A 144,179-nucleotide genomic window follows, 5' to 3' on the forward strand; every position below is an offset into this window, starting at 1 on the left:
AAGCAATAATTCTTCACACAAGATCACATAAGGCATGTTCATAATTAAAAAAAGAAAAAAATGCTAGACGTTGCGCATGCAATAAGATGAGTGTCAGCATCTTCCTTCCTTTTAAATACATGCATTTCTTTGCATTGAACTCTGCAGTATAATCATTGGTGTAATGTCTGTAAAACAAAGAAGTATCCTTTAAGTACTATCTTATCAAAGACAGAAATCATTCTATGGAAGCAGAGGAAACAGAGGCTACCAGCATAATTTTACTCCTGTGTTTTGTTTTATTTTAATTTAATTTTATTTATATTTGTTCACTAGCAGCTGAATTGATTAAATAAACCCTTTCAGCCATGAGCCATGTATAGTATGTAATTTATTTACCTATTTATTTTATTTGCATTAGTTTACCAGGAAAGTCTGACTTGGTTGGAAACTTCTTTTCAATGACCAAGGAAAGGAAGGGAAGGGACCAAGGGAAAAAAGCTCAGACAAATAAATACATAACAATCAGTATACAGGTGAACAAATATACGTACAAATGTACAGTTCACACTTGCATACGCACATCTACTCATTCCTGCATACATATATACAAACATTTCCATACCTACAAATATTTCAAGCACAGGCAATAATGCCCTTCTAGCCTGCCAATATACCAAAACAGTTGTTCCCATAATGTCTCCAGGCTGTTCTTAAAAATATCTAAACTCGTACTTGCCTTAATGTAATTTGGTAATCTGTTCCATGCATTGGCTGCTCCATCTCAGAGAAACAATTAGTACACTTCTCATTCCTATAGAATCTTCTACATATGTTGTCTGATGATTGATTGTCTGGGACTTTTTGATAACCCCAAACATTCCCAGAGATATGCCCAAGATACCTGAATAGTCTCCACATATATATATATATATATATATATATATATATATATATATATATATATATATATATATATATATATATATATATATATATATATATATATATATATATATATATATATATATGTATATATAAATATATATATATATATATATATGAGTTTATATATTTTAGTCTTTCATAATAACTTAAATATCCACACCCATGGATGCCCTTGGTATACTTCCACTGTACTCTTTCCAATTTACTCATGCTTGTTTTCTTGTAAGGTTTCATATTGTTATTAGTTATTCTAGTCTGGTCCTAATGAAACCTACAGACAATGGTTTTATCATTTCTGATTTCCTAGCCTTTATAAATATTTTTATACATCCTATAGTTCTATAACTATCATTAACCAATTGGTTGATATGATTAGAAAAACTCAAAGCAAGATCTACCCATATAACCAGGTACTTAAATTGGTCTACAGTTTCAATCACTGTGTATTGCCTTAAATATTCACCTTTCAAATTATGTCTCCATAATCTCAAATGCTTAGATTTTAATGCATTTATCAGCATATTATTTTCCTGTGCCCAAATGGTCAGCTTCAACAAGTTCTTTTGTAGACATGCCCTGTTTGGAACTCATGTAATCAGTTTACCATTTTCAAATCACCTGTATACAGACTGTAAAACACCTCAGATGACAAAGATACATCTGAAAAATACAATCTAAACAGGTATGGGCCTAGGACAAATCCCTGTGGGACACTCTGACTGTAACCTTAAATTTCACCTGTCCAATTGCTGTATGATACTTGCCATGCCCTACTGTAATCCATGCAACTTTCCATCTTATCAATATTTCATCAATATCTAGTTGTTATAATATATTGATCAATGTTTTCTGAAAGACCCTATCAAATGTTGAATTTAAGTGTATACAAACTACATCAGAGCACAATGTTTCATTTGTAACTGTTTTATATTGAGAAAGAAGTAGCAAATTACTAAGTAGATAAATCCCCGACCATAGAATATATCCGTTAAGCAAAAATATATGAGATAAAGTGGTCACCAAACGTAGGTCTCAAAAACCATATAACTTTTATTTAAAATAGAATATCAAATGGTAAGTGCTTTTACCACCAAACCATTGGCTTTCTTCAGACCATTAACAAAGAACAATTTTGTTTAAACATTTAAACAACTTTATACTCACATATAACTAATAATTTCCACCTATCAGTTTTCTTGCATCCATATATCCCATTCATATCTGACGCATGCTCAGTAATGCTTATCACGTCACTCAACTTCATTCAAATTAATTTAAAGAAACAGTACTCATATAACACATTTTTCCATATTAAAGTGCATTCGTTTCAAATAAAAACATTTGTTTTATACATAAAAAGCCTATATTCATATATTAAGATGTATATCAGTACACACCTAAAACCTGGTATCCATCTATTATATATACCATTCCATAGTGGTTGAAGCAATATGTATATAAGTGGATCTATCTCCAAACCCCTATGTGTATATTCCTAGGCACTCATCAACCGCTATAATAATGAATATACCTACATACTTATGGCCCCAACCATACCTCATATAATAAGTGCACATTACATGGCTTTACATTTATTAGTAATCAGGTCTAAACCTTAACTTCAAGCTCTCCTTTGAATCTTTATAATGCTATCCTAATTACTACAATACATATGATATTTTTCTTATGTACTACGGAACATATCATTTCCTGTGCTTATTTGTCATCAGTCCACAAAGCAGCATACATTGCGGCAGTTATATGCACCCGGCCAACATGACTTTATATTATTAACCAACAGCCCTAAGCCTTCAATTCAAGGTGTATATTAAAGCTATTAGTAGTAACCTATTTCCTAAAGAGTATTTGATGTTTTTCTTATACAGTCTGAAATATATCATTCCCTATGCTTTTTTGTCATCAGCTCACAAAGCAGCATATTTGTTATGGCAATTATTTCCACTCAGTCATTTTTATATAGCCCTGCATAATAATTTCCAGTATTAACTACATCATTTAAGATTTATTATATAGCTATCCATACTGTATAGTCTAACTATGCACATCTTATATCGCCTATGTATCCATAATATTATTCCCCTACTCCTTTATTATATTGCTGACGCATTAAAACGAAAGACGTTACTTAATTATTACATACTTTTATAATGCATATTTATAGGTTTAAACTCATTAGAACTTTCTTATATTACCAACTTTAATTCAGGGGTTTAGAATGGCATACCTGTCTAATGCCTTCAGTAGTAGCAGAATAAGTATTCCTATCCCATACAGACTATTGTGGGGGCATTGCCCAATGCGTCATGTGTATAATATATCAATTTACCTACCTTCTATCTTAGTATATTACTATTCATAAATACTTTCTTTACACTTAAACTATATTCACGAGTAATACATCTATCACTTGCTATAAGCATGTCGAAAGATCGCTACTATCTATATGTACATTCTCCCCTTTTTTCTACACTATTTCAGCATAGTATGTCTAATTCCTTATCACTCTAGTAAAATATATCGTGAGGCATCTATGTAACTGACCTCATTCCATTCCATGTACAATCTACTTTGAGCAGTGAATATCTCCATGTGATGGCTAATATAATTTATAACCTTTCTCATCCTTATTCTTATATACAATAATATTAATATACTTACATTTAAACTTATTCATATTATGATATTGTATTCATCATAATAATACATATTAATATATGTACATTGGTGGGGGGTATATATAAAAATTACCAACATTTTCCCTCCCTATCCATACACTCATATATCGTTGCCTGAATACAACTTTTACTTTTTAACACCTCTAGCTTCTAAGACAGGTCTGACTTTGACTTTACTATTCAGTCCAAATCCTTTATCTGCCCTTAGTGTGAGTGTCCACTTTAAGTCCTTATTTTCCACTCTGTTCTTAATATCTCCCATTCTCTTATCTTGGGTTACCTTGTCAATAACCATGAACTTGAAGGTATGTACTTTATTATTCGATAGATCATATCTTGACAGGGCACTAATGGAATCCTTAGCTTTAACACTATTTATATGTTCTTTTATCCTTTCTCTAATTGTGTGTGTAGTCATGCGAACATAAAAATGTTCACAACAATCGCAAGTCACCAAGTACACTATATTCATAGTCCCACAATCTGCCTTGATCTTAAATATATATTCCCTCCCTGTTGTTGGATGCACAAATGTATTGCTACTATGTATATATTCACAGCTTTTACAATGCCCACATGGTGAAGTCCCCCACACCTGTTCTATGATCTCTCTCCTAGGGTAACAAAGCATTCTCTTCAAATTCTTTTTGTTCCTATATTGAAATCTGGATAGATCACCCACTACCTGCTTAATTTTGTCATCCATCATGAGAATGGGTCAATGCTTTTCCACTATGGATTTAATTTCCCTCACATTATTGGTGTATGATGGCATAAGCCTAATGTTTCTTTTATCCACCTCTGCCTTCTGTGGAGCATTCTGCTCATCACCTTCCACTGAATAATATGCTTTAGCTCTAGATACTCTCAACGATTTTACCTCCTCAATACCATTCTTCACTTCCCCCATCTTATATCCTCTAGATGCCAATTCACTGGTTAACCTCTGTACCCCTTCTTCAAACACCTCGTCTTTCTTACTCAACCTTGAGACCCTCATAGCTTGACCTTTCACTACATTGTTAAATGTCCACCCAGGATGCATACTTGTCCTGTGTAACATCGTGTTTCTATGACACTCTTTTCTGTACATGCTAGTGTCTAGCATTCCATCTGATTGTTTCATTATTGTAACATCTAAATAATCTATTTGTTTATCAGAGCTTTCCATGGTAAATCTCAAAAAGGTGGTGGTCTTATGTAATTGTTCAACAAAATGTCCAAACTCAACTTGTGTATCTTCCCACAAAATAAAAATATCATGCACACATCTGCGGTAGTATTTCACTTTTTGCAGGTACATATCCATATTGAATATCACGTTCTCCTCCCAGTATGATATAACTGTGATGGCATACTTATTGGCGCAACTAGTGCCCATAGCTATGCCTTCACGTTGGAGGTAGTATAAACCATCAAATGTAAATACATTATTGTGTAAAATTGTCTCCATAAACAAACACAACAGATTTATCATCTTCCTGTCATAGCCACTTCCATTTTCCAGATGTTTTCTCATAAATTTCACCCCAATACCATTGGGTATACTTATAAAGAGTGAGACTATGTTCCTTGTTACCAAAAACATATCCTTACCAGTCCCTTTCTGATTTTCCATAAATATACACAAGTCATGTAAAAACATTTTAGTATCTCTAAGTACTATATCTGTTTGCTCTAATATTTGCTTTAGATATGTCTCCACAAAAATGGAATAGGGCTCAGTTAGCCACCTTCTACCTGGCACTATAGGTCTAAATGGTAGTCTAATCAGATCCTTATGTATCTTCGGTGACCCTTGGAACATGGGTATGGCAGGATGTTCAACAGTCAAATACTGCATTAACTCAAGGGTAATATCATACTTAATTATTGAGATTTAAATTAACCCTTCTTATCATGCATTCTACATCATGGTACTTAATTTGCTTGTATACATTCTTATCATTTAACATAACCTTTATAGATGTCTTATAAAATTCTTGGTCCATTACCACTATCATCCCGCCTTTATCTGCGGGCCTTATCATTATGGTCATATTGGACCTCAGTTGTTCCAATGCTTTCTTTTCATATTTATTAGGGTTATTAAATTGCTTACCTTGCTTTCTGTGATTCATTGATCCATGCAATAACTCTTCACACATTTTACTAAATGCTTCAACCACTGGATGGTTTATGGGTACCATATTACTATATGTTTTAAATACATCCACATTTTTCGGCTGATTATCCTGGTACATCATCTTTAACATTATATTCCTACAAAACAATTAAATGTCAACTAATGTATCACTTATGTCAGCCCCCTGTGCTGGAATAAAAGATAGGCCTTTATTCAGTACTGGAATTTCATATTGTGTCAGTGTTTTACGAGAAATCTTCCATACTATCCCTCCTTCTGGTTCCAAATCTTTTTCAGGGTAGGATAACTTACTGGCTTCAATTGCTCCTTCCATTTCCTTCTCCCTCTGCTCACTGAGCATTGTAGAGCTCTCCCTCTGTCTCTGTCCTCTCTTATGGGTAGCTGGAAGTTCGGAAAAAACTGTGGGCTAGTTTGAGATATGTTCTTCCTTCTCTCTATGGCTTGTGCTGGAGGCACCTCCACATAGTCACTCTACTTTGGTTACTCATTCTCATCTGGCTCATTTCTTGTATAGTCTCAGTTGAATTCATTCTCATATTATCTTTCTCATTCCCAGGCCCTTTATTTATAGGTCTCTCCCCCTCAGGTTTATTAAGGTGAACTGTATCCTGCATGCCAGGCATTTCAGCATTCTGTTTGTTCTTATCATTATGTTGAACAGTTCTGTTTTCCCCTTTAGGCCAGGAGAAAACTTGCCCTCTATTGAAATCTACTAGATCTCTATCAAGCTTCTTCCTCTTCTGCAATAGAAGTTTTTTCTCATATAGGCATACAGTCTCTGCTATACTATCTAATGCTCTGTCAACCATCTTATCTGGAAACATTTGGTACAGTTCCTCTTGTTGCTGTTCTATATCCTTAACACATTTCTCTTCCTTGGGTCTGAAAAAAATCATTCATAAGTTTCAAATAATTGAAACTTGTTTCCATATTTATTTGCTGCCAGCGTGCTAGCAGTTTAGGGTACTGGGTGCCATATACTGGCATTTTCAGAACCCTCAGTCCTTTAGGCACCACCTTATAATGAAGACATGCTTCAAAATGGAATCTCTGTGCCTGCTGTCTCTTTAATCTGAACATATTGTCCTCCAACTTGTTTAGACACTGTCTAAACTTACTGCGATCAGCATTCACTTCCTCCTCACTTATAACTTCTTCCCCTCCCTGTATTTCCATTAGAAGGGGACTCACATTCTTATATACCATGTTATTTAAAGAGTCAGTCTTTTTACCACTTCTGGCCTCCAAAGCGTTGTAGTCCAGTTCTATTTCATTATTCCCAGTACTCTCCGCCATACTCTTGCTAATATCCAAACACAAAAAGAGAAAGAAGCAACAAAATACTAAGCAGATAAATCCTCGACCACAGAATATAGCCATTAAGCAAAAATATATGAGATAAAGTGGTCACCAAATGTACGGCTCAAAAACCATATAACGTTTGTTTAAAACAGAATATCAAATGGTAAGCACTTTCACCACCAAACCAGTGGCTTCTTCAGACCATTAACAAAGAACAGTTTTGTTTAAACATTTAAATAACTTTATACTCGCATATAATTAATAATTTCAACCTATCAGTTTTCTTGCATCCATGCATCCCATTCATGTCTGACACATGCTCAGTAACACTTATCATGTCACTCAACTTCATTTGAACTTCATTTAAAGAAACAGTACTCATATAACACATTTTTCCATATTAAAGTGCATTTGTTTCAAATAAAAACATTTGTTTTATACATAAAAAGCCTATATTCATATATTAAGATGTATATCAGTACACATCTAAAACCTGGTATCCATCTATTATATATACCATTCCATAGTGGTTGAAGCAATATGTATATAAGTGGATCTATCTCCAAACCCCTATGTGTATATTCCTAGGCACTCATCAACCGCTATAATAATGAATATACCTACATACTTATGGCCCCAACCATACCTCATATAATAAGTGCACATTACATGGCTTTACATTTATTAGTAATCAGGTCTAAACCTTAACTTCAAGCTCTCCTTTGAATCTTTATAATGCTATCCTAATTACTACAAGACATATGATGTTTTTCTTATGTACTACGGAACATATCATTTCCTGTGCTTATTTGTCATCAGTCCACAAAGCAGCATACATTGCAGCAGTTATATGCACCCGGTCAACATGACTTTATATTATTAACCAACAGCCCTAAGCCTTCAATTCAAGGTGTACATTAAAGCTATTAGTAGTAACCTATTTCCTAAAGAGTATTTGATGTTTTTCTTATATAGTCTGAAAGATATCGTTCCCTATGCTTTTTTGTCATCAGCTCACAAAGCATTATGTATTATGGCAATTATTTCCACTCAGTCATTTTTATATAGCCCTGCATGATAATTTCCAGTATTAACCACATCCTTTAAGATTTATTATATGGATATCCATACTGTATAGTCTAACCATGCACATCTTATATCTCTTATGTATCCATAAGATTATTCCCCTACTCCTTTCAAGTTCATTTGATTTGAATGAATGAAAGTGCTCACAGATTAAAGTTTTGTTTGCCTTTGGAACTGTGGCTCTTTGTTACTTATTTTATTGAGATGCATGGATGCAAGAAAACTGATAGGTGAAAATGATTAATTATATGTGAGTATAAAGTTATTTAAATGTTTAAATAAAATTGTTCTTTGTTAATGGTCTGAAGAAGCCACCGGTTTGGTGGTGAAAGCGCTTACCATTTGATATTCTGTTTTAAATAAAAGTTATATGGTTTTTGAGGCGTACGTTTGCCGACCACTTTATCTCATAAGTGTTTTATATTGCTATAGAACAATCACGATTGTTATAGCTCTATTTTCAACATATGTATGCTTATATATGGTTTTTCAAGTCCGAACTTTTCCAGTTCTGACAATAATTTATCCAAATTAACCTTCTCCATCATATTTTCCACGACAAAATAGCAAACTTGTGGGTCTATCTGGGTTTGTCCTGTGTCCCTTTCCATTAAAGATAGGTTCAACAATTGCACGTCTCCAACCTTGAGTAATCTCCCCATACTTAAATAACCCAGTAAATAACAAATACAACAGCTCTGTAAGTTCATTCTGAAGTGCTCTCAGGTCAGTATTACTAACTCTGTTTCCTCCTTGCACTTTGTTTGGGTCAATTTTGCAGAGTTCTTTTTCAACATAATCTAATTTAATTTCAATACCTGAAATAACCTGAATGTTACTCGAATAATTTTGTCCCACCCTATGTGTAGCCAAACACATTGCTATATGATTTTGTTAATATACTTATAATACGTTATGTTATGTTATATGTTTAACAGTAAATTTTAGAATTTGCACACATTTTATTAATTTGTTTCTCATTACTCCTACCATATCAGTAAGAAGCAGAGATCCCTCATGAAATCCTCCAAAGCTAGTTACAAAAACAAAATTGCCACTGATTCTAAAGACAAACACAAAGCCTTCTATAGCTATGTCAAGAATCTCAATGGCAACACTCCGATCTGCTCTGAATTACAGCACAATGGCACTTAATATACAGAACCAACTGATATTGCCAACATCCTGGCAGATAGGTTCAGTGCTAACTTTACCCCCCCCCCACACCCCCTAAAGGACCAATCTTTATACTGGAAGAATGCAAAGTTCCTGTAATCATGGCTGCACAGGCAAAAAACGCATTCTCCAAAGCCAAGAAGACAGCATTCATGGGACCTGACAACATCCCGGGCTGTTTTCTACATGAACTACAGGATGAACTGCCACCCCACCTAAACACCATGTTCAGTCATAGTCTCACCTCAGGCTTTGTGCCCACTGAATGGCACACAGCGACAGCTATCCCACTCCACAAAGGGGGAGCCACAATGGACCCCGGGAACTACCACCCCATTAGCCTAATGAGCCTGATCTGCAAGGCCATTGAACATATCATTGTGGAACTTATAAACAAAGACATTGGTAATCTCCAAACTCTGGACCCCACCCAGTTTGGGTTTGTAAAAGGCAGATCATGTCTCCTAAACCTGATAGACTTCTTTGAAGCAGTCATCAAAGCCATAGATGAGGGTAAGGTGGTTCACACAGCCTATCAAGATCTTGCCAAGGCTTTTGATACCATCCCCCACTCTGGAATTATAGATGAACTCACTAATCTAGGTAAAAATCCCTATGTCACAAGATGGGTTCTCAACTGGCTCACTGACAGAGCCCACAGTGTGAAAGTAGCAGACTCCAAATCCAACTTTAGACCAGTGAGAAGTGGAGTACCACAGGGTTAATTCATGTGTCCTCTCCTGTTTGGTATCTACTTTTCTGAAGTACAGGCTAACACAGAAGGTCTTTGGCTAATGAAGTTTGCAGATGACTGCAAACTAGGAACCATAATTGAAACTCTTAACTATGTGGACATCCTACAAAAGGGCCTCACTGAGACAGATGCCTGGTATCAAAGCCATAGCCTCAAGCTCAATGCCAAAAAGTGCATTGTCATCCCCTTTGGTAAAAACTCTGTACCCATGAGCTACCACACAGGTGGTAGTCTACTTAACACCAAAAGTGTGATAAGAGACCTTAGGAGACAGGTGGACATTAGTCTCTCCTTTGATAATCACATTCCCACAGTAGTCGGGAAATCCTTCTACATGGCACACCTCATCACAAAAGGTTTCTCATCCAGGAAAAAAAATAAGTCATTGTTCTCCTCTACTCGTCACTCATTAGACCCATTATAGAGTACAGCGCCTCTTTTTGGTATGTACCTCAGAAGACATCTACAACAACTGGAAAGGCCACAGAAATACCTCACAAAGAGGATTACCAGCCTCAAACAGATGCCCTACGCAGACAGTCTCAAAAAACTGCAGCTTTACTCCATCACATATCACCTACTCAGAGGCGATCTCTGCCTAACATACAAGGCTATGTCAAACCCAGAGCTGTTGGACATGCTGCACTTAAAGAAATCCCAATCCCTTCGAGCTATATGCTCTAGGGACCTAAACCTTGTCAGTACAATAAACAGAACATGCTGGAGGGATAGATTCCTGTCCCAGGGACTTCCCGTACTCTGGAACAAACTACCTATCTATATCAAACAAAGCTCCTCATTAGCACTCTTCAAGAAAAATCTTGATGATTGGATGGGAAATAAGAAATTCGCCCCAGGGATCACCTCTGTGGCTCTGTTCGGCAGGGGCACAGGAAAATAATTTTCGTGGGTGGCAAAATCCAGGGTACCTTTTTGGCTAGGCTTATATAGGCCCTAGGGCCAATAGCCTAGTACCTACCTATGAACCTATATCTTATGTTCCTGGGGCAATAGGTTCATAGGTTGTATACTAGACTAACAACAACTAGGTCTGTTATAAGCGTAGCTGTGCAACACAGATGTGACCCACAAATTTGATTTACGTATATACAGGGTGATTCACTGACTTCCTTTTTCCACATAGGTGCCTGTCCAGTGGTGAATTTGTGATTACCCGTCCAGAAGAACTCTGCTTAACATGGATGGGTAGCCTGATCCAGAGAATGGGAATTCTCTTAGAAAAATATCAGTCTCTACAGCATGTTATATTTATGTCGCAAGTAAAAAAAATGGTGTCTTTTGATCTAGTAGTTGTAATCTAAGGCTGCTTTTGTGCAGGTATCAAAAGGTTCATCAAAACAAGATCCAGGGCTGCCTTGTAAGCCAGGCAAAGATCACCTGTCAGTAGTCTGTATGATATAGAGTAAAGAGATAGAGCTTTGAGGCACTCAGCACAGGATATTGTGATTTCTCCCTTTATTAATTTTTTAAGAAACCATTGGTGATATTGTAGAGTGTGTCTGGTCTAGTACATACTGAAGGGTGGCATTATACTCCATGATGTGTCTCTTGTTGGCCAAGTACAGTGGTACAATGACCGTTCTGGGTCTAGATGCCATGCCTTTACTTATAAGATGAGCAACACAGAAGGATTTTTTTACTACCTTGGATACTTGTTGGTCAAAGGCTAGGTTACTACCTACATGAGTTCCCAGATCCCTGATTACTGAATCAACTTTTAGGGGCATTTTGTTGATGATGTAGTTACAGTCAGTAGGGTGGATGAGTTCTCAATAGGTACTATAATGCATTTCTTGGAATAGAGTTTTAAGTCATGGCTTTTGTGCCAAGCCTTTGTCTGTGTTAGTCCTTCCTGAAGGGTGTTCTCATTTGCATGGTGGGGGTGCATTCAGTGAATGCTCCCAATTTAAAATCATGTGTGAACTTGTTCAGCCAGAGGACTTTGACACTGGCTTTGACTTCTGAGAAACAGATGGCAAAGAGAAGCTGACAAAGCACAGAGCTTTGGGTACTCCACTGTTGACTGCCTCTTTGTAGAGGTGGCCTCGTTGGTCCTAACTTCTTGTGCTTTATCATTGAGCCAGCTAGCTATCCAGTGTGTTATAAAGGAGTTCATGCCTAATTAAATACATTTGTTGGCAATGCCCGTATGGGACTGTGTATGAAATGGTTTAGCCAGTTATATGTAAGCAGTATGCATCACTTTTCCCTCATCCACTTCCTTAGTGATCTTTTCAAAGAAGTCCATCAGGTTCAGTAAGCATGACCTTTCTTTGACAAAACCAAACTGGGATAGATTCTATGCCTGGAGGTATCTTATGTCCTTGTTGATAATATCCATGATAATTTTTTCTGTGGATTTTCAAATAAGATTTGTCCGACTAATGGTCTGTAGTTTCCTGGATCTGTTAAAGATCCTCCCTTATGAAGGGAGGGGGGTGACTGTCACAGTCCTCCATTCTCATAGCACAAATCCTGTTTTAAGACTATAGTTAAATAGTGACTCCAGGAGTCCTGATAAGTCATATTTTAGATTGTTCTGGAGCATCCTGAAATGTATCTATAAAATGGTTTCCTATACTAAATATATAAAAACTGTCTTCAAATTTTTCTTGGTCTTGTTTCATTCTATCTTTAATGTATCTGTCCAGCTTGATTATTTCAGTTTTCAAAGTTGTATTTTGACCTCTTTATATTTCATGTATTTTTTGACTTTTACCTTGATCAAGTATCTGTTTTATGAAAATGTACCCTGCTGACCTTGTGCGACTAGAACCTGATCTTAAACATTTTTTTATTTCTTGGATTTCCTATTTAAAAAGGTATTACATTCCTTCTGTAGTTTTTCCACTGAACACATTACTCCAGTTAGTTTTACTTTGTGACTGCTTTGCTTCCATATAGCATGTTATTAACCTTCTGTGCATTAGTTTAATTTTCAGTCTAGCAGAATTATCTAGCAAGAAATAAACCTTTAAAACCCTATGGTCACTGAACAACGGCAGTCATATAACTTGACACAGCTGAAGAGAAAACATACACTCATGCATCTAAATCTATATCTATATATCTATCTATATGTATCTCGTCACAGCTAGACTGGGGCCCGGGCACACAATGGTAGGGGGTACAATCAGCATATACCAATCAGTCTTCAGTGGATATGTATTACAAGCATTCCAAAATTAAAGTGGGTATTTACATCTGCAGTCAGAAATGAAGTGCTTTAGTGATCCACATGTGTCATGAACTATAGAAACTGTTTATATAAATGTATCAAGCAGTTTGCTATGGTTTAAAAGGAAAGAGTTTTTTTTTTCAGTAAGTCCCATCCCAGGAAATAAAACTGAAGCATTTTATTGCTCAGTGTGTGAATTGTAGCAAACGTTTATGCAGCAAGCATTTGTTACATTTTAAAATTATTTTTTTCCAGTACTTTAGAATTTAAGCACTTTAGTGATTGGTGTATGGACAGTAGCAGATGCCTGCTAGAAGTGTAGATTTGCAAAAGGAAAGAAGAGTTTTTTTCTGCTTCTTAAGTCCTGACTTTTTTTTTCGCTCTTTGGGTGCCAGAATAGCTCGATAAACATATATATATATATATATATATATATATATATATATACACACACACACACACACACACACACACACACATCTATATATATATACACATATATATATATATATATATATATATATATATATATATATATATATACATATCTAGAGAGAGAGAGAGAGAGAGAGAGAGAGAAAGAAAGTGAAAAAGAGAGAAAGATTGATATTTTATATATATATATATATATATATATATATATATATATATATATATACACACACACACACACACACACACACACACACACACACACACACACACACACATAAATGTATATAGGTTCATAGGTAGGTACTAGGCTATCAGCCCAAGGGCCGACGTAAGCCTAGCCAACAAGGTTCCCTGGCTTACGCACCCAAGGAAGTTATTTTCCTATGCCACTGCTGAGCAGAGACACAGAAGTGATCTCCGGGGTGTATTTCCTATTTCCCATCCACTCATCAAGATTTTTTTTGAAGAGTGCTAATGAGGAACTTTGCTTGACATAGATGGCTAGCCTGTTCCAGAGTATGGGAAGTGTCTGGGACAGGAATCTATGCCTCCAGCATGTCCTGTATATTGCAGTGACAAGGTTTAGGTCCCTAGAGCGTGTAGCATTGAGGGATTGGAATTTCTTTAGGTGTAGCATGTCCAACAGCTCTGGGTTTGACATAGCTTTATATGTTAGGCAGAGATCACCTCGGAGTAGGCATTATGCTAAGGAGTAAAGCTGGAGTTTTTTGAGGTGGTCAGTGTAGGGCATTTGTATGTGGCCATTAATCCTCTTTGTGAGGTACTTCTGTGGCCTTTCCAGCTGCTGCAGATGTCTTGTGAAGTACATTCCAAAAGGGGCATTGTACTCTATAATGGGTCTAATGAGTGTCGAGTAGAGGGGAGCAATAACCTCTTTTTTCCTGGATGAAAACCGTTTTATGATGAGGTGTGCCACGTAGAAGGACTTCCTGACTACTGTGGCAATGTGACTATCAAAGGAGAGACTACTGTCCACCTGGGTCACAAGGTCTCTTATCACACATTTGGTGTTAAGTAGATTGCTGTCTATGTGGTAGTTCATGGGTACAGAGTTTTTGCCAAAGGGGATGACACTGCACTTTTTGGCATTGAGCTTGAGGCCATGGCTCTGACGCCAGGCATCTGTCTCAGCGAGGCCCTACTGTAGGATGTCCACATAATTTGGGGACTTGACTATGGCTCCTAGTTTGCAGTCATCTGCGAACTTCATTAGCCAGAGGCCTTCTGTGTTAGCCTGTACTTCAGAGAAGTAGATACCAAACAGGAGAGGTCCCAGGACAGAACCCTGTGGTCCTCCACTTGTCACCTCTTTGAGGTCAGATTTGATATATATATATATATATATATATATATATATATATATATATATATATATATATATATTTGTGTGTGTGTGTGTGTGTGTGTGTTTATCTCTATTTGTGTGAAGTGCATATTTGTGATAGCAGATGTGTGAAAGGACGATTTCAAAAGTCCATAATGACGAACCACATATTGCTGAAATCACAAATGAGTGAATGTCAGTGTGCATTCACTCATGAGAATTTGGCTTTCTGAGTGCAGATTGCACTACAGTGTGGGTTGGAACATGTACCCCTTCCCTCACTGTAGTGTGATCTCGGAGTAAGTATATTAAATTAGCAGGGGGTGCATGGGGGCTTGCCCCCCTGCATAATGGTGTTGGGAGAAATCTAGAAATGTCAGGTGTTTCAAACACATTCGACATTTTCAGATTGTGGGATTCATTGTATAGCACTTTCGCTGTTTTCAGCAGTCAAAAGTGCAGTTTCTGACATCTGCAGTCGGGTATTTGACCAGTCGCATCATTTATTTGCGACCTAATGGAGGTAAACCATATATATATATATATATATATATATATATATATACATATATAAAGACAGAAACGTATGATAGTTTCATAAATTTAATAGAGCATTTTATAATGCTTATTCTTATGGTAAAAAAATATAATAGAATATTGAATATCACAGGGTGATAGAGTAAGTACTTATAGGAGACTGGTGTCATTAGGTAACATTAAATTTTATGCAAATGGCAGTATAGCATTTTGTACTGGCAGCATTCAGAAGAGCATATGACTTTGTAGTATAACTTGTCACCTGCAGGAAACAAGCATATCTATATCTGTACATAGATAGATAGACAGGTAGATTGATACATTTGTAAAAGACAATGGATGGAGTTCAGGATAAGGGAGAATAAATAAAGGGCAAGGTACAATCGAGTGCCTAAATTCCACTTCTCAGTAGTCATTGTGGGATAAATACTTTTGTTTTGCCCCTGGATAGAGAAGATTTTGGGATAAATACTTTTTTATAAAGTCTGTGTCTGAAACCACAACGGACTATATATATCTGTATTGTGTAGATGTCTTTGCATACACTCAGCTATGTACACCTAACTGTCTCCACACACACCTATCAGAAAGGATTACCCACAGCCAGCTGTAGCTGGCCTGTATGCACTATATCTGCATCTGTTGCATGTGATACACACACACACACACACACACACACACACACACACACACACACATATATATATATATATATATATATATATATATATATATATATATAGGCAACATGATACAATATCTCAAGCATACACACACATAGACATGGGGAAGAGAGAAGCAGACAGTGATAGAGTGAGGCACACAGGGAAGCACACACACAGAGTCAGTCATACACAGGGATACTCTGAATGGCAGAGGGTGATGTCCTGCTGCAGACAGTTGCATAGTAGTTGTAACCAATGGCATGTCCTAGCATGAACATGAGATTCATTGTCTGATGGTACTGAGGTGGGGGTTGTAATATCATATCCCCTACCTTTGTGTGCATGTGTGTCTGTAGGTCTAAGTATTATTATTATGCCTTACCTACCCAGTACACTTCTGATTGCCCTACTTTACAAGATCTACTAATGTTATTCACCTTAGAAGTACCTGTGAAAGGGCTTTAGTCCTATAAGCTCTATAGCGCATGTGATTACTATGTAACACTATATTACAAATAACCAGATAGGTAGGGGTTCTACTCACAGTCCCGGCATATGTAAGTGTGTGTGTGTGTGTGTGTGTGTGTGTGTGTGTGTGTGTGTGTGTGTGTGTGTGTGTGTGTGTGTGTGTGTGTGCGTGTGTGTGTGTGTGCGTGTGTGTGTGTGTAGAATTAAGTGTTTTAGTCCTTTCCCAGCCAATACACTTCTCATTGCCCCAGTTCACAAGATCTGATGATATAATTCACTGTAGGAGTATATTTGGACTGGCCTCAGATTTATAAGCTCTGTAGTGTGTGTGCTAACTGTATAACACTGTAATACAAATAACTTGTTAGTTAGGGGTTCTAATCTCAGTCCTGGCAAATGTAAAAGTGTGTGTTTGTAGGTTACAGATTTTGAGCCCATTCACACCCAGTACACTTCCCATTGCCCTATTTTAGCAGTCCTGCTGATGGCAGTCACCTTAGAAGTACATTTGGGCAGCTCTCTGCTCTAAAAGGTCGGTGGTGCATAGGATAACTGTGTAACACTATAGTACAAATAACTAACTAGGTAGGGATTCTAATCTTAGTCCTGGCAAATGTAAATGTTTTTGTGTGTTTGTATGTTAAAGATTTTGAGCCCATTTACACCCAGTACACTCCATATTGCCCTACTTTAGCAGCCCTGCTGATGTCAGTCACCTTAGAACTAACTTTGGGCAGTCTTTAGCCCTAATAGCTCTGTGGTGCATGTGATAACTGTGTAACACTATGGTACAAATAACTAGTTAGGTAGGGGTTTTAATCTCAGTCCTCATAAATGTAAAGGTGTGTGTGCATGTGTGTGTGTTTGTAAGTTACATATTTAGAGCCCATTCACACCCAGTACACTTCCCATTGCCCTACTTTATCAGTCCTGCTGGGCCACATCCTGCTGACACACAGACACCTAGAACACAAACAGAATACAGCATATGAGACTTCATTCAGTCAGCATTACTAATTATGTATCATGGCTGAAAAGGTGCACACACTCTGAAGTGTACCCATTACAAATGCCAGCTGACAGCACCTTACACAGCATTACATAGCTGAACTGTACTTAATTCATCCTGTGCATCAGAACCATATTAGCATATCTCTGCATCAGTGGTATGGATGACAGGGATATGGCACAGGTGTCATCATATACACAGTGTGTTGTGTGGGTCTGCCAGAGGCTTATGCTGGACCATGTGGTTGGCATCACATGTTCATGTTTGGCTGGGTGTTCTATGAATGGGCCATGCAGAGGTGGTGTGTGTGTGTGTGTGTGTGTGTGTGTGTGTGTGTGTGTGTGTGTGTGTGTGTGTGTGTGTGTGTGTGTGTGTGTGTCTGGAGGTGACCTGGCTGTGCTGGTGATGTGTGTGTCTGTTTGTATGCACAAAGTCATGCCATGTGGCTGCCTACACAGGGGTATGTTGGACAGCTGTTGTCCGTACATGTCAGGGTGTACAGTTCATAATCTCTGGCCATGGGCACATGAACTGGTCCTGCCAGGTGTCTCACTGGGACCACCAGGCACTAGGCCAGATGCAGTACTACTCACTGATGGTGACTGCTGTCTGCTGGATCAGTGTCCCTGACAGGACTGGCCTGGACCATGTGCCCATGGCTTGCTGCATTGTGGTGTAGACAGCAACCCCCCTTCTGCAGTGCTGGTGGTACTGCTACTATGGGACTGTGAAGGTGCACAGCTCCATAGAACCTCAGCTGATCATGGTGCTGACCTTCATCCAAGTGGCTGCTGCCCATCTCCCACCATACTCTCCATCACAGACATTGCATGGTCAAGGCGTGCCATGGTCCCACCCAACCATCTATTCATGACCTCAGTATTCTCAAGAGTGGTCTGAACAAGGTCATGTAGATTGCCATGGATATCAGCAATATGTCCATCCAAGACCCTGAGTATTTGTCTGGTGTTGCGGTCAGTACATGCCTGTGCCTCCATGATGGCCCAAAACATGCATATGGTGACACCTGCTGTGGCACAGCAGTTCTCCTTCGAGCACTGCTGTCCATCCACCTGTTTGGGACCTTGCCTGCACTCCAGCTATGGCAATTGGCTACACTCACACTTGCCATAGCCACCAAACAAGCTTGTTCCATGCCACCACCCACCAACTGTCCATTATCTGTGGCTACTGGGGACGGGGTATGTGTGAGCATAGTAACTGTGTGTAGGGATGTTGTGGACAGCAGTGGGATGCCAACAGATGGCACAAATTCAGACCCTGACAACCCCACCTGTGCCTCACTATGACTATCATCATCATCAGAGTCTTTAGAGACAATGACATCAGGTTCCGTGCGGGAGGGACCATGACCCCCATCACCAGCTGTGAGGGGAAGACAACATATGTAAATTAACACCTGCACTGTCAGATTGGCTGGTATACACACACACACACACACACACACACACACACACACACACACACACACACACACACACACACACAGACATACACACACACACACACACACACACACACACACACACACACACACACACACACACACACACACACACACACACACACACACATCCAGATGAGGTGGCACAAAGGTATTACACAGACCTTACAATACACAAATGATGACATGCTTGGTACACAGTCAGACCACAACATATATACTCTGGACAGGCACTCCACATCATGCACTGCAGGCATTTTCACTCCATGTCACTAACAATATACACCTCTCAGATATGTGAGTAGTGTTAGTAGGTGATGGCCTTCACCTAGCACACACTGTACCCATGTACACAATATTGCTGGTCACATATATAGCACAGTGCAACTCCTACAGAACATACCTCACAAATGTACAAATGTTGGCAGAATGTGTAGATGTCTGGCTTATACGTTTGCTCTGCTCCTCATATCTCCTGTGTTTGTCTGACACATTATTGGGATGATCTGAGTATTGACGTCACAAATTAATGACATAGATTTGAGTGTCAGACCAAAAAACCTGTAGTAAATTTATGTTAAAACAAATCGTAGCAGCTTTTCAAGCAAAACAATAAAGCCCTAAGCAAGGCAAGCTTAGAAAATTGTGAAAAAACCCACAGATGGCTCAGCACACTTCAGTTCACTTTATTCCACAGGAACACAGCACATGTGTTTTTTCACAATTTTCTAAACTTGCCCTGCTCAGGGCTTTATTGTTTTTCCTGAAAAGCCTGCTTCATTTTGTGGATTACAAGTTTTATTTGGAAGCCACTGTGAATTTTGTTTTGCTAAAACAAATCGTGTTACACCTACAACTTTTTAAGTTTGCAATGGATATGATAGGTGTACACACCCCTGTTAACATGCCAGGTTCTTGTAATATATAAAATGAGACAGGAGTAATTCATTTCAAAACATTTCCCACCTTTAATGTGACATATCACCTGTACAATCTAATTGGTAAACAAACAAATGTGTTAGGTGTAAAATATAATAAGTGAAATGTATACAATAGGGTGGTTGCATAAGTGTGCACACCCTTAAACTGATACTTTGTTGAAGCACCTTTTGATTTAATTACAGCATGCAGTCTTCTTGGGATCGAGTCTATCAGCATGGCAAATCTTCACCTGGCATTATTTGCAACTCTTCCTTGCTAAAGCCCTCCAACTCTGTCTGATTGCAAGGGCATCTCATGTGCACAGCCCTCTTCAGGTCACACCACAGTTTTCTATCAAAGTTTGGTCTGGGCTCTGGCTGGGCCAATCCATAACCTGGATTGTGGTCCAGTGGATTCATTCCTAGGTTGATTTGTATGTATGCTTCGGGTCATTGTCATGTGGAAAGGTGAAACCCCTCTTCATCTACAGCTTTCTGCCAGGCGCCTATAGTTTTGGGCTAAAAGTGAGTGCTCTTTGGTACTGTTCATAATCCCCTCTACCTTGACTAAAGCCCCAGTTCCAGCTTATGAACAGCAACCCCAAAGCAGGACACTGCCACCACTGTGCCTCACTGTGGGGTTGATGGTCATCAGGTAATGCGAAGTGTTCCTTGTGCACCAGACATACCTTTTGGAATTGTGGTTAAGTTAAACCTTGGTCTCATAGGTTCATAGGTTCATAGGTTGGTACTAGGCTATCGGCCCTAGGGCCTATGCAAGCCTAGCCATAACAATTCCCATTTCCCTGGATATTTCTTCCCACAATATTTACTTCTCTGGGCCCCTGTCTAGCAGGGTGACTGACATGATCCCCGGGGTGAATTTCCTATCTTCATCCAATCATCAGGGCTCCTTTTGAAGATGGCCAATGAGGTGCTCTGCTTGACATGTATGGGCAGTCTATTCCAGAGTATGGGGAGTCTCTGGGTCAGGAACCCATCCCTCCAGCATGTTTTGTTCATTGTGATGACAAGGTTTAGATCCCTGGAGCGTGTGGCTCTGAGGGATTGAGATTTCTTTAAGTGGAGCATGTCCAACAGCTCAGGGTTTGACATGGCCTTGTATGTTAAGCAGAGACCGCCTCTGAGTAGATGATATGCCACAGAGTATAGCTGGAGTTTTTTTAGACGGTCAGCATATGGCATCTGCTTTAGGCCTGTGATTCTTTTAGTGAGGTATTTCTGTGGCCTTTCCAGCTGTTGCAGATGTCTTGTGAGGTACATACCAAATGGGGCATTATATTCTATAATGGGTCTAATGAGGGATGAGTACAGTGGGACAATGACCTCCTTTTTTCTGGATGAAAATCCCTTAGTGATGAGGTGTGCCACATAGAAGGATTTCCTGACTGTTGTGGCGATGTGGTTATCGAAAGTGAGACCACTGTCCACCTGTGCCCCTAAGTCTCTCATCACACTTTCGATGTTTAGTGACCTGCCTCCTATGTGGTAATTCATGGGTACATGTTTTTTTCCAAAGGGGATAACTATACATTTCTTGGCATTAAGCTTGAGACCATGGCTCTGGTACCAGGCATTTGTTTCTGTAAGGCCTTTTTGTAAAATATCCACATCATTTGGGGATTCAGTAATGGCTCCCAGTTTGCAGTCATCTGCAAACTTTGTTAGCCAGAGTCCCTTAGTGTTGGCCTGTACTTCAGAGAAGTAGATGCCAAACAAGAGTGGTCCCAAGACTGAACCCTGAGGTACTCCACTTGTCACTTGCCTCGAGCTGGATTTGGAGTCAGCTACTTTTACAGTCTGGGTTCTGTCAGTAAGCCATTTGGCAACCCATCAAGTGACATAGGGATTTATGCCCAGCTTAGTAAGTTTATCTGTGATTCCAGAGTGGGGGATGGTGTTGAAGGCCTTGGCGAGGTCCAGATAGGCTGTGTGGACCACATTACCCTCTTCCACAGCTCTGGAGACTGATTTGAAGAAGTCACTCAGATTCAGGAGATAAGGTCGGCCCTTCACAAACCCAAACTGGGTGGGGTCCAGTGTTTGAAGGTTGCCAATGTCTTTGTTTATAAGTTCCATGATAATGCGCTCCATGCCCTTGCAGATCAGGCTTGTCAGACTTATGGGATGGTAGTTCCTGGGATCCAAGGCAGATCCTCCGTTGTGGAGTGGGATAACTGTAGCTGTGCGCCACTCAGTGGGCACGAAGCTTGAGGTGAGGCTATGATTAAACATAACACTTAGGTGAGGTGCCAGTTCATTTTGTAGTTCATGTAGTACACAGCCTAGGATGTCATCTGGTCCCATGGATGCTGTATTCTTAGCTTTGGAGAGTGCGGTTTCTACATGTGTCATTACACCATAACACATTTTCACACATGCTCTTTAGAGATTTGATGTAATGTTTTGCAATTTGTAGCCAGGCCTGGATGTTTTTCTGTGTGGGAAAATGCTTCTGCCTTCCAAGCCTACCCCATATGCCAGTCTTATGGAGTATACTGGAGGTTTTGTCACATGTAGTACACAACCAGTACTTGCCAGAGATTCCTGCAACTCCTTTAGTGTTACTGTATCACCGGGCGAAAGCGCTTGTGTTTTATTACGTTTGCCTTCATTATTTTTTTCTGCTTATACTGTATGTCTCCTGTTAGCCTCCCTGACCAGTTTTTGTCATGTCTTTTCATCAGTTTTGGGGACATTTGGTTCATTGCAACATCACTGTTGTCCCATACCTACTCCACCTTTTGATGACTGTCTTCACTGTGTTCAATGGTATATGCAATGCTGTGGTAATATTTTTGTCCCCTTCTCCTGACTGATAGCTTTCAACACTGAGATCCCTCTGATGCTTTGCAAGCTCTCTGTGAACCATGGCTTTTGCTGCAGCAGGCAATGGAGTAAATGTCAGGAATACCCTATTAGGACAGCAGACCATTATTTGGTGTTACTCAGAGTCAATTTATTTGATGGCAGGTGTGAATGCTGTAATTAAATCACAAGCTGATCCATCAAAGTATTAGTTGATGGGTGTGCACACGTATGCATCCAGTGTGTTGTAGGTTTTGTATCCTTCATATTTGGTCCCCTGACAGATTTGTTTGTTTTTCCAGTGAATTGTTCAGGTTACAGATCACAATAATGGTGAGAAAAGGTGTGGAATTAAATATTGTTGTCTCATTTTTTATATCACAAATACCTGGCATCTTCGCAGGGGTGTGTACACTTTTTATATCCACTGTATAAGAGTAATATTTCAAATATGTCCCTTTTTTCGGGCCTTTGTCCCCCCATTCTGTCAGGCTCTGTCCAGATTTCTTGCACTGAAAGGTTGTGAAGAATGCTAAGGAAATGTTACTTCTCCTGCATATAGGCCCCTGTGGTGACCACTGTGATGCAAATCAGTTAACCCCACCACAGGTGAACATACACATAATGCAATATGGCTAGGAGTGACAGGTTTGTGCATGGTAAAATGCATGCCCTTAACATGCCTTGGGTATTGGCGAACCATAACAGGAAAATTCCATACTCACCAGCTTCAGGCTATCTCACACCCAGACCAGAGTGACCTATGTAGTTGTGGGAGAGAGGTATTGTTAGCAGACTCACATGTGGCATGGGTACAAGATGAATGCAGCTTTTCTGCACATTTACAGTACAAAGTTCAATGCTACACAATTTGCTGTCTTTCACCTTAGATGTGTACATCTGTGGATTACAAAACCCAGCCATAACTGCATTCTGAACTGACATATGCATCTAGATACTCTACAGATGTCAGTATGGCTGCTACACAAGTCTATTGATCTCCACTGGGGCCTTACCTGTATGCTCCCTGCCCATTGTCTGAGTGCCACTCACATCCACATTGTGGATGTCTGGACTTTGATGTCGGGGTGGGGTGGGTGCCCCAAGGTTGGCAAGAAGCTCTTCGGTGGGTGTAAGTGGGGCCTGCATGGCAGGACCCCCACCTGTGGCTGGGTGGTCCCTGGTCATGGCAGCAGTCCTTCACCGGGCATGGTGTATCAGGTCAGTCGCACGATGCCAGACATGCCTGTATGTTCATGCGTGGAGGCCAACATCATTTACCCTGTGGACAAGGTAATCCTACAGGGTGGTCCACTGTCACAGATGCTGTTGGCTCTGGCTGAACATTACACTGCAGTGCTGGATGATGTGGTCAGTTATTATTGCAGTTTCAGCCTCCGTGTAAGCAGGATTTCTGTCGCAATGCATTGCACCTGGAAGACACAACCAGGTAAACACATCACAGGACCTCATACATTTTTCAATGGTATTTACAGAACCTGTACATCAACATTGACTAGCAGTAGCCACAACTCACAACCCCATCATACCCCTGTCAGCTATCAGCACAGTATCAGCTTGCATTGCACTCCTGGTCCTTATGTGGCATGTTCCCTCCAATGAGGGCCAGTAAATTGCATAATCCTCTCTTTATCATTCTCTTCTGTGTAGAGGGATGACAGTGGCCATCTTTCATGTAGATGGAGTGTGGATGGTGCTTAGGCTTTGTTTGACTACAGTATGCAATGGAGCTGGGACCACATGCCTGAGTTTATGTAGGATGCAAACATGGATGTTATCAGGTTCCATGGAGACTTAATTTTGTGCCTTTCCATAGACATTATGGACCTAATGATGAGGGGAGGGGTGCGGGTACTATGATATCCACCTATACTGATGGGGGGACAGGGGGGTGATGATTCCACTTAACCTGTCTGCAGCAACTTGGCTATAGCTATGGCAAGTCTGACAGTGTTATGTGGATGACATAACTCTCAACTGTAGGGCTATCTACAAAATGGACAGAGGGTTGCCTGTCATGTTTGGTCTGTTTCCCAGACAGTTTTTGTCCTTGGCAAATCAGTAGGATACTCTGGGGATTGCAGTCAGTAAATGCTAACATCCATTTGTGTTTCTGACTTCATATCCCTCAGAAAAGATATGTTACAACAAACCCTGTAACACCAGCAACTTTCTCTGTTTATGACAGCAATATTTTCAATATGCCCCTGTGTTTGCACCTCTGTCCCCCAGTTATGTCAGACTTTGTCCAGATGTCATGCACTAAGAGGTTCAGAGGTATGTTACATCATTATTTAATGCCTTCATTCCTACTATCACCTCAGAGATGTAGCAGACTCCCAGACATGTTACGAGGAAGAAGCCATAGATATGAAGCCAAAGCCTGGACATTCTGTGGGAATCTATACAGTTGAGACATCTGTGTATGTCTGGCCATTGTTAACAGATGGGCAGGATTGTGTAGCAGTGTAGTGTGTAAATGTTAGTTGGGCTGTGTATGGAGGGGGGATACATGTGAGTGTCATCGGCCCTTTCTATCTGACTGTGCATGCTGCTCCAGTTTCTGGTGGTCTATCAGCTGTATATGTTTGTATGGGCAGACTGTGACATGTCCTGTAACACCTCAAGATTCCCTCTACACTGTGACTTGGGGCAGTATATGTAGGCGTAGAGTGTGAGTGGCAAACAGGATATTTTTGTTCACGCAGTCATTATACTGTAGTGTTCAGTTGCTGTTCAGTATGTCCCCCTGACTGTGGTAAGATTGGTTATGGGTATGGACTTTCAAACCAGTGTCTGTTTTCCACTACTGTTACATCTCTGTAGTGCCTGTTATATTTGCCAATGGATGTGTAAGTCCACAGAGCTGATTTGGGGTGGTGTTGAGTTGGTCTGACTGTAGTTTGGACAGTGCTTGGTTACATGCTTGGCAGCTCAGTGTAATTTCCCTAATGTTATATTATGTCCATATATATATATATATAGGATGTCCATTTGTGTGGCTCATATATTTTGCCTAGTCCCCATAACTGTTGTATATTTCTGGCAAATCAGTGGGATGATGTGAGGATTGAAGTCATTAACTAATGAGAAGCAATTGAGTGTCGGACTTGTGATATTTCAGGCAATATACATTAGAACAGACAGTATTACTGCAGCAACTTTTTCAGATTATCTACTCATTTATTTCAGATGTGTCCCTATTATCATGCCTTTGACCCCCATTTTGTGAGGCTTGGTCTGAATTCATTGCACTAAGGAGTTCTGAGCATACCTGTCAATTGCCAGGCATACCACAGGAAGTCCAGATGTTTAGCTCATATTTTTGGTCAGTTCCACTAATTATTTGTATGTGTCTGGTAAATCACTGTGATGATGTGAGGAGTTATGTCAGTAAATAATGACATATAAATTTCTATTTCAAATCCCATATCCTTCAAAAGATGTATGCTGAAACCAACCCTGTTGCTGTAACATCTTTATAGGTTTATAAGGGCAATTTTTTTAAATGTATCCCTATTTCTGGCACATTGTCCCCCCATTTTGACAGACTTTGCTCAGCTGGAGTGGAGGAGTGCCTTCTGTGTGGAGTCTGCATGTCCCCTAATGTCCTCCTTTCTGCACATTGCTCCCCCATTTTGACGGACTTTTGTCCAGAATTCTGCACCAAGAAGTTGGGAGTTATGATTCTGAGGTATGACTGCACTGCATGTTTATATATATATATATATATATATATATATATATATATATATATATATCTATATATAGATATGGATGTGTGTGTGTGTGTGTGTGTGTGTGTGTGTGTATATATATATATATATATATATATATATATATATATATATATATATGTGTGTGTGTGTGTGTGTGTATATATATATATATATATATATATATTTATATATATATATATATATATATATATATATATATATATATATATGTATATATATATATATATTTATATATATATATATATATATATATATATATATATATATATATATATATTGACGCAGTGGTGCAGCGGTAGTGTTGTTGCCTCACAGCAAGAGGTTCTCCCATTCGATTCTCAGCTGGAGTGCGGGAGTGCCTTCTGTGTGGAGTCTGCATGTCCTCCCCGCGGTTAGGTGGGCATTAGAAAGACATGCTTAAATGGGCATGCTTTCGTTGAAGGTTGAACATTGAGCTGGCACCTTGGCATTTGTGAAAATCTACTGCCAATCATTAGCGGGCCGGAGTTCCACTGTGTCGACCGCTAACCGGTAAAAGCCAAAAGACAACATCGCACAAAACCATGCAAACCTTACACATCCATTGGAAATATAACAGGCACTACAGAGATGTAACAGTAGTGGAAAACAGACAACTGTATATATATATATATATATATATATATATATATATATATATATATATATATATATATATATATATATGTGTGTGTGTGTGTGTGTGTGTATATTGTGTATATACTTTTTTTCATATATGTATCACCATACATATATATGCATGTATATTTATATATAGAAAACATGACTGATTCCACAGAGCTTTTTACCTAATGTTGAATAATACATTGTATGTTTGAAAAAGCAACAAGAAGTCCTACAGCTCAAATTGCATGATATGTTTGAAAAAGCAACAGGAATTACTACAGCTCAAGTGCTGTAATGATACATTTCTCTGACTATAGTGTACAGAGTCCTGGGTTTGAGACCTGCCACAGCTGTCTATTTTGTTGCTGGGTAGAAAAGAGGCTGATGGAGATAGAGTGATTAAAGCAGTTTTAAGTGGCTTTAAACAGGTTTGCATGGTTTTGTGTGATGCTAAGTGATGCCTAAACATGGTTTGTCTGTTTTCGCTTCACTTAGCAGCACTTATTCCTACTTACACCCGTGCTAATTTCTTTAAAAGAAAAGAAAAAGGGGTGATAGGAAAGTTGTGAAAAAGGGGCACGCAGATGGAAAAACAATATGAAAGGTAGCTAGAGATGTGCAGAACGGGTGTAGGGATAGTCCATAGCTATCCATTTCTTATACCGTAGTAGCTTTGCATTTGAACAGAGGCTGATGGCGATAGAGTGATTAAAGCAGTTTTAAGTGGCTTTAAACAGGTTTGCATGGTTTTGTGCAACGCTAAGTGATGCCTAAACATAGTTAGTCTGTTTTGGCTTCACTTAGCAGGAAAGATAGGAAAGTTGTGAAAAAGGGGCATGCAGATGGAAAAACAATAAGAAAGGTAGCTAGGGATGTGCAGAATGGGTGTAGGGATGGTCCATAACTATCCATTTCTTATACAGCAGCAGCTTTGCATTTGAACATAATTTGGAGGTGAATTTGGACACTCAAACTCCAGAGAGAGGGGTGAGGACAACAGAAATGTGTTGTCAAGCCAAATGGACCGGATTATATGTGTCCAGTGGACATGTGGGAAATTGACAGCTATGCATGGGGTGATATTTGCTTGGGGACTGATGCCCCCCCCTTTTTTTTAAAGGTGAGAGTGTTATGTTGGGGAAGGATTGTAAAAACATCTGGAGAGGTAGGTTGGGTAGGGAAACAGACAAGACAGACAAGACAGCAGACAGAGGCAGTATATGGCACATAAGGGGGTAAACACCTTTGACGGGGAGGGTGGTTGGGAATCCAAAGCCAATGAGCCCCCAAATGGATACAATTGGTCTGAGGTCCCCACCCATGGGCAGTCATCACTGCACCTTCACGGCCCCGAAGGTGACTGTGCTGGGGGGCTGGATAGGAGGGGCAGCCTACCCCTTGAGGTGCACCAGGTAGCCCTCCATCTGGTGCAGTCAGTCATCCAACTCTGTTTGGATGATGCTGCACACCATACCACAGAACTGACTGTGGGTGACAGGCTCCTGTCCATGCCCACCCCATGGGGGAGTGGGCCCTGCCCCCTGTAGCGGTTCCACCTTAAGGTGGTACAGGACCAATGGATGAGGAAGTCCTGGGTTGGGTTCCAGACATGCTGGCACCCGGTGTCACAGCCAGATGAGGTAGGACAGGCAGATCCGATGGGATCTGCCTTCCCAAACGTGCCATGGTGTTAAATTTTTACAAAATATGTTGGTTAGTCATGAACAACATGTTTGAATGTTAGTTATAACAGCATGCGTGGGTGCTCCAATTAACCCCATAAAACAGATCTGAAACAGTTGCATAGCAATCTGAGCACATGCATAAATGAAACAACAGTATGCAACGTAACAGCATGCCAGTAACATTGGTGGCAACAGGCCACCAAAAATGGTATTTGAAAAAGGTATGTTAACATGCAATCAATCAAATATATAAACAATAATAAACACAAGTCCTAACATTAGGTTTGGAGAACAGCATACCCATAATATATTAATAATAATTACTGATGCAGATGAAGGGTGGAGGAGAGACAAAAAGTCAATTAACAACTGTTTATGTTTCTATTTTCCACAACAGTACTGCTCAATACCCTATGGGTCTGCCCTCACTTTTCATATATCTATGGCCCATAGTGTCTGTAGCACAAACATACCCATTCAACTATCAGCCTGGAATGGTATGGGGCAAACTGTGATAACTCTGGGTATATGACTAGAGGGGACTCATACATGTCAGGGTTGCTTATCTGACACAGAAAGGGTACCCTGAACTGCTGTTATGTGAGTATGCTATTGGCATACTTCAACTGGTTTCTTATCTGTGTCCAGGGTTATTGGCAGCAGTGACCACTAGTCGTGACAGTGTGACACTTGAGAGACATGTATCGGGAAGTGTGCATGTTCCATGTACCTATCCTGCTGCCATTTGTAGGCATGTGGTGCGACAGTTGCACACAGTTTATTAGTATACCCTTCATATGGCTACTACCAACATTTCCTTAGCTGTAAAACCTGTGGAGAAAATATATGTTAACACTACCTGACTGTTTTTACATATATTCCTGATTCTATGTATGTAGATATGCACTCATCTTAGTACCACTCCCTGGATTCAAAGTGTGTCTGGGTGTGCAAAATAGCAACTAAGCTATTTCACATCACATTGAGCTACTTGGGAACTGCTGTGTTTTTGTTTCACTGGTTTCTGCCTATTAGTCTCTTCTTTAGACCGTCTGAACTTGTACTCCTGTGATGCATGCATGACAGATAGTTTACTGTGAATTAATCTTTTGAATTACTACAATCTGGAAAGCAAAGGTTAACACAAGGCATTTATATATTGTCTTACAGCTCCATTCTAAGTCTACAACAACATACCAGAGTAAAAACAACAGTTTGTGTTATAGTTATTTATTTCAAATCAATATTAGTCAGACAAAATTTATTTATTCAGTTGGCACAGTAACAGTATACCAACAAGCAGTACACAATGTACTCCTTCTTAGTTATTTGCACAATATACTGAAAAATAAATTCTTACTCACCAGACTGTCAATGCAGCCTTAGCAGTCTGTTGGCATGGGCTTCAATGTTACTAGCCCTCTTTGCTGCAGTTGTAGGGGAGAAAAACAAACATTATGCATACCTGTCTATCACATCCTCAGGCTAGAATTTGGAACACCTATATCTGTGATACTTACAAACTGCTAGATCACAGTTGTCCCTGGCATCTTGGATCTACTGGTCCAACAGCACCCCCTTTCCTCCACTTTAGGTCAGCATAGTGGTGCTGGACCTGCTCACCAGTTCGGTGGATGCCAGTTGCACTGGTGAGATCATGGGCAAGATGGTCCCAAACCTCCACTTTATATTGTGAGCCCTGGTACTGGCTCTGCAGCAGTGTCTCATAATGGTTACTTAAGAGGAGTCCAGCCATGACCCTGGACTCCAAGATACCCCAGCACTGTGCCCTAAAGTGCAAACCCTCACACACCCTAATGTTGCAACCCTCAACTACGCCAGCCATGGTTCTTGCAAAGGTTGAACTATAACAGTTACGGGCTGTGTTCCCACATGTGTGGTTTAAATAAGGCCATATTCCCACCCTTGGCTGTCGTTGGTTGATTTTAAAAATGTTAAGCACAGCTTAGCAGTCCGCAAACCTGGTAAGCTGATTTTAACAATGCTTAAAGGGGACATTGTTGAGCACTGCTTAACAGTGCATATTTCCACTTGGCTGAGCTGACTGTTGCTCATAATTTACATCTAAGCATTGCTTTAACTGGCTAAGCATTGCTGAGCACTGTTAATCATTGCTCACTTTTAATTTTTAGATATATTAGAATAATTATTTCATTTAGTAAGTGTATATGATTTACTTTACATGACGTCCCTCTATGTGCTTTCATTACATTACCAGGGGTGTGACTATATTGTATGGGACACTTGTGTATACATGTGTGGTTTCGCATGTTATATGCACTCACACTTCCTTTTTAGACCAGCTACAGTACCCTGGTTGACAAATATCACTTACTACATCATTTACAAAAAAAAAAAAAAATAATAATAATAATTTTAACACTGTTTTCCTATATAAAAATAAAGTGCCTGTTTTGGTACTGGAACTGTGAACACCTGCATAATAAACTGGGACTCTACCCACTACACTATCCCAGCATTAAGGTTTTGCCTGTATATTTTTATTTATCTCCTCTGGGGTGTTTAAGTAATGCTGGGCAGAGGGCCATAACATGCACACCCACTCAGCTACGCATAAACATACTTAGTATGGAAAAAAAAATATTTTTATTTATTTATGGCCTTGTACAGCTTTGTTACTCTAGGAGGTTGACAAGTATATGAAGCAGGCATCTGGGCATTCTGCAGACACCTGTACAGTTGAGGGCTTTGCCCGTATGGCACTTTCACATGGCAGACATTTATGTTTCAGTCTTCATACCCTGTAGGAAGTCCATGCTACTGCAAAACTTTTATTCTATCAGCTTTTGGGTTTGTCAGTGCAATGTCTAAAATGTGTCCTTATTTTTGGGGCTTTGTCCACCCATTATTTATGGCTTTGTACTGCTTTATTACTCTGGGAGGGTGAGATGTATGCAAGTCCGACATCTGGACATTCTGCAGAAACCTGTACAGTTGACGGCTATGGCTGTATGCCACTTTTACAATGCTGGGGTGTGTGACACAACCTGTAATACAACCCCTGCATTGTTTCTTGCTACCCTAGCTATTTTAGTGTCTGTGGACACTGAAATGCTCATTTTATTTCATTTCAGTGTTCGTGGATACTGAAAAACTTTTAAAAAGTGTCATACAACACTTTCTGAGGGCAGAGGGCATGCTGAATGTGTGTGCACTGCTTAGACATGCTCCCTGCACTTGTTCACTGTTCGTGTCCATTTAGCTTTAACAGCAGCATGCCTTCATGAATATGCACGGCACGCTGCTGTTAAAGCTAAGGCTAAATGGACACTAACCACTCTGTGCAGGAATAACACTATTCCTGCATGGAGTTTATTGAATCCCGGAGACAATTACAATGCAGACTATTTGTTATGTTGGGACCCTATCAGATTATCAAACATTCAAAACTTGGTTAGGACCATACGATTGAAGTTTTGAAACTTCTAACATTTTAAATGGAGATTGCTGAACAGAGCAGAACAGGAAATTTGCCTTTTCTGCAATGTGCTCCAATCTCAGGGTTGGTATATTTAATTAGCAGGGGGTGTTGGGGGTGCAGGGGACCTTGTTCCCCCCTGCAAATATGCTAAAAATAGTTTTTGTTTTATTTTCTTTAATGTTCGAAGGTCTGAAACTTCAATCATATGGTCTCAACTGTATGAATTTCGAAGTTTCAGAACTTCGATAATCTGATATAGATCCATTCTGTTTACCTGAGTGGGGCTCAGACAAGTGCACTGCAATACCATCTCATTTCTTAGGCATAAAAAAAGAGATTTTTTTTTTTTTAAATTTTATTGAACAAAACCATCTACCTATTTACAGTGCTGTTTTATTCTAACTGATGTCATGAGTCAAAGGAGGGATTACCCATATAGAATCTCATGCACTTTTCATACAGTACATTCTTTGAATACCATCAGGATAAGAAGTAGTGTTTTGTTTAATTCCTACCAGCCCCTTCCTAGGAAATTGGAAATAAAAGGGCTGCTTAGCAGAATAAGAAAATGTGTCCCTGAAATTCGAGATACAGATACTGGCACAATCTACGTTTGGAAATAAAGACACGCAATATTAATGTGAACTGTATTCATTCAGAGGGTGAGCTAAAATCCTGGGGGACTGCTATCAGTATGATCCATGCTAAAGTTGCAGCCACAATATTAGAAAACCAAAATAAGTGGGTGCAATGTATTGATAGCCACTATCTGTATGTGCCATGAAGTTCAAAGAACTTTAAACTTCACTCTGCAGCAGTCATTGGTGTGAGAGTGCCCCCCTGGAAAACACTCCTTTTTTTCTGGTTAAACTTCTAGGTTCTTAAATTCAAGGCAATTATTTTGCTCCATCCTCAGACTACTGTAGTGCACTGCATTTCAGTGTTCTGTTTTGTTCAGAGCATTTTTGCAATAATTTAGTTTATTGGGCATAGCTTATTTGTCCACAGATCATACTTCATTTTCCCTACCTAAAAATGATGTTGAACATTTGGGGTGAAAACATTTGTACTGACCCACATTATTTATCGCCATTTTATCTACTGTATGACTGTGAACTTTGTCCACATTCATCATATAAATACAGTCCTCCTAATATAGGCTTTACCTGATTTTTTTTTTTAACTTGCAAAATATACTCACCTGAATGGTTAAGGAATAGAACATAATGTGCAGAAATAAAATACATACATTACATTGCATAAAAGGACATGCCAACACAGACTGTTAATGAGTGAGCATCACAGAGGACGGGTTATATACAGAAAACCTACAAAATGTAACATTTAGGCGCATATCTTGGTTTTGGCTTCTTGACAAGTTTGTGCATCATTTGTGATCACCTGACATAAGTGTAAGGTTACATGATATATTTCTTTCCATTGGAAGGAAAAATTGTATAACATATCCGATGATGTGCTGTAATGTTTCTATACTTTTTTCTGATAAATAGGTAAGAATTTTTTTCCTCTATTAATGTGATGCAAATCGGAGCAATTCATAGATACTAACACTTGAGTTATCAGAATTAATAACAGTCATTATCTGTGCAATGCTGATGATGGAGTGACAACAATGGAAGTTTTGCCAGCAAGATTTGTGTTGCTGTTGCAATAATTTATCTCCCCGTATGTTAGTCTTTTTGGTATTATTCTGTAAACAGCCTGTTCATTCCATTTTTAATCTTTTTATTTTTTTTAATTTTTGATGTTATTGGAAGAATAAACATTACTCAAGTCAAACACATGGTGCTGAATACACCATTAATACAATGTTTTACTCTACAGTCTGTAGATTCTACCTCCCATTTTTAGATGTGTATTTTTTTATCTTTCAAATTATTGTAGGTAGCGTTGTTACCTCACAGCAAGAGGTTCTCCCGTTCAATTCTCGGTGTGGCTTGGGAGTGTCTTCTGTGTGGAGTCTGCATGTCCTCCCCGCGGTTGGGTAGCGTTCAAAAGACATGTGTGCATAAATGGGCATGCCTTCATTGAAGGTTGGGCGTCAAGCTGGCACCTCGGCGTTTCGTAAAAATCTGCTGCCAATCATTAGCGGACCGGAGGTCCGTTGTCTCGACCCCTTACCAGGAAAAAGCCGAAAGACAAACAACAACTTAAGTCAAAAGCAGGCTGATGAATATATCTATATATATTTTATTTTATTTTAACCAGTGGCATTACTCAAGATAAATGCATGCTACTGAACTTTTCCATGTGACACTTCCTGTACTTGTACTGTCTACCTTGACTTGCAGTAGGTCAGATATGTCACACGCAATGTCCCCTAAGGCCAGAGTGAGAGATAGTGCCTGCCATCATGAGGAAGTGCTAGCACATGAGTTTGATGATGACCTGCTGGGTGCAGGTGACCTTACAGATAGTAATCTCACAGTGCTGTATGGCCAAGACCTTGAATAAGAGGTTCTGCACATGTAGTTGACTGCTGACAAGGCATGCCTGGCTTCTCTTGGGATAGGTTTCACACTATTTTTCCAATTCCTTCCTGAAAATCACATGCTGTGCAACCTACTATGCCCCATATGTCCAGATAGTACCCTGTCCTTCTCCCCATCCACCACTGTTTCGTACTTGAGTCTGGTAGGTTATGACTAGGGTACACATGGAGGTGGAGATGGCTGCTGTGTGTGTTGTAACACTGCATATAAGTGTAACCATGGCATTATCCATACTCTCTACTATTTCCATGTAACAGTGGAAATCCTCCTGCACACCTAGCAGTGCTCTGACCATCCTTATCTTACTCTCTGTGGCAGTGTACTGAGCCAGAACAATGTTGCAGCACATCTGCTGCTGTGCAGCCTAGGCATTTTGTGTATCTGAAACGACCTGTGAAGTGTGTCATTGTCTGGTACCCCTTTGCACAGCTGTTACCATGGACACTGCTACCTCTGAGATTGTACCATCTTCCTGAAAGTATTCCTGTGGGTCAGTAAACACTGGTGTTGAGATATACAATCCCTCCTTGTACCACCAACAATGCAATGTCCACATCAACTTGACTGTGTGTGCCAGTGTAACTGCCTGCAGAGTTATGTACCTGCTGTGGGTGTGTGTTCTTGCCATTATGCTTGATGACTGTGTGCCACTGTGCTCAGGCTGTGTCATAATGAGACTAATATGTTATCATTATAAATGGCAATTCTTCTGTTGATATCTTCCAGCTGTGCTGGTAAAGTGGAATTGTTCATTTCTGCTTCTAATTGTGTAAAACAGTAATTAATGATATTGTTCCTGAGGCCCTGGAGTACAATAATGACTATATAATTAAATATGGAGGACATTTACCATCCCATGCACATGCTGACAACTTCTCTGAGGGGCAGACATAGAGGATTCATCTTTTGATAAGAAATGTAATGTTATATATATCGGATTATCCTCTACAGTAATTCCAGTATGTGATTTTTGCCATCAGGGATGCATTAAACTTCCTGATTCTGTGACTATAGATGCTGCTGAGGTCAGTAATTGCCAGTGTCTATACCACATCTAATTTAGTCTATGGTATTCTTATTGGTGTCATAATCATCTTCTTATATGGACAGAAGGCATTCCTCATCAGGTGTAAAAGGGACCAGTGTAGGAAGTCTCCCAACATTTCTGTTATGGGCAGCTGTGTTCTGCACTGATGTCAGAACATTGTGAGGCAAAGAAGTCATGCATAGTTGGTTAATACATTAACAACTGTGAATGCCATTTTCCAAGATACATGCTCATATATCTATATTTTACCAGTATGACAAAGCCTAACATATTATGCCATATTCAGAAATGGTATGTGAGTGTATTGCTACAGTTACTGTTTGAGAATCCATCACAATGACAAAATGCATGGACCACTGCTGTCTTGCTATTGCACATTGCTTTACATGGTATAGTGGTCAGTATTATACACGTGTGCTCATACTGATCAAATTATAATACACTAAGATAAAAACTCGCTGTGTACCATGGCATGACTGTGCTCCCCAGTGCTAAATCTTGGATGTTTTAGAGATACTGCAAAGTCCAGGCTTTTGCAATTATATTTGCTCTGGTGATAAGTTGTGCATCAGATGCATATTCTCCTTCAAGACATATTTTTATACAAATCCATGGAGATTGCAAGGGTTGGGCAGACTTCTATCTTTTACATCTTCTATGCCCTCCTCTACCTGATAGCAAATTATTCAGCATAACTCAGGTGATAAACCTCTTTCTGTTGTGGCCATCATCTGGGTGCAGGAGGACAACTTGAACCAGTACTCGGTGACACTCACATAGGATGGCTTGAACCAGTATTCAGTGGCACTCACATTGGACGTCTTGAACCAGTACTTGGTGACACTCACAAAGGATGGCTTGAACCAGTACTCGGTGACACTCACATAGGATGGCTTGAACCAGCACTCAGTGGTACTCACATTGGACGTCTTGAACCAGTACTTGGTGACACTCACAAAGGATGGCTTGAACCAGTACTCGGTGACACTCACATAGGATGGCTTGAACCAGTACTCAGTGGTACTCATATTGGACGTCTTGAACCAGTACTTGGTGACACTTACATAGGATGGCTTGAACCAGTACTAGGAACACCCTACCAAAATGTGTTGCTGTTACTCAGAGGTGATCACTCACATATCACGGTTTGACCCGGTACTCAGTAACTCTCATATTGGATTACTTGAACCAGTAGTAGGAGGCCCTACCCAAATGTGCTAGTGTTACTCAGAAGGTGATTGTGAGTGATTACGCACTCTGAGTATTCTAGCATGGTCTTTCATTAAGTATGTGCCTCTCCCCAATGGCATGCAATTTATCTTGTCTTGCTGCCATTCATAGTACCAGTCTTGACCAAGCCCTAGGGCCACAGGGACCACCTCCCTCACTCTAGCATAATATCATTATTATTCCATCAAATAGATGTTATCAGGCATAACCGTACAACTCCTTCCTGACCACCAGGTCCTAAAAGCATCTGGACTGCATACATGAATCCATCTCTGGGTCATTGTCAGGGTTGTATCCATCTACATGAAAGTAAATGGCTTCCTTTGCACGACTTGCAGACTTTGGCACATACTATTAGATCAGAAAGTGCTTGTGAATATTAGCCTTGTTTGTTATCAGGCCCTAGAAAGGTACACATTTTAGTGAAACACTGTGTGCTAATGAGGCCCATAAGTGTTCTATGGCTTTAAGGAGCTAACTATAGTGACACTATGTCACGCAAGTCTGTAGTATCCTGACACATGCACATATATAGAAGTATTACCTCTACACAGGAAGGGAGTTTAGTTTCCACTATATATACAAACTATGTACACATATGTTTTAACTATATATATATACTGTATATTGTTTGTTTAATCATCATCTTCTTTCGGCTGTCCCCGTTAGGGGTCGCCACAGTGGATCATCTGTTTCTCCATTTCTTCCTGTCCTCTGCATCATACTCTTTCACACCAACCACCTGCATGTCCTCTCTCACCACATCCATAAATCTCATCTTAGGCCTTCCTCTTTTCCTCTTACCTGGCAGCTCCATCCTTACCATCCTTTTCCCAATATACCCAGCATCCCTCCTCAGCACATGTCCAAACCAACGCAATCTCGCCTCTCTTGCTTTGTCTCCAAACTGTCCAACCTGAGCTGACCCTCTAATATACTGATTCCTAATCCTGTCCATCCTAGTCGCACCCAGTGCAAATCTTAACATCTTTAACTCTGCCACATCCAGCTCTGACTCTTGCCTTTTCAACAATGCTACAGTCTCCAACCCGTATAACATAGCTGGTCTCACTACCCTCTTGTAGACCTTTCCTTTCACTCTTATTGGTACCCGTCTGTCACAAATCACTCCTGACACTCTTCTCCACCCATTCCACCCTGCCTGTACTCTCTTCTTCACCTCTCTTCCATACTCACCATTATTCTGAACTGTTGATCCCAAGTACTTAAACTCATCCACCTTTACCAACTCTACTCCCTGCATCCTCACCATTCCTCTACCCTCCCTCTCATTTACACACATATATTCTGTTTTATCCCTGCTGACCTTCATTCCTCTCCTCTCTAAAGCATATCTCCACCTCTCCAGGGTCTCCTCAACCTGGTCCCTACTCTCACTACATATCACAATGTCATCTGCAAACATCATAGTCCACGGGGCCTCCTGTCTAATCTCATCTGTCAACCTGTCCATAACCACTGCAAATAAGAAAGGGCTCAGAGCTGATCCTTGATGTAAACCCACCTCCACCTTAAACGTATCTGTCACTCCCACTGCAGTCCTCACCAATGTCACACTACCCTTGTACATATCCTGTACCACTCTTAAATACATCTCTGCCACTCCTGACTTCCTCATACAATACCACAACTCCTCTTTAGCCACCCTGTCATATGCTTTCTCTAAGTCCACAAAGAAACAATGCAACTCCTTCTGACCTTCTCTATATTTCTCCAACAACACTCTCAGAGCAAATATTGCATCTGTAGTGCTCTTTCCCGGCATGAAACCATACTGCTGATCACTAATCATCATCTCCCTTCTTAACCTAGCTTCTACTACTCTTTCCCATAACTTGAAGCTGTGACTGATCAGTTTTATCCCTCTATAGTTAATGCAGCTCTGCACATCACCCTTATTCTTAAAGATAGGTACCAAAACACTTTGTATATTGTTTGTTTAATATGACCCGCAAATAAAAAAAAATAGTACCTAATATAGAACTATGATACACTTCACTGGTCAGGCATATGCTTTTGTAGGTCATTGTATCTGTGAAAGCACTGTTGGCTAGAGGGGGTGATCCCTGCCTTTTATTCCAGATGCTCATCCGTCTCCTGCCAGATGTCTGTTTTTCCAGTCAGACCCTCTTGTACATGTCTCAATAATTTCGAGACATGACTCCCTAAGAAGGTAGACCATAATGTTGGTCTTGTTATATGACCAGCTTGGAGAATGTCCTAATGCCTTTTTATGTGTAACCATTATTAGAAGTGCCTGAATCAGAATGAAAAAAGTGCAAGTATGGCTCTGGTTCACAAATTTAGAGCCACTTCCCCTGTGGTGTGACACTACCTTAACCAAACCCAATTAACCAGCAGGGGACTAGAGTATGTACTAATATTACTGGCAAATTTGGTATAACCCAAAATGCTTTGTCTCACACATTTTTAAGGAAAATGTGCACATTTTATTTATTAGTGCATAAAAAAATTCAGCCATCATTTTTCTTTTTTTTTTACTTATAATTGTTGTTGCTGTACATTGCCTTAGCTATCTTTTTGGAAGTATTGCACGTAAATGTCCTTTATTCCTGTTTTGTAGCAGCATTTATATTTTTTGGATGGGGGGAGATAAACACATACCCTCTATGTGTTATCATCAACTTTTAGAAAGTGTTAAATGGTTTAAGGTGAGAAGGATGATGCTAAATAGGCAGAGAATACATATTATGGTTGTTCAAACTGTAATACATATGACTCCTTTTTTTTTCCTGAAGATATTCAGATTTGAGCATGTCTGAGTTTATTCGTGCATACCCATAGCGTGGTGGGAAATGCTGAGGAATGTTACAGATTCTGCTGCTGTTTGCAATGTATCCACATGAACCAAAGACAACATTCATGAGCAGTTAAGAATGACTTATTTCCATAACTGGCCTTACATGTTCATGTATTATTGTGATTCATAGAGATAAGTGTAAAAGGGACTAATTTGCATACACATTGTATAAATGGACTTGAATTTATTTTCAATTAGTTTAACATTGTTATATTAATTTGCACTTATTCTCGCTAGGTGGCAAGTGAGAAACTGCTGACTTCCTAAAGTATGGAAAATTTGAAGAAATATTATAATTTAATATGAATAACTTCAGAATGACGCAAAATTATTGAGTTACCTTGAAGAAGTGCTTATTTTACAGATATGAAGGGCCTATTATCATTGCATTAGTAAACAGTGTTCAGCTGTCATTTGCAAGTGACAAATCATTGCAGCATCAGTGGGGAATGATTAGTAATTACTGGCATCACGTAGTGACTGTGCATACATGTGCTTTAATTGTGAATTACTAACATAATAAGGATGTGTTGTTGGCTGGACACACGTGTCCTTAATTGAACATTTCTGAGTGTCACATCAAGAATGAAAAATGACAGTATTATGAATACTTGAGAATGGTAGGGGCTAGGAAAAGAATGTTGTGAATGTATTAATGATACTGCAGATGTTAGGATAGCACAACTTTACATGTCTGGACTGAGATTTTGCATGTGTATATAAATTAGGGGTTGGTGTTACCTAACTTTTTTATAGGAGGACAGTAGGTACACTTTCAGTGTTGTGTAGTTTGACTGATGAATACATCAAATGTTTTTGTGTGTGGTTGTGGCTTTTTTTCATGTGCATTAATGATGCAAAACAAGGGATTAAGGCAGAGAAAGGACAACTTTAACTATGAGAAAAATCACATCCTCATGGCAACCCTTAGTACATTTGGGAAATGTCTGTTTGGTAAATCTGGGTCAAAACAAGCTGAGAGACAAAACCCTGAAATCAAGTTGCCCTGGACATTAATGAAATGATTAAAATTAGTTTACTGTGCCTCTGTTAAGTAGCGATACAGGGGTGACCCCCGGGGTAAACCTACGATCTCCCATCCACTCGTCAAGACCCAAGTTGATAGCGACCTCTCATTTGACACCCACATTGCCAAAGTGGTTAGAAAGACTTTCTACCTTGCCCACCTTATCATGAAGGGGTTCACATCCAGATCAAAGGAGGTCATCGTGCCCCTGTACTCCTCCCTTATCAGGCCCATGATTGAGTACAATGCCCCATTTGGTATGTACCTCACCCGGCACTTACAACAGCTGGAGAGACCCCAGAAGTACCTCACCAAGAGGATCAAGGGTTTCCAACATATGTCATATGCTGCCAGGCTAAAGAAACTCCAGCTCTATTCAGTAGCATACCGCCTGCTCAGAGATGATCTGTGCCTGACATACAAGGCCATGTCCAACCAGGAATTGATGGACATGCTCCACCTCAAAAAATCAAAATCCATAAGAACCACGAGAGCCAAAGATTTAAACCTCAGTACAAACATGAATAGAACATGCTGGAGGGACAGATTCATAACTCAGGCTTCCCATACTCTGGAACAAAATCCCAGTCCATGTTAGGCAGAGCCCCTCACTGACTCTCTTCAAGAGAAATCTTGATGAGTGGATGGGAGATTGTAGGTTTACCCCACGGGTCACCCCTGTATCACTACTTAACAGAGGCACAGTAAACTAATTTTAATAAGTAAGGGGGTCTTCAACGTGTCACTACTAGACAAAGGCACAGTATTCTAAATGTATTCTATACACCTTAGTACCACTACATGGGGTGGCGAAAGCCACATCTCTAGGGCTAGGCATGCAAATGCCTCAGGGCAGATAGCCTAGTACTAAACTATGAAACTATGAAACTATGATGCCCTCCCTGGGGGAGGAATTAAGATGATTTTTTGAAGTTTCAAGTAGTTTATTCAGTTAAGTAGGTAGATGGACAAATATTCTTCTTCTAATAGATTACATTCAACAGATCAGTTATTTAAATCCAGTTACAGACAATAGTGAGAGGGACCTGGGGGCTGAGTGGAGGAAGATCTGTGAAGTGGGAAGACAAGGAGCCAATCTTAAAGCTTAGAGGTTAGTCCATTCTTTGAATAATCTTGATTAACCTGTGAGGGTTAACAACTCAGCAGCCTGTAGAATCTTGTTCTTAATTAAAAAGGTAAAGGTTGAAAGTTATTTTGCCATGTAAACAAATGTGTCTGCCACTTCAAACAAATATGGCTGCCTTTGCTCCCTTACCACTGCACAAATTATGATATTTTTGCTCTGTGAAGTCACATTGTATATGATAAAATAAAATAATATGATGTGCAGTAAATCAATAGACCACATACTTTAAATTGAGGGAAAACATTTCATAATAAAAAAAATCCTTTAAATGTTAGGCATGAACTGATGTTAAATGCTGGATTAACAGTTTAGATAATTATATCAGTTGAGGACAACTGCAGTACGTGCATACTTATGTGCACCAACTCAGCAGAATTTATTACTCAAAACTGTTAAAAGTGTGATTATTATTTATATAATGCCTTACCACATCACTGTGTAGGAGTCAGTGGGCACTCAAGCATGACTTTTAAAACAATAATATGAGCAATTGTCCTGAAATAATAAATAAAAAAATACTGTCAGATGAACAGTGACAGAGCATACACCACACATCATAGCCCACATATATCACTTCATGCATCAGTTGTACTCTATGTGTTTTTGACAAGAACACTAACCTAGATGTCATGGTCCATAGTTCTGGACTAGATATCACCTCTTTACCTGCACAGCTATATGTTGTGTAAGAGCCAATTGTAAGGGGTCCTTGGTACTGCTGTCAGCTGATCTTCATTAGTTAAAGTGGTACTAAAACTGGGAGCTGCAGTGACAGAATGTGTCATTTCACCACCAGGCTGGTGCATGATCAGGTAGTGCAGAAAGCAGCATGCAGTAAACATCCTGCATGCAGTAGCTGGGACCAAACTGAAGGATACCCCTAGACTCATCCAGGTACCTAAACTGGCTCGTCAGGAGGCTGAACACCCTCTCAATGAGAATAAGGGTCTGGGACAGGGATGCTTTGCAGGTGTCTTGGGCAGCTCCATTGGATTCCTCACTGGTATCATGAGCCATGGCTTCAGTAGATGTCCAGCATCACCTGGAAGAAAGAGAGAGAGAGTGAATATAGGTGTGGGGGGCAGTGGGGGGATAATGAGAAAGTGATTTAGTTTTCAGCAATATAGTTTATATAGTTTATAGTTGGTCGACTTTTTCGAAACAGTCACTAAGGCCATTGATGAGGGTAAGGCAGTTCACACAGCCTACCTTGACCTAGCAAAAGCGTTCAACACAATACCCCACTCGGGCATCATAGAAAAGCTCACCAGCTTAGATGTAAACCCATATGTCACAAGATGGGTTGCAAACTGGCTCAAGGACAGAACACACAGGGTTAGAGTTGCTGGTGCCATGTCAGACTCTAAGCTGGTCTGTCCCACAGGGCTCAGTCCTGGGCCCCTCTTGTTCGGCATTTATTTTTCTGAAGTGCAGGCAAACATAGGGGATTGTGGCTGACAAAATTTGCAGATGACTGCAAACTGGGCACCATAATTGACACTCCATCAGACACAGACATCCTCCAGAAAGGTCTCATAGAAATGGATAACTGGTGCCAGAGCCATGGCCTTAAGCTAAATGCCAAAATGTATAGTCATACCCTTTGGGAAAAGGTAACCCTAATTACCACATAGGTGGTAATCCATTAAACACGGAAGAAGTTATCAGGGACCTGGGGACCCAAGTTGACAGTAACCTCTTTGACACTCACATTGCCAAAGTGGTTAGGAAGACCTTCTACATTGCCCACCTGATCATTAAGGGATTCACATCCAGATCAGGAGAGGTCATCTTCACTTATCAGACCAATGATTGAGTACAATGCCCCATTCAGAATGTACCTTACCCGACACCTGCAGCAGTTGGAAAGACCCCAAAAGTTCCTCACCAAAAGGATAAAGGGGCTCAAACATATGTCATCGATGCCCGACTGAAGAAACTCCAGCTCTATTCTCAGAGGTGATCTGTGCCTGACATACAAGGCCATGTCCAACCCGAATTAATGGACATGCTCCACCTCAAAAATCCAAATCCACCAGTTCATCACCCAGAGACTCCCTACACTATGGAACAGAATCCCAGTCCATGTGAGGCAGAGCCCTCACTGACTCTGTTCAAGAGAAATCTAGTGGATGGAGGAATCATCTCTGTATCACTGCTGAACAGAGGCACAGCAAACTAATGGGTATAGTATTCTAATCCTAAGGGGTGGTGAAAGCCACACACACTCTGGCTAGGCTTATAAATGCCCTAGGGCAGATAGCCTAGTATGAACCTATGAACCTATGAACCTATGAGTAACTGCTTAAATACAATAAAAAAAAGAAAAAAAAATCTTTCCTACAAGATGACTGCTGGACAGCCTAAGATGTAGGAAGAAGTGTTACAGTGAGCTAGTGAGCCAGATATGAGAATAGTGTGCAGTGCCAGGATGCTGGCTGAGACATTGGTGATGCACCCCATGCATCATACACTATCTGGCAACTGATGGAATGGTAACCCTTCCTACTGCAGTACTGCTCCCCCTTGTGGTACAGAAGGGACCTTACTTGCAACATGGGTGAAATCTATTGCAGTAAACACCTCAGGAAAATGTGCCACCCCATAAAAATCACTCATGGTCCTGCCTCAGTTCTGATGTGACACCAGAAAATAAATGTACTGATCCACATATTCCAAGAGCACATCCAGGAACTGCTACAGTATCTTTGAGGCAGCAGCCTGTGAGATCCCCAATGTATCCTCCTTCTGTCTTTGGAAGTTCCCTGTGGCAAGTATAGTGAGGGCTTGACATACCTTTGTATCCTATGGGGACCATACATTCTCAATAAGACCCTTATAATGTCCCTGTCCACTCTGAACCTATCAACTACCTCCAGATAAATAAAGTTAAAATGAGTTATCCTCTGCCTATATGTTCGCCTTCTTGGTCAACAAGTGTCACTGGGCTCAAGCAGTTTTAGCTCAGCCAAGACAAGCAACTCATACTTGGACACAGCAAGGATAGCAGCAGGTGACGACATTTTCATAGACTGCAAAGTAGGTGGGATTGTTGAGACTCCTCTTTATATAACGTATGTGTGTGTAGCATGTAAAAAATAGGATATTTCCAGTATGAGTCACAAATAGGTGAAAGAATGCTTCACTGGCATATTCCATTTTACATCATTTCTCATTTACATTTCATTAGTCGTTTAGTTGGTTAGACGTATTCATGGCCTTCACTTGTAAGAGAAGTTTCGTGGCCATCGCATGTAAGAGTAAGTAGCCAGTAAAAATCGCAGCTTAATTACATTAATTTATGGACAGTTTGGATAGCCATAATGCATGTGCATAATGACTATAAATACCATCCTGTATATGCAGTCTGTACTAGCGTATTTTGATGCTCAGATATTTAAATCAATTTCTAGGAGTAATGCTCACATGACTGTGATGAGCTATTAACAATTTTTCCTGAAGCCATTGCATTTGTTTTCACTGCTGAGGTACTTAAGTACTGTTTTTTTTTTTTACCAACCACTATTAGAGTCATTTTTGGACTTTTTAAAGACCATGTAGTGATGGTAGGGCAATGGTCACTGAAGTAATTAGGTAAGGCAGAGATGCTGGATCATCTATGTTTAATATTAGACATGGCAAGGTCCAGTGTGGAGTTGTTTTTTTTTTCTTTTGAGAATTGAGGACAGTTTAAAGCTATTTCATTATAAACATTTGTCAAGTTGTTTATATTCTTGACCAATTCCATTTATAATCAAGTCTCCTAATATGATTGTATTTTAGGGATTCCATTTGGGAATATAAGGTCCAGTGTGGAGTTGTTTTTTTTTTTCTTTTGAGAATTGAGGATAGTTTAAAGCTATTTCATTATAACCATTTGTCAAGTTGTTTATATTCTTGGCCAATTCCATTTATAATCAAGTCTCCTAATATGATTGCATTTTAGGGATTCCATTTGGGAATATATCACTCATAGTTTTTTGGGTTAAGGCCATTGTGGATAATAGGAAGAGTCATACGGTGACAAGATTTGTGTTTTAAGTGTTGCGTCATTAGCGGTATTGCAGGCAGATGTTTTTATGATACATGTGGAGGTGATTTTTTTAAGTTAGCAGTATGACATCATCTCAATTACATCAGCTTGGTTGTTGGTCAGACAGAACTGTCTAATTATCTCCTATGAAAGATGAAGGACAAAAATTGTCCTTTGACCAAGTTTCTGAGACCTATGCAATTTGGTGTCATGTTAAAGTCAACCAAGCCACAGTTAAGTCTTTTAGAAATGCTACATCTGAAGAAATCTTAATTCCTCCACACCACACACTCCAGAGACCTCAACCTCATTACCACATCAACAAAACATGCTGGAGGGACAGGTTTATAACCCAGAGACTGCCCATGCTCTGGAATAGACTTCCCATACATGTCAAGCAGAGCACCTCACTAGCCCTCTTCAAGCGATATCTTGATGAGTGGATGGGAAATAGAAAGTTCACCCCGGGTATCACTCCAATGGCTCTACTTGATAGTGGCACTGGAAACTAATGAGGAGGCACAATGTCAGGGCTCTTCTATGGGCTGGGCTTGTAAAGGCCCCAAGGCCATTAGCCTAGTACACACCTATGAATCTATTGTCCAATTCTTATTGATGCTAGAAATTTTAATATTAGCTATTTTAAGGTCTTTAATTCCTTGTGAATTGTTAGACATGGGGTACAGTTGGGAAGAATGCTGGGGAGGCTAAGGATTAGAACTGATGTACCTAGCTGTAAGAAGTTTTAGTGCTAAATGATTAAGTTTTGAGAGCATTTTTTATGCAGCTATAAGAAATGGGGATGTTTTGCAGGTGGTACATTGTGACTAGTTCTTATGTAACTGAGGAGGATAAAGTAGAAATTATGATTAATAAGGAAGCCAATTTTAAAAGTGAGGGTTTAGTATCTGTTTAGAGTATGATTGTATGGTATACTGAGTAGGATGCTATCAGTGAGCCAGGCAGTGGTGGACAGAAGCAGTGTGGCCAGAAATATTGACACTACAACTCTGAGGAAAATGATAGTAAGTAAAAGAGAGCTTAGTTATGAGGAACTAAGGAGGCAGGAGATGTGCACAGTGAATTGGTGATGGTCAAGATGATGTCCAGAATATACCAAGGCTAGTCCAAGGATAGTGGTAGAGTGGAAGAGGTGCGCATTTTGTAGTATAGCTGAGCAGGGATAATAAGATTGTTTTGTGGTTGTAATACAGGGCTTATAGAGATAAGTTCTTCCTCAAATAGGTGAGGGAGGCAGGAGTTTCCTGGACTGTAACAATGTCATCAGAGGATTTTGACTGCATCACTGCCCAGAAAGTAGATACATAATGGATATTTAATGGGATCCAGAATTTTAACACATTGTATTAGTGTGATATGTAGTGCACAAGCACAACACATGGAGAGCTGATGGAGTTCCTTAAGACCACCTCTGTAGGTGGGTAGTATGGTGCAATGGAGGGGTATACTGAAAGGACCAGCAATAGGTAGACAGTATCAAAACACTGCAATGCACCTAGGAGGGGGAAATAAAGAATCAGTAAAACTTATTTGCTGGTTTAGATGAACCAGTAGTACCTACAATGATACAAACTGAAGCACAACAGCTTAGTATTTCATAGCATGCGCACACACAACACACACACACACGCACACACACACACAAACACACACACACACACACACACACACACACACACACACACACACACACACACACACACACACACACACACACACACACACTTGTACACAGGAAAAGAGACAGTGACAGGAACACAAACTGGCCACTTGATCTGCTTTTTTTACAAAAGGGGGTACCTGCTGTCAGAAGAGTCAGGCATGCAGTCATGTCTGTATGTTGCAGCAGTAATCCCACTTGTGATGCCTGCGCCCTTGCCCAGCAATCAAGGAGCCTCAATCCTCACCACTAACACCAGAGAGGGCATCTCATAGATGAGGAAAGGATAACAAATACACACAGTAAAGTGCAATTTCCCTTAAGAGCACACAGAGATCACAGTCAGTCCGGGGCTAGTCGCTCCCTTGCTCCCCAGGTCCCCAGTAAGACTCCCCACTGGTACAGCTATAGTGTCCAAATCCCAGCCTAGCTGGCAAGCTAACCTCCAGTACCCTTTCCATCCAAGCAGTGCTTCATGTCCCTGCCCAAGTAGCTGACACACACACACACACACACACACACACACACACACACACACACACACACACACACACACACACACACACACACACACACACACCTTGAAATGAGTATTTATACAACTTCACAGACACTCCTGGGAAAGGCTGAAACAGATTCTTCAGCTGTGCCCCTATACCCAGACTATATGGTAATAATTCCTGCCACCACCAATTAATAATTATCAGCTACCCAAAGGCCCTTAAAATGGTGTCCAATTATTACTGCGCAATATTATTATCCCACAATAGTGTAACTAAGCAATCAAGGCTTATTGGAAGGGCTTATTATAGGATCACTTATAAGCATGCAATGTACTCTAGAGCTTAATTTATCTCTACATAAACCAGCCACTTCAGCAAAAACAAAGTGCCCACAAATTACCACATAGATGGCAATCCATTAAGTACGGAAGAAGTAATTAGGGACCTGGGGACCCAAGTTGATAGCAATCTCTCATTCGACAACCACGTGGCCAAAGTGGATAGAAAAACATTTTATATAGCCCACCTAATCATGAAGGGATTCACATCTAGATCAGGGGAGATCATTGTGCCTCTTTACTCATCAGGCCCATAATTGAGTACAATGCCCCTTTTGGGATGTACCTTACCAGACACCTGCAGCAACTGGAAATACCCCAAAAGTACCTCACCAAGAAGATCAAAGGGCTCAAACAGATGCCATATGCTGCCCGGTTAAAGAAACTCCAGCTCTACTTAGTGGCATACCGCCTGCTCAGAGGCGATCTGTGCCTGACGTATAAAGCCATGTCCAACCCAGAATTAATGGACATGCTGCACCTCAGAAAATTCAAATCCCATCGAGCTACGCACTCGAGAGACTTGAACCTCAGCACTGAAATAAATAGGATATGCTGGAGGGATAGATTCATAACCCAGAGGCTCCCTTCACTCTGTAATAAAATCCCAGTCCAGGTTAGGCAGAGTCCCTCATTGACTCTCTTCAAGAGGAATCTTCATGAGTGGATGGGAGATCATAGATTTACTCCGGGTATCACTTCTGTGTCACTGTTAGACAGAGGCACAGTATACTAACCTCGAAAAAGGGCATAGCAAAATTAATTTAAAATGGGTGGCGAAAGCCAAACGCACTCTGGCTAGGCTTGTAAATGCCCTAGGGCAGATAGCCTAGTATGAACCTATGAACCTATGGACCTAATAGGGTTTAAAATATTTAATAATAAATACTTAAAACACAAGACAATACTACTACTACACCACAGTGCCATTCAAGAATTCAGAGATCACACAGAGGCTTAAAATAATTCAGTAGTACAGTTCTGACATAACAGAAAAACACTTAGTCTAATCTTTTTTCTAATTTCTAGCTATTGTTACAAGAAAACATACTTCTAAAATAACTTACACCTATAGAGAATAGGCAATGCTGAGTTAGATGTCCAAGATCAAAATGCTCAATAATCTCTGGTTCTCACTGTTTAAATTGAAAACTGCAGTCCTGCTAAACATTACATCATATTTTACACTTTCCTGGTGTTCCCAGGCTGACAGAAACTGCATTTACATTATTTTACACTTAGAGCAATAAAGGACATTCCACATGTAAATTCTGGTCATTAACTTTAGCCTTAAAACAATAGGCAGGAAGCCTTCATCTAGCCGGACTGGAGCCAACTTGTAAAACATCAAAGGCAGTGATGAAATAATTTTAATTTCAAAGGACCAACAAGAAATGCTTGACTTAGCTTTCTTTACAGCAGATGGCAATGTTACTACAATCTTGAAGTTCAACATTTTAGTATTTTCTTTCATTTAAGAAAAAAACCTGTATTTTACATTTATATTTACAAATGCCAGCATTATGTATCAAATTCTATTTGGCTAGGTTGGCAGCCTTCACCCATCTTTACCCAATCTTTACACCACTAATAAGTCAAGACTGTCCTATTGGAAGCCTCAGTACCTTGAGTCTATTTTAGACATCCACTCACAATAGTCAAGGGTGTCTAAAATTATGGCAGATCACACCATGTGTACACTGAAGTTGAAAGCTCCAGTATTATCTGTTGCAGGTTCAGCAGTATACAGTGGACATTTCTGTACAATGAAGTGTTCATCGATATTAAGCAGTCTTTAATGCCCAAGCACAGACAAAAGCTGTGTATGTCCATTATCCTTTTAATTTAGATGTCAGCAGTGTCTGTAAGTTAGTGCGTTTGTGTGTGTGTGTGTGTGTGTGTGTGTGTGTGTGTGTGTGTGTGTGTGTGTGTGTGTGTGTATGTGTGTGTATGGAAAGATAGGAAACACAGACATATAGACAGATTCACACACACACACACACACACACACACACACACACACACACACACACGCACAGTCAAGCACCAAGTCTATTTCATTGTTATTTATAAACTCTTCTGCACCATACCTCAGTATGTCATGATGAATGCTGTTATGCTGCCTTGCAGGATACATCTATGCTAAATGTATACCTTTGTTCTATTTTGTCACAGTATAGTCATGCTAAAAGAATGTGCACTTCGGTTGTACCTTGTAGAGTAGCACATCGCTCTATGCAGGTTTTACCCTAGTATCATATTTCATATGTACATCTTGCTTTCTTTTCTTTCAACTGTGTTCCCTTAAGCTTTTACACTCTGTCATATAAGATACACCTTTATGAAAAACAGCTCTGGTAGCACAGCATAAAGCAATCTAAACCACCGTAAAAAAAATTCTCCAAAGCCAATTTTGGGCTCCTAAAAACAGAGGTGGCTAACTTCACGATACCCATGCAAATGGAAAATAGGTGCATGAATGCTGAATCATACACCAATGGACTGTATGAGCACATACACAAGTGCATGGAATGGGCTATACCAAACAGAACCAAGATGCTCTCTTCCAAAAATGGAAGCCAGTCTGGTAGTCCCCCACCATAAACAAACTCTACAACAGAAGGAAAAAAATGTTGCAGAAAAGGGTGAATTCCCAAGACTGGAAAAACTCCCTTGTTAGCCTCAGCAAAAAACTGAGATCCATCATCCAATCCTCTAAAGCTAACTATGAAAACAAAATTGCTGCAGATTCTAAAGACAACCACAAGGCATTCTATAGTTATGTCAAGAATCTACATGGCAATACTCAGATCTGCTCTGAGTTACAGCACAATGGCAATACATATACAGAACCAACTAATATTGCCAACATATGAGCCGACAGGTTCAATGTGAACTTTACTCCCCTTTCACCCCCAAAAGGGCCTATCACAATACCTGAGAAATGCCAAGCCCCTGTTATCACAGCTACACAGGTAAAAACTGCACTGTCCAAAGTCAGCTTCCATGGGACCTGATAATATCCCTGGCTGTGTTCTACATGAATTACAAAGTGAACTGGCACCACACCTGAGTACCCTGTTCAATCACAGCCTCATTTTAGGCTTTGCTCCTACCGAATGTCTCACTGCTACAGTCATCCCACTTCACAAAGGGGGAGTGACTACAGACCCTGGAAACTACTGCCCCATTAGTTTGATGAGTCTGATATGTAAGGCTATGGAGCGCATCATCGGAGCACATCATCATGGACTTTATAAATAATGACATATGGAATCTCCAAACTCTGGACCCCATGCAGTTTGGGTTTGTGAAAGGTAGATCATGCCTGTTCAACCTGATAGACTTCTTTGAGTCTGTCACCAGAGCTGTGGATGAGGGCAAGGTAGTTCACACAGCCTACTTAGATCTTGTCAAGGCCTTTGACACCATCCCTCACTCAGGAATCATAGACAGACTGACTAAACTAGGCATAAACCCCTATGTCATAAGATAGGTTGCCAACTGGCTCACTGATAGAATCCACACTGTAAAAGTAGCATATTCCAAATCTGACTACCGACCAGTTACAAGTGGTGTCCCACAGGGATCATTCCTAGAGCCTCTCCTGTTTGGCATCTACTTCTCTGACGTTCAATCCAACACAAAGGGACTCTGGCTGACCAAGTTTGCAGATGATTGCAAGCTGGGAGCCATTATTGATTCTCCAACTGATGTAGACATTCTACAAAAAGGCCTCACTGACACCAGTGACTGGTGCCAGAACCCTGGCCTTAAGCTCAATGCCAAAAAGTGCATTGTCATTCCCTTTGGGAAAAATTCAGTGCCCATGAACTACCACATAGGTGATAGTCCACTAAACAATGAAGGTGTGATAAGAGACCTGAGGACACAGGTTGACAGCAACCTCTCCTTTGATAACCACATTGCCACTGTAGTCAGAAAATCCTTCTATGTGGTACATCTCATTACAAAAGGTTTCTCATCCAGGAAGAAAGTGGTCATAATCCCTCTCTACTCATACTTCATTAGACATACTATAGAAAACAATGCCTTATTTAGTATGCACCTCACTACACACCTACAACTGGAAAGACCACAAAATTACCTCACTAAGAGGATCTTAAGCCTTAGACACATGCCCTATATAGACAGACTCAAAAAACTCCAGCTATACTCTGTCTGTTATCGCCTACTTAGAGGAAATCTCTGCTTGACCTACAAAGCCATGTCTGACCCAGCGCTGCTAGGTACGCTACATCTAAAAAAATCCCAATCCCTCCATGCCACATGCTCCAGGGACCTAAACCTCATTACCACAATAAACAGAACATGCTGGAAGGACAGGTTCCTAACTCAGAGACTTCCCATACTCTGGAACATACTTCCCATTTATGTCAAGCAGAGCACTTCACTGGCTCTCTTTAAGAGAAATCTTGATGAGTGGATGGGCAATAGAAAGTTCACCCTGGGATCACTTCAGTGGCCTTGCTTGACACGGGAACTGTGAACTATCTTTGGGCGGCATGATGCCAGGGAATCTTCTTGGGCTAGGCTTATATAGGCTCCAGGGTCGTTAGCCTGGTACACACCTATGAACCTATGACCCCTTGGTCCCCTGCCCCCAGCACTGTGCGATATGGATGGTGGTATAGTAGGGGGGAATATGGTGCGCTTATGTAATCTTTGCTTTGTGGTGGACTGTACTATGTTTTACCTAGAAGGTTCCAGAACTGCATTATGACATATAAGTATAATGTGACATATCTTTGCAGAAACCAAAGATCTCATTGGGAGTTACAACCTGCCTGTTTGACTGCAGTAGTTAAGCGATGTTCCCTCAATGCACATCAGTGGTACTTTCCTTCCCACAATCAATCATGCCAAGTTGGGGGTCATCACTGGACTGAACAGGGGACAGCATTGATTTTCCCTCTGTGTGGATGTGTTCTGCTTTTTCTGTCCTGTTTTTTAATAAAACAGCTATATTGCAGTTATGAATACAAAATATAAATGAACTTTTAATGGCTGATGCAAAAACGTATGACTGAAAAATATCCCCAAAAGGCTTATTATTAAAGTTTGTGTTTTCATTTATAACTGCATTTTTGATCAAGGGCAGTAAAATAGTATCTTTTTTGTTCTTTAAGAAATAAAAGCTGATTCAAATAATTTTCATCACTGTATCACAGAAAACTAATGCTTCTTTTTTTGTTTTGCAATAGCAGCTGTTCCGGTTTAAACACAGAGAATTAGAAAAGGGAATACACTACACAAATATAATTTAAGTATGTTCAGCAGTATGGGCCGAACTATCTTGTGATATTAAATGAGTCTGTGTATCCATGACTGAATGAAATGTGGAAGGTACTAAAGTGAAGCATACCATTTGGTGAGGATAAGCATTTTCATGTATCAAGTGTGCAGACAGCTACATCTGAGATTGTCAAGGGAGCAGTTCATTTCAACTTCCAAGCTGCCATGACTTCCTTTTATGGGAAAACTGTTTATTCAACTTTAATAAGCACTGAAATGTGACATGTACGATCATTATGACTGTTAGACTGGGAAATGAAATGGTTCATCTCTGTGGGGGAAGACCTACTGTCTATTCTTCTCCAAATCACGTGACGAGAAAAATTTATCTGAAACTGTGAAATCATACACACTTTCTGTCACTACATTATGCTTTTTTAATTTCATATTAACTGCATACAATTACAGTGGACAAAACACAAATCTTTTTTCTGTAATGTGGAACTGCTGTATATCATGGGTCAGATACTTTAAAGCAAAGTTAGCAGTGTCAAACTCGGGGCTACGTAGCATATAAAGTAGATTTTTTTTCTTGCTTTTTAACAATATTAAGGTAATATATGCAACAAGTAAACTCTGAATATTTAAAGTAGTAGAGGGTGAAGCTTTCACTAACTATCCTTCTAATGCCGTAAAACTGTAAGAGCTTGTATCCTGAGAATAAGGATTTGCATCTTGAATGCTCTAAGATTACTACATAAGCTGACACAGCTGTCCAGTCATTATAATATCATGAAGTTTTAGACTTTCAGAGGAAAGAAATCTCTGACTTCATAATGGGTTTTAACCGGTGCTTTCCTTACTTCTTGTGGCAATGAGAGAAGCTCTATACTTCTTACATAGAACTGATACTCTGATCAAATGTCTTTTTGTAAAACATGCTTTGCATTTCGGAAAACATACCTTTTCACTTTGGAATACACCGAATGAGATTCAGCAATGTAGGACAAATTATATAAGCCCACTAAACTGAAATACACAACTAAAACATCTATACATGATTCAGAGACAATGGCTGTACACTGCATTCTGGCCGACACTTTATTGTGTACCACAAGCATTGCTGGTAAAATGAACAAATGCAGATGAGTAACAAAACATGAACACTTGTTGGTGCGCAATTCACTCAGCAACAAAGGACGATCTACTTTACTTAGCTTCACACATGGCATTGCCACTCAGAAGGCATGGTTACTATTTCTTTATTATTATTTGCTCATTAAAGTTTTACGTTAACTGTTTTATATGTGTCCATTTTCCATTACAACCTAAGCTTCAAGGGTAAGGGTAAGAGTACATGCAAAACCCAAAATCCTGAGGAAAAAACCTTGAAAGTTCAAAATATTGAAAACTCAAAATACTGAATCTCATAATACTGAAACACACAATATACCAACAATTACTATATTTCAGCACAAGTACGTACAGAAACAAATAAAAGGCAAACCATATTACTTTCCTCCAAGTAATATATCAAATCCGAGATTGCACTTAGCTTAGTAAAGTGCAATCTCCGAGCTGATATATTTAAGTAGCAAGAGGTGTAGGGGGATAAAGGGGGACTAGCCCCCCCCTGCTTAGAGTTGAAGGGTAATATGTTTCTGTGTGCTGGAATATAGTAAGTGTTGGTATTGTGTGTGTTTTCAGTCATATGAGATTCAGTATTTTGAGTTTTCAGTTTTTTGAACTTTCAAGATTTTGGTCTCAGGATTTTTGGGTTTCAGGATTTTGTGCTTTCAGGATTTAGAAGTGAACTTATAAATATATACATATATATATATATATATATATATATATATATATATATATATATATATATATATACATATATATATATATATATATATATATATATATATATATATATATATATATGTATATATATATCTATATATATTTTTATATATATACAGACCTATGTATATAGATACATATATATATATATATATATATATATATGTATAGATATCTATATATGTATCCATCTATATATATATATATATATATATATATATATATATATATATATATATAGGTTCATACTAGGCTATCTGCCCTAGGGCATTTATAAGCCTAGCCAGAGTGTGTTTGGCTTTCGCCACCCATTTTAAATTAATTTTGCTATGCCCTTTTTCGAGGTTAGTATAATGTGCCTCTGTCTAACAGTGACACAGAAGTGATACCCAGGGTAAACCTATGATCCCCCATCCACTCATCAAGATTCCTCTTGAAGAGTGTCAATGAGGGACTCTGCCAAACCTGGACTGGGATTTTATTCCAGAGTGAAGGGAGCCTCTGGGTTATGAATCTGTCCCTCCAGCATGTCCTATTTATTTCAGTGCTGAGGTTCAAGTCTCTCGAGTGTGTAGTTCGATGGGATTTGTATTTTCTGAGATGCAGCATGTCCATTAATTCTTGGTTGGACATGGCTTTATACGTCAGGCACAGATCGCCTCTGAGCAGGCGGTATGCCACTGAGTAGAGCTGGAGTTTCTTTAACCGGGCAGCATATGGCATCTGTTTGAGCCCTTTGATCCTCTTGGTGAGGTACTTTTGGGGTCTTTCCAGTTGCTGCAGGTATCTGGTAAGGTACATCCCAAAAGGGGCATTGTACTCAATTATGGGCCTGATGAGGGATGAGTAAAGAGGCACGATGACCTCCCCTGATCTAGATGTGAATCCCTTCATGATTAGGTGGGCTATATAAAATGTTTTCTAACCACTTTGGCCACGTGGTTGTCAAATGAGAGATTGCTATCAACTTGGGTCCCCAGGTCCCTAATTACTTCTTCCATACTTAATGGATTACCACCTATGTGGTAATTTGTGGGCAATTTGTTTTTGCTAAAGGGGATGACTATACACTTTTTGGCTTTTAGCTTGAGGCCATGGCTCTGGCACCAGTTGTCTGTTTCTATGAGGTCCTTTTGAAGGATGCTTGTGTCAGCTGGAGAGTCGATTATAGCACCCAGTTTGCAGTCATCTGCGAACTTGGTCAGCCACAGTCCTTCCGTGTTGGCCTGTACCTCTGAGAAATATATACCGAACAGGAGAGGTCCCAGGACTGAGCCTTGTGGGACGCCACTTGTAACTGGTTTGGAGTCTGACATGGCTCCAGCAATTCTAACCATGTGGGTTCTGTCCTTGAGCCAGTTTGCAACCCATCTAGTGACATAGGGGTTTATATTTAAGCTGGTGAGCTTATCTATAATGCCCGAGTGGGGTATTGGATCGAAGCCTTTTGCGAGGTCCAGGTAGGCTGTGTGGACCACCTTCCCCTCGTCAATGGCCTTGGTGACTGTTTCAAAGAAATCGACCAGGTTTAAGAGGCAGGATCTACCCTTAACAAAGCCGAACTGGGTAGGATCCAGTGTCTGTAGGTCCCCAATATCTTTTTTTATGAGGTCCATGATGATCCTTACCATAGCTTTGCAGACCAAGCTAGTCAGGCTTATGGGGCGATAGTTTCCAGGATCCATTGAGGCACCACCTTTGTGGAGATGGACCACTGTTGCTGTACGCCACTCTTTGGGTACATATCCTGTGGTAAGGCTGAGACTGAACAGTAGTTTTATGTTTGGGTTTAGCTCTTCTTGGACTTCATGTATCTCTATCTGGTCCCATTGATGCTGTGTTTTTTGCTTTGGAGAGGGCGGCTCTTATCTGAGCATCTGAGATGTCAGGGGGGCAGTACTCTGCTGGGATAGATATTTGCTCTTTTGGTGGGGAGGGGGAGAGAAGTTTGCACTGAACCTGTCAGCTAGGATGTTGGCAATGTCTGTGGGTTTGGTGTATTTTTTGTCATTTTTGACTAATTCTGAGCATATCTGGGAATTCCCACCCAGGTTCCTAACATAACTAAAGAAAGCCTTATGATTATCCTTAGTGTCCTGTGCAATTGTTCTCTCGAAGCTGGCCTTAGACGATTTTATGAGTGCCCGTAGTTTTTTGCTAACACTGATCAGAGATGCCTTCCCTTTTTGGGATTTTGCTCTATCATGTAGTAGCTTCCTCCTTCTATTGTATAGTTTGTTTATGGCTGGGGTCCACCAGACAGGACGTTTGCCTTTGGAGGATTGGGTCTTGGTTTTATTTGGGATTGCATGATCCATGCATTCCTGAAGGTGGGTCAGAACAACCACATGGCAGATCATAATATTTTTAGGAAAAAGCTGTAGTATGAAAACCAGAGCAAAGTTTGGAGGGCATACAAATTCTACACAGTCAACAGAAATCGGGAATAAGCTGCAAAAACTAGAGGCCTAAAGAAAAGAACTGAACCAATGGACAACTATGATTTCTAATGCTATCTCTACAGAAATCACAGTGACATGTTGCAAAGCATCTGTGGCACATAGGAGACCACTGTGTGAATGTAGTTAATCCAGAAACAGATGGCCACACAAATAAGTTTTACTCATTTTGCCAAAAAGAAGTGTTTACCAAAATTAGACATATGTCTATACATACAAACATGCTTATGTACTGCCATCAAAAACATAAGACTTAAGGACTGTGTCATTTTAATTTTACCTTCCTGGGGTCAATCAGAGGCCCCCATTGCTACTGTGGAGAATAGCACTTATGTGCTCAGACACTTCCTCTCTCTCTCTACCTGCCTGTTAGCTACATATGCCAATCATGCTTTCAAAATGTAGCCATCCTCTGATATAATTTTCACAATAAAAATAAATACAGAGCTGTAACTAAGAGTGCTACATAGGACTACATGAATGGGTATGTAAATAAGTGACTTAGTTTGAGGTCCATATTATATTCTTCAGATGCGGTTAACCTCCCATTAAAATTTTAACATGATGCAGTCCTCATTAGAGACATCTGCATCTTTCTAGCCCATTAGCACTGATGGATAATTCATAGGTTCATAGGTTGGTACTAGGCTATCGGCCCTAGGGCCTATGCAAGCCTAGCCATAACAATTCCCTGGATATTTCTTCCCACAATATTTACTTCTCCAGGCCCCTGTCTAGCAGGGCAACTGACAAGATCCCCAGGGTGAATTTCCTATCTCCCGTCCAGTCATCAAGGTTCCTTTTGAAGAGGGCCAATGAGGCGCTCTGCTTGATATATATGGGCAGTCTATTCCAGAGTATGGGGAGTCTCTGGGTCAGGAACCTATCCCTCCAGCATGTTTTGTTCATTGTGATGACAAGGTTTAGATCCCTGGAGCGTGTTGCTCTGAGGGATTGGGATTTCTTTAAGTGGAGCATGTCCAACAGCTCAATGATTGACATGGCCTTGTATGTTAAGCAGAGATCGCCTCTGAGTAGACGATATGCCACAGAGTATAGCTGGAGTTTTTTTAGATGGTCAGTATATGGCATCTGCTTTAGGCCTGTGATTCTTTTAGTGAGTTATTTCTGTGGACTTTCGAGCTGTTTCAGATGTCGTGTGAGGTACATACCAAACGGGGCATTATACTCTATAATGGGTCTAATGAGGGATGAGTACAATGGGACAATGACCTCCTTTTTTCTGGATGAAAAGCCCTTAGTGATGAGGTGTGCCACATAGAAGGATTTCCTGACTGTTGTGGCAATATGGTTATCGAAAGTGAGACCACTGTCCACCTGTGTCCCTAAGTCTCTCATCATACTTTCGATGTTTAGTGTCCTGCCACCTATGTGGTAATTCATGGGTACATGTTTTTTCCAAAGGGGTTAACTATACATTTCTTGGCATTAAGCTTGAGCCCATGGCTCTGGCACTAGGCATCTGTTTCTGTAAGGCCCTTTTGTAGAATATCCACATCTTTTGGGGATTCAATAATGGCTCCCAGTTTGCAGTTATCTGCAAACTTTGTTAGCCAGAGTCCCTTAATGTTGGCCTGTACTTCAGAGAAGTAGATGCCAAACAAGAGTGGTCCCTGGACTGAACCCTGAGGTACTCCACTTGTCACTTGTCTGGAGCTGGATTTACAGTCGGCTACTTTTACTGTCTGGGTTCTGTCAGTAAGCCAGTTAGCAACCCATTAAGTGATGCACAGATTTATGCCCAGCTTAGTAAGTTTATCTATGATTCCAGAGTGGGGGATGGTGTCAAAGGCCTTGGCAAGGTCCAAATAGACTGTGTGGACTGCCTTACCCTCGTCCACAGCTCTGGAGACTGATTCGAAGAAGTCAATCAGATTCAGGAGACAAGATCGGCCCTTCACAAACCCAAACTGGGTGGGGTCCAGTGTTTGAAGATTGCCAGTGTCTTTGTTTATAAGTTCCATGATAATGCGTTCCATGCCCTTGCAAATCAGGCTTGTCAGACTGATGGAACGGTAGTTCCTGGGATCCAAGGTGGATCCTCCCTTGTGGAGTGGGATAACTGTAGCTGTGCGCCACTCAGTGGGCACGAAGCCTGAGGTGAGGCTATGATTAAACATGACAGTTAGGTGAGGTCCCAGTTCATTTTGTAGATCATGTAGTACACAGCCTGGGATGTCATCTGGTCCCATGGATGCTTTATTCTTAGCATTGGAGAGTGCTGTTTCTACCTGTGTGGCCATGATTATCGGAATTTGGCAATCTTTTGGTATTGAGATGGGCCCTTTAGGGGGTGAGAGGGGGGTGAAGTTGGCACTAAATCGATCTGCCAGGATATTGGCAATATCCTTGGGATAAGTATATTTAATGCCATTCTGTTGTAACTCAGAGCAGATCTGAGCATTGCCATTAAGATTCTTGACATAACTATAGAATGCCTTGTGGTTGTCTTTGGAATCTTTGGCAATTTTATTTTCATAACTACCTTTTGAGGATTTTATGAGGGATCTCAGCTTCTTACTGAGGCTGGTGAGGGAGTTTTTTGCATCCTGGGATTTTCCTCTTTTTTGCAACAGTTTCTTCCTTCTGTTGTATAGTTTGTTTATAGCAGGGGACCACCAGATTGGCTTCCTTTTTTTGGAGAAGAGCATCTTGGTTCTATTTGGGATGGTACGATTCATGCACGAGTGGATGTGCTCGTACAGTGCCTTAGTGTAGTATTCTGCAGTCGAACTTCCAGATCACGTCTGCGTGGGTGTTGTGAAGTTTGTCACTTCTGACTTCAGTAGCTTGAAGTTGGCTTTGGAGAAGTTTTTTAAGGAGGTTTCCTTACTGGGGGGGGGGGGTGGGATGTGGATGTCAAGGGTGATTTGCTTATGGTCAGACCTGACCAAAGAGGGGATGACCACTGGTGTGGAGCATCTATCTCCCATGTTGGTAATGCCCAGGTCTGGGATACTGGAGCCCCTGGTGGGACGATGGATTAGTTGATCCAGGGCATTGGAATTTATGAATTCCAAGAACCGTTGGGAAAAGAAGTTGGTACTTGAGTAGTTTTCCCAATTAATGGCAGGGTAGTTGAAATCACCCAGTATTAGGGTGTTTGGTTGTATCTTAATATTTTCCAGTATGTTTAGAAAGGTGTAGTGAGAATCTTGGGGCATGGTTGGGGATCTGTAGCAAGCTACAATTTGGATTGCAGTCTTACCTAGTGTTAGTTGCACCTGGAGAATTTCAGATGCATTGTGTTGGGCAACTAGCATGGAGGTGTGAATATCCTTGGTGAATATGGACACTCCTCCACCTTTAGTGTTTCGGCCCTGGTTTTGTGGCCGAAAAGTGTGGTAAGAATTGTAGCCTGGTATTGCAGGGGTGCTCTCTGGAGCCTTGAACCAGGTCTCAGTTACTGCACAGATATCGATGTTCTCCATTTTTAGGAGTGCCTCGAGAGAGTGCATTTTGAGGTTTAGACTTCTAGCATTAAGTAGCATTACCTTCAGATTTTGCCTTCTTCTATCTGTTACGGTGGTGGTTTTATCCTTTGAACCTTGCCTACAAAAGGCACTATAGGGGTGGCAAGAGCTTTAGCCAGTAACCTGAATCCCAGGGGTGACAGGTGCAGACCATCTCTGGCAAAGCATCGTGGTTTGTCGATCATGTCTTCCCAGGCAGACAAATACTGGATCCCCTTTGAATGACACCAGTAGCTTAGCCAATTGTTGAAGTCAATCATTTTGTCCTTATACTGTGGTATCATTCTTGGAGAAGGCAGGATGCTACTCAGGGCTAGGGTCATACCTGCCTGGGTCACATGACCGAGCTCTTCTATATCTCTTTTTATGTAGTCCAGGGAGGTACGTCTCAAGTCATTCACTCCAGCATGGACAATGACAGAGTCGTATTTGTACTTGTTGTGGAGTGACTTGAGTGCATGCGTTATGTGGCGGATCCTGGCACCCGACAGGCAGCCAACTGTAATTTTCTCCTTGTTCAGTCTGGTGAGTGGGACATCAGTGTGCCTGATTATAGAGTCATCTATGACTAAAGTGTTGGGTACGTTGTCTTGCCTTAGGGGCTGTTGTTGTGTGGCACACTGGTGTTGTGAGCTATGTGACACTTTGCTTGTGACTGGTGTTTGTTTGCATTCCGGCTTCGGAGGTCCTTATTGCTTGGGCAGGTTAATGTTAAGGGCCTACGCATATGTGGGTTTAGTGTTGCTATGTGTGGGTGTTGAATGTGTGGATTTTGAAGGGCTATGAGTAGCTTGAGATGTGATGCAGGTGTTAACCTTCTCCTCTTGACTGTCTAGCACAATATTGGCCGGAGAGAGCTTTGCTTCCAGTTTGGCTATGTAAGTGCATCTCTCGCAGGTTGTAGTGTTGGGTGGTAGGAGGAGAGGATTGTCTGTGTACATGAGGTAGTTGCTGCATTGCCCCAGTATGCCCAGATTCACCAGGTGGACAGGAGAAATCACCGGAAGCTGACCCTTGGACATGCCTGTTTAGGTGCTTTTATGTAAAGTTTAAGAGCTGTTTTCCCTTACCTTTGCAAGGTACTTTGCAATTATAGGCTGTTTAGTGCCTATGATTAATTTCTCCTTATTGACAAGGAGAGCTGAGTGCTTGTATCTGTTTCAGGCTTCCTAGTGCTTTCCAGCAGGTTCTAGAGCAAGTGCTAGTCACAGGGGTTCAGATTTTAGTGCTACTACTGAGAAACCAGCTAGTTTTAAGGGAAAATTTAAAGAGCAGACATTCTGGCACCTGGAATAGTTTAACTGTAGCCTCATAGTGCTGCACGATGTGAAAAATATGCAAACAGACGCGTTTTTAAGCCAGAAAGTTGAAAGGGATAGAAATCAGCCCAAAAGGCTAATAAAATTACATTTTCAGAGCTGGAAATCACTACTCTAGCATTAGATAGGCAGTACAATGCTCACCAGTCCCACTGGTAGGCAGTAGGACTTCCCTCTACCAATGCAAGGTCTGGATAGCTCTGAGCACAGAAAATAAAGTCCTGAGACAAACAAAGCTTGGGATATGTACTGGCTAGAAAAGGTGAGAAGCGAGCAAACAAGATAGTATTTTTTTTTTTTTTGTTGAAACAGGCTAAACAATGCAATAATACAGTAAATAAACACAGAAAAGGCTAACACACTTGAGTATGTAGTCCTAGACAGTAAATGTAATTAAAATTCTACAAAATTAGCAATTTAAAACTTTTTTAAATGAAGCAAGGCAAGTGCACAACTGAAAAACGATTTAAGAGGAAGCAACACAGCAGAATAAGTAGCTAGTTTACATATACAGATAAATCTATATATACAGAAAAGTAGCTAAAACAGACAAACACTTCAGATGCAGTGCAACCTAGAGCACTTGAGTTGTAGCAATATTAAGGCAATTACAGTTATAATAAATACTCTGAAATATACTCTATATTTCCAAAATGTTTGAGAAGCACAGTCAGGACACAAGGAGATTCAGGCAAAAAAAATGTTTTTTTTTGAAAGGGAAAAAGGAGAAACAGAAGGCCTTATCAAATGTTCTCTCTGTATTAGGTAGAATGAGATAATGACACTAGACTGGGAGGAGTGTCCCAGAACAGATTTACAGTAGGGGTGGGCCACTGCAAAGTCACCAAGTATAACAGCAAGACACCAACTGGGAGGGAGGATGGGGACAAAAAAATAGCCTACAGACAGTAAGAACTAGAGAAAGCCACAAAATGAAAGTTTTTAAACAGATAAAGATTTATAAAGATGCAGAATGCTTTTAACTGCAAACAAATAAAATAAAAGTGCTATATATAAATTGCTAGAAACAATAATCTGTATAAATAATAATACAAAAAACAGGATACTTATATATCTCAGCTAACAGTTGTAGTCAACACCTCGTATCCACTCTGCTCAGTGTGTATAGACATAAACCCTATCAAAGTTAGGGCTTAAATACCAAAACAACAACTTTTTTATTTTTTCTGGATGTGACACAGGTAACCCAACTTTACTTAGCAGCTAAGGTGTTGGAGGGTGCTCCTAGGCAGGATGAACATGCTTATCCAGAAGGGGGGAACCTGATGAGATGTCTCTCAGCTTGAACATTGGTACAGGCTGGAACTCAAACATGTAAAAGAGGGATGACTGGGTGAGAGGACAAAGCAATCATGGCTGCCCCACTGAGCCAGGGAGTTGGGCATGGACTCTAGCTATTCCTCATTGCTTTCCCAGCTTGGCAGTGAATCACTGGCATGATGTGGAAGGGCACTAGTACTAAGGAAACAATAGCAGCCCCCTTTAGGATGACAGTAGCTCACCAATCACCTTCCCCAGGATGATAGAGAAAAAAAGTGCAAAACTAGGCCCTCACCCTGGGTGAAATGAACAAATTAGGAGGGATGTCATAAAAGGGATACTAGAATGAAAAAAAGGTAGTATCCATATTATATTGCCTCCCTCACATACTATTATGTACATTTGGTTGAAATTTATTTTCCTAAAATATAGTTTGCTTGTATTTAATGCTTTAATAAAAAGCTAGAAACATTTTATAAATGCATGAAAGTGTTTCTCCAGCTAATTTAGAAGATGCAGATTGGAGTGACCTGTAGATAGTCAGTGCTGTTGTGATTTCTACATGAAAAGAACTCGCAACAATTCACTATTTGTGGTATTTTCTCTTTACTGTGATTCTGTGATGGTGACATTAGAATACCTAACTAAGAGGAGAGGGATGGATGAAGTCCCAACCCCCCGTACCTTTTAACGTTCTTACTCAAAAATTCAGGACAGAGCCAAAAATAATGGAAGATAAAGCATCAAAATCAGGGATAATTTTATATATTACTCTAATTCATTAAATCATTTAACAGAACAATAGGTGTTGCATCATCATGTATTTTCAGAATAATAATAGGTATGAAGCTCCAGCGTCTGGCCTTTTGACTGACTGCAGTCCTTAGTAATTTACAGGAAAATAATACATGTGTGATAGGGTATGAGGCAGAATTAGGGAAAATATGCAATAGCAGAGACAGTAGAGATATACCATCCCCCACATGAGAGGCAAAAAGCCTGCCCATCTTCAAAAGCGTTTGAATGTGCTTTCCTCTGTATGCCATTTTTTATGACTTGGTATTTGACGAAATCATGTGGGTTCAATGTTTTGTGACGCAACCAAAAAATACTTGGCATTATATCATTTAGTAATGTAAATATTATGTATTCACATTTAGTTAATGGTCCATCTTGAGATCAATTAGAATATTTATTCCTGTATAAAAATGTTTTTTTCTAAGCTATTAAATACAAGGCAGGATTTTTGCCAGGTCAAAAATTTAAGATTTCACAGATAGCAACATTTGATGCATTTTTAATGGTTGTTAATGTTAGCAGCATTAATAATACATTTTTTATTGGAAAATTCTCTACTTTTTCACAAGATTGATGTTATTTTTGTGAAACGTGGTTAAAGAAAAATGACTGGAAACCAGATTTGTCACTACATAAATGTCTTTACTGTAATAGACCCATCCATCCATCCTCAACCCCTTTTCCCATTTACACATGGGGTTGGAGTTTCAATTCAACAGTAACAATCATCTTGAGCCAAGGTTTACACTGCCGGGTAGCTAGCCCTGCCACAGTAGTCCATCCATACCACTCTCTCGCACACACACTTGCACCTATGGCCAATTTAGAGTGTCCAGTCCATGTACTGTATGCTTTTGGAATGTGTGAGGAAACCAGAGCACCTGGAGGAAACCCATGAGACTGCAGGGAGGACATGCAGCCTTACCACACAGAAGGCACCCCAGCTAAGAATGGAACTGGAGAACCTCTTGGTGTGAGGTGACTGTAGATCAGAGTGTGTGTTGTACCTTTAAGAACCATTGCAGTCTATGGGCGCATGCATATAACTACTGAGCACATGCAAGCAAGAGTGCCATTTTGAGTAAGCAGCCAGAGTGAAATCATGTATGTGTACAGCAGTCATTCAGTTTGTTTAAGTTTAATGCTCCAGTCATCTATCCAGATGTGTTTGTGTGTAATAAACTACTTAAATGAACACCCAAGCCTCATCATCTTATTTGAATGCATAAGAAGAGTGACATCGTGTCAGAATGGGATCTGAAGTCAAAACCATGAGGCGCACATTCAGTAATGCAGGAATATACAGGAATGGATCATCCAAAGCTCAAGACTTGCAAAGAGGTCAGAAATTAATTTCCAGGTACTAACACTCACGTAAATGATTCTTTATGCAACAAATATAAAACAAGGCATTCAAAATATTCAAAACGACTTTCTAATTAAAGAAAAAATGTTCAGGACTGCAACATATTGATAAAAATGTTCGAAATACTTCTAAAAACACCCCAAATAGTGTCCAAATTGCATAAAATGTATAAAAAAGTGAAAACAACAATATTTTTTCACAATGTACTACTTTTTTGCATTAACTAAAGCTATTTGAAGTATCCAAAGGTGCAAAGTGTTGGCAAGTATGTGCATTATTACAGTAGTTATTTCGAAGAGATTATTGTGCATTTGAATATTATTACAACTACCTGGTGTGTGTATACATTTAAACATAATTACAAGGACCAATTTTGCACTGTGTCTAAAGCAACTTGTTGGCATGGCAGAAGGATTTTGCAGACCCAGTCTGCTTGTGTTTGATAACAATATTGCAGAAAACTGGAGAGTGTTTGAGCAAGAATATATTTTCATACAGGCTGCTTTTTCTAACAAAGACACACATGCAAAGGCATTTATTTTGCCCAATTTAACTGGCTCAGAACCATTAAAAGAGAGTGTTTGTTTTTGTATGCACCTGCTGTGTTTACAGAGGAGGGGAAAACAGCCATAGTGTGGTACCAGCTGAGACATGGGAAGACACTGACTGCTTAAAACATAAATTAGAGAAATGTGTAACCCTCAAATGAATATTACAATGAAAAGACACTTATTTTACACAAGAGATCAAAAGTCTGGTGAAACGTTTGCAGTATATATAACTGATTTCAGAAATAAGGTAAACACATGCAGATTTGATGATATGAGAGATGAGTTGATAAAAGACAAGCTTGTGTGTGGTGTTAATCATGTTGTAGTAAGAAAGATTTTGCTTCAAGACAGTGATTTAACTTTGAACAAGGCCATAGAGATTGTCAGCATACCTCTCAACCTGGAAACATCAAAAATCTGGACAAGGCCCATGAAAAATAGGTACAAATCTGTACACTGATTACCATCTAATTTGCATACATAATTACATAACCCCACCCACTCCAATGGAATTGTGGGAAACCAACATTCAAATGCAAACTGAAGAACAGACCACCAAAATATAGCCCCAGAGTCCCCCTGCAGCCATTCCAGTGTCCCATTACCTGGCTATTTCGTCCCATTTACTATAAACACTAATGTGCACACTGCTTTACTTCTACAATGATTATTTGGAGTTTATTTTACATTTTATAGCACAAACACTAAGACATCTGCTAAACAAAAGCAATACACTATACAGTCACACAATGAATATACTTGGCATTAAAACTTCTCTGCCCTTGAAACTCACATTAATTGAAACAGCATTGAAAGCCACATCCAAAGAAAATACATCTGACCAGTGGTGGATAAAGATTATCTTTGGGCTTTTTACAAATCATATGCCCCTTGCTCACGAGACAAGAAACATACATGTGTTCTTTGATACATCTTCCTGAGTTTATTAAATTATATTCCTTTTTTCCTTGTATAATACAGCGAGCACACTTGTTAGAGTGCATTTTAAATTTGTTTGTTTCATTGCTTACTGGAAAAATTTTCAAAATGCATGAACCAATAATGACAAAACTGCCCAATTCAGAACATTTCCATCATAAAAGTCCACTCAAACTTCTACAGTCCACCAGTATCAGTAAATATGCACAAGTACAAATTTCTGATGCATTCAAGCATGCCTGACACAGCCAAAAGACAATTCGTGTGGGGGTAGGAAACATTAGCGATTGGTTTAGTAGTATCTTCAGGTTATCAGGCTGGCAGAGTAAGAGAACAGGAAGTCTGGAGGGAAAAGAAATCCTTATCAGCTGTCAAATTCTATGCTTCAAATAATTTATTTTGCTTTTTCCCTTTTAAGTTCCTTGGTGTAACTGTTACCTTAAAAAATGCAATGCTACAACCTTATGCACTATGCAGCAGGAAGTAAAGAAAGTGCCAGCAAGTACTAATGTTTGAATCTATTAACAGCCAAGTGATAAAATGATCTATGCTAGCAACATATCGCAAAGGGACGGCAATGTCTGTAACATAAAAGCCTTTTGGCAACAAGTTTGCCACTGCAGAATAACATAACAGTTATACATATTATAGAGTTAGAGTGTACCAGGGTTAATGGCATTTAACATTCAAATGCAGGAGTGGAAATCTAATTCAGCATTCAAATGTTCAAATCTGGGATGCAAAACTCAGTTAACATTTTCTGTTAGCAGACTGTACATCTATACGGTGTGTATAAAATAAGACACTTGGGCCCTCTGTGATATAGTAACACCCACTGGCTTCTGAATAAAGATAACCCCTTTACAAAGTATTAGCATTACCTTGTACACACCCATTCATATTGTAGAACGTCCCTATAATACTTAGTAATCTGTAACATACTGCAATTGTCTGTTCTAACAGAATGTTTAGTAGACTTTTGTGTGCATAGTCTACATCTTATATGCTATTTATACGGCAGGACTTTGTAAATATAATTTCTAACTATAGTATTAGCAAGAACAATACACATGGAGAGACATTTCTTTAGACCTGACCACAGTCATGTGGAAGTTTGTTTAAATGTTTCAGAAAGCAAAACTGTTAATTGTTATACATTATTTTGAATTAAGTGCTATTAGGCAAGGATTACTCTGAGACTTCAACATGTACTCTATGAGTAAATGACAGAACAAGTGAAACACTCACTCCGGATAGTAGAACCACAATCTTGTCTGGAAGTTCCTTGTAAAAGATTATCTTGGGACGAAAGTGCTTAAGAGTTACCTAAATAAATTGTTCTACTATCCGGAGTGAGCATTTCACTTGTTCTGTAGTTTTGGACTTTTTCTCTATTAGTAAATCTCAGATAATATGTACAACAGGAATTCCAGCATGGGAGATTGCAGAATTAACATTGTATGAGTCTGTGGCCATAAAATATGTTATGACATCAGTTTTTGCCAATAATTATTACTGTCTTCCAGATTAAACAGTAATAACAAATCATCAATCATCATATTCATAGCAGGATTACAAGTTGGACACTCATATACACACACACCGATACTTCAAATGAATAAAACAATATAGATCCATGAAGTGTGGGCAACAACTAGTAATGCATAAACGCACAGACCTGCGAAGTGTCGGGAATCATGTACTGCACAGAGCTACACACACACAGTCCCCAAGTATTCACTCAGGAGATGCAGAGATAAGTATTCACGCATGGCATGGTTAAATCTGTCCAACGAGTACTCCATATTCAAACAGAGGCAGAGCACGGCATTTGAAAGCAGCATTTAAACAGAGGGACAGCATTAAATGAAAACAGCATGGCTTAAAATCCTACCCGAAGTCCAAATTGATTGAGTATTCAAGCAGACAACTCTCCATATTCAAACAGACGCACGCAAAATGTGTAACACACGTCTGAGCTTAATTCCGACAGGCTGATGGAGCTGAGGTCATCGCGCACATGATGACGTCAGCTCCGACAGTGCGGAATCTAAAGCATAGCTTAAAAAAATCGTAAATGAAGGGGTGCCACTCGGGAATCATGGCACCCCTTCATTGGGACCCCAAAACGTGGTAAAAACCGAGTAATTCGGGACGGTTGGGAGGTCTGATTGTCAGATACATCAGCTCATAGAAAAGCACACAAATATGCTTACAAATGAGAAGTATGCTTGCAGTGTCTTCCAGTGCTAATGTTGATAGTATGCAGCACAAAGTTAAAAGATACAGGCCTAAGGGCATAATTCCAATAGAGCCCAGAGCAGCTACAGTAAAACCCAGGGCACACACAGCAAAGTAAAGGGGTGACTCAGCAAAACCTGTGACAAGCCTCATAGTCAACTGTCATAATTGTGGAGGTACTCATAAACCCTAATGAGAAAAGTGCTTAGTTTTTGGTCAGCAGTGCCACACATGTAAAAAGTGGAATCACTTTAAAATGCTCTGTAAATCTAAAGGGGCACATTCTTTTATTAAAAGCGAGCATTCAAAGAGGCAAATTGATCAGCTAGAATGGTGCGACCCTACTTTTTATGTTAATGGCGTGTCTGTGCTTGGTGAAACAGTCAATGCATTAGATTTGTAGGCAAAGAATGAAGCATTTTGTACTCTTCGGATTAATAGGAGTCCCATAGAGCTCAAAGTAGATACTGGTCCAAAGTACATTGTTATGTCAGCAGAAATGTTTGCTAGAGTAACATCTGGAAAACAACTTAATTTGGCAAAGTGTGTGAAGCTTGTTGCCTATGGTGGTGAAGAGATTCAAACCAAAGGCTCAGTAGTGTTTTCATGTTAATCTGCTGGGAAAAGCTATGGCTTGCAGTTTTACATAGTTAAGAGACACGTGCAGTCATTATTAGGCCTCAAAGACAGTTTAAGAATGGTACTACTTTCATTTAAATAAGGAAGTCCACCATGTAAGCATGAATGATAACAGCTTGAATTTTGCCCAAACTGTTTTTTCTAAGTATGCTGATATTTTTGAAGAAAATTAGACCACAAGGTAAGCCCAGTCATTAGAAAGTTCCAGTAGCTAAGCTGAGCTAGACAGAATGATGCCTTTAGGTAGCTCATAAGAAAAGCTCAGATGGTATTAGAATATGTATTGATCCAAGAGATTTGTATAAAACACTAAAATGACCTCATCATCCTATGCGCACAGTTGAAGTTGTTGCCCTTATGCCAAATGCAACTGTTTTTTTCTGTCTTAGAAGCAAAAAGTTCATTTTGCAAATTTTGCTTGATTGAAACTCTTCATTGCTGACCACTTTCAGTACACCATTTGGAAGGTACAGATTTTTTAGAATGGCATTTGGAATAAATTCTGCCATGTGAAGTCTGCCAACATATGGCAGAACAAAATTTTTCGGGCTATCCATGTGCTATTATAGTAGATGATATTTTTGAAGGAGGCAATGGTGAAGTCAAACATGATAGAAACCTCATGAAAGTTCTAGAATGTGCTAGTAAAGTGAATCTTAAGCTGAATCCTCAGAAATATAAATTCAGGCTGAAAGACGTTACTTATGTGGGTCATTTGTTTACCAGCTCAGGCTTACGACCAGATCCTTCCAAGCAAACAGCAGTTCTTGAGATGTCAGCTCCAGACAATGTCCAGGCCTTACAAAATTTTTTGGCATGGTCAACTATTTGGGAAAGTTCATTCCAGATCTAAGTCAACATTCAGCACCACTAAGAGAGCTGACATGCAAAGATATAACTTGGTCTTGGTCAGAACAACACCAAAGAGCATTGGATGTCGTGAAACAGAAAATTGCCACCCCATCCACTTTAAAAAACTGTGATGCTCGCAAACCTGTAACTCTTTCCTATGATGCTTCTAAGTCTGGTCTTGGTGCAGTCATTCCTCAAGAGGGTAGACCAGTAGCCTATGCATCCAGAACTCTTACCCAAGCTGAGATGCAGTATGCTCAAATAGAGAAAGAGCTCTTGGCAATTGTGTTTGCATGTTCGAAGTTCCATGATTATGTTTATGGCCAACCTATTCAAATCGAGACTAATCACTGACCCTTGGTCACTATTTTGAAAAAGCCTATGCACACAGTTCCTGCGAGATTACAATGCATGATGTTAAAATTGAAAAAGCACAATTTCGATCTTGTTTACACAAAAGACAATCTTCTTTATCTTGCTGATACTTTATCCCAACTGCCCAGAAAAACACTGAACAGCATGACAATGAGAAACCTGATTTTGAAGTCATGGAAGTGAGAAATTTTTCTTCCACACATCTTGATGAGCTTAGAACTCACACAGCTTCAGATCCATTTCTTTAGAAGCTCAACCACTTTATTAGTCTCGGGTGGCCATCAAAGCAATCTTGTTTATCAGTAGATGTGCAGCAATATTTTACTTTTACAGGGAAGATTTTGATGGAAGATGGTATCATCATGAAAGGACCAAAAGTGATTGTTCCAAAATCCTTGCCACAAGAGTATATTAAGATCTTGCATCATGGCCACCCAGGATCTGATTCTACCAAAAGAAGGGCAAGAGGACTAGTGTTTTGGCCTTCTATGTCACAAGATATTGAGAAGGAACTTTCATCTTGTTCTGTTTGTAATAGAACTAAACTGCATCAACAAAAAGAATCACTTCATTTAACCGAGATTCCTAAGCTACATTGGTCAACAGTAGCTACAGATATTTTCAAATGGAATGGTCAACATTACTTGGTGTTAGTAGACTCTTATTCAGACTGGTTCAAGATTCACCTACTTCCTAACCTAATGACCAGCACTGTCATTACGAAGTTGAAGAGACATTTTTCTGTTCATGGTGGTCTGCACAGTCATTTCTGGCAATGGTGCAAAGTTTGCAAGTCAGCAGTTCAAAAGATTTGCTGAAACATGGGACTTTGTTTATGTTACTAGTAGTCCTGAATACCCACAATCAAATGGCTTGGCTGAACATGCAGTTCAAAGTGCAAAACAGCTGTTAGAGAAAAACAAATGAGACAACATTGATGTTTTTCTAAACTTGCTTAATCTCAAAAACGTTCATGATAATTTACTTGGTTCACCTGCCCAGAGACATATGTCAAGACAAACAAGAACCACACTACTAATCGGTAAGAATTTTTTGATTCTAAGTTTGAAAAAAAAAAACAACAAAGCAGTAAAAGCTCAACTTCTAAAAAAGCAATTGTCCCAAAAGTCCTACTACAACAAAACCAGCAAACCTCTGAATCCGTTAAAAGAAGAAGAGATAGTGAGGATGCAGGCAGCAAAAGGATTTGATCAGATTGGACTTGTGAAACATTTGTGTGAAGAACTGAGACCATACATTATTGAATTGCAAGGGGTGGGATTTTGGCAGAATCAGAAACAGTTATTACAAGTATCCGAGCCAGTGTTACAGCATCTTGCCTGTAATGGAGACTCTAATTCTCAGAGTGATTTGCCCAATGTTCATGTTCCAGAGAATATTTCATCATCTGTTCCTGTTCCTGAAAGTATCCCAAAAATCCTGAAGCAGAACATTCTCCAGTTACTGTCCCTGTTGCAAAACCCAGTTCTGATTATTGCATTACAAGATTATGTCATATCTCAAGACCTAATCCTAAATACATGACAACCTGGACATGATTGTTTTTGTTAATATATGTGTGTATGATCTGCATGCTCACCCAATTGTCATTTTCATTTGCATTACAGAATAGTCATATTGGGAGGATGTAGATCAGAGTGTGTGTTGTACATTTAAGAACCATTCCAGCCTATGGGCACATGCATATAAGTACTCAGCACGTGCAAGCAAGAGTGCCATTTTGAGAGAGTAGCCAATGTGAAAGCATGCATGTGTGTAGAACTCAGTCAGTTAGTTCAAGTTTAATGTTCCAGTCATCCATCCTGATGTGTTTGTGCATAATAAACTGCTTTAATGAACACCCAGCCTCATCATCTTATTTGAATGCAAAAGACGAGCGACAGTGACAATTCTAATCACTGCACCACCACAGCCGCCATTACAACCGACAATCTAACAAACAAATCAGGTGGCGGTGTTATTATAGGGACTGAAGATAGCTATGAGACCTGTGATGTTTACATGTTTAATGATAATTCCAATACTGCAGATTGTGTAACTATGACAATAAAGACAACGCTGAAACATATAACAATTATTGAAGTGTATACACCACCAAAGTCAGGTGTTGATGACCTGAAAGAATTCATACATTTTTTGGATGAAACAAAAGAGGAAAGAATAATAGTGTCAGTGGACTTAAATTTATTAGAAACCGACTGCAATAATATTGATTCAGCATTAGTAAGGAAATAATTCATAACATATGTTCAGCAACAACAGTTACTTTGGACTGTAAAAAAATATGAAGAAATATAACATACTAGACATTGCTTGTACTCCTAAATGAATAACTGTTACATCATGCCAAGTTTTACCATTGTTGATGTGCAGTGATCCTGGGGTTATAAAGGTTAATTTGTTGCTAGATAATTCTGCCAGACTGAAATCTAAACCAGTGCACAGAAAGTTAATTACAGATGATATGGAATCAAACAGTGACTATCTAAAACTAACTGGAATGAGACATTCATTGGAAAACTGCAGACGGGTTGTGGAAATATTTGAAACACATATTGTTTGAATTCAAAAAATAAAAAATAAAAAAAAAATGTTTAACATCAGGATCTAGGCACACAATGTTAGGAAGAAGGATTTCTTTATGAAAAAGATATTTAAGATGAGAGACAAAAATATATAAGAAATGGAAAAGATATCAAACTACAACTTTGATAACTGAAATAAACAAACTGGACAGATAAATTAAGCATAGTGTGAGACAAGATCAAGAAAAATTTGAAGAAAATTTATATAAAAATATTGAATGTGATAGGAAACCTTTTTATAGATACATAAGATGTGGAAAGAGTAAAGACAAACAAACTGCTAAACTGTGTGTAGATTCTAAAATTTATTCTCAGTCATAACAGATTACAGACATATTTACAAAATCTTATGAAAAACACTATGACTCCACAAAGAGGGTGATAAGTTGCCCTAGTGACATCCAGGTACCCTCAGATACTGAAATCAAATTAGATTATATTGAGAAAAATATGCAAACTGTATCCAAACACATCACAGGGAGGAGACCTAATTTACAAGTGGTACAGTGAATTATTTTCTGTTTAAACTGTGAGCTTTGGCCAGCTAAGACCTGCATACAATCAACTGAATGCACAAGTGGAGTTAAGTAATTTTTTATCTCCACTTTTATCAAATAATACACGATTTAAAGTAATTTGTTTGTGTTGCATTGAGCAATATCTAGCTGTAAATTGTGACTGTTTTTTCAGTAGGTCTTATACAAGTGGTATTTTCAGTTAAGGCTTGTTAAAAAACCTGCATAGCCAGTGATAAGTGGGTGGGGGTAGTTTACTTCATTGTTATTCAGTTTCTGTCTTATAAAAGTGGTACAGTTAATTATTTTCTGTTTAAACTGTGAGCTTTGGCCAGCTATGACCTGCATACAATCAACTGAATGCATAAGTGGAGTTAAGTAAATTTTTATCTGCACTTTTATCAAATAATACACGATTTAAAGTAATTTGTTTGTGTTGCATTGAGCAATATCTAGCTGGAAGTTGTGACTGTTTTTTCAGTAGGTCTTGGTGGCTTTGAAACTGCCCACCCCTCTTGTAAATTTGCACTTGGATACTCCTCCTGGGCCCATCTCATTTGCTCACTCAAAAAAAAAAAAAATGTATCTGCTTTTACCGTATTTGTGTTTCTTCCTACTTTATTTTGCTTTTGCGTCATATTAAAAGTACTCAATTGTATTTATTACTGCTTGGTGTAACTCATTCTAAGCCTTTTAGTTTAAGCACTTGGGCTTCAGACCAGTTGTTTTACATTAAGAAGGTTTGTGGTCTGCACTGTAGTGGCAGAACAGGTAGCTTACATCCTTCTAAGTTGGGAACTGCTGATTGAGGGCTCAGTGTCTGTTATTCTAAAAGTGTATTAATTCTGGTTTAAGCACTTGGGCTTCAGGCCAGTTATTTTACATTAAGAGGGTTCATGGTCTTCACTCTTGTGGGAGGAGAGGCTGGACTCTGCCCTTCTGAGCTGGGAATTTCTGGTTAAAGGCTTATAGTGCCTGCATATTTGAACTGCTTCTTATGGAAATTGGTACACCTTGTTTGCTGTAGTATAGACTAGATCCAGGCCTGCTGAATCTAGCTTTGTTTGTATAACTTGAGCACTAATCCAGGCATTCTTTAAAGTATTCAATTGTATTTATTACTGCTTGGTAGTAACTTGATTAAAGTGCAGTTATCATTCTAAGTCTTTTGGATTAAGCACTTGGGCTTCAGACCAATTGTTTGACATTAGGAAGGTTTGTGGCCTACACTGTGGTGGCAGGACAGGTAGCTTACATCCTTCTAAGTTGGGAACTGCTGATTGAGGGCTCAGTGTCTGTTATTCTAAAAGCGTATTAGTTCTGGTTTAAGCACTTGGGCTTCAGGCCAGTTATTTTACATTAAGAAGGTTCATGGTCTGCACTCTTGTGGGAGGAGAGGCTGGACTCTGCCCTTCTGAGCTGGGAATTTCTGGTTAAAGGCTTATAGTGCCTGCATATTTGAACTGTTTCTTACTGAAATTGGTACACCTTGTTTGCTGCAGCATAGACTAGATCCAGGCCTGCTGAATCTAGCTTTGTTTGTATGCTTGTTGTTTGTTTGCTTGTTATTTCCCTGAAACGCTAATTCCTCCTAAAACGCGGCTTTTCAGTGCTTCTGTGGATCCCTAGTGATATCTGCATTGCTTACTGTACTTATTTCCTTGTTTCACTTGAAAGAAAGTAACTGTTTGTCGTTTTTGCATTTAAGTTACCTGTAACACATTGCATTTAAGTTACCTGGCACTTGCTCACTAAAGCAATTATATAAGTCAGCACTAAAAAATTAAAAGCACTACACCCTCACAAATTCCCCTTGAGTACCTTGTTCCCCTTTGTCCCTTTTTTCAATTATAAAGGAATTCCCAATACTATTCTAGCATGTCCAGAGGTCAGTTGTCAATCTCTTCTCTGCTCCAGCTGGTGAATCTGGGAATCTTGAGGCAATGTTACAACTGCCTCATGTACACAGACAACCCTGTCCTCCTCCCAACAAATTCCAACACATGTGAGAGATGCAACCATATAGCCAAAGTGGAGACTAAGCTCTCTCAACTCAGTACTGGCGTAACCAGTCAGGAGGAGAAGGAAACCACACTCACTACAATTCCAGTCTCACATAGACCTACCACGACAGCAAACCAAACACATAAACAGACAAAAACATACTCGGAGGCTCTAAATAAAAATCTGCCTAAGCAGCAGAGACCTCCAAAGCAGACACTCAATCAACCGCTACGCCAAAACAAAACACGTGTAACACATAGCTCACAAAGCCAGTGTGCCGAACAGTCACAGCCCTTAAGGCTAAACAACACACCTGATGCACTTGTAATAGGTGACTCTATCGTCAGGCACACTGACGTCCCGCTCACCAGGCTGAACAAGGAGAAGGTCACAGTGAGATGCCTGTCGGGCGCTAGGATCCGCCACATAACACAAGCACTCAGGTCACTCCAAGGCAAGTACAAATATGACTCGGTCATTGTCCATGCTGGTGTGAATGACCTGAGATGTACCTCCCTGGACTACATGAAAAGAGACATAGAGGAGCTCTCTGAGCATGTAGCCCAGGCTGGTATGACCCTGACCTTGAGTAGCATCTTACCCTCACCAAGAATGATGCCACAATATGAGGACAAGATGATCAATTTCAGCAATTGGCTTAAGTATTGGTGTCATTCAAAGGGGATCCAATGCCTGTCAGCCTGGGATGACATGCTCGACAAGCCACGATGCTTCACTAGGGACGGCTTGCACCTATCACCCCTGGGCTTTTGGATATTGGCAAAGGCTCTTGCTACCCCCATAGTGCCTTTTTTAGGCAAGGCTCAAAAGACAAACCCACCTCCATAGGTATCACAAGGGATAAGAAACTAAGAGTAGTGCTACTCTACGCCAGAAGTCTAAACCTCCAGATGCATACACTCGAAACACTCCTTAGCATCGAGAACATCGATATCTGTGCAGTAACAGAAACCTGGTTCAAGGCTCCCGAGAGCACCCCAGCACTACCAGGTTATACCTCATACCATGCTTTTCAGCCCCAAAACTTGGACCGAACCACAAAAGGAGGGGGGGTATCAATATTTGTCAAAGATACCCACACCTCCAGGTTGGTGGCACAGCACGAAGCATCAGAGACTATCCATGTGCAACTAACAGTGGGTAAAACTGCCTTCCAGTTTATAGCCTGCTACAGACCACCCTTCCAAACCCAGGAACCCCACTCAGCCTTCCTAAGAACACTGTAAAATATGAAGGTCTCTCCAAACACCATTATATTGGGTGACTTCAACTACCCAAACATAGACTGGGAGCATTACTCTAGCTCCAACACCCTAGCCCAACGGTTCCTAGATTTTATAAACTCAAATGCTATGGAACAACTTGTTACCACTCCCACAAGAGGGGAAAACATACTGGACCTGATCATCACCAACATGGGGACTCTATGCTCCAGACCAGAAGTGTATCCCTCACTGGTAAGATCAGACCATAAACTAATCCCACTGGATATTCACATCCCGACCCCACCCCCTGCCCAGAAAACCACAGTGAAAAACTTCTCTAAAGCAAATTTCACACTCCTCAAAATCGAGGTGGAATCCTTCAAAGCCCCCGGGCCTGTGGAAAATACAGCCCAGACCGCAGAATCCTTCATAAACGCATTCTATGAACAGCTACAGGAATGCATGGATCATGCAATCCTAAATAAAACCAAGACCCAGTCCTCCAAAGGCAGGCGTCCTGTCTGGTGGACCCCAGCCATAAACAAACTGTACAATAGAAGGAGGAAGCTACTACATGATAGAGCAAAATCCCAAAAAGGGAAGGCATCTGTGATCAGTATTAGCAAAAAACTACAGGCACTCATAAAATCATCTAAGGCCAGCTTCGAGAGAAAAATTGCACAGGACACTAAGGATAATCGCAAGACTTTCTTTAGTTATGTTAGGAACCTGGGTGGGAATTCCCAGATATGCTCAGAATTAGTCCAAAATGACAAAAAATACACCAAACCCACAGACATTGCCAACATCCTAGCTGACAGGTTCAGTACAAACTTCTCCCCCCCTCCCCACCAAAAGGGCAAATATCTATCCCAGCAGATTACTGCCCCCCTGACATCTCAGATGCTCAGGTAAGAGCCACCCTCTCCAAAGCAAAAAACACAGCATCAATGGGACCAGACAGTGTCCCAGGCTGCGTCCTACATGAACTCTAAGAAGAGCTAAACCCAAACATAAAACTACTGTTCAATCTCAGCCTTACTACAGGTTACATACCCAAAGAGTGGCGTACAGCAACAGTGGTCCCTCTCCACAAAGGTGGTACCTCAACGGATCCTGGAAACTATCGCCCCATAAGCCTGTCTAGCTTGGTCTGCAAAGCTATGGAAAGTATCATCATGGACCTCATAAATAAAGATATTGGGGACCTACAGACACTGGATCTTACCCAGTTCAGCTTTGTTAAGGGCAGATCCTGCCTCTTAAACCTGGTCGATTTCTTTGAAACAGTCACCAAGGCCATTGACTAGGGGAAGGTGGACCACACAGCCTACCTGGACCTCGCAAAAGCCTTTGATACAATACCCTACTCGGGCATTATAGATAAGTTCACCAGCTTAAATATGAACCCCTATGTCACTAGATGGGTTGCAAACTGGCTCAAGGACAGAACCCACATGGTTAGAATTCCTGGAGCCATGTCAGACTCCAAACCAGTTACAAGTGGCGTCCCACAAGGCTCAGTCCTGGGACCTCTCTTGTTCGGTATATATTTCTCGGAGATACAGGCCAACACGGAAGGACTGTGGCTGACCAAGTTCGCAGATGACTGCAAACTGGGCGCCATAATTGACTCTCCAGCCAACACAAGCTTCCTCCAAAAGGGCCTCATAGAAACAGACAACTGGTGCCAGAGCCATGGCCTTAAGCTAAATGCCAAAAAGTGTATAGTCATCCCCTTTGGCAAAAACAAAGTGCCCACAAATTACCACATAGGTGGTAATCCATTAAGTAAGGAAGAAGTAATTAGGGACCTGGGGACCCAAGTTGATAGCAATCTCTCATTTGACAACCACGTGGCCAAAGTGATTAGAAAAACATTTTATATAGCCCACCTAATCATGAAGGGATTCACATCTAGATCAGGGGAGGTCATCGTGCCTCTTTACTCATCCCTCATCAGGCCCATAATTGCGTACAATACCCCTTTTGGGATGTACCTTACCAGAAACCTGCAGCAACTGGAAAGACCCCAAAAGTACCTCACCAAGAAGATCAAAGGGCTCAAACAGATGCCATATGCTGCCCGGTTAAAGAAACTCCAGCTCTACTCAGTGGCATACTGGCTGCTCAGAGGTGATCTGTGCCTGACGTATAAAGCCATGTCCAACCCGGAATTAATGGACATGCTGCACCTCAGAAAATCCAAATCCCATCGAGCTACTGGCTCCGAGAGACTTGAACCTCAGCACTGAAATAAATAGGACATGCTGGAGGGACGGATTCATAACCCAGAGGCTCCCTTCACTCTGGAATAAAATCCCAGTCCAGGTTAGGCAGAGTCCCTCATTGACTCTCTTCAAGAGGAATCTTGATGAGTGGATGGGGGATCGTAGGTTTACTCCGGGTATCACTTCTGTGTCACTGTTAGACAGAGGCACAGTATACTAACCTCATAAAAGGGCATAGCAAAATTAATTTAAAATGGGTGGCGAAAGCCAAACACACTCTGGCTAGGCTTATAAATGCCCTAGGGCAGATAGCCTAGTATGAACCTATGAACCTAAGTAACAATGACCTGAGAATGCTTCAGCAAGAACTTACAGTACCATTATATCTTTTATTCACTAGGTCTTATAAATATGGGGAGATTCTTCAAGATTGGAGACATGCACTTATTAAACATGTCTTTAAGGGAAAAGGGAGTAGGACAAACCCAGAGTCGTATAGACCCTGAAGTCTACTTTCATGTTGTGGAAAAGTAATGGAGAAGGTAGTATTGGAAAAGTTATTGTCAGAATTGGAAAGGTTGGGACTTGAATCCATATATCAGTATGCATATTTTAAAAATAGATCTATTACCACCTGTAACATGATGTTCTATTACAATATAATAACAGCTATGAATGAAAAATTGTGCTGCAATATAATTTATACAGATTTATATTCAGCATTTGATAGGGTCATACACAAAACATCGGTCAATAAATTAGTACAACTAGATATTGATGTACTCTTGATTAGATGGATAGCTGCATAGCTTACAAACAGGACATGGGAAGTTTCAAACAACTGGTCAAGTGAAATTCTTGGTTACAGTCAGGGTGTCCCACAGGGCTCTGTTCTACGGCCTTAATGGTTTAGATTGTATCTTTCAGACCTAACTTTTTTAACTGAGGTGTTCTACTGTCTATGTGCAGACGACCTAAAATTGGGAAAACTGATTACATGTGTTACAGATAAGACATGTCTGCAAAAGAACTTGACTAAAATGACCATTTGGGCACAGGAGAACAATATGCTTATAAATACATAAAAAAACAAGCATATGAGGTTTGGGAGACATAAATTGAAAAGTTAATATGTAATACAACAAGCAGTGATTGAAACTGTAGATTCATTTAAGGACCAGGGTATATGGGTAGATCCAGCTTTGTGTTTTTTCTAATCATATTAACCAATTGCTTAATGATAGTTATAGAACTATAGGTTGTATAAAAATATTTATAAAGTCTAAGAAATCAGAAATAATGAAGTCATTGTTAGTTACATTAGACCCAAACTTGAGTATGGAATAACAGCATGGAAACCCTATAAGAAAACAAGCAAGATTAAACTGGAAAGAGTACAGTGGAGATATACCAAGGGCATCCATTAATGTGATAATTTTACTTTATTATAAAAGACTAAAATATCTGAACGTGTACATTGTCGCATACAGATATTTAAGAGGTGACCTTATTCAGGTATATATGACATTTACAGACAACTACCTCTGGGAATGCTTGGGGTTATTAAAAAGTACTAGAGAATCATCAGACAACCTATGTAGAATATTCTATAGGAATGAGAAGTGTACTAGTTGGTTCTCTGACAGAATAGCTGATGCATGGAACAGACTACCAAATTACATTAAAGCAAGCACTAGTTTAGATATTTTTAAGAATAGCCTGGGATCAAGTGTTTTGGTATATTGACAGGCTAAAAGGGCATCAATGCCCATGCTTGAAATATCTGTAGGCATGTATACATATATGTATGTATGTATGCATGTATGTATACATGCATGCATGTATGTATGTATGTATGTATGTATGTATGCATGCATGTATTTGTGTATGCATCTATGTATGTACGCATTTAAGCATGTATGCATGTATGCATGCATGCATGTATGCATGTCATATTCACTAGAGTCTCTCAAAGGAGGCTCACTGATCTGTGTGCTGTGATACTGGAATCTGAGTGGAGATTGTCATTGTTTCTCAGTTGTGTGTGGGTCCTTATACTTGGTGGAAGATTCTGAAGAAGAAAGGATGTCTCCAACAGACTAGAGTGTGAGCTCTGGTAGAATGTATTATCATGGGCCTGGTGTGTGATGCACTGGGTGGAAAAACAGTTTCATTCAAGGTCTGTAATAAATTAAATTTAGCAAGGCCAGATGCTTGTTGTATATTTAGACTGTTTAATCAAATAGTGGAGAAAACTGTTCAGGGACATATTTTTATTTTGATGACAATATGCATACTTCTTTTCAAAAATTGTTTTACAGTCTTGAATAGAACAACTTATGAGCCAAATAAAGACCACATTTTCAGTTACGTCTGTGTCCAATATCTTCATATTAATGCGTCTTGTTTTAGAAATGGTAGAAAGAGTGATGCTGTGACAACTAGCTGTAGTCTTAACTCTCACTGCAAGAGTGCTTTGATATTTATACTAATAACCTACAATGAAGAGAAGTAAGATATGTAATAACCTACATAAAAGACACATGAGTGACTGCATTTAATTGTGTCTGCTTCTACTGCAGTACAACTAAAGCTAAGAGACTTGAAAAGAAGCCTTAAGGCTCCTAGTGCTGTGTTCCCTGACCTGGAAAGTTGTCTTTGTACCTGTGGCACATTCCATACTGTTAGTGAATTAGTTGTAGTTACTCTGAGGTGAGCTGTGTGAGTCCAAAGGCTAAACTCCTAGTCAACAAGGTCTAAATACATGAACATTCCTTGATTTTGACTCACCAAGTTTATACTGCCTGGTCACTTTTCTCCACAGAGGATCACAGCTTAAGCAATTTCTATTTGTCCCCCAAAAATAATAGCAACACTAGTGGTCCTTTCACTTTTGCAGTTCCCTGTTCCCCGTATAGAGTTACAGCTGAAACACTTGCTATTTATGTGAAAGTACTGATGAAACACGTGGTCACGTGGTCTTTTCCTTTTTTCATATTGGCATGGCTATTGGGTTCTAAGTTTTGCTGCCCACATCACATCAGAAGGTGAGTGTGGCTTGTCCATAACAAAAACAAATATGCTTTTTAAATGAAGTTTCATCAAATGGAAGGTTTTACCAGTTGTTTTTTTTCCTGTCAGACATTTTCAGACTTTTAACTGACAAGCACATAGTTACCCAAGGCAGAAGTATTAGACCAAATATAGGACTTCTGTGTGCACTAATAAAATGTTTGCAGAACCAAAGTAAACAATAGAGAAAATGATTGAATTATTGGTTCACAAAGGGATGGCTCCAGACCTGCATTCAGTGAGCTGACAGGAGTATGTATAACATACTGCCAGTGCATTAGTGAGCCAGAAATCTATACTATCCTTAAAAGAACCTGTCCAGAGAAAATGATACACAGTCATATGTGGTTACTTCTAAATGCTGATTTTTCACAAGAAAACTAGAGCAAAAATGAATTAAGAAAAATCCTGTCTTCACAATTTACTGGAAATGCTTTAAATGTAAATATGAATATAAATATGAAATGGAATAGCTCACTTGGATTATGTTAAAGTGAAAAATAATTATGTGAAGAGAAGGTGTTACTCCTAAAATGCAAGTCATAAATTGTTCATAGTTGGAATTTCAGTGCCAGTAAGCTAGTAACAGCTCAAATGCATTTAAACTTATTTTAAATCATTGTTAGTGTATGATACTAACAGCAAAGCAGAATAATAGAATTGCTTATTGCAGGCAAACGTAGAACAGCATTGTTGGTTAATATAAGAAACTGAGCATATCAAAATGATTTCAAAAGTTGAGGTAATCTGAGTGCTGTAGATGTAGATCCTCGTGCAAATGATCATTTGTTTAAAACTGAAATGTGTATATCTTAACATAAACCAGAAGTAAATAAGTCAGCATTGCCTTTGTAACATAATGTGACGATTGCTGAGCTAACTTGTTGCAGATGTGGGAAGAAAGGGCACACAATCAGAAACATTCAGAATTTATATCATTAAATAGTTATAAAGCAATCTATATGATGTGTATAACATGATCTTAGAGAAAACTGAATAGCTCCATTGGCAGATAAAGGAGATGGAGATAACAATGTTATTTTGAATCAGTCTCAATATTTAAAAATTTGTGTGAAACTTTTAACTTATAGTGAGCTTCCATTTTAAGCAATCTGTATATTTGTGAAAAAAATAAACATATTGAACTCTTTGTTTATTAGGCTAAGCCTCTTTTGAAAAATACTTGTGATGATGATGATGAGGATGATGATGAGGAGGAGGATGATAATGAGGATGATGATGATGATGAGGATGATAATGAGGATGATGATGATGATGATGAGGATGAGGATGATGATGAGAATGATAATGAGGATGATGACGATGAAGATGATGATGATGATGAGGATGAGGATGATAATGAGGGTGATGATGATGAGGAGGATGATGATGATGAGGAGGAGGAGGAGGATGAGGATGGTGATGAGAATGATAATGAGGATGATGATGACGATGAGGATGATGATGATGAGGATGATGAGGATGATAATGAGGGTGATGATGAGGAGGATGATGATGATGAGGATGATGAGGATGATAATGAGGATGATGATGATGATGATGATGAGGAGGAGGATGATGATGAGGAGGAGGATGATGATGAGGAGGAGGAGGATGAGGATGGTGATGTTATTGCTCAGCATGCATACCTGACAACAAGGTATTGCTTGAAGAAAGTATATACTACCCACACTAATTCATCAGGTAGGTCAGTGTTGAGGATGATGACGAGAATGATAATGAGGATGATGATGAGGAGGATGGGGATGATGATGATGAGGATGATAATGATGGTGATGATGATGAGGAGGATGAGAATGATGATGATGAGGATGATAATGAGGATGATGAGAAGGATGAGGATGATGATGATGAGGATGATAATGAGGGTGATGATGATGAGGAGGATGAGGATGATGATGATGAGGAGAAGGATGATGATGATGAGGATGATGAGGATGAGGATGATGATGATGATGATGATGATGATGAGGATGATAATGAGGGTGATGATGATGAGGAGGATGATGAGGAGGAGGAGGAGGATGAGGATGGTGATGTTATTGCTCAGCATGCATACCTGACAACAAGGTATTGCTTGAAGAAAGTATATACTACCCACACTAATTCATCAGGTAGGTCAGTGTTGCTGGATGTGGAATTTTTTAAACAGGTTAGAAGGGTGATTAGAAATCAAAACCAAACCCCCAAGTTGTGTTGTGAAAGTAATATCCTTTGTTAATTATATAAGGATTTGTTGGTAAAATTACAGCAGGTAGAATGGGATACTGGTATATACACTAGGCTTCTTTAGATACCATTTATTTCTACATTAGTACTGAACATAAGTATGGAATTGAAATTGTAAGATTATTTATAGACCATAATCATTTATCTAATTGTTTGATATAATAAACAGCTTTTCCTATGAAAAATATTTGTTTTTGTTTAAAATCTGGTTATCTGTTAACAGATTAATTGGTAGATCCACGTGTTTTTGTTTGATCTACCTAAAACAAACAGATTTACATGGATATGGGAAGATGATATTTAGTTATATGATACATTTTTGCTGACTGTGTCAATTATTATTTATAGTTTGTAGATGGCTTGTCAGTTTTACATAAAAATTGCACCCAAGTTTGCATTCATTTTTTCATAAATCACATCAGATCAAATTTGACTTAGTGTTCAGCTATATCATGGATGCATATAAAGCAGCTAATTTAGATGTTTAACTAAAAGGTGACAGTAGTTAGGCTGCTATGCTTTTGAATTGGAAGTCTACTTTGATTAAGAATTATCCACCCGTGGCAATTTGTCATCCTCATCATTTTAAAATAGGTTTACCTTATGGAAAGGTTCTGCATACCAGGAAGAGATGCGGTACATGGTATGAAATTTCTTAAGGAAAACTAACACAACATCTCGGATTTATAGGGCTATAGTCTATGATACTGAAACAGTGGAAAGGGCACCATAGCAAAATGATAGATATAATAGGGACGAGTAATTAACTTCACAGCTAGATGAACAGATTCTTGAAATAAAAACTGCTACTAACGGCAAAAGAAAACCCTTCAAGTAGATCGAAAGGATATGTTTTATAAATTAGTTTAATTTATTAACTTATAATATTCTCTTAATAATCTTTAAGTAGTAGAAAATACTATCTGTGGATGAAGTGTTTGGTGATGCTGTAGCATCTACTCCTACTTTATCAAGTACACTGTTAATACATACCGTTTTCAGAGGTCTAGTCAAATACTTCATAAAATATCCTTGCCATTAGGCAAGCAGTTTTAGATATACATTTGTTTTATATATAGCTATGCTATCCATGGCGCTGGTTTTATACAGAAATTCATTTGCTACTCAGAGACAGTAATCTTTATTCAAATTTCTACCTATAATTAATGTTATACAGGCAAGAACAAAAGAAAGTGCAATATACTTTTCAGGAGGGCCATAAAACTATTCATAATGAAAAAAACGAGCTTTTGGATACCAGCATTTCAAAATAAATGACTTTAGAAACAACAAAATGTCCACAACAGCTAATCACTCTGAAAACATAAATGAATAAATACAAACTGACTCAGAAATAAAAACAGCAAATATTTTGTTGTTTAGAACCTTCATCTTTAAAGAAAATGGACTTCAACCGTATGAAATAATTAAGTAAAAACATCATTTAAATAACTTCACAAAATATCACATGACCTGTTGCTTAAAATATCATATGATGGGCTATGCACAAAACACATAAAATAAAAAATGTATAAAAATTACATTAAAAGTTGCCTGCCAGAAACCAAGTAAATACTCAAAGGAAAAACAACAGCTATGTAACCTTGCTATATTTGCTATTTAAAACATAACTAAATGATAAACAGTCATTTATCTATGGAAAATTATTAGAATCAAGCAAAAGCCTACAGTATAATTCCACATTAAATATTTTATTATGCCAATCCTCACCTCAATTTGACAAAAAAAAACTTTCACCAAAACAAAAAATGAATTTATTAAAATTGACACACGACCCTTTGTATCTAGCCAAAGCATTATCAATAACAATTATAGTTAGCATAAACAGGTTGGTTAATTTTTGATCTTGAACTAAGCTTATTAGAAGTGGCAAAGGATATATAGGTAGCCAAATACACCACACCTATAGTATTATTACAATCAAAGTGTTCTTTACAATGGAAAACTGCTGTCGCCAACCATGAAAAAAATCATGAATAAACTTACTCTGTTTGCATATTTAACTCCAGTGTCTTCCCATACGTACATTTATTAGCATGTTTAAATTGACTGCCTATTTCATATCTTTGCGTAATATTTTTACCCTTTCTGGAATAAAAACTTGGTTGAGTTCATACATTACCTAAATAAATATCCATTGCAATGATCAACAATATGCCAATGTCTTAAAAATATTACATATCTGTTTATTATCTATAGAAAAAGTCTATGCATTGGTTTTAAAAATATGATCAACACTGATGCTTTACTATTGACATAGGGACAAATGAATCTGATCTTTTATACAAAATGTTCATCCCAATCTTCTCAAAAAATTTTGAGGAATATGATCTATCTGTAGAATGCCCTTTTAAATATTAATTTGAAATTTAAATTCATCATTCAGATTCAAAAGAGCAACTAAAAGAAAATATAAACAATTATGTGGTCAATTTAAACAGCCAGAAAAAAAAAATTCCAGTTCAGAAATACTTTCCTTCCATAACATAAACACGTCATCCAAATAGCATAAAGTACGATCCAAATTAGCTAAAATGTGTATGTTCCTCCAAATAACACAAAACCAAATTAGCACACACTGGAGATGTAACTGAAACCATCGACACACCAGAATGTTGTCAGGAATATTCATCCACAAACATAAAAAACATATTAGAAAGTACCAAAAACATAATAAACACACCAACTCAATTTCATTATCAGCTTTTTTTCTCTAAAAGAATATCCCAAAACCATTCTAAATCCAAGGACTGCAGGATAACAATAAACAAATTGTGAATTATGGCAGCCAACAACAGCATTTCAGAAAGATATGGGATGGTGGTCCACACAGCCTACCTGGACCTCGCAAAAGCCTTCGATACAATACCCCACTCAGGCATTATGGATAAGCTCACCAGCTTAAATATAAACCCCTATGTCACTAGATGGGTTGCAAACTGGCTCAAGGACAGAACCCACATGGTTAGAATTGCTGGAGCCATGTCAGACTCCAAACCAGTTACAAGTGGTGTCCCACAAGGCTCAGTCCTGGGACATCTCTTGTTCAGTATATATTTCTCAGAGGTACAGGCCAACAAGGAAGGACTGTTTCTGACCAAGTTCGCAGATGACTGCAAACTGGGCGCCATAATCAGCTCACCAGCCGACACAAGCATCCTCCAAAAGGGCCTCATAGAAACAGACAACTGGTGCCAGAGCCATGGCCTCAAGCTAAACGACAAAACATGTATAGTCATCCCCTTTGGCAAAAACAAAGTGCCCACAAATTACCACATAGGTGGTAATCCATTAAGTACAGAAGAAGTAATTAGGGACCCGAGGACCCAAGTTGATAGCAATCTCTCATTTGACAACCACATGGCCAAAGGGGTTAGAAAAACATTTTATATAGCCCACCTAATCATGAAGGGATTCACATGTAGATCAGGGGAGGTCATCGTGCCTCTTTACTCATCCCTCATCAGGCCCATAATTGAGTACAATGCCCCTTTTGGGATGTACCTTACCAGACACCTGCAGCAACTGGAAAGACCCCAAAAGTACCTCACCAAGAGGATCAATGGGCTCAAACAGATGCCATATGCTGCCCGGTTAAAGAAACTCCAGCTCTACTCAGTGGCATACTGCCTGCTCAGAGGCAATCTGTGCCTGACGTATAAAGCCATGTCCAACCCGGAATTAATGGACATGCTGCACCTCAGAAAATCCAAATCCCATTGAGCTACGCGCTCGAGAGACTTGAACCTCAACACTGAAATAAATAGGACATGCTGGAGGTACAGATTCATAACCCAGAGGCTCCCTTCACTCTGGAATAAAATCCCAGTCCAGGTTAGGCAGAGTCCCTCATTGGCTCTCTTCAAGAGGTATCCTGATGAGTGGATGGGAGATCGTAGGTTTACCCTGGGTATCACTTCTGTGTCACTGTTAGACACAGGCACAGTATACTAACCTCGAAAAAGGGCATAGCAAAATTAATTTAAAATGGGTGGTGAAAGCCAAACACACTCTGGCTAGGCTTATAAATGCCCTAGGGCAGATAGCCTAGTATGAACCTATGAACCTATTAACCTATGTATCAAGTATATCTAATAAATTCCAAAAAAACTTTCAAAAATGGGAGAAATAAATCAAGAATGCCCTTAAGCTAATGATTGACAAAACGGCCCAAGGTACAACCTTAGTCATATCTGCAACAGTAAGAGGTCTAACGTAAGTATGCTATCAATAATAATGATTTTATTAATACCTTTACTAGGCAAAAAGGCTTGTGGGTCAGTTTTAATAAATGTTTTATTTAGCATAAATTTACTTTGCCAGATAGGAAGTGGATTGGCATATTAAATTGTTCAGTAGAGAATTTTATTGGCAGATTTTGCTTGACTCTGACAAATATCTAGCAGTAAAAGGCTGCATAGCAATTAATTGTCTTTTACATAGCAACTATAACAAAGTTAAATAGTGCTCTATATTTTTTTATTTGGTTTTATCGGTTGAATTTTATGTAATGTTTATGTATTTTTAACGTATTATGTCATGTGACATTTTTAAGCAATAGGTCATGTGATATTTTCTGAATGTATTTATATGATGCCTTGTGATTCAATAAACTCTGTGTAGGCTTTGTATGAATCCTACATGGAGTTTATGTGTTAGCAATGTGAGCAGCAGCAATACTTGCGTATTCATGCTATGCACTGTGCTTAAACATAAACAAGATTGGTTTTGTGGCCGGCAACAATGTTGCCAGCCAGGAAACCATGTAAACCAACACAGATAGTAAATTTGTTTAGTATAGAGCAGACTGGGTTATAGGGATTGTATGGAATGCCACAATGATTATCAGGGCTAAATATATACTAATGTACATGGTCCAAACACCATGCTGGACAATGTATACAGTGCAGAGTATTGTGAAATCCTATTCCAGGAATTCTGTACAAAAGTTGTATAAATGATCTGTAAGGGACATGGACTGACATGTAAAATAAACAGTCAAGGGAAGTGTGTGTTTTGAATAGGGATGCAAAAATAAATTATAGGAACGAACACAGGGAAAGAGGACAGGTGAAACATTGTAATGTACTGCAGATGAGGGCATGTCAATGGAAGACACTTGCAGTAGGAACACTAATCACATATCAATATGGTACAGTACGGACTGTACAGTGAAAATGTGTATTATGTGACTGCCACACAAGATGACATAAAAATGGAGAAGATGTCTTTGTGAGATAAGTATCCTTACATGAACAACACAGAGAACATCTATCAGCAATGTTATACACAATTGGGGTAAGGTTCATACTCTGAAGCTGTGCCAACTGATTTGCCTGAATATGAGTGTAATCTCAGAAGAAGTCTCCAGCAAGTGGGGCACAGGTAAAGGCTCATGGACAACAGTAAAAGAAGCACACACAATCATGGACATTGCCAGAATAATACCACCCGTAATCCCATGTCTTTGACATAACATATGTGATTCTGAGTGATCATAGATGGTTCTGTACAAACACACTTGTACAACTATTATGACATGTCAGCAATCTATGAGGGTAATCAAGCACACTGTCCTGACACTAACATCTGATGGAGGCGTTAGGTGGGACACTGCTATACCTGTATGCGACATTGTGATCAGTACAGGATAGTTGACTGGTGTGCATGGCATATATATATATATATATATATATATATATATATATATATATATATATACACACACACACACACACACACACACACACACATATATGGCACAAGCCACACTATCACAAATGTAACCCATGCCGTCAATGTTGTCAAGCAGCTATTTATGTACTGTGTGCATCACCAGAACAGGTAACACATATGCATCTGGTGTAACAACATGATTGGTGTTCCGCAATGTCAGACAGCCATGTATATTCCACAGAAAGAATGCCTAGGTATGGCCAATAAGCTGTGTGACAGCTCACTGTGACAAAGGCATTGCACTTCAGTTACTCATCACTGGAAGATGTGTAGGGAGGTACATGAAGTGTGCATTGTACTCAATTATTGGTATGGTGAACTATGGTGATATTATGGCCTTTGATGTGGATGCCCTTGACATACTCAGTGGTTGTGCTACATGCAAAGGAAAAGTCAGCACTGTGGCCATATGCTGGTGGACGTTCCACATACCATCTACCCAAGGACACAGGTCACATACCATTTTGTTTGCTTATAGAGTGTGATACCTACATTATCTTTGTGTTGTGCTTTTGTTTTTATAACATAACAAATCCCCTGTGTTTTTGTTCCATCTCATGTGTTGTCATGTCTGTGGCAGCAATCTTTGGTGTATGTTGATACTGTTTGTATTATACTAATATCACAGTTGGAGTCAATGACTGCACTCAATCTGTAGTTCTTCAGACAGCTGTTTGGACACAGGATGTGTATGTCATTCGTGACATCTATGACTTAAATAATGGACAGGAAAGGGCCTATCAGAAAGCCCTGATGTACAGACCTGATCACTGGACCTGAGATATACTTCACTTCATAGATTTCAACATATTTCCATGCCATTTATGAGATACGGTGGTGTCCCCACTTGGTGATATAGGTGTGTATGGCCACATCTGACAGTGTTGAGTGAAATACCTCAGTGTGGATTTGTCAGTTGCCTTGGCCTGGTCAAGTTCCACAGGATGATAGTGTTGTCATCATGCATGTCCTTGACCTCTTTGAGGGCAACTAACAGATGTAACAGCCATGATTTAGCATTAACAACTCACACAGGTCTGTTGCCCACAGTTGGAATATTAGTGTCCATTTAGTAAAGGTCCTTGATGAGATGTTGGTCTACCTCTCAGATGAGGATAGTCAGAATGTGTCTATACAAGCATGCATCAGGTGCTGTCCTCCCCCCAACTCAGGTGGATGCATGCAGATGTATACACTTCTAAAGGAACATAGTCTGTGTTTAGGATGTGTTCACAGGTTCATAGGTTCATAGGTGTTTACTAGGCTAATGACCACAAAATCCTTTTTAAGTCTAGCCACACATCCCAGATTTTTGACAAGTTCGGCTATCCTTTTTAGTGTAAGCAGGGGCTTGGGAGATTGAAGCATTTTCAAGCTTGGGCCTGGGAGATGAACCATTCACAGGCTGCCTGTGTCAATTAGCAACATAGGTGCCAAACCAGGGATGAATTTCTTGTTCCCAATTCAATTTTCCAAGTTACACTTGAATTGGGTTAGGGAAGAACTCTGCTTCATATGGATGGGGAGCCTGTACCAAAGATGGGGTAGTGTCTGGGACACATAAACGTCTCTCCAGCAGGTCCTATTTATATCACAGGCAAGGTTTAAATCTTTAGAATGGGTAATTCTAATAATGCTTTGTTTTGTGGATATGCAGGAGGTCCATCAGAGTGGGGTCTGACAATGCCCTGTATGCCAGGCATAGATCTCCCCTTAACAGTCTACAGGATACAGAATACAGGGATAGGACCTTAAAGCAGTCTGCATAGAACATTTTACTTACACCCTGTATTCTTCTAGTGAAAAAACATCTGTGGACGTTGCAATTGTTGGATATGCCTGATTAGGCACATACCAAAGGGGGCATTGTACTTAGTGACAGGTCTGAGGAATGTTGAATACAGTGGGACAGTGACTTCCTTGGAGCTAGATGCCTTACCTTTGTTTATAGGTTGTGCAACATAGAATGATTTCCTCACTGCTGTAGACATGTGACATTCAAAGATTAGATTACTATTTATTTGTGTCCATTAAGTCCCTGACTCCTGAGTCAACTGTAAGGGGTGTATTGTCAATATGATAGTTACTTCCTGAAGGATATTATTATGCATTTCTTGGCATTCAGTTTTACTCCATGGCTCTGACACCTGTTGTTTTCTGGGTCAGCCCTTCCTGGAGAACATTTATATCTGTGTGGGAGACAATGACAGCTCCTAATTTGCAATCATCTGCAAATTTAGTCAGCCAGAGACCACTGACATTGGCCATCATTTTAGAGAAGTAAATGCCAAAAAAGAGTGGTGCAAGGATCAATCTCTGAGGGACTCTACTTGTGACTGGCCTCTTAGTAGAGTGGACTCCCCAGTACTATCTTCCTGGGTCCTGTCTGTGAGACAGTTGACTATCCACCAGGTGACATACGAGTTTGTACCTAACCTCTTCAGTTTATCAATAACGCCCGAGTGGGATATTGTGTCAATTGTCTTAGCCAGGTCAAGGTAGGCAGTGTGAACCATTTTGTCCACATCCATTGCTTTGGTGATGTTCTCAAAGAAGTCCACAAGGTTCAGTATGCATGACCTCCCCTTGACAAAACCAAACTAGTTTGGGTCCAGTGTCTGGAGGTTTACTATATCATTATTTATCATTTCCATTATAATTCTTTCCTTGGCTTTGCATAGGAGACCAGTGAGACTTATAGGTCTGTTCCAGGGTCTGTATATGGCACAGCTTTATGCAGATGGCTGAAGTGTGTATTCAACCATGTCAGGAAGATGTATATGCTGAGTCACACTATAGGATATCTGTGATATTGTCACAGTCCATTGATTTTGTGTGATAGGCCTGGATGAAGATAAGACAATGCATGCTGCCTATTTTGATCTGGCCTAGGGTTTTGACACAATACCCCACTCAGGTATCATTCAGAAACTATCCCAGATAGGGATTAGTCGTTATGTCACTAGATGGATAACAAATTGACTCACCGACAGAATGCATAGTATGAAAGTTAGTGGATCAACCTCTACCAGTAGAGCTGTCACCATTGGTGTACCCCAAGGATCTGTGCTTGGTCCTTTACTGTTTCAAATCTTTTTCTCAACAGTTCAATCTAAAGTATACAGCCTTTGGCTTACTGTGTTTGCTGATTCTTGCACATAATACTTCCTCTGCAGAACACAATACACATAATACCTCACGCGCCAGTGTCTCACCTGTCAAGCCCTTAAGGAAAAACACAAAGCCAAACATATTAGTCATAAGTGATTCCATCGTGAGATACACAGATGTCCATCTCACTAAGCTGGATAAGGAAAAGGTCACGGTCAGCTCTCTGTCAGGTGCCAGGATCTGCTATATCACACATGCACTCAAGTCTCTCAACAACAGCTACTGTTATGACTTCATCGTAGTCCATGTTGGTGTGAATGACTTGAGACGTACCTCTATGGACTATATGAAGAGAGACATGACTGAGCTCTTAGACTATGTGTCTCAGGCAGGTATGTCCCTAGCCTTAACAGCATTTTACCTTCTCCTAGGATGATGCCTCAATACAAACAGGAAATGAATTACTTCAATAATTGGCTTAGTTGTTGGTGTCATTCTAAGGAGATCCAGTATTTGACAGCCTAGGATGACATGGTCAACAGACCTCAATGCTTTGCCAGAGATGGTCATTTGTCACCCCTGGGATTTTGGCTACTGGCTAATGCTCTTGCCATGCCCATAATGCCCTTTTTAAGCAGTCTCTCAAGAACAAAATTCCTGATGTAAAAACTTCATCTAAAAACAACCTCAAGTTATGCTGCTAAGTGCTAGGAGTCTTATCATGAAACTGCACTCACTAGTAGCAGTCATCACCTTGGAAGACGCAGACATTTACACAGAGACTTGGTAAAAGGCTGTGGACACCACAACAGCCATACTGGGTTACATCTCCTTCCACAAACTGAAGGCATGAAAACTAAAGGAAGAAGTGAATCAATATTCGTTAAAGATAAATACACCTTCAGGTTAAACATTAAGATTAAACCTTCAACCACCATTAAACCTTCAGGTTAAACATTAAGGTTAAACCTTCAACCATCATTAAACCTTCAGGTTAAACATTAAACCTTCAACCATCATTAAACCTTCAGATTAAACATTAAGGTTAAACCTTCAACCATCATTAAACCTTCAGGTTAAACATTAAGGTTAAACCTTCAACCATCATTAAACCTTCAGGTTAAACATTAAGGTTAAACCTTCAACCATCATTAAACCTTCAGATTAAACATTAAGGTTAAACCTTCAACCATCATTAAACCTTCAGATTAAACATTAAGGTTAAACCTTCAACCATCATTAAACCTTCAGGTTAAACATTAAGGTTAAACCTTCAACTATCATTAAACCTTCAGGTTAAACATTAAGGTTAAACCTTCAACCATCATTAAACCTTCAGATTAAACATTAAGGTTAAACCTTCAACCATCATTAAACCTTCAGGTTAAACATTATGATTCCCTAGAGATAACTCCGGTGAAATTAACTGTTGGTTGGACACCTGTTCAAGTTATTGCCAGCTACAGGACCCCCTCCATGATTCAGGACACCCACTCTGCCTATTAGGATCTACTTGAGTCTATCAAGATGGATTCGAACACCATGGTTTTGCAACTTTAACTACCCATCCATTGACTGGGGTGAATTACTTGTGTTCAAACTCACTTGTTCAAAGGTTCCTTGACTTTGTTAAGGAAGAACTCTGCTTCACATGGATGGGGAGCCTGTACCAAAGATGGGGTAGTGTCTGTACCAATGGCCTAGACCAGATGGTTGAAACTCCAACAAGGGGTGCTGACATCCTGGATCTGGTGATCACCAATATAGGTGTCACTCTAGCACCCCCAATGTGAGGTCATCCCTGGTAAGATCTGACCACAAATTAGTCTCATTCCAAGTAACTGTCATACCCCCCCCCGAAGCAACTAAACTGAAAAAACTTCTCCAAAGCAGATTATAACCTCTTATGGGATGGTATAAATAGCTTCACTGCACCTTCCCCCTCAGATCAAACTGGCAACTGTGACAAATTCTACACCAGTGCTTTACACAAACACCCATATAACTGCATTGACTTGGCCGTACTTGATAGGACCAAAACAAGGTCCTCAAGAAAGAGTAAACCTGTCTGGTGGACAACTGCCATTAACAGCCTTTACAGTAAGAGGAAGAACTTGCTATCTAAGAGTAAGAGGGAATGAGCTCCAAACTGGAAACACTTTCTCCTCAGCTTAAACAAGCAAATATGACTTCTTGTGAACTCCTCCAAAGCAAACTACGAATCCAAATTAGCTTCCTCAACTAAGGACAGCCATAAGGTGTTCTTTAGTTACATCTGTAACCTAAAAGGAAAGGCCCAGATTTGTGCCAAAATGGTAGTTAATTATACCACATATACTGAGCATGTGGACATGGCTAACCTGTTAGCTAACAAGTTCTGTGAAAACTTCACTCCCCTGTCCCCACCACACATACATCATGACATCACTACCAGCTGTCCCCTACCTTGTATCTCTAAAGAGTTGGTCATAAATGCCCTCTCTAAAAACAAAAATACAGTATCTATGGAACATGATAACATCCCAGGCTGCGTCTTACATGGGCTCCAACAAGAACTTGTAACTCCATGAGGTTCTCTTTTCAATCATAGTCTAAGCACCAGCTTTGTCTCAGCTGAATGGAAAATGGCCACCATTATCCCCTTGCACAAAAGTGGTGCTTCCACTGACCCAAGGAACTGTAGACCTATTAGCCTGCCTAGCATACACAAATCCAAAGTTCCAAATAATCCAAATGAAACACACCAAACACCAGGAAAAAGATAGTTATAATGTTTTACTGATGCATTCCAGCACCACGGCTTTTGCCTTCAAAGGAATAACCATTTCCATCAAACAGCTGCTTATATGCTCATACATCATCAATTTTAAAATTGCTTTCAACCAATGATCTTTGTACACTCATTAAAACAGTATCAAAACACATTTGAAGTGCCCCTTACATATTGCCTGTATAAACATATAAACCATGCATAAAAACACATGTTCTGTCATGAATTAAACAAATGTAAAATTGTTGCCCTTCACTGTATATGTGTTCTAATTATACAAATGCCCCAATGTGTCCGACATCTTATATGACCATGTGCAAAAGAAATTCCATTCACTAACCATAAAGAACAGGAAAAAGCAACATAACATTATATTGTGCATTCATAAATCATTTCTACATGCCTCAACATGATTGATACTATTAATATTTAACTGCTTTAATACCACGTTGTTCACTGGGAAACAGAATGCTATAACAGAACATAACTTTGTCCTAACGGAACTGTAAATTCAAATTCAATTTTAAATTCAATCCCCTGGGACAAAGTGTTCTGTATTTTATAATACATTTCGTCTCCAACTAAAGTAACCTGTCTACCAAAATATTCCCACTGTTTAATCTTGGTTTGGCTAGCACACTAAAAAAGAAAGACTCTTTGGAACCCCCATGTTTTCATATAAAGTGATCGGCCACAGGACTTTCCACCCTAGCTCTCCTGATATCACTCAAATGTTCCATCATTCTCCTCTTTACAGATCGTTTGGTCTGCTCAATATACCATTTGGTGGGTGTACAGCTGCATCTGATTATGTACACAACTCCCCTTGAGTCACAATTATATAGGTCCATAGCTCTGTATGTTTTCCCATTAATATTCTCCCCATCCAAATTCCTGATGTTCTTACAAACCATACATCTGCCGCAGGGAAAACTGCCCTTCCTGTCAAAGGCACTACTCATTTTCCTCATCCATAACAATTCCTTTAAATTTTTGAACCTTCCATATGAGAAGGTAACCCTGTGTGGAAAAATGTCCCCATATCTTTCATCACTAAGGGCAATGGGCCAATACCTGTTTATCAGTTGTTTGAATGTCCAAGAATGGAGAATATTTGTTTATAAAAAATAGGGGGTCATGTGTTTTCACCTTAATCAACTCCTTTTCCCTGTGCATGGGGTTTCCAGTCTCTCTAAGTCCTGTCTCGTGCTAGAAATAACTTTTATAACTCTGGTTTCTGCTGACTTCTAAATACTGTTTTTATATCCCCTACTAAGAAGTATGTCTCTCACTGCCCTAAATTCATTAGATAAAGCCTTCTTGTCAGATGCATTATTCGCTATCCATAAAAATTCAACATAGGGTAGAGAATCCAAAAGATGGGGGGGCATGCATGCTATCGGCAGTTAAAAAATTATTAACTGCAGTGTCTTTTATATGAGGTATAAACGCTATTATAAATTTGTCATCCACAAAAAATTCCAAATCCAAGTACTGGATGGATATCCTACTTGTTTTAAATGTAAACTTAGGCCATATTCATTCTTTCTAACCCTTGTATAAACCCTTCAAACTCCTCCAGTTCCCCCTTACAAACAAAAATGAAACTGTCTGTATAAATTTTAAAAAATACTACTCTATTCTTATAAAACGCCGTGTTGAAGATTTTAGTTTTCTCAAAAAAATCCATGCATAAGATAGCATACACTGGGGTGAAAGCTGCTCCCATTGCCATGCCTTCCCTTTGCAAGAAATAAGTATTGTTAAACTTAAAGCAATTGTGTGTTAATGAGAATTCCAACAGGCGAGTTAAGAAATCCATTCGAGGACCCTCCCCTAACACCTTCTTAATAGCTTCCAGGCCCCACATATGTCTTATATTCATGTATAATCATTTCACATCCACACTTACCCAGTAGTAGTCCGAAGACCACTCAAGGCCACCTAACATTTTAGACAGTGTGGTTACATTCTTAATGTGGGAACTAACCTTACATAAATGACCCTTCAAATGAAAGTCCAGAAATAGCCCGACTTTTTGTAGGTTCATAGGTTCATATGTAGGTACTAGGCTATTGGCCCTAGGGCCTATACAAGCCTAGCCAACCAAGAAAATTATTTTCCTGTGCCTCTGTCAAGCAGAACCACAGACGTGATCCCTGGGGTGAATTTCCTATTACCCATCCAATCATCGAGATTTTTCTTGAAGAGTGTTAATGAGGAGCTCTGTTTGACATAGATAGGTAGTCTGTTCCAGAGTATGGGAAGTCTCTGGGACAGGAATCTATCCCTCCAGCATGTTCTGTTTATTGTGGTGACAAGGTTTAGGTCCCTAGAGTGTGTAGCATGGAGGGATTGGGATTTCTGTAAGTGGAGCATGTCCAACAGCTCTGGGTATGACATAGCTTTGTATGTTAGGCAGAGATTGCCTCTGAGTAAGCGATATGCGACGGAGTAAAGCTGGAATTTTTTGAGACGGTCTGCGTAAGGCATCTGTTTGAGGCCAGTAATCCTCTTTGTGAGGTATTTTTGCGGCCTTTCCAGTTGTTGTAGATGTCTTGTGAGGTACATACCAAAAGGGGCATTGTACTCTATAATGGGTCTAAGGAGTGATGAGTAGAGGGGAACAATGACCTCTTTTTTTCTGGATGAGAAACCTTTTGTGAAGAGGTGTGCCACATAGAAGGATGTCCTGACCACTGTGGCAATGTGATTATCAAAGGAGAGACTACTGTCCACCTGTGTCCCAAGGTCTCTTATCACACTTACGGTGTTAAGTAGACTACCACCTATGTGGTAGTTCATGGGTACAGAGTTTTTACCAAAGGGGATGACAATGCACTTTTTGGCATTGAGCTTGAGACCATGTCTTTGACACCAGTCACCTGTCTCAGTGAGGCCCTTTTGTAGGATGTCCACATCATTAGGAGTTTCGATTATGGCTCCTAGTTTGCAGTCATCTGCGAATTTAGTTAGCCAAAGACCTTCTGTGTTAGCCTGTACTTCAGAGAAGTAGATACCAAACAGGAGAGGACCCAGGTCTGATCCCTGTGGAACTCCACTTGTCCCTGGTCTGAAGTCTGATTTGGAGTCTGCTACTTTCACGGTGTGGGTTCTGTCAGTAAGCCAGATGGCAACCCATCTTGTGACATAGGGATTTATATATAGTTTAGTGAGTTTATCTATAATTCCAGAGTGGGGGATGATGTTGAATGCCTTGGTGAGATCTAGATAGGCTAAGTGAACCACCTTACCCTCATCTACGGCTTTAGTGACTACTTCAAAGAAGTCTATCAGGTTTAGGAGACATGATCTGCCTTTTACAAACCCAAACTGTGTGGGGTCCAGAGTCCAGGGAGGCCCCCTTTCCCTACACTATTGGTCTTCCTGGAGGATTGCTCATAAATTTGTGTACCTTGGGAACAGTTTTGAACAATGCATATCTTGGACGTTTGATGCACAATTTTTGAACGTCAGCTACATTAAAAAAAAAAACAGTCTCTCCCCTCTTTCTAATATTTCCAGTAGCATTTCATTAAATTCCCTCACTGGATTCCTGTCCAGCTTAATATACACTGATGGATCCTCTAATAGTGTGAGAGCCATGGTGTTGTACTGCGTGATGTGCATAAATACCCTGTTGTCTATTAGCCTGCCTAGCCTTATGTAAGGCCATGGAGTGGATCATCATGGACCTTATCAACAAAGATATGGGTAATCTCAAAACACTTGACCCTTCTCAGTTTGGATTTGTCAAAGGGAGATCAAGTCTGTTAAATCTGGTGGACTTCTTTGAGAAGTCAACAAAGCCCTGGATGAGGGGAAATATGTGCATACAGCCTACCTAGACTTAGCCAAGGCTTTTGACACTATCCCCCACTCAGGCATCATTGACAAACTCACACAGCTAGGTATCAACCCTTACATTGCTAGATGGGTCACTAACTGGCTCACTGATAGAACCCATATAGTCAAAATAGGGGAATCCACTTCCAGAAGCAGACTTGTAACCAGTGGTGTTCCACAAGGATCAGTCCTGGAGCCTCTGCTATTTGGAATATATTTCTCCTAAGTACAAGCCAAAACTAATGGTCTATGTCTAACAAAGTTTGCTGATGACTGCAAACTGGGAGCAGTCATAGAATCTTCAACCAATGTCAACATCCTACAGGAGGGCCTTACATAAATGAATGATTGGTACCAAAGTCATGCTCTTAAACTCAATGCAAAAATGTATTATCATCCCTTTCATTAAGAGGGATGTTCCTGCTGCCAACCACTTCAATAGCAACACCCTAAGTATGCACTGTGTGTTGAGAGACCTGGGCATGCAGTTTCACAGAAGCTTTACCTTCACACAGATTTCTCCTCATCTCCACCATGTCTCCATAGTGGTAAGAAGGCCATTCTACATTGCTCATCTCATAAGTAGGACATTTCCTCCAGGAAAAAAAAGAAGTTATAACCTCCTTGTACTCCTCCTTCATCAGGCCAATAATTAAGTACAACACCCCTTTTGGTATGTACCTTTCCAAGCAGCAAATGGAAAGACCACAAAGGTTCCTCACAAGGAAAATTCAAGGTCTTCAGCATCTGTCCTATGTGAATCACCTGAAATCACTGTCACTTTATTCTGTTTCATACAGACTACTCAGAGGCCATCTCTTCCTTGCATATAAGGCAATCTCTGACCCTGCTTTATAGGAAAAGCTGCATATCCACAAGTCAAATGGTACATGGGTTACTTGCTCTAAAGACCTTAACCTGGTATGTGATATTAATAGAACCTGCTGGAGGGACAGATTTGTCTCTCAGAGGTTACTACACCTTTGGAACAGACTCCCACTTCATGTCAAACAGAGCACCTCATTGACCCTCTTCAAACACAATCTGGATGAATGGATGAGTAACCATAAATTCAGGCCGGAGGTTCCACCTGTGTCCCTCTTGGACAAGGGCAATAGATGCTGATCATGGAAATTAGGATAGAACTTGGCTAGGCTTGTAAAGGCCATAGGGCCAGTAGCCTAGTAATGTCCTATGATATCGGGTGCAATCACTAAGACCACCAATGATGATAACATACTGCAGGAGGGGCTAACGCATACTGAGTGCAATCATTGAGCCCACCAATGATGATAGCATACTACAGGAGGGACTAACACCTGCATACTGGGTGCAATTATTGAGTCCACCAATGATGATAACATACTATAGGAGGAGTTAACACAGAGTCCACCAATGATGATAACATACTACAGGAGGGGCTAATGCATACTGAGTGCAATCATTGAGCCCACCAATGATGATAACATACTACAGGAGGGACTAACACCTGCATACTGGGTGCAATCATTGAGTCCACCAATGATGATAACATATTACAGGAGGGGCTAACGCATACTGGGTGCAATCATTGAGTCCACCAATGATGATAACATACTACAGGAGGGGCTAACACATGCATACTGGGTGCAATCATTGAGTCCACCCATCATGATAACATACTACAGGAGGGGCTAACACATGCATACTGGTTGCAATCACTGAGTCCACCAGTGATGATAACATACTACAGGAGGAGCTAACACATGCATACTGGGTACAATCATTGAGTCCGCCAATGATGATAACATACTACAGGAGGGTCTAACACATGCATACTGGGTGCAATCACTGAGTCCACCAATGATGATAACATACTACAGGAGGAGCTAACACATGCATACTGGGTGCACTCATTGAGCCCACCAATGATCATAACATACTACAGGAGAGGCTAACACATGCATACTGGCTGCAATCATTGAGTCCACCAATGATGATAACATGCTACAGGAGGGGCTAACACAGACAAAAGATTGGTGATAAAGCTGCACGATCTACAAATAAATGCAAAAATGTGTCTTTGTTTTGGCCTTCTGCAAAGTGTCATTCCCTGCTAATTACAACATTGACAACACTCACTCTATGCTGAAACCAAGTGGTGAAAGACCTGACTAATCTGAACTTCAACCAACAAGTGTCCACAGTGGTATGGAAAGGTTACATTGCACACATCATATGTCACACCAATGTATTCAGATCTGAGATTTATATAACAACACTATACTTATACCTCATCAGAACATTAATAGAGTACAATGCTCCCTTTTGCATGTACCTCACCAGACAGCTGCAGCAGCTGCAGACACCACAGGGCTTTCTCACCAAGAAAATACAGGGCCAAAAAAACATGCCATGATGTATGTGGATATACTGAAAACCCTGCGACTGTAATCTCTATTGTGTAGGATGAGATAACTTGTGCCCGGTCTTCAGGCCAGTCTCTGATCATGCCCTGGTGGAAATAGTGCATATCCATAAATCAGATATAGCTGATGACATCAACAGTGTCTGGCGAGCAGAAAATGTTAATAGCAGTATCCTACATGCTGGTGCACAATGCCTTCTATAATGACAAGCAAGGGCACACACCACACACACACACACACACACACACACACACACACACACACACACACACACACACACACACACACACACACACACACACACACACACACACCTCAGTTGACTGGGGTGAGAACAGAACCCCTACCTATCTAAGTACACAGACTACAGAACTGCATATTTAAGGCAAGTACCACAACTCAAGTCTAGTTTGGAGAGTGTCAGACAGCACTTTATAGCTGATGACATCAGCAGTGTTTGGTGAGTAGAAAATGCTAATTGCAGTGTCCCATATGCTGGTGTACAATGCACTCTGCAATGGAAAGCAAGGGCACAAACACACACACACACACACACACACACACACACACACACACACACACACACACACACACACACACACACACACACACACACACACACACACACACACACACACACACACACACACACACACACACACACACACACACACAAGTTGACTGCACTGAGAACAGAACCCTTACCGATCTAAGTATACCAATTTAAAAACTCAGGACTTTATGCAAGCATCACTGGACAAGTCTGACTTCTTCAAGGCAGCAGGCCAACTTATAGTGGATGACATCAGCACTGGATGTTGAAGATATGATGTTGGGAGGCCTGCATTAAATGGATGTGTATGCTTGTGCAAGTGTCAAAATACTGTCAACTAATGTATTTGGAGTAGTATTTGCCAGCTACACAGTTATGAACTTCTGGTTAGATACACACACACACACACACACACACACACACACACACACACACACACACACACACACACACACACACACACACACACACACACAGACTCACCTCCCAAATGAATGCAGTGAGAACAGAAGCCATACTTATCTAAGCACACAGACTACAGAACTTGGTAATTTATGCAAGCACACTGGCACAAGTCTGAGTTTAACAAGGCCTCAAGCCAACTTATAGTGGGTGACATCAGCACTGGATGTAGGAGAGAAGTTGTTGGGAGGTCTGCATGAAATGAAATGGTATGTGCAGGTTTCAAAATACTGTCAATTCATGGGATTGGAGCAGTAACTGTAGGATATGCACTTCTGGCTAGATGCACACTCACACACACACACACACACACACACACACACACACACACACACACACACACACACACACACACACACACACTCTCTCTCTTAACTGTAGGGAGAATATAAGCCCTACCTATTTAAGTACACAGACTACAAAACCCATACATTTACGCAAGTACCACAGAACAAGACTAGACTGACTTTTATAAGGCTGCAGGATAACTTATAGTGGATGACATCAGCACTGGATGTTAGAGAGAAGCTGTTGGGAGGCCTGCAAGAAATGGATGTGCAGGCATGCACAAGTGCCAAGATAGTTCAAGTTCTGCATGTTACCAGACTGATGAGTGTGCAATGAGTAGTATATAGTGGTTGTGTTCCAATGTGCAGGTATAGTTTAAGAGACGGCTTTACAAACTATATGCAAATAGGTGTAGGTATCCATATTACTACAAGTATTTGAAAATCTAAATGTGTATTGTCATTCTAAAGATGTGCATGGTATATCACATAACATTTGCTATCAATTTATGTAGTGTAGCTGATATATTTGTCAACAAATACTGAGAGACCAGGGTCGCAGTGCATGAAGGGAAGTAAGACATGGCTGCATTGTACATATGTAATATATACTTAGACAGACCCTTCATTTTTTATGTTTCCACATGCAGTTTCATGTCATGAAAACTAAATGGACAGTAAGCAAAACTAATACATGCTATTATTTACTTTGCATAGAGCAATGATGAACAGTGGGTTTGCACAATAGCTGGTAAGGTGTTTCCACATTTGTAATACACATTTCTACTGCTTTCCCTGTTTGCCTTTAGTTAAGCAGTGCACAAACGTGAGGCTCATTGCTAAAATTATGAGACTTAGTACAGAGTGCATGAAACACACCTACTGCTTAGCTGATTCTGTGGCAGCAGGTGTAAATTCACTGACATGTTTCTTTTTGAGGCCAAATGATACTGGGTTCAAATCCAGGTGTATGAAATGCTTTCAAATAAATAGTGATAATGTAATGAAATTGTTCTTTATACAACATTCACCATGTTTTACTGTGTTTTACCTTAGAGCAGCATGTTTAAGCAGCATTGCACAAATGCAAACCACATCAATGAAGAACCGTTCATCATCTCTTGGCATTGGTACATGATGCCAAACTCCACATAAACACAGAGGCCAAAAAGTGAAGGGATCCATTGTTTCTCTTGGTATATGTGTGTTGTATGTGATTCTGTTCGAGAGCCCCAACTCTCTAAAATCTACCTAGCTATAACTGTCTCATCTTACATACAATTCACACCTAGCTCTACCTAGCTCTACCTTTCCATCTGTTTTTACTGCATATTATGTATGGTATTGTTAAAAGCCATTATCTAGCTCTCCAGTGACTGGTTTTGTATTGAACTACTGTATGTTTTCAGAATGTACTGTCTATTAATTTTGCACTACATGGTGCTGCACTGAATTTGTACTATGCTGCCCATTTGTAATGTATCTTTATAGTATATGTAAGTGTTTGTCACACATTATACTATATGTACTGTGCAATACTTATTCTATTTTTATGGAGCTTTTCTTCCCAGGCTTCCACTGAAAATGGGCTCACCTTGGCCCAGTGGACTATCCTGGTAAGCAAATGCAAATAAATAAATAAATAAATAAATAAATAAGGAGCAAGCAGGAAGAAGAACAAAGGGAAAGAAATACAGGAATGTACAGGAGGGAAGGAGGAAAAAATCATAGCTATCTATTTCTTTAACAGTGTAAGCCAAAAATATATACAGAATATTTGCTGAATTTGGACTATCACTTCTACAAAGAGTGGTGACAACAACACGATTATGTTGTATAGCTAATTATAGAACAAAAAATCCTCTGGGGGTAAGGTACCTGCTGTATCCAAACCAAAGTATCCAATAAAAGAAAAAGCAGGTACTCCACAACAATCGAAACCAACCAGTCACTGGTATAGTAAAACTGCTTTTATTGTAAAAAAAGTAAGCGCTTTCACATCTGCTAAGGATGCTTCATCAGACTTTTACAAAAAAGTTATGAGAATTACTAAGCTAATGGAGCTGGTTTTGGAGAATAACGTTTTTCTTTATGATAATGAATATTATCTACAAACTTTGGGAGTGGCCATGGGCACGTCGTGTGCTAATTCATATGCTAATTTGGTATTAGCATATTGGGAATCTATGTATATATTGACACATGAGCTCTACTCTAGATTTCTAAAATATTATAAGCGGTTTGTAGATAATGGAAGATAATGGAAGATTAGACATGAATATTTACAGGAAACCTTGTAGGAGAAACGCTTATTTACACTGTGATAGTATGCATCCACCGCATGTACATAGAAATATTGTTATAAATCAAGACAAACGATATTCCCATTTAGTTAGTGATGATTTAGATTTTGAGGCAACGTTAACACATTTACATCAAGATCTTATGGTTAGAGGTTATCGTCATACAGATTTATTAGCTTTACAAAGAGTAGAATGTAATGGAGTGGCATTACCATATATTCGGGAAACTATGAAGGAACTTGATGAGCGGGAGGGGCCTCCTAAGAAGAAAAACAAGAGAATGGTCATTACTTATACTAATAAAAATAGAAGTATAACTGAAGTCATTAGGAAGAACTGGGGCATTCTAGAGTTAGACAACAGGCTGAAGACTTTAATAGGTTCAAATCCTAGCTTTTGTTATAAGAACACTAAATCCCTGAAAAATATGCTCTGTTATGAGAGACCCATATTTAATAAATCATTATCAGTAAGAAAGGGTACATTTCCTTGTCGGAGCTGCAATCAATGTGATTTTATCACAAGCAGAGACATTTTTATACATCCAGATACTCATGTCCCTTATAGGTTTGATCATTATGCAGATTGCAAGACAAGGAATTTAGTTTATTTAGCCATTTGCAAAAAATGCAGTGTTTTTTATGTGGGCAAAACTAATAGGACTCTCAGGGAAAGGATTAGGGAGCATTTATATGCTATTAACAGGGAGAATGAAAATAATGCTCTAGCTAGACATGTCTTGACACATGGTACTACACATTGTTTTGAATTTATGGCTTTGGAACTTATATATACCACCATGAGATTAGGGACATGTCTTGACACATGGTACTACACATTGTTTTGAATTTATGGCTTTGGAACTTATATATACCACCATGAGATTAGGGAACACTGTTAGTTTTACCGAAAGGGAAGAAGGGAAGTGGATTATTAGACTGCAGGCAGATTCAGAACACGGCTTCAATGATAGGGTCAGTCTGAAGCCCTTCCTTAATGATCGCCCTTTGACACATAAATAATTTTTGATAGAGAAATTTTCTATGAATAGTAGCATTTTCAGTTTTTGGAGATAGTTTTGTATATTTACTTCATTGATATAAGTACATTTTTTGGAAAATGGTTTTATATATATAAGTGTTTCAACACATTTTTTAACTTATTTGTTTCTCATATATACATGTTTTATATACATGCTTTTCACACTGTGTATATATATATATATATATATATATATATATATATATATATATATATATTTTATTCATGAATGTGTTTTTTAGATTTCTACTGGTGAATGAGACCATGACAAGCTTGTGTGATTTTATTGGCCGTGTGATTTTATTGGCTGAGTGAATCATATGTTGTGTATTTAAACAGCTTGGAAGAAATGTTTTTGTAAAAGTCTGATGAAGCATCCTTAGCATATGTGAAAGCGCTTACTTTTCTTACAATAAAAGCAGTTTTACTATACCAGTGACTGGTTGGCTTCGATTGTTGTGGAGTACCTGCTTTTTCTTTTATTATATAGTTAATTAGACCAAATAAGTGTGTCAAGAAGACATGTGTGAAATGGAGAGCTATTTATGGGATGATATTTTTTGTTTGTTTGTTTTTCTGGGAGAGGTGTCCATGCCCATTTTTAATTCAGTAAGGGAGGAATACTGGGTAAAAGATGTTGGTATTTCTGGGTCACATAAGTTAGGTAGGTGAGGAAGCAAAAGCAACCAAACAAGACAAACAAGACAAGACATAGGGATGGTGAGGGACACAAAAAGATAGGGGGGGCACCATGATTGGGGTGAGTGAGAGAACAACACAAGCTCATACCCATCAAACATGGAGACAGTGAGAATCTAGTCCTCGCCCACAGGACTGTAATCACTGTCCCCTTACTCCACTGGCTGCTGAAATGCTTGATGTCTTCTCCTCCTATGGACCATGAGAGAGAGCATCCTCTCCATCTGGCATAGGCATACACCACTGGTGCAGTGCACAACCCTACACTCCAACCCTGGCATCTCCTGGCAGGTGATGAAACTCCCACCTCCACTACTGCTCCCAAAGGGTACCACTGCACCAGTTTCCAGGGCAGTACTACCTGAAGTGCAGTGATAGTGCAGGGGCAGCAGAGGCAGTGCTGCCAGATTGGGTCCCACACATGCCCCTGCATCAGTGCTGGAGCCAGTGGAATGGGTGACGGCTGACCCACTGGGCTGGCCTAGCTCACTGTGCTGGGAAGAATTTAGTGATTTGTTGCAGATGGATGACATGGAGACATTTTGATGACACATAATAGAAAATAGAAAAAAGAGAAAAGGGTTGGGGTGAGAGAAAAAAAGAGATAAAATTAGTACCATCATATGTGACATACAATGCCTTATCACAATTATACAACTATTTTATCTGAACTATTACATTTATGTATATATCTTATAAACTGAAAACTATAACTACAGATTGCTCAAAGTAATTTTTGCAATGTACATATATTGCACATGCTTGGTCCAAGTATATTGATTAAAGTTAACAGCAGGACATTTATATCACTTCTACAGAGCTTAATTTATGTAATATCATTAAGGAAATGTAGTATTGTATACCTTCTACTTATGGTATTTGAGCCCACAGCCTCTGACTACAGTCTTACACTTGATTCCTAAAGTTGGTTTGTGCTACAGACTTATGCACACATACTTGCTTTTACAGTTAGGATATGCATGCACACTTTTCTGCTACTGTATAGAATACAAAAAATCTATCATCAACTTTTAAACCTACAATAATACTTCTGTTGTGCTGCACACATCCCACTTGCTTCCCTCTCTCTCCACACATTCAGCATGAGCTTGCCGATTCAACTTAATTTTGGTATTAGTTGTGAAAAGAAAAGAAAAAACAAAGTACCATTATGCATAAAAGTCTTGCCTATATTTAGCTTTCTACTTATTAAAAATTTTCTTTATTAGCATATTTACATAACTGCGGGATGTCACTAGATTGAAACTCAGTCAACCACTGATTGAGTTTAACCCTCTTGCTTCTTTGTAGGTTGTTGATGCCAGATGCATTGGATACAGCCTTAGCCAAACTACTTCAAGCCTCAGACTTGAAATGGGAGCCAGAATAGTCCTCCTGCAGAAGTGTTGGCTGTAGTGATTTACCACAAGTCCAATAAATATATTGGACTCCTGGACACCCCAATCTCAGTGATCTAAACTGGGCACCTTCCCCTGTAATGCCATATATGTCTAATACCAAAGCAGAGCAATGGCAAATGATGACTTCCCACCAATTCCTGTTATCATGTTTTCACTGGTAGTGTGTAAACCCGAGAAATGATGCCAACCATGTTTGCGAGAAGTTAAGTGGAGAGCAGCAGTGCTAAGCAGGGAGGAAAGCAATTTCTGAAATTGGAAGGATCATCTAACACTTGAAATTAGTTTGAGAGGTGTCTGCTGGTATAACTGTTAGGTGAGTTAATTTTGCAGACATGCACTGAGGACAAAAATTCCATGATCTGACATATTTTTGTTTTAGCTTTATACAGTGCCAAAATTGATTTTTAAAGTGTGGGATTCAATCCTATGCATAAGGGGCAAAACATTTTCTTCCACAGTTGTAATTTTGCATCTTTGCCACATAAGAAGTGCTGCTTAGACATAGTCATGAATCATTCATAAATACAGCTGACAGTTTGAGATGTTGTATGAGTTTTACCTGGCAAGGTTCTTGTCTATAGATTAATTTGTGTATTTGTCTTATTTAAGTGTGAAGGCCATCCAAGTCCACATAGCAGAATTATACTTACAGAAATATAGTAGACACTATACCCTCAGTCATACATCTGAAAACACAATAAGGAAGTCTTAACCCTCATACATATAATTCGTATAAGCTCCACTATAAAGTGTTATAAGTAGTATTGAATATAATGTGAAATGGAACAACAGTTAAAATACCTAGAATGTCCTGCATTAAAACCAAGGATCATGTATATGGAAGCCCAACACTTAGACCTGTTGCCACAAGAATGCAGAAATAACACTTGTATATTTTTCTGTTCACTGCTGTAAACTGGACTGTCACAACAATAAAAATATGTTGGACATCCTGTATTTGAACCCAAGACCATCTGTATTACAGCCCTACACTTATGTTGCCACAGGAATGCTTAAATGATAGCCAGATAATTTGCTATTCATTCTTAAGTTTTGTATGTTAACTGCCATGCAACACCACTTTTGCACAGTGCCCAATAGAATTAATAGAATGTATTTGTTTTAAATTATTGGCTGTCTGCATCCAGTCTGCAGGTGTCCGATGGCTGCAGGTGTTGGAGAGCCTTGGTAGCCCCCACTCAATGTCGCTTAGTGGTGTTGCGCAATAGGTAGCAAAAATTGCAACAATGTATCCTTTTTGACCTTTACACTGTCTACACCCTGTCTGCAGGTGTTCTGTCTGCTTCCTGTGTGGGCTAGTAGCCCAGGTTTGTGCACTGCTAGGCATCATATAAATGAGATAAGCACAGCTAAACCTGACAATCATTGTGTTTCTCCAGTTCCCTTGTTTGCACTCAGCCACTCACCATGCAAATACTGGCAATAAATAAATAAAAAAAAGAGGAAAATTAGTTAAAATGAAGAAAAGCAATCTATGAAATAAACACTACATTTTTTTTCTTGGTGCACATGAAACATTTTTACACAGGTCTGGATTTGAACTCTCACTTCAATGAACCTTCAGAAGACAGTAAGGGTGTCTTATCCCTCTCTGCCACCCAAACAGCTTTGTAGCAGGGAACTGAAATTCTACTGCATACAGCCAACTGCAACACCATCCACAGTGTTAGTAAACTGTATGACATTTGTTTGTGCATGTATTACCTTCAGATGTAGTGCATTCAGTGATCACACAACCATTTATGACTATTGTTTGCAAAAATGTAGCTCTGTCTTATCTCTCAGTGTTTGTTGCTCATTCTTGTCTTATCTGATCAGTAATCTGAAGCATGCACTCTGTAAGGCATTTTGTGTCATAGTCCTGAAAATGTGTAAGGATTTTAAATGGCAATAATATACAGTTATCAACAAATGAAGGGGAGGTTGGATGATACTGAGCAGAAACTGTGAAATGTGTGCTGCTTACTTACATTTAAAATCTTGATACAATTAGTTCTACACTTTGTAAATCTTACCTGGCTGACACACCCACTGAAGGTAGGGCTGTTGGATTTGCTATTGTGTTTTCCTTTTCCCTACCAATAATCATTCACAGTTGCAACCCATTAGCAACAAATACAAAGGAAGTGCCAGCACTATGTTTACATTAGATAAACAGAGCCAAGTAATTGGGATTCAGGAATTCTAATGAGTTCACACCTCATTTCTATCTTCACCATGCTCACAGTCTTGAATCTACACCATAAAAAAGGAACTTATAAAGAAAGACATTGGTAATCTCCAAACTCTGGACCCCACCCAGTTCAGGTTTGTAAAAGGCAGATCATGTCTCCTAAACCTGATAGACTTCTTTGAAGATGTCACCAAAGCTGTAGATGAGGATAAGGTGGTTCACACAGCCTATCTAGATCTTGCCAATGCTTTTGACAGCACCCCCCACTCTGGAATTATAGACAAACTCACTAAACTAGGTATAAATCCCTATGTCACAAGATGGGTTGCCAACTGGCTCACTGACAGAACCCACACTGTGAAAGTAGCAGACTCCAAATCCGACTATAGACCAGTGACAAGTGGAATACCGCAGGGTTCAGTCCTGAGTCCTCTCCTGTTTGGTATCTAATCTACTTCTCTGAAGTACAGGCTAACACAGAAGGTCTTTGGCTAATGAAGTTTGCAGATGACTGCAGACTAGGAGCCATAATCGAAACTGCTAACGATGTGGACATCCTACAAAAGGGTCTCACTGAGACAGATGCCTGGTGTCCAAGCCATGGCATCAAGCTCAATGCCAAAAAGTGCATTGTCATCTCTTTTGGTAAAACCTGTGCCCATGAACTACCACATGGGTGGTAGTCTACGTAGCACTGAAAGTGTGATGAGACCTTGGGACACAGGTGGACAGTAGTCTCTCCTTTGATAATCACAATGCCACAGTAGTCAGGAAATCCTTCTACATGGCACACCTCATCACAAAAGGTTTCTCATCCAGGAAAAAAGAGGTCATTGTTCTCCTCTACTCATCATTCAATAGACCCATTATAGAGTGCAATGCCCCTTTTGGTATGTACCTCCCAGGACATCTACAACAACTGAAAAGGCTGCAGAAATACCTCACAAAGAGGATTACCAGCCTCAAACAGATGCCCTATGCAGTCTGTCTCAAAAAACTCCAGCTTTATAGGTTCATAGATTCATAGGTTCATAGGTTGGTACTAGGCTATCAACCCTAGGGCCTATGCAAGCCTAGCCATAACAATTCCCTGGATATTTCTTCCCACAAAATTTACTTCTCTGGACCCCTGTCAAGCAGGGCGACTGACATGATCCCTGGGGTGAATTTCCTATCTCCCATCCAATCATCAAGGTTCCTTTTGAAGAGGACCAATGAGGCCCTCTGCTTGACATGTATGGGCAGTCTAGTCCAGAGTATGGGGAGTCTCTGGGTCAGGAACCTATCCCTCCAGCATGTTTTGTTCATTGTGATGACAAGGTTTAGATCCTTGGAGTGTGTGGCTCTGAGGGACTGGGATTTCTTTAAGTGGAGCATGTTCAGCAGCTCAGGGTTTGACATGGCCTTGTATGTTAAGCAGAGATCACCTCTGAGTAGACTTACTCCATCGCATATCACCTACTCAGAGGCGATTTCTGCCTAACATACAAAGCTATGTCAAACCCAGAGCTGTTGGACATGCTCCACTTAAAAAAATCCCAATCCCTCCGAGGTACACGCTCTAAGGATCTAAACCTTGTCACCACAATAAACAGAATATGCTGTAGGGAAAGATTCCTGTTCCAGAGACTTCCTATGCTCTGGAACAAACTACCTACCTATATCAAACAAAGCTCCTTATTAGCACTCTTCAAGAAAAATCTTGATTGGATGGGAAACAGGAAATTCACCCCGGGGATCACCTCTGTGGCTCTGCTCGACAGGGGCACAGGAAAATAATTTTCTTGGGTAGCGAAAGCCAGGATACCTTTTTGGCTAGGCTTATATAAGCCCTAGGGCCAATAGCTTAGTACCTATCTATGAAGTGCATAGCTAGGAAACTTGAAGGTATGGAGACTTGTTTACGTGGATAAAACAGACGAGGATATTACTTTGGAATAATAACTACGCAGAAGACTACTGACCTAGATTAGGTATGCCTGCATTTTTCAACTATATACTGTATATGTAGAAATTTCATTAAGAAAAATCTATTTGTGTGTATGTATGTGTATATATATATATATATATATATATATATATATATATATATATATATATATTTATATATATATGTATTAACAAATAATTTTATCTGTATGTATTTCTTAGAAGTGTAGTGATGGCATGAGCATGTTTGCCAGGGCGTTTCATTTTTTCAGTTGCATAGCCTTATTAACTGGCATCACAAGCGCTAATGTTACAATTGTGTTTCTGTGTACACTCTTCTATTGTTATTTCTGTGAACTGTAAATGTCCTATATTGCCAATGACACAGAGGTGTTAACTTTCTAGGATTGACCATACACACCTCTAGGGGGAGTGCTGGCCACCAGTAGACATGAGTGGCAATAGCTTAAAATGGAATGTTGTCTGTTACGTCTGTACATATGTTTCAGGGATAGTTCATTTGACAGCAGTTTTAGCATTTTATCGATGGTTTGTTGCCAAAATGTGTCATTTGCCTGTTCTTTTGAGGAGGGGACAAACTTACATTTCTGTTTTGGCACAAACACGATATTTTGCTGTTGCTAGTCTCCCTGTTTTGAATCCAGCCTTGCTTTGTGTGTGATTGTAATATGTTACAACCACAAAATTCCTTTTTTTTTATGTTTCTCCAGTGGGTAAAAGTGAAAGCCTATCTTTTATGTGTTATTAGGAAACTGGACTTTTAGTTATGTGATATGTGTATTATCCATCTCTTGTGTTTTAGGTCACCTAGGACTATGGCATCCAGGCCTCCCAATCCCCCCCTTCACTGACCCTGAGAATTAGGTCATTGTGGAAGCTTTAATGTAATATGGCACCTTTCTGCTTGAGAGGAGACATGCAGATATGTCAGGCAGCATGCAAATTTGGGAGCAGATAGTTTATTTATTTATTTATTTTACATTTGTTAACCGGGTTAGTCCAACTGAGCTAGTAGCCCATTTTTGGAGGAGGCCTAGGGAGAAAAGCTCCACAGTGTTACAATACAAATATATAAAAGCAATAATCAGAAATATATCAACTAATATACACAAAAGTATACTGGAGACAGTGATAACAAAAAAGGTACGAGTTTGACAATAGAGTGATATTTCAGAGGAGAGGATAAACAATTTAAGAAGCTATAATAAGATAACAAGAATATGTAGAGTCAGGATAAGGATCAGCAGTGGGCAGCTTTAGAGTAGGACGGCAAATCATGGAGGGCGAGTGCAATGACAGGACTAGTGACTTTTCAAATATTCTTTGGTGACTGTTTTGAATTGGTAGGGTTGTTTGATTGACCTAATTGCTAATGGCAGTTTGTTCCAGGAAATGGTAGGATTGAAGCTATGAAGGTTGTGGCCAATTTTTGTATTTGGATTGCAGATTTGCAATAGGTCCTGGTCTGAGCTGCAGAGAGGATAGATTAAGACAGTAGGATGGCTGATATAAGATGGAATGAATAATCTAAAGCTGAGTGAGAAAAAGCTGGTGAGGAAATTCTAGCCAGTTTAGGTGTTTTAGAGAGAGACAATGATGAGATTTATAGATACGGTGTGCTGCAAATCTGGCCACCTTGTTGTAGGCCAAATCAAGCTTAGGTAAGAGAGAAGGCTTAAGATTTGTTAGAATTTGAAAGCCGTACAATAGGCTAGGTAGGACGGGATGGTATCGGGGACCTGGCATCCCGGGGAGGCCCTTGGTCTACCCGTGCCATCCGTCGACTCCACTGGCCGGCCCCGGGTGCGAGACGCCTCCGCTGTGGCGTACCCTAACCAGGAAAAGCCGAAAGAAGAAGTAAAGAACTTTTTGTTCTTGTATAGGAGGCCATGTTTTTGATGAGTCTTCCTCATACAGTTAATTACATGCAAAGTTAAACTTAACATGGTCATCAATAGTGACACCTAGGAGTTTTGTACTAATTTTTACAATGACAGGAGTGTTATTGAGAGATAGTATAGAGAAAGTGGATTTGAGATTGATAAAGTTTTAGGAAGAAAAAGTAAAAGCTTGTTTTTTTTTTTGGATTTAGAATAAGCTGATTATTAGAGAGCCAAGTTTCTACTGAGTTAAAGGAAGTCTGAGTGGCAGTGAGAAGATCAGAGGGACTATCAGCAATAGTGATAACTGTAGAGTCATCCACGTGTCCACGTACTGTACAAGGGATGATAGAGGGCAGGAAGTATAGAGATGATTAGGAAAGATATTGAAAAGCAATGGGCCAAGAATGGATCCCTGGGGGATGCCCATTCTAACTGGTAGAGGAGGGGAGAGAGCAGAAAGCCATCTCACTGATTAAAGTAAGATAAGACAGCTAGAAAACCAGGTGGGTGTGAGCAAGTTTTCCTGTACAAGGTGTTGCATGACTTGATTATGGATGCATTTTTCAAGCACTTTTGAAAGAGGAGAAAGTATAGCAATAGGTCCGAAATTAGAGATTCCTGAGGAGTTACCTTCTTTGTGTATAGGTAGAGTGTAATTTTTTTTCAAATAGAGGGAACTTTAGATTCAGACATGGAGTGGTTTATCAATATAGATACATGGATAGCAAGACCGTCAGCTGCCACCAGGAGGAAATAAGGAGGAATATTATCAGCAGATGTAGAACACAATTTTAGTTTAGAGAGTAGAGATTTAATATAGTTGGTGGGCACAGAATGTAGGGAGAAAGTGTTGAAAGCCTTTAGGGTATAAAAGGATGCAGGATACTTAGTAGAGTTGGTGAGAAGGGGGCGGAGATTACCATCTTTGAGATGGATTCAGTGAAGTAAGCATTGAAGATGTTAGCCGTCTCTTCTGGTGTCTTTGTAGGGCAGGGCTTGGGAGATGAAAGGTTCCCAGGATGCAATACTTGATTGATTGAGTTCCAAATTTTTTTGGGATTAGATCTTTCTGCAGAAGGAGAGTTATAATAAAAATCTTTGTGTCTTTGTTGATATGTGTTTTTTGTTAAGATTTCTATGTTCTTTATATTTTGGCAGATTTCTTGGTTTTCTTGGTATTTTTGCAGTTGTTGATGTGAATGCAGTAGGCAACCACAGCAGGACATATGATCAGGCAAGCAATAGGGCCACTGGCATGATCTCATCTGCATGAACAAGAGCAGCTGCAGTAGCCTAGAATTGGATGGTTACTGCTGGGGGGGGGGAGGGTTCCTGCTACAGAGCCACCACTAACAGCAAATAAAGACTTCCTGTATACTGTCAGGGATTCACACAGCTCCCTGGAAAGTGCAGAACAGCATGTAATTGTCATTGGTGCTGCTATTTCAGGGAGAACAAGTTATGTCTCAGGGGCAGCTTCCAGGTAGACTTATGTATCTTAGTAAATACTCTTGTATACAAAAATATTGATAGCAATACATAACTTCTGTTTAACAATGAATACATTTGTACATTCATACAGTTAACACATTCTGAATGATGACACATGGGTTTAGGTTACACTTATCATCAAAGTTATTGTTAAATGTATCATTAATGGACATATAAATGGCAAAAAGTTTTAATAACCCTCTGTATTACTGTTAATTGTGAGGATGTTGTCCTTACCTTTTGCTTAACTTCTTCAAAGACCATTGCCCATGGGAAGCAAAGCATCATCTGCATATGGTAAGCCAATTTTTTTTGTCAGTAGTGATGAGCAGTTCAAAGAAATATAAAATTGTATCCATATGTGTGATGTGGGTGTCAGGACTATTGTGCATTGCTGTATTGTGTGTAGTAGTGATACCAGTGTTAGTTTGTTATCATATATTTCACTATAGTAGTGTAGATATTAATTTATTTCCTGTGACTCTTGCTTATTACCACAGGTCATCCTGACAGTGGAAGTGTAGGACTCTTACCACCTGTCAAAGTCCTGGCAGACTCTGATGATGATGACGATGATGGTGGCCAAACACAGGCAAAGTCAGTGGTGCAGAGGTTGAATCTGACACTGAGGCTGACATTCAGCCATCTCTTTTAATTCCATTGGACATAGCCAATAGGCTTACACCAAGCCATTCCAGTGAGCCCTCAGACATTGGACAGGTGGGAGGTGAGACAGGTAAGTGTGGTTACTGTGGCTTCAGTGCCTGTTGACTCTGGCTGTAGCCAAGGTATGGGCGAGGTGCCATGCAAGAAGGTTGTTAGGGGTACTCAGAGGAGGTCTGTTGTCCATCCTCCACTTGATCTGGGTGTGTCTTCCTGTGCCACTCAAGGTATGTATAGGGCTATTATTGAGGCACATGCACATTTCCACAGGTCTTCCAGAGAAATGCTTAGGGTTGTAGATGTGACATAGGCTGACACATGTGACTGCCTCCACTATGTTGCCAATTCAATGGATCTGATGAATGACATGTTGGAACATGCATTGTCTGTAATGAAACATCTGCTGGGAGTGGGCTGCATCCTTGTGGGCATAAGTCAGCCACATCATCTGCTGTTACCAAATGTGGCCATACCCGATCATGCTCCCATAGTGGCACTACTTTCACTGCTCCATCAGTGGTTGAGGTGTCCACACCTAGATGTGGCAGGCCATGGGGTCTTGGTCATGGGTGTACTCATCAGGGGAGCTTGTCCAGCAGGCATCAGTCATATTCAGGTAGCAGCAATGCATCTGACCGTGGTGTGGACATTCCAGTGCAACTCCTATCAGTGTCAGTTAATGTGGTCAGGTATGACAATGATGAATCGCCATCTCTAGTATGCATGGCTCACACCTGTCACACATACCAAGACATAGAGCTAGCTCTGACCTTGGGTATGCTCATGCAGACACTCACACATAAATTTCAAACACACACACGTGCACGCACACACACACACACACACACACACACACACACACACACACACACACACACACACACACACACACACACACACACACACACACACACACACACACACACAAAACACCCTGTGCTAGTGATGATAACTGTGCCATTTCCTTGTTTTCTATATTTTGGATTCAGGGATACATACCATTTGTGTCTGATGCATAGCTGACTTAATGCTTAGTATATGCATTTGTGATATTATTTTGCAAATTGTACCTTTGACATATTTTGGTCTTAGAAAGTTACACAGTTGGTAGAATCTAGCCCAAAAGTTCCTGGAATTCATAAACTCAAATGCCATGGAACAACTAGTCACCATCCCCACAAGAGGAGAGAACATACTTGATCTCATCATCACGAACATGGGAGCACAATGTTCAACGCCAGAAGTATACCCCTCACTGGTGAGATCTGATCACAAACTAATCTCGCTGGAGGTCCTCATCCCGCCCACCGAAATGAAAAGACCACAGTAAAGAACTTCGAAGCCGACTTCACACTTCTAAAGACTAGTGTGGTCTCCTTTAAGGCCCTGAGCGGCGGTTAACACTACTCAAACCGCTGAATCACTTACAAATGCCTTCTACCAGCACCTGCAGGGCTGCATGGATCAGGCAATCCCAAGCAAAACAAAGACTCTTTGTACCAAAGGCAAGCATCCAGTCTGGTGGACCCCAGCCATAAACAAACTCTACAACAAAAGGAGAAAGCTACTACAAGATAGAGCAAAATCCTTAAAAGGTAAGACACCGCAGATCACTATAAGTAAAAAGCTAAGAGCTCTCATAAAATCATCCAAAGCTAATTTTGAGAAAAAAATAGCTAAGGACTGTAAAGACAACCATAAGGCATTCTTTAGCTATGTCAGAAACCTAGGAGGAAACTCCCAGATATGCTCAGAATTAGTTCAAAATGATGTGAAGATTACTGATCCTACAGACATTGCCAACATACTGGCTGACAGGTTCAGTGCAAACTTCTCCCCGCCTAAAGGAGAGATATCTATACCAAATGACTGTAGCCCCCCAAACATCTCTAACGCTCAGGTGAGAACTGCTCTCTCCAAGGCAAAGAACACAGCATCCATGGGACCTGATGGTGTCCCCGGCTGTGTGCTCCATGAACTCAACGAGGAATTAAACCCACAGTTAGGACAGCTGTTTAATCTTAGTCTCACCTCTGGATATGTACCCAGGGAGTGGCGCACAGCGACTGTGGTCCCACTCCACAAAGGCGGTGCCTCCACCGACCCTGGAAATTACCATCCCATTAGCTTGACAAGCCTGATCTGCAAAGCCATGGAAAGGATCATAATGGATCTCATAAATAAAGACATAGGGAATTTGCAGACTTTGGATCCAACCCAGTTTGGCTTTGTCAAAGGCAGATCATGCCTTTTAAACTTGGTTGACTTTTTCGAAACAGTCACCAAGGCCATTGACGAGGTAAAGGCAGTCCATACAGCCTACCTAGACCTGGCGAAGGCTTTGATACAATACCCCACTCGGGTATCATTGAAAAACTCATCAACTTAAATGTAAACCCATACATTACAAGATGGGTTGCAAACTGGCTGAGTGACAGAACCCACAGGGTCAGAGTTGCTGGCGCCATGTCAGACTCTAAGCCTGTCACAAGTGATGTCCCACAGGGCTCAGTCCTGGGCCCACTCTTGTTTGGCATCTACTTTTCTGAAGTACAAGCAAACACAGGAGGGTTATGGCTGACAAAGTTCGCAGATGACTGCAAACTGGGCCGTAGTTGAAAACACATCTGACACAGATATCCTTCAGAAGGGTCTCACAGAAATGGATAACTGGTGCCAGAGCCATGGCCTCAAGTTAAATGCCAAGAAATGCATAGTCATACCCTTCGGGAAAAATAAGGTTACCCTAGCTACCATATAGGTGGCAATCCCCTGAACACAAAAGAAGTTATTAGGGACCTGGGAACCCAGGTTGACAGTAGCCTTTCATTCGACACTCATATTGCTAAAGTAGTTAGGAAGACCTTCTACATTGCCCACCTTATCATGAAGGGATTCACATCTAGATCAAGGGAAGTCATAGTCTCCCTATACTCATCACTCATTAGACCAATGATCGAGTACAATGCCCCATTCGGAATGTATCTGACCCGACACTTGCAGCAGCTGGAGAGGCCACAAAGATTCCTCACCAAAAGGATAAAGGGTCTCAAAATCTGTCTTATGCTGCCCGACTGAAAGAACTCCAGTTATATTCAGTTCGTGCATCGCTTGCTCAGAGGTGACCTGTGCCTGACATACAAGGCCATGTCAAACCCAGATTTGATGAATATGCTTCATCTCAAAAAATCTAGATCCCTTAGAACCACAAGGGCGGGTGACTTAAACCTCGACACGGTTATTAATAGGATGTGCTGGAGGGATAGATTCATCACCCAAAGACTCCCTATGCTGTGGAACAAAATCCCGGTTTATGTGAGGCAGAGCACCTCGCTGGCCTTGTTCAAGAGGAATCTTGACCAATGGATGGGAGATCGCAGATACACCCCAGGGGTTACCTCAGTGTCACTGCTCGACAGAGGCACAGCTAAATAATGGGCATAGTTTCTCCAAACTAAGGGGTGGCGTAAGCCACAAAACTATGGGCTAGGCTTATAAATGCCCTCGGGCAGATAGCCTGGTATGAACCTATGAACCTATAAGAATCAAACATTTTTTTGTGTGTCAGTATTTTTTAATAATCTTCTGAGGGTTCTGAAGTCTCAGACTGAAATGGGTCTCATTACTTTCTAACTTCTCTCTTTAATGCTTTTCCAGTATAAAAGTATGATGCTAAACTGAGGACATTCAGTGACCATCAGTACTTCTGAGAGGTATGAATGCATGAATCTTTGATGCCTGAGGCCTACTACATGATAAAGGACACATGTAGTTACATAAGGCTTTTCTGTTTCATGTTAAAACCATTTCTGTACAAATAACTCACCTTTTACTTGCTTTCATTACCAAGTAACAACATGGAAGAATTTGCCACGTATTTGCATTATTACACAATAATAACTCACTTTTTACTTGCTTTCATTACCAATTAACAACATGGAAGGATATGCCACGTATTTGTATTATTACACAATAATAACTCACCTTTTACTTGCTTTCATTACCAAGTAACAACATGGAAGGATATGCCACGTATTTGCATTATTACACAATAATAACTCACCTTTTACTTGCTTTCATTACCAAGTAACAACATGGAAGGATATGCCACGTATTTGTATTATTACACAATAATTACTCACCTTTTACTTGCTTTCATTACCAAGTAACAACATGGAAGGATATGCCATGTATTATAACTCACCTTTTACTTGCTTTCATTACCAAGTAACAACATGGGAGGATATGCCACATATTTGTATTATTACACAATAATAACTTACCTTTTACTTGCTTTCATTACCAAGTAACAACATGGAAGGGTATGCCACGTATTATAACTCACCTTTTACTTGCTTTCATTACCAAGTAACAACATGGGAGGATATGCCACGGATTTGTATTATTACACAATAATAACTTACCTTTTACTTGATTTCATTACCAAGTAACAACATGGAAGGATATGCCACGTATTTGTATTATTACACAATAATTTCTCACCTTTTACTTGCTTTCATTACCAAGTAACAACATGGAAGGATATGCCACGTATTATAACTCACCTTTTACTTGCTTTCATTACCAGGTAATAACATGGGAGGATATGCCACGTATTTGTATTATTACACAATAATAACTTTCCTTTTACTTGCTTTCATTACCAATTAACAACATGGAAGGATATGCCACGTATTTGTATTATTACACAATAATAACTCACCTTTTACTTGCTTTCATTACCAAGTAACAACATGAAAGGATATGCCACGTATTTGCATTATTACACAATAATAACTCACCTTTTACTTGCTTTCATTACCAAGTAACTACATGGAAAGATATGCCACATATTTGTATTATTACACAATAATAACTCACCTTTTACTTGCTTTCATTACCAAGTAACAACTTGGAAGGATATGCCACATATTTGCATTATTACACAATAATAACTCACCTTTTACTTGCTTTCATTACCAAGTAACAACATGAAAGGATATGCCACGTATTTGCATTATTACACAATAATAACTCACCTTTTACTTGCTTTCATTACCAAGTAACAACATGGAAGGATATACCATGTATTTGCATTGTTACACAATACACTCCAGGTTCAACAATTACCTTGTAAATCCAGCAGTTGTATCAGTTTTAGTTCAGGACTAACTCTGTCTGATGCTAGTAGTACACAGCCATTACACTGTAGGTAAAGGTTGTGAGCATTGCCTGGCATCAGTGTTACTATATGTATGTCCGTAGAATGAAGGTTTCAGTGCCTTAGTTGGTACATGAGTGCATTATGCATTGCCCCTTAGGCAAAGTGAGGGTATATTGTGCATGCCTACATCTGCTTACACCTATAGCAGCTGCTGGTTCCCCCTCTGACTCCTCACCTGTGTGTAGCTGTGGTGACTTTGCCATTGGTGGTGGGATGTGTCCCCTGCCCCTTGTTGATCCTGCTGAAGCTGCTTTCTCAGGATGATGTTGTGTTGCATGGCACAGACAGTGAACATTTCAGTTCATGTCCATAGACTGTACTGCAGGCTCCCCCAGATGTATCTAGGCACTGGAACTGCAACTTCAACAGCGCAAACTCATGCTGTATGATATTTCTGGTTTGAGCATGTGCCTCATTATGGCATTCTTCAGCAGGTGTGATTGCATTTCTGCTGGGCATCATCAGCCATGGTTCCAGTGCAAAACTTGCATCCCCCAGTAAAGGACTCTGTGGGATATCACCCCTAGTGAACATCTGATACAGTTGGAGGTGTGCCAAATATGTGAGTCATGGTAACTGCCTAGTTGCCAGCACACACATTCTAGAGGATTTCCTTAGCATTGCACACAACTTGGCAGTTAACAGAGTGGAAGCCCTTTCTATTTATGTAGAGCCTTCCTGTTCCCCAGGTGGTGCCTTCATTTCTATATGTGTACAATCTATGGCACCCAGTGCTTCAGGGATGAACTCCTGTATATTTGTGGCACTGTCCTCAGGAATACAGGGAAAATATGTGTTCATTGGCATGTTGGAGCATAGCATTCAGGAATCGATGGAGGATCATGGATGCTGATGCCTGTGACGCCCCCAGGATTTCCCCTGTTGGTATCTAATAGGTTCCTGAAGCTGAAATTCTTAGTGCTACACGTAGCTTTGTCTCTACTGGTATCGGTTCCCCTCTGTTTGGCCTGGGTCTGAGTTGAGGACAGCAGAGATTACAGAGTTCCAGTAATGTGTCTCCATCCACCCTGTAGAGCTCTACAATTTCTGGGCCATGCAGATTGTGATACATTAAATGGGGTCCGAAACCTCTTCTCCTTCTTGGCCGTGGACTTCAGCCTGTTGCACAGACACATGAATTAAAGCAACAGCATAACCTTCTTTCTGTGTAGACTTTTTTCTGTGGCTGTATTCCAATACGTTTTGGAATTCACAGGGAAGACCAGCACTGAGTCTACACAGTTGCTTTATAGCTTGTTGAATAGCTCCTCCATCTTGGATTGGTTGATTAGCATACAATTCAGCTGCTTATGCTGTAATTAGTATGCCATTGTGTTTACCTTGTTTGCATGGCTCTACACACCATATAGAGCCACTTACTGAATCCAAAGCAGTATGCTATTATGCAAGCATAGTGCCACGAAGTGCATACCGTGTAAGCGGACCATGCAGGGCTTATTGGATGTGACATATGGTTTTATTTCATTATTTCATTCTGATTATGTTTGATTTCATTAAGGATGAAATTACTAAAGTGTAAATTATTTCCTGTTTTTTTTTGGGTTTTTTTAATCTCTGCATTGGCTTGTTTTCAAATAAGGCACTTTAGATATAAGACAGTGGAATTAATTAATGAGGCCATTTGAGGCCTAAGGAAAGTTTATATCTATCTGTCTATCTCTATCTAGATAGATATAGATGGATAAATAGATAGGTAGATATATGTAGATAGATAATGAAGATATTTAGGCTACAAGAGCACATCAAATAAAGCAACTGTAATTTCATAGGTTATCGGCCCAAGGGCCTATACAAGCCTAGCCATAACAATTCCCTGGCTATTTCTTCCCACAATATTTACTTTCCTGGATCCCCGGGGTGAATTTTCTATCTCCCATCCAATCGTCAAGGTTCCTTTTGAAGAGGGTCAAAGAGGTGCTCTGCTTGACATGTATGGGCAGTCTATTCCAGCGTCTGGGGAGACTCTGGGTCAGGAACCTCTCCCTCCAGCATGTTTTGTTCATTGTGATGACAAGGTTTAGATACCTGGAGCATGTGGCTCTGAGGAATTGGGATTTCTTTAAGTGTAGAATGTCAAACAGCTATGGGTTTGACATAGCCTTGGATGTTAAGCAGAGATCACCTCTGAGTAGACGATGTGTGACAGAATATAGCTGGAGTTTTTTTTAGGGGGTCAGCATAGGACATCTGCTTTAAGCCTGTGATTCTTTTAGTGAGGTATTTCTGCGGTCTTTCCAGTTGTTGCAGATGTCTTGAGAGGTACATACCAAACGGGGAGTTGTATTCTATAATGGGTCTAATGAGGATGAGTACAGTGGGACAATGACCTCCTTTTTTCTGGATGAAAAGCCCTTAGTGATGAGGTGTGCCACATAGAAGGATTTCTTGACTGTTGTGGCAATGTGGTTATCGAAGGTGAGACCACTGTCCACCTGTGTCCCTAAGTCTCTTATCACACTTTCAGTGTTTAATGTACTACCACCTATGTGGTAATTCCTGGGTACATGTTTTTTCCCAAAGGGGATAACTATACATTTCTTGGCATTGAGCTTGAGCCCATGGCTCTGGCACCAAGCATCTGTTTATGTAAGGCCCTTCTGTAGAATATCCACATCATTTGCGGATTCAATAATGGCTCCCAGTTTGCAGTCATCTGCAAACTTTGTTATCCAGAGTCCCTTAGTGTTGGCCTGTACTTCAGAGAAGTAGATGCCAAACAAGAGCGGTCCCAGGACTGAACCCTGAGGTACTCCACTTGTCACTTGTATTGAGTTGGATTTGGAGTCGGATACTTTTACAGTGCAGGTTCTGTCTGCAAGCCAGTTGGCAACCCATCAAGTGACGTAGGAATTAATGCCCAGCTTAGTAAGTTTATCTATGATTCCAGAGTGGGGGATGGTGTCGAAGGTCTTAGCAAGCTCCAGATAGGCTGTGTGGACTGCCTTACCCTGGTCCACTGCTCTGGAGACTGATTCGAAGAAATTGATCAGGTTCAGGAGACAAGACCATGTGTTCATGCAGCTCAGTGAAAAAGTCCGAAAATGCTAAAGAAGCTCACATAGTGTAGTCAGAACCAAACAAGCACATTGTCTTTAAACCAGTTTAAATAATAACAGCAGTACTTTCCTAGTAAAAAGCCAGGCTGCTGATCGTTGGAAGAACAACACTCAAGTTGTAGCAACAGCTTTACTTTATTTGGAATAAAAAAAAATTGGTTTACCTCTTTCATCCCTGTAAGCAGTAATGGGACTTCTTCAGAACCAAGACTAGTTAGAAACATACTGAGTATCTGAAAAGACTGCCATCTGACATTGAAACCCACCAATAAGTGAATAAATTTACATGAATAATGGGTCTGAGTTAAAACTTCTAATTAAAACTTCCTGTGAGATCTGCTGCAGTCTGTACCAAACTTGTGAAGTAAAGCAATAAAGCTTGTACAAATACAATGATAAAAAGTCATATATCTAAGAATAAAATTAATGATTTGATGACCTCAAAAAATAAATAAGTGTAAAAAAGCTCATGCAAAAAGTAGCATGTGTTAAAAGATACATCTTTTTATATATATGAAATACAGTGCAGTAAAAAGGAATTAAAGAGGAAAAACATGACAAAAGTGCGTATGTCAGATTGGTTTAAAAACAAGTAAAAAAATGCATATGTGAGATTGGTTTAAAAACAAGTAAAAAAATGCATATGTGAGATTGGTTTAAAAACAAGTAAAAAAAAGTTTAAGACTGATAAAACTGATAGAATCTATGCACTTTTAAAGTTCTAAAGCTTTTAACTTTAGAAAGGAGTAATAAAATAGATTCATTGATTCCTGGGTATGCTGAAGCATTCAACTTAATTTGCCAATACAGCTCTCTTTTTTCCAAAAGAGCTTTCCAGGGACCCCCCATTCATAGGTTCATAGGTATGTACTAGGATAATGGCCCTGGATACTTTATAAGCCTAGCCAATAGGATTACCCTGACATCGTGCCACCTGACCTTAGTTCCCAGTGCCTCTGTCGAGTAGCGCCACTGGAGTTATCCCAGGGGGTGAATTTTCTATTTCCCATCCACTCATCAAGATTTCTCTTGAAGAACGCTAGTGATGTGCTCTGTTTGACATGTATGGGGAGTCTATTCCATAGCATATACAGTCTCTGGGTTATGAACCTGCCCCTCCAGCACGTTCTGTTGATTGTGGTAATGAAGTTGAAGTCTCTGGAATGTGTGGTGCTCAGGGATTGGGATTTCTTTAGATGTAGCATTTTTAAAAGAGCTGGGTCAGACATGGCTTTGTAAGTCAAGCAAGAGATCGCCTCTAAGTAGGCGATATGAGACAGAGAATAGTTGGAGTTTTTTTGAGTCTGTACATATAGGACAAGTGTTTAAGGCCTAGGATCCTCTTTGTGAGGTACTTTTGTGGCCCCTCCAGTTGTTGCAGGTGTCTAGTGAGGTATATGCCAAATGGGTCATTGTACTCGATGACTGACCTAATGAGGGAAGAGTAGAGGGAGACAATTACCTCTTTCTTCCTGGATGCAAAACCCTTAGTAATGAGATGTGCCACGTAGAATGACTTTATGACCACAATGGCAATGTGGTGGTCAAAAGAGAGGATGCTGTAAACCTGTGTTCCCAGATCTCTTATAATGCCTGCTGTGTTCAGTTGACTGCCATTGATGTGGTAATTCATGGGAACCAGGTTTTTCCCAAAGGGGATGATGACACATTTTTTGGCATTGAGCTAAAGGCCATGGTTCTGACACCGGCCGTTGGTCTCAGTGAGGCCTTTCTGTAGGATGTCAACATCACTTTGGGAGTTAATGATAGCTCCCAACTTGCAATCGTCTGCAAACTTTGTCAGCCAGAGTCCCTTCCTGTTGGCCTGGACTTCATTTCTTAAAACAATTTCTAAAATGCCAAAGTGGAATCTACAGAAGTTTGTGCAAGAATTAAAATGTTTATAAAGAGAACTACACTTGTTTTGTCTCATCATATCATAATTATGTTCATAAATCCTTTTCTTAAGATGTCTGTTGGTTTTGCCAACATAAAAACTTGAGCAAGAGAGACAGCATGCAATGTAGTTTACACATTAGTAAGACAGTTGCCATATACATGTTCAACTTTAGAATTACAATAGTTGCCCAACACTATAGGCTAGACAGGGGTCCAGCGAAGTAAATATTGTGGGAAGAAATAGCCAGTGAATTGTTATGGCTAGGCTTGTATAGGCCCTAGGGCTGATCGCCTAGTACCAACCTATGAACCTATGAACCTATGAACCTATGGTTTCTTGTACTAAAATATATGAACAGTGGGAGCATATGAGCCACATTTTCTAGCACCTGAGGATGTCCTGGGGGCAATGGCATTTTTCAGAAATGTTTTTCAGTATTTTTCCTATCTTGTAAACAATTTTAGGTGCCTCCCAGGGTAGTAAATATAGTCTAATCTACCTTTAAAATGTTCCTTTCAACTACTTTAATTGCTTTGAATTGTGAGTTGTATTTTAATAAAAAGGCATTGGTAAAAATCTACGTGCGGTGTAATCATAGGGTTTGTACAAGACTCTAAAGATGAATCCAGCAAAGGGAGGTATTTTGTCTCCCAGCCCTCTAAGACTTCTTCTTTGATAGATAATAAAAACTCTTGAGGGTATCCCCTTTCCAGAAACATGTTGAAATGTTTTCACATTCTCTCTCAAATATTTCTGGGGTACAACACAAATGTTTTTCTTACAATGTAGTGGATGACAACTTTAAAAATGTGAATATTGATTTGAAAAAGTAGGTTTTCTGTATATTTTTGAGAGAAAGCATTTTTTTATAGTCCTTCCATAAGTCCACATCCAGAAATACAATCTGGTCATGGAAAAATGGTGCATGAATTTTGAAAAAGAAGTTATTAAGAAATTCAATGAATTCTGCAACCTGTCTGTCAGAAGCTGTCCAAAGGATAAAAATGTTTGCCAGGTAACAAAAAACAGTTGCTAACAGTCGTTATAAATGGAACTGAATATTAAGTTCTTCTCCCACCAGTGTATAACCAAACTGGTGAAAATGGGGGGACATGAGTTTGTTTAGAATATTCTCTGTTAAAAAAGATGAAGTTATTTGTTAAAATGAGTTAATTCCTGTCATTATTCAAGTACATCTTAGATCTATGGATAGGAAACAGAAAATTTACCCCCAAACTGTCCTTGTACTACTAATAGAGAGGCAACTCCTAAATGTTTTATCCCAATACATGTATCCTCTCAAATTATCTATGTTATGATTCCAGTTATTCTCATTAGGGGTAAAAGATAATTGTTGACAATGGGATGGGTAAGGTAATTCTCTAACAATTAGCCAACCATAAAAAATATTATTTGTCAGATAGCAGTACTAAGACAGGATAAAAAAATGCCAATTGACTATATTAGCCATCATATATTTTATTGTAAAAAGTTAAGCTCTTTTGTCCATAAAAATATAATCAAACTTCATCATAACTAAATGATTAACAATGCAACCATTTTAAATAAAAGAATCAGAAATCATGTGCCAAAAGCTCAAACTATCGGATATCAAAATCAAAGCATCACTTAATTAAACTGCTTTACACTAATGTAAAGACATTTGGTCAAAAATGAATAATAAAATGTAAAAATGGAAAAGTATTTTAAAAAGTTGGATATATTAATATATAAGTTACTTATGGATTTAAAAGACTATGAAACTAATAATGTGTATAAGGTAGATCAAGTGGAGTCCTCCCAGCCTAACTTTGAGGACCCTTTAGAATTCACCCCACTTTATAGATCTTCCAGACTAGCAAGTGGTAAACATACTTTTCATCCTTTGCAGGAACAAGGTATGGAGATAAGACAGTTTGTACGCCTGAGACAGGGGATGGACAGGGAGAAGAGCAACAAGTTCATGAACAGAGGGATTCCCTTGGGGAAATGAAGTAGAGGCAGCGACAGGGTTAATAGATGCTATTCCAGATCACAAAGGTATTGTCCATTCTTACAATGATTTCAATATATTTAACTATAGTAGATTGGACAACTCTTTAATTTATTTCAAAATTTTCAAGGAGGATTGACTTACATCCCTACTACTAAATTTGATTTAGAAGATTGTCTTACAGAATTAAATTTATTTACTAGGCCACTTCTTCTTTCAGTTTTTCCCAGTTAGGAGTCGCCACAGTGGAACTCCGGTCCTCTAATGGTTGGTAGTAGATTTTTACGGTGCTGAGGTGCCAGCCCAACCTTCAATGAAGGCACGCCCATTCACGCATGTCTTTTAAACATCACTCGACCACGGGGAGGACATGCAGACTCCACACAGAAGGCACTCCAGCCAAGAATCGAACAGGAGAACCTCTTGCTGTGAGGCGACAATGCTACCACTGCACCACTGTGGCTACTAGGCCACTTAATTTAGCAATTTTACATGATTGTAAAAAGGAGTTTAATTATGAAATTAAGCAGAAAAGTGCATTTAATCCTCCTATCCTGTTGTACAATTATTTGAACAGAAATGTGTAAGAGATTTTTATCAATTTAATAAGACTAAAACTCACATAGGTATTAACAACTTGATAGATGAAGAAATAAAATTTGATATGATATGATCACAGATAATGCAACAAGAATAATGAAACCAGATAAAGGAGGTGGAATTATCATTATGGATGTTTTTGTTATAACAGTAGGATGTTTGATATCTTATTTAATACTGAGAATTACATTTCTCTATCTCAGAATGAGATTGATTTAGCTCTAAAAATGTCAGCCTCCTTCTGGAGGATTTGTTATTAGATAAAAATACAACAGTGAATTTCATTTTTAACTAACTATAGACCCGCCATACCTACTATTTTCAGAATCTCTAAAGTACACAAGAGATTACATAACCGCCCTTTAAGAGCAATAATAGTGGCCTAAGGCTCTAAAACTTAACTACTTGCAGCCTATATTGATAGGAAGTTTAAACCTTATATGGGATTATTTCCATACTTAATCAGATATTCACGGGACTTTTTGGGGAAATTGAAAAATGACTTATATAGTGATGATCTTATATTTCTTACCATTGATATAATTGAGTTGTTTACAGATTTTGGTTGAGAATGTTTCACTGATATAGTTTCAACTTTTGATTTCTTAAGTAGTAATGAAGTTCATTTAATAATTGAGTTTATGGGAACAATTCAAACAAGGGGGTTGCTATGGGAGCAATTTGTGCCCCAACTAATGCAAATTACGCAAGTTATGTTGGCTTGGGACCTGGTACATGTTTTTAATCAAGGATTTAGTAAGTACTGGATGTTATATGCTATTTTCCTAGATGACATATGTTTGTTATGGACTGGTTCTTTGCAGTTATTGGAAGACTTTTTTTATTTACCTCAATGGTACCACAGATGTTTTAAGGTTTACTCATCAGTTTTCTAAAGGCAGTAATAATTTCTTAGATGTCGCTATTGCTAAAAAATCACGTGTGGGTTTCTCTCCTAATATATATATATATATATATATATATATATATATATATATATATATATATATATATATATATATATATATATATATATATATATATATATATATATATATATATATATAAAAAACCCACTTTTTCTAATTCATACCTCCACTATAACAGTTGTCATCCCCTTTCTCAGAAAAGATGGTTAGTTAAGTGGCAGTTTGAGGTTAGCTAGGATGATCCAGGAAGACAACACCTTTGATTTGGAGTGTGACCGATTAATCAAGATATTTCTTGACAGTAGTTATCCAGCAAAATTGGTTTGTGACATTAGAACAGAAGTTAAGAGGATAAGACACTCCAAAGGAACAGAAGTTAAGAGGATAAGACACTCCAAAGTTCAAAACCTTATTAGGCATTGAATCTGAAAAAATTAGGACGGAGATCCTCCAAACCAAGGGGATGGATCATATAATTTGGCTTTGGTTATGAAATATTTCACCAAGAGTTCCACAGTAAAGAACATTATTAAAAACAAATGGATAATTTTTAAATTTGATCAGGACCTAACTAATAAAACAGGTGAACACCCAGTATTTACCTATACAAGGGGAAAGAATTTTAAGAACCAATTTGAATAAGGGGGAAACAGTAATAAAAAAATACCCTTTGGAACTTCAAGCTGGAACAAGTAAATGTGATAGATGTAATCAATGTAAATACATTTATACAAAAGGAACATTATTGTTGGTGGTGAGATTGATAATTTGCCAAAAGGCTGCAATTGTTCATTTAAAGGTGTTGTATATATTAGTAAATATGAGTTTTGTGATATTTTTACTTATGGAAGACAGAGAGGTCATTGACTAGGTGTATTTATGGACACTATTATGACATCGGGAAGTGGAATAAAAATAATGCTTTATATGAACACTCTTTGGTGCACCCAGGCACAATATAGTCTTCTTTGTCTTGGAACAAGTATCCCTAAATCCATGAGGAGGACAATGGGAGACATTAACTGAGTATAGGGAGTTGCAGTGGCAACTGAAACTAAATGCAATGGCAGGTGCAGGTATAAATAATAATATTTTCATCAGTAGTGTCCGCAAATTAAAGGCTGAAAAATTGTGACTCCAATGACTAATAAACATTTATAGTAATTTACATATATAATCACACACATATGCTTTTTATACACATATTTTTTTGGTATATTTTTACATATGTTTTATAAAATATACTTGTATATCTAAACAAACACTTTAACAACTTTTAGAAATGATTAATCATCTGTTGTTACTTGTTAGTGCTTGATGAGCATATAAACTGTTATTAACTGTAACTCGTGTTTTTATATGTCCTCATTTATTGTTTGTATAGATATATATTCATATATACAACTTTTTAATTGCTTTTTACATTTTATTATTCATTTATAACTGAAAAAAAATTCTTAAATCTCTTTGTGGTAGTGGTTCTTTAATAATCCTTGATAAGCTGTTTAATTAAGTGATGCGTTGATTGATTTTGACATCCGATAGGTTGATCTTTTGGCACATAATTTCTGATTCTTTTATTTAACATGGTTGCAATGTTAATCATTTCATAAGTTCATAGAAGGTTACTAGGCTAATGGCCCTAGAGCCTTACAAGCCTAGCCATATTTATCCTGAGTTGGCCCAACGGTCGATAGTTAGGCGTGGGAAGTTCACAGAGGTAAGGGTCTATGGTAGTTAATACTGACTTCCTCTGTCCAGAAGGGACATGGGCACCACCCCAGGAGTGAATTTGTGGTCACCAATCCATTGATCTAGGATGCGTTTGAAGAGGGTCATGTTCTGTTTCACGAGAATTGCAAGCTTGTTTCAGAGAAATGGCATTTCTGGGAGATGTATCTATCTCTCCAGCGTAACTTGTTCATGTCAGAGGCTAGGTTAAGATCTCATGGAGTGAAAGACCTTCATGCGATTTAATTTACGAATGAGTAGCATTTCCATCGAGGTCAGGTAAGATGCTGCCTTGTTAGCCAGACACAGGTAACCCCTTAGCAACCTGTAGGAGACAGAATACAGGGTTTTCCATCTTTCTACATAAGACTTGTTTTTTGCACCATGTAATTTTTTGCTGAGAAATCTCAGTGTTTTTTCCAGTTGTTTCAGGTGTCTGGTGAGGTACGTGCCAAAAGGAGCATTGCAGTCGATTATTGGTCTGATGAGGGCCGCGTATCAAGGAACTATTATTTCCTTTGATTTAGCTGTCATGGCTGCACTTATAAGATGTGCCACATAGAAGGATTTCCTTACTACTGTGCATAGGCTGTGGTCAAAGTTCAGGCTGCTATCAACCTGAGTACTGAGATCACGTACCATTGGGTCTACACTTAGGGGTGCTGTCTATAATGTAATTAGCAGGGATGTCAGCTGTCCCAAAGGGAATAATAATCCATTTGTTTTGCATTTAGTTTTAATCTGTGGCTTTGGCACCAATCATTTGTCTGTGCTAACCCTGTCTGCAGTATATTATCATCATTGGGGGACTCAGTGATTGCTCTCAATTTACAATCACCAGCAAACTTTGTTAGCCACAGGTCATCCAGGTTTGCCTAAGCTTCTGAGAAATAAATTGTGAACAGTAAGGGGCCCAGCTCAGAACCCTGTGGTACTCCAATGGTGACTGGTCTTTTCCTAGAGGTGATGTCACCCACTTTGACAGTATGTGTTGTGTTAGTGAGCCAGTTGGCTACCCATCTGGTAGTGTAGGGGGGAAATTCCCAGTTTGGAGAGTTTATCTATACTACCTGAGTGCAGAATTGTGTCAAATGCCTTGACTAGGTCAACATAGGCAGCAGGCACTTCTTTCCCTTGTCCAGGGCCTTGGTGACCTTCTTGAAGTCAACTATGTCTAACAGCCATGATCTACCTTTAACAAATCTGAACTGCGTCGGATCCAGAATTTGGAGATTACTTATGTCCTTGTTAATAAGGTCCATAATGATTCTTTCCATGGCCTTGCAGATGAGGCTAGTCAAGCTTATGGACCTATAATTCCCAGGGTTGGTTGATGGTCCCCCTTTGAGCAGAGGGATTACTGTTACTGTCTTCCATTCCACTGGAACATAGCCAATTTACAGGCTGTGGTTAAACAGGGATCTGAGTGGGTCTGCTAGGGTATGTTTTAAGTTTTTTAAAAGGCAGCCTGGGATGTTGCCTGGTCCCATGCATGCCATGTTTTTGGATTTGGAGAGCACCATGATGACCTGCTATCTTGAGATAATAGGCTGCGGAATGGTGGCAGATATACTATGAACGTTGATTGGATTCTGATCACATTAATTACCTGCATTTGTTTTTACAACAAAATATGTGACAGTTGATATAGTCAATTGGCATTTTTTATCCTGTCATAGTGCTATTATCTGGCAAAACAATATTTTTCTGCTTGGTTAGAGGTTTGGTTATGCCTGGCTGCCTTGGTTTTTCATTCAGTCTCTAATCAAATGATATTGGCTAATTCAAGCACAAAAAGTGAAATTAGCTAGGCTTAAAATGGTGCACAAGGGCAGCTAGCTGCCTATGAATTATTTACAACAATAAATACCTACAAAAATGGGAGTTCTCCAGCTGCTAATAGTTACACATAAATAACGCATAAAAAAGGAAAACACTGCAGTGAAACATAAGTGTACTCTTCCACCTTTGCCTGTACCAAAAGCAATCATTTGAGCTAATAAACAAGGCCAATAAACACAAATTTCAATTTGTAAAAAAGGCTGAGGCACCTGAGCAAATGTCTGTACCAGCTGTGTGCTAACCATTGAATCCTATAGGGTCTATTCATGATGAACCAACATTCTTGTACAAAGGGGTCACTGTAGCCAGATCAGCAGCTTGTATCTGCTTCATTATACTGTTTAATTCATCAATTGTTGGGGGTCCTTTTGCTTCCAGTGCATAGCGATAGCATTATTCCCTACCAACAGCACGGTTTGTAACAAATAGTTAACATGCTTCTTCTAGGCTTCACGGCAAAAATCATCTTTTTTAAGATTGTAAGAGCAAGAAGAGAGTGCAGCCTTGTTTAGCACCCCTTGTTAAATCGATGACTTGGTAAAAAAATGGCCAATTTTTTTATTTATTTATTTATTTAATTTTTTGTTTACTGCGGATGAATTACAATACAGAGACTGCAACAGGGAAATACACTCTCCAGAGAAACTCATCTTCTTCAAGGTTTAAAAAGAACACCTACAAGACCCTGTCAAATGCCTTCTCCACATCAAAGCTAGTCAAAAGAGTGTGGTCAGCATAGAGTTAATGTGTTCCAGAAGAGACATTTTAATTAAATTATCTGAAGTTGAATGATCAGACATAAACACAATCTGGCCAACATGAATCAAGGAAGAGATGAGGGGCACTGCCCTATTGGCAAATATTACAATAGACAGCTTATAATCATGGTTCAAAAATAAATCTATAGAATAAAGCCTCATTAAGGTCTTTCGCCACCTTCAAAATAAGAGACGTGACAACTTGAAGCCCAGAAGAGGGAATAAGTTTAGTCTGCATGTTGGCAATTACCCCAAAAGTGTGAATGAATTAATCTGCACCCATATATTTCAAGGGGGATCCCATCCAACCCATGTACTTTACCACTATAATGTCTCCAAAAAATTAATTTCCATTTCACAAATATCACAATCTTAACTAGAGACTAAGCATGAACTTAATCCAGTACAGAAAGCAACAAAGTGAAAAGATATTCCATGACTGAAAAACAAAAACTTTAGGGGTGGGAAGATTCCAAATACAAGTTTTCATAACAGCTAGTAAATGTCTATAAAATATGCAATGGGGAAGTACAACTCTGCCTTGATATCGGGTTGCTGATCACAGTATTAAGTCTATTTGCCAGTTGCCAAAGAGCCTTAGAGCTAAATACTTCTTAAATTTTGGCATAAACTCAAATCTAGAAAGCCTTAAATATTTAACAGCTAAATTAAAAAAAGCTTTGTACTACAAATGTTGCAGCATTCCTCCACTCACACAAAGAAGTTCCTCTTGAGACCCAAAAAGCTGCCCCTCTGCCGTCCACTGCTCTATAGGGAGTTGATTCAGCAACACGTAAGATGTCTCTTCATTTGTCAAGAACAGACTGCTGAAAACGTCAGACCAGAAAAGATTGTTTAATCTGTACCTAGTTGTTGTTGGGTCTTTCGGCTTTTCCCGGTTAGGGGTCACCACAGCAGAACTCTGGTCTGCTAATGATTGGTAGTAGATTTTTACGTACCGAGTTGCCAGCTCTGATGCACAACCTTCAATGAAGGTATGCCCATTCATGCATGTCTCCACACAGAAGACACTTTAGCTGAGAATCAAACAGGACAGCATCTTACTGTGAGGCGACAATGCTACCACAGCACCACCACCGCAGTATATCATTCTTAAATGTGTCCCACGATGCAAATAACTGAGATATTTGCCAAAAAAAATGTCCCCTTTAAAGATGAAAGGATATACCTTCTAATGGGAAGGAGAAAGAGCATTGTCATGGGATTATAGAAGAGATAAGGGGTCATGAGCCAAGAGCAAAGTAGAAAGAATCTCAAAAGCCTTCAAAAGATATGCATGCTTCCAAGGTATTAATACCTTGCCTGTTTGTGAGAACCAAACCTGGGAAAATAACAAGTAGAACACAATTGTGAGGCACTATTTGAGGAAGGTTTCACATGAAATGTATCACGTATACCTATTTGTGCTAAGTAAGCTTTCACTATTTTTCTAATAGTGGGAAGGGAGAAAGACCTGGGTTCCACCTGAAAAAATAAAATAAATAAATAAAAATATATTCAAGTTCTCACCCTCCCCAACACACACACACACACACACACACACACACACACACACACACACACACACACACACACACACACACACACACCACAATGACCTCACTTATACTCACTACATTCCTCAAAAGTTACACTGCCTACCTTGAGAAGATTCCTGGGAATATACCAATTACTAATAGTGCATAAATGTTGGTCAAGGTATATCCCTTAGTAAAACCAAACTGTCCCCATCTATCCACACAGGAGTCTAAAATTCTGAAGGGGAAACTTCTGCTCTTCCTCTACAAGAGAGGTATCTAGAGTTTCCCTCTATATAATAGGTAACATCCTGGGGTCTTCAGCATAGATGGGGATAAATTGTTTAATTGTGTTTTGATACTTGCTCTTTTAACTGGGTTTACCAAATCAGTAATGTTTCAGGATACTAACATGTATTGCATTTAGCCAAAACAGGTCCCGGCCTCTGTTGACTTGGAAGTGCTAGTGTAAATATTAGCAGTCATTAAGGGGGTAGATAATTAGCATTATATCTCATTGAAAAATCTACAAAATTGTCTCTCATAATACAGTCAAGTTTAAAATAGATAACATAAAACAATCTTAAAAGCTGTAGAAATTAAAATAAATCACATCCAAACAACAGCTATATACATGTGAAATCAAGCTTTGCTTCCAAAGTGGAGTCAGCTTGTCTCTGCAATGGGATGAGTACCACTGGCTGCAGTCGAGGATAACAAACTATCTTGTAAATCTTTACTCAGCATGCTTACTCTCTCAGGATTGAGTAACACATCAATTCCACATTCGAACAGCTTGGTTAATTTACAGACCTCAAAATAGCATGCTTTTGGACTGCAGATGATAATTCCCTGTGGCATAGAATAAGAGCACATAACAACAAAAGCACAGCTTTTCTAATTAAAACTCATTAAGTTCACCCCTGAGGTTATGCATAGCACCCTTGGTCATATCTAGTGCTGCTTCGAGGTGGTCTTACAGCCACTGGCTGTAAAGGGGAAAGGGCTCTTCTGCTATCTTGGGTGGGCAGTTTGAGATGGAGGGGGATTGGAGGGGAAAGCATGAATGTCAACCTCTCTCCAGTGCTGCATCTTGTATCTCACTTCAGTTGCAGACAAAAAGCAATGCCAGCTCCCCTTGAAGTGGATGTTCTTTGTAGCAGGGTAGATCAGTCTATACTTAATGTGTTGTTGACAGCAAGGTTTACAGAGAGAGTAAAAAAGCATTTCTGCACATCATTATTTTGTACCTCACATCTCCAACACATCAAACAATAACCAAACATCTTTATCATCACCATCTTCCCCTGTGTCCATAGTGCTGTAGCAAGTCCCTCCTTCAACCCACAGGATAAACTGTGCACTAGAATTGATCAGGGAAGTTTGTTTCAGGCCACTGCTGGCAAAAACGCACTATGGGCTTGCTCTGTCTCTGTCCGCTCAAATATTATCCAAGTCCAGTCAGCAAGTTTACCCCTAATAAATGTAACATAAACACCTGCCTCATTATTTTCAAGCACTCTTAACTACCCAGAGGCTCTTCTGTCCTATAACAAAATAACTGGAGCCTCCAGGAAATCTATTTTGGTTTTCCAGCTGTTGGTTGTTGATCCATCTGTTTGCTCTATCCCCTCTAACTTACTCAAGTGAAGAGTAAGCATATCCTAAGCATATCCTCCATAACTGCAGTTCTGTTGTCTGCTTTTTCCATAGAAGCAGAAAAAGGTGAGTTAAATTTTTGAAGCTCCTGCATTATTTGATTCAGATGGGCTTCTGGATGAGTATGTGATAACTCCATTCCCACGAATGAGTTGACTATACGTGGGGCAGACATATTCGAGTTGGCCTATTGACTCTGGGAAGATGAGAGCTGGATTTAGGTCTACATTTGTGATTGTCTTCTTGTCTTAGTCGTCAGTGGAGCAGACAAACAGCAGATCCAAACAAATGACCTTTTGGCCACAACTTGCAAGACACAATTAGGGAAGAGCAGCATATTTTGCCTGTGTTCGCATCTCCGTCCCCACCAGAAGTCTGTGTAACTCTGTTTTTAACATCTCTTTCTTCCCTTTTATTCCTTTGATATTTGATGTTATTTAATCCTGGAGTTTTTGCACCTGGTTATTTGCTTGTGTGTGTTTAGTCCCTTAAAATGTTTATGCCAAGACACCAGGGGGTTACTTTAATAAACCTGAACCACAGTTGCCATACTTGTTCATGTTTAGATTTTCTTTGTTTTTTATGTTGCAGCTCCTACTGCTCTGTCTAGGTGTGTTTAATGCTCTTAGTACTAACAGAGTAAAAGGATTGCATTGCATCCCATGTGCCGTGCAAGTTGCAGTTCTGGAGAGGTTACAATATTTGTCAGGTGACTGCATCAAGGTTGCAATAACACTAGGATGATTTCTAGGTGGACACACAGACCTACATAATACATCTTCAGTGCACAACAATTATGTCTTGTGATGTCACATTTGATGGTCTCTACTAAAGACGTATACAGTTCTCTAATTGATACAATGCATCCACTACCACTACACCTCACATCTCTCCTTCCTTTTGAAGAACATTCCCAAAATGTGCATTTGTCTGCCTTATTATGCCTGTTAAATCATATTATGTTGCTGTTTTCACTGTTTGCAAACCTTTTTTTGTTATTTTTACTGTTTGCAAAGTAATTGTTGTTACTTTTCACTGTTTGCAAAGCATATGTTTAGCTTGTTCTGCTTTCACACCAAGCAGTGTTTTAAATAACTGATTTGTTTGGAGCTTAAAACATTCTTTAGTGTCTCATTGCTGTTTTTCTGCTGTTTAAATCATTTTTAGTGTCTCACTGCTGTTTTTCTGCTGTTTAAAATTAAAAGTTATGTACTTACCAAAGCCAAGTATCTACGCTGTCCATTTTCATTATTTCTCACTGATGGGTCTCAGATCTGACATCGGATCTGACTTGGACACTTTTTCCAGACATAGATTCCAAGTCTCAAGCTTTCCCACTTCCCATAATGGACAACACCTTCTCTAACTCCCCAGATCAAGTTTGCTGACCTATAGCCTAACAGATTATAGTAATAGAACAGAGACTAGAAAAGAATTGAGGCTCAAACCCAGAACCAAAAGGTTCTGAATTTCTTTCAAGTACTTCCTAAGGCACCAGGCTTTGTTCTGAATTTCCTCCAAGTACTTCTCGAAGGCACCAGACTGGGGGATGAGTGCGAGGGACGTGAGGAAGAATTAAAATGGACAACACAGACACCTAGTTATGGTAAGTGCGTAACTTTAGAATCTGACCTTGTCCTTTTCATTCTTCCTCACTGATGAGTCATAGTCTCCAGCTACGTAACTCCTGGGCAGTCCTCAAGGAAGGATGTGGCGGAGCATGGTCGATCCAAAGGATGCCCTGCTCATTGAAACAATATCCAATTTATAATGGCAGACAAAGGTGTGAGTCGTAGACCAAGTGACTGCAGCATAAATCTCATCAGTTGAGGCCCTGGAAGAAAAGGCAGATGATGTAGACAAAGATCTGATGGAATGAGCCTTTGGTAGTCAAAGTAATTGAATACCTTTTTGTGAATAAATAAAGAAAATACAATCTGTAATCCATTTGGCTAAAATGATATTTGAAGCTGCCTGACCTGAATGGTTAGCTGAAAAAGATACAAATAGTTGATCAGATTTCCTACACTTTTTCATCCTGTGGCAGTAAAAATGTAAGTGCCTGTGAACATCTAACAGATACAAAATATATTCTCCTATGTTTGAAAACATAGGGAACAAACTGATAACTGAATTGATTGGTTAATGTTCACTTCCATGACTACATTAGGCATAAAGGAGGGATTTATTCTTAGCAATACCCTATCTTTATGGAAAATGATGTAACGGGGTTTTGCTGAAAAAGCTGGAAGCTCATTTAGTCTTTTAGCAGAAGTAATCACTACTAGAAAACTTGTTTTCCAGGAAAAAAATTCATGTTGCAACTATGTGCTGGTTCAAAGGGCTTCTGGATAAGGCCTTGCAGCAATAATGTGAGATTCCATGGAGGAGACGGGTCTTTAATTGGAGGTCTAAGAAGAAGGGTCTATGTTAAATAAACAAACGCTTAAAATGTCAAGTACAACATACTGAAACACTTTTAAGATAATGTTTATTTAACTGAGAGCCCAGAATGTCACAAAGCACAATCCCAAAATGTTTTGTTTGGCCACCCACCCCTCCCAAGTTCTACACAACACTACATCAACTAACAGCAACTTCCTATAGATTGTAAAAACAAAAACTTACAACAACATACCGTAATGTTGCAACAGGGGGGCAAGCCCCCCTGCACCCCCTATGTGGGGGGCTGTGCCTCCCCACACCCCCCTATTTATATATACCAACTCTGAGACCACACTTCAGTGCAGAAAAGGTGAATTCTCCCTTTCTGCACCGTATGGCGCCATTAGCAGTAGCTGACATGATGTAATACATCACATATGTGTCAGTGCTGGCCAACAGAAACATTTTGGAACTTTGTTTTCCGACACTCTGGGCTATTGATTAAATAAACGCTCGCTTAACAGTGTTCGAGTATGTTGTACTGGACATTTTAAGCGTTCGTTTATTTAACATAGACCCGAAGAAGAAAATTACCTTCAAGAAAGTCTTCCATAATCTGGAAGAAAAAAGAGAGGCAGGTTCCTCTCCAGCATGAGAACTGGACAGGGCAGCCAGTTGAAGGTTAATAGTAGAGAAACTGGCTCCTTTTGAAAAAGATTATTAAGAAAAAGGAGAATAGTTGAAGTGGGAGCTGATAAAGGGTCAATATTCTCTTTAAAACCCAAATAGAAAATCTCTTCCACTTGCTGTTGCAGACCTTTTCTAGTGGGACTCTCTGAGAAGACAGGATTATATCACAGGCAGAAGAGGTGAGCCTGGACTTTCTTACAATTATTGGAAGTGGAGAAACAATGCACGCAGCCTTAGGGTGTGGAGATTGGGGGGCTGGATTTCTGATGGATGGGATATGAGATCCTGTCTACCTCTTAACTGTACAGAATTTCTCAGTTTTTACCAGTTTTGAACTCCAAATAATGTGCCACGATTCCTGAGTGGCACCTCTTAATTTCCTGGCTTTTTTATTTCCCCGGCTTTTCTTTGGACTGACGTCATCACATGGATATATGCACGGGTGATATCATCTTCATGAGAAACCTGCCAGAATTCAGCTGAGGGCTGCTCTGGGCCAAGTGAGTGAGTCTACGAGAGGGGCAGGACAGACGAGTTAGAGACAAGCTGATAGCAAGCTGTGCTTTTTAGCAGTTGGAATTTATTGCGGTATTTATTTCCATTCTTTCCAGGTAAAGCATTTTAGTTGATATATGTACAGTGGAATGCCTGTCTCTAGATGTCTATGTGCTGATGCCATTCAGAAGTTGAATGCACACAATTTGAATTATATTCACTGCATTTATGCGAAGGTTATTTACAGCTGCTTTATTTATTTGAATTTACTGCTGCATTGGGATTATCATGTGTGTGTGTAATGCCCCAGATAGAT

The sequence above is a fragment of the Protopterus annectens genome, chromosome 5.part0 (genome assembly GCF_019279795.1).
Source record: "Protopterus annectens isolate FY-2018-M chromosome 5.part0, PAN1.0, whole genome shotgun sequence".
Taxonomy (NCBI): domain Eukaryota; kingdom Metazoa; phylum Chordata; order Ceratodontiformes; family Protopteridae; genus Protopterus; species Protopterus annectens.